Source organism: Vipera berus, assembly GCF_964194415.1.
Source record: "Vipera berus genome assembly, chromosome: 4".
Classification (NCBI taxonomy): domain Eukaryota; kingdom Metazoa; phylum Chordata; class Lepidosauria; order Squamata; family Viperidae; genus Vipera; species Vipera berus.
This window is the reverse complement of record NC_138206.1, coordinates 13,151,342-13,295,520: the sequence shown is the minus strand read 5'-3', so window position 1 is coordinate 13,295,520 and position 144,179 is coordinate 13,151,342. Positions and strand designations below refer to the sequence as shown.

The 144,179-nt window shown below is 41.3% G+C and overlaps 5 protein-coding genes across 10 annotated transcripts in view; 1 reads left to right on the top strand and 4 right to left on the bottom strand.

The window, feature by feature from the left end:
• Positions 1 to 5,479, bottom strand: part of LOC308667955 (uncharacterized protein C11orf97 homolog) — a 13,673-nt gene extending 8,194 nt beyond the window's left edge. Inside the window, exons 1-3 of one of the 2 annotated variants that reach the window (XM_081327593.1) lie at positions 4,781 to 5,479; positions 2,985 to 3,198; positions 1 to 15 (exon numbers count right to left, since the gene is read on the bottom strand). The exon at positions 1 to 15 is cut by the window's left edge and continues 90 nt beyond it. In XM_081327593.1, coding sequence (XP_081183719.1) covers positions 1 to 15; positions 2,985 to 3,162 — 193 coding nt within the window. In that variant the 5' untranslated portion in view covers positions 3,163 to 3,198; positions 4,781 to 5,479. Of the gene's footprint in view, positions 16 to 2,984; positions 3,501 to 4,780 lie in introns of those variants that run through there. The other variant, XM_081327592.1, reaches the window with a different exon arrangement.
• A 1,351-nt stretch (positions 5,480 to 6,830) lies between these two features.
• Positions 6,831 to 14,016, bottom strand: ANKRD49 (ankyrin repeat domain 49). Of its 3 annotated transcripts, XM_081326507.1 has the most exons (4): positions 13,743 to 14,016; positions 11,657 to 11,741; positions 10,636 to 11,018; positions 6,831 to 9,180 (listed from the first exon to the last, which is right to left on the bottom strand). In XM_081326507.1, the coding sequence occupies exons 3-4, from the start codon at positions 10,888 to 10,890 to the stop codon at positions 8,719 to 8,721; spliced, it is 717 nt and encodes a 238-aa protein (XP_081182633.1). In that variant the 5' UTR covers positions 10,891 to 11,018; positions 11,657 to 11,741; positions 13,743 to 14,016; the 3' UTR covers positions 6,831 to 8,718. The 3 variants fall into 3 exon arrangements, with proteins under 3 accessions (XP_081182633.1, XP_081182632.1, XP_081182634.1); XM_081326506.1 differs by lacking the exon at positions 11,657 to 11,741; XM_081326508.1 differs by lacking the exon at positions 13,743 to 14,016 and having other exon boundaries at positions 11,657 to 12,506.
• A 140-nt stretch (positions 14,017 to 14,156) lies between these two features.
• On the top strand, positions 14,157 to 50,357 carry MRE11 (MRE11 homolog, double strand break repair nuclease). Of its 3 annotated transcripts, XM_081326205.1 has the most exons (21): positions 14,224 to 14,239; positions 16,093 to 16,234; positions 17,053 to 17,145; positions 20,832 to 20,970; positions 23,108 to 23,268; positions 23,971 to 24,058; positions 25,511 to 25,652; positions 26,590 to 26,704; positions 27,165 to 27,350; positions 29,586 to 29,757; positions 30,720 to 30,800; positions 31,463 to 31,589; positions 32,732 to 32,835; positions 34,018 to 34,191; positions 35,906 to 35,968; positions 36,259 to 36,469; positions 37,251 to 37,331; positions 37,686 to 37,744; positions 39,948 to 40,009; positions 43,042 to 43,120; positions 48,343 to 50,357. In XM_081326205.1, the coding sequence occupies exons 3-21, from the start codon at positions 17,126 to 17,128 to the stop codon at positions 48,379 to 48,381; spliced, it is 2,103 nt and encodes a 700-aa protein (XP_081182331.1). In that variant the 5' UTR covers positions 14,224 to 14,239; positions 16,093 to 16,234; positions 17,053 to 17,125; the 3' UTR covers positions 48,382 to 50,357. The 3 variants fall into 3 exon arrangements, with proteins under 3 accessions (XP_081182330.1, XP_081182332.1, XP_081182331.1); XM_081326204.1 differs by lacking the exon at positions 16,093 to 16,234 and having other exon boundaries at positions 14,157 to 14,239; XM_081326206.1 differs by lacking the exons at positions 16,093 to 16,234; positions 37,251 to 37,331; positions 37,686 to 37,744; ... (1 more) ...; positions 43,042 to 43,120; positions 48,343 to 50,357 and having other exon boundaries at positions 14,157 to 14,239; positions 35,906 to 36,047; positions 36,259 to 36,471.
• Positions 50,358 to 53,865: 3,508 nt separating this feature from the next.
• PANX1 (pannexin 1) lies at positions 53,866 to 86,074 on the bottom strand. Its single transcript, XM_081326988.1, has 5 exons — positions 85,861 to 86,074; positions 66,273 to 66,412; positions 62,709 to 62,929; positions 59,078 to 59,748; positions 53,866 to 55,246 (listed from the first exon to the last, which is right to left on the bottom strand). Exons 1-5 carry the CDS (start codon positions 86,039 to 86,041, stop codon positions 55,158 to 55,160), a joined length of 1,302 nt encoding a protein of 433 aa, XP_081183114.1. The 5' UTR covers positions 86,042 to 86,074; the 3' UTR covers positions 53,866 to 55,157.
• A 16,068-nt stretch (positions 86,075 to 102,142) lies between these two features.
• HEPHL1 (hephaestin like 1) lies at positions 102,143 to 136,950 on the bottom strand (the record flags this gene model as incomplete). The annotated part of the gene is made up of 18 exons (XM_081326987.1): positions 102,143 to 102,562; positions 104,272 to 104,415; positions 106,035 to 106,257; positions 106,475 to 106,581; positions 108,095 to 108,232; positions 111,519 to 111,658; positions 114,297 to 114,510; positions 114,940 to 115,152; positions 116,717 to 116,867; positions 118,929 to 119,140; positions 121,797 to 121,928; positions 123,577 to 123,716; positions 124,499 to 124,664; positions 126,028 to 126,282; positions 129,073 to 129,252; positions 129,879 to 130,091; positions 132,728 to 132,972; positions 136,781 to 136,950. The coding sequence occupies 18 exons, from the start codon at positions 136,948 to 136,950 to the stop codon at positions 102,330 to 102,332; spliced, it is 3,276 nt and encodes a 1,091-aa protein (XP_081183113.1). The 3' UTR covers positions 102,143 to 102,329.
• Between the last annotated feature and the right edge of the window lie 7,229 nt (positions 136,951 to 144,179).

Genomic DNA, 144,179 nt, shown 5'->3' with positions numbered 1-144,179 from the left:
ACACAAACTTCTTCCCTGTTTAAGAAAAGATCATTTGAATGAATGAACTGAGGAATTCGCAATAGTATGCTTGCTTTATCAAAATAGAGTATTAAATCAAACCATATTCTAATATTTTATAAATATTCTAAACATCTTATTATGGCGATAAGACATAATATTTAAGAAAAGTGACCTGAATAATAATCATGCTTTATTTCTTCTTGGAGGAATTTATAAAAACCAAGTTTAGGCATTCAGAACAGGAAATGGAAAAAAAGTTAAGCAAAGCTTCTATTCATATGGCAGAGCAATTATTATCAGACCTAATAATCCATGGAAGAGAGGTCTCTGAGACTGACTTTGGGGCTGGGAAAGAAGCAGAAATATCCCAATATATTGTTAATAATGAACAGGCAAGTATTTCAAGTCCATTAGAAAAGAATGATTAACTCTTCAGTCTTGCATTCTGGAAAAAACAGCTCTCCGTGACCTTCAGAGAATCCACTAATAATTGCTGCAATCTGGGTTTATTCGGTTTCTATGATTCTATGTATTAATCCCTTAATAATAATCCTAGTTAGTAAGACTCATCATGAAGGGTGCTGAGCAGAGCAGAATGGAATTGGATATCAGACTGAATAAAGGTGAAGGTAAAGGTAAAGGTTCCCCCGCACATGTGTGCTAGTCGTTTCCGACTCTAGGGGCCGGTGCTCATCTCCGTTTCAAAGCCGAAGAGCCAGCGCTTGTCCGAGGACGTCTCCGTGGTCATGTGGCCAGCATGACTAGACGCCAAAGGTGCACGGAACGCTGTTACCTTCCCACCGTAGTGGTCCCTATTTTTCTACTTGCATTTTTACGTGCTTTCGAACTGCTAGGTTGGCAGAAGCTGGGACGAGTAACAGGCGCTCACTCTGTTACGCGGCACTCGGGATTCGACCCGCCAAACTGCCGACCTTCTGATCGACAAGCTCAGCGTCCTAACCCACTGAGCCACCGCGTCCCTTGATCAGACTGAATAACCTTTATTAAACCTTAGTAAGACCACATTTGGAATACTGCATCCAGTTTTGAGCACCTCATTTTAAAAAAGATGTTGAGACTCTGGAAAGAGTACAAAGAAGAACTAAGATGATTAAGGGCCTGGAGACTAAAACATGAAGAACGGTTGCAAGATTTGGGCATGGCTAGTCTAGAGAAAAAAAGGACTAGGGGTGACATGATAGCAGTGTTCCAGTATTTGAGGGGCTGCCACAAAGAAGAGGGGGTCAATCTATTTTCCAAAGCACCAGAAGGCAAGACAAGAAACAATGCATGGAAACTAATCAAGGAGAGAAGCAGCAGAGAAATTTCCTGACTGTAAGAACAATTAACCAGTGGAACACCTTGCCTTCAGAGGTTGTGGGTTTACACTTGTCTGAAATGGTATATAGGGTTTCCTGCTTGAGCAGGGGGTTGGAATAGAAGACCTCCAAGGTCCCTTCCAGCTCTATTATTCTATATTCTGTATACTCCTCAAAGTAGGGCATTGTTCTGAGATCCTGGGCTTCAACTTCCATATTGGAGGAGATCAAGTATGGGATGATCTTTATCTCTGTACAAGAGAGAGAACAAACCAGACTTGACTTCAATGGTAACGAGGATCTCACCAGGCCAAAAGCCAGGAGTCTGTGAGTTCTTAGGCATGAAAGCCTGCTGGTGACTTTGGCCAGTCCAATTTTGTCAGATCAACCCACTTCACGGGGTCGTCATTGGGAAAATAGTTGAAAGGAATTATTTTTATTTTACTATGCTGCCCATCTCACCCACAAGGTGACTCCGGGCAGCATGTGTGTCTTCGCCACCTTGAGTTATTTATAAAAATAAGGCACGGTATCATTCCTCAATAATAATTTGGCTGATCTCAAAAAGCTTGGCACAAGAGAACTCCTTAACATTTGGAAATCTGAAGGCGGTGGATTCGGTTGGGAAATTGAAAACAACAACAACGACAACATCCAAGCATAAGTGAATGGGCAAACTGCTTCTGTACTGTTGCCAAGACAACGACAGGGACATGCCCATGATGTCACCAGCAGTCCCCTTTTAAAGAGGCAAGAGGGAATTCTCCAGCCACTGGCACAGACACGGCTGGGCGCAAGGAGGCCACTGATCCACGGCAGGATGGCACGTAGGTCCTTCCGTCACAGACTGCACCCCTCACTTCATTCTGCAAACTGTTCTCCCAACAGTTCTCCCCAGGGCTTTTTTTTTGTCATAGAATGCCCAGAACGGAGTTCCTGCACCTTTTTTTGGATGGAACCTTGTAGGCTAGGCAAGGCGGGGTTGTATGACATTTATTTATTTTATTTGTTTTAATTCCATTTATATCCCGCCCTTCTCCGAAGACTCAGGGCGGCTTACAAGCTTAGCAGTAGCCTTCATTCTATGTCAGGGGTCGGCAACCTCGGCTCTTTTATGACTCGTGGACTTCAACTCCCAGAATTCCTGAGCCAGCATAGCTGGCTCAGGAATTCTGGGAGTTGAAGTCCACGAGTCATAAAAGAGCCGAGGTTGCCTACCCCTGTTCTATGTATATGCCTGCTTATTAGGGCTTTCACACACACCCCAAGCGGCATTATTACAAAGTCAGCTTAATTGCCCCCAACAATCTGGGTCCTCATGGCTGAGTTCCGGCACCTTTTTCTTTTACAAAAAAAAAGAAAAAAAGAAAAAGCACTGGTTCTCCCCAACAGGGGCTTTCTCAGCCCGCCGAGAGAGAAGCCTTTACCCCCATTTGGTTTCCACCCACCCACCCTGGGTGGCCCATTTGTTTCCAGTTGCTGGGGCTGAAGCCCCCCCAACCCCAACCCCAACCCCAACCCGGAGATCATCTCCACTCCGTGGATAAAAGCAAGCACGGGAGGAAGAGTCTCGCTCCTCCAGGCGTTGGAGAGGCTCTCCGGCTGCAGGGGACCTTCCACCCGGGGCGCGCGCGCGCGAGCCCCCCCCCCACTCCCACTCACAGGGTTGCCCCTCGTCGTTGCTCTCGCCGTAGAGCCGGCTGCCCGAGTCTCCCGCCTTGGGCTCCAGCGGTTCCCCGCTCGACGCTCGCATGTTGTTGTCTCGTCCTCGGCGGCTGCTGCTCCTGCTTGCTCCTGCCAGCCGCGCCCAGGCCAGCGGCACGCGCAGGCTGGTTGCCATAGGAGCCCAAGGTTGCCGCTGCTGCTGCTGCTGCTGCTGCAGGGGGGAGTGGCGGAGGAGGAAGAGGAGGAGGAGGAGGAGGAGAAGAAGAAGAAGGAGCCGGTGCTTTTTTTGCCTGCACCACCCGGCAGAGAGGCGTGGCTCCAAGCTGGGCGGAGCTAAGAGGGAAGCGCCCTCGCCCCGGCTCGGAGGAGTGCCGAGTCCAGCGGCCTCGAGCGGGGGCGATCCCGGGTTGCCTCGGCAACGCAGGCCACGCCCGAAGCCCACCGGGTGGCTGACCCGAAGTCTTCTTCCCCAACCTGTCGCCCTCTAATTATTGGGATTAACACCTCCTCCCCCCCCCCGCTCCCTCCACCCAGCAGCTTCTAGCAAGCCAGGGTGGGCAAAATCCAGGCTGGCTGAAAGATTATCTAGGTCAGGGGTCTTCAAACTCGGCCCTTCTATGACTTGTGGACTTCAACTCCCAGAATTCCTCAGCCACCATGCCTGGCTGAGGAATGCTGGCAGTTGAAGTCCACAAGTCATAAAAGGGCCGAGTTTGAAGACCCCTGATCTAGGTGGTGAAGGCCAATTTAGTGTCCTGAATGGTGGCCACTTTGGAACAGGGTCGTCTTTGGGGCCTGCAGGTGGTTTTCAAGCTACTGGTTGGAGGAGCTAACTGCCAAGTTGCATGATCAATCGCCAAGATCTCTTCATCAAGCAAAGCTGGTTTGGGTACCCAGTGATGAGAGCAGGACACGCACCCAATCACCCCAAAGAGAAAATTACCTTGGCAAATACAGGAAGAACTCAGTACAAATTTACTAGTCTGACAGAGGCAGCCTGAGGCTAAATAAACAAACACTTAACACACACTGGCTACAAAGTATCAAGTCTAAACCACAGGAATGCAGAACCAGCTAACTGCAATTAGGATTGACAGGATTAAAATAGGGTCCATGCACTAAAAGGTACATGACAATAAAATAATCACACCAGATCCATCCTGGAGCAAAGATTAACACTTTCTTTTAGACCGAATTGATAAAGAAATTAACCCAACAATAGACACTGATGGATAAATTAGAAAAGACAAATTTTAAACTCACCGAATCGGAAATGACAATTTTGGAAACCATGAAAGGGTATAAGAACTCATGTTTGAGGACCATTCTATCTAGCTAGCCGGGGATTCATGCTGAATTGTCACTCAACTTTAATCTCCGTGATTAGCTGGCATCATGTTCTATTTGTCCTTCTCTGCGTTGTTTGCCAAAATCCCGGCTGAAATAGCCTGAACGGGAGAATTCCTCCCAACACCAGGAAATTTCTTTGGAGGTCTTAAGTCATGTCTGCCAGAGGTTTATTTTGGGCAATATTAGAATAGTGTGCAGACAAAAACATTTTGTTCTGCCAGGCTGTGACAAAGGAAGTATCACCTGCAGAATATGGATGAAAATATTAGGGAGCTAACTATGCTTGAAGGGAAAGCATTTGGTCACAGGCCAATGAAGGAAAAAGTATTCCAGGAAGAATGAGCCAATGACTTAGAAAGCAAGCTATGTTTCTGGTCCAGACAACGTGCAGTGAAAATCAGCTAGGAAGTGCCATCGAAAGAAGAGGTGTTACACAATCCTACCTTTTTGCTTGAATCTTCTTAGATAGGAAAAGATCTCTACAAAATAATCAAAAATTATTAAAAATGATACTATTCAGACATTTCAGACGTGAGAAACAAAGAAGTTTAAAAATATAAGGTTTCAATTGTTTAACAAATAAGGGATTAGTCAAGCCAAAACTGCACATAGGCACTGAATTCCAGGAAGCTTGGCTATAGGAGACACTTAAGCTTAGCAATTGAAACCTTAAAGGGGGAACAGTAAACAGAAATTTGAATTGATGTAATCAAACAAAGGGAGGGATAATGTATTCTGACTAGGCATCTGGGACAGATTGTGTGTGGTCTCTGGTTTAGGATCCACCGCGCTTTGCAAACTGCTTTTTTATTTTCTGCAGAATAAAACTCTTTTCTTACCAGTCCAATTTTGTTGGTGTTTTAATTCTGTTTCCAACATAGATACTGGGAATGTGACTGTACCTACATCTATTTCAGAAAAATATACATTAATAAAGATGCTTGATAAAGATCCAATAATGTTTTACTACTAGGGACAGCAGATGGTATTTGTTTATTTGTGAAATTTATTTGCTGCCTACCTCACCATGCGGCTACTCTAGGCAGCTTATGATAATAAGGAATTGAAGCGTGAAAATGAGAAGTAAAATAAAATAAAACAAACAACAAAAAAGAAAAAGAAAATACATCAGTATAATAACAAAAAAGATGAACAGGTGGAAATTATCAGATTATAATTATCAGATTAACTGTGAAACGAGTTTATTGGAGCTCATTACTATGGATTTTGCACGCAATAGATCAGATTTCCATGGAAATCAATATTACTTGTGTAAAGTGACATGTGATTGGGTTCAGGCAATTATTAACTCATTCTTGAGTGGGTGGTGGTCCCAGCTTCTCTTTTGAGGTGGTGGTTCATTTTCATCCAAGAAACCCTCACTGGACTTAATTATACCGTACCGGATAATTTTCAAATTTTCCATCTTCCCCCTTTGAGGGAAAGTTGTAGAGAAGGTAACTGTGCTGCACCTATGAAGTCCAGAAAGAAATGGATTATCTGTTAATTTGGGTATAATATTGAGACTGCGTTGATCATAGTTGCAGATGGCCTCTGGAGGCCTCAGGATGGGACCTGCAAAATGTATCCTGAGCTTCCTTCCTTCCGTCGAGATCAGTACATTGATCACGGTATCCCTCTGGACCAGTGTAGGATAGGAATGGAGTCATAGTATTGCAGTGGTTCTCCTCCTTCCAAAGCCGGTTCCAGTCAGTGTTTGTAGGGCGAAAGAGGCTGAGAGTCCTGCTTTGACATATTCCTCAGAGCACCATCCTCTTTGGCTATTCCTTTTTAAATCTGAATGAAACCCTGGAGACACAGAAGATTTGGCTGTTCCCACAGACATTGAGTCAAAGTGTTGAGTGAGCCAGAGAGATATTTTTAAGAAGCATTTTATGGAACTGAGTGATCGTCCAGAGCTGCTAGCAGTTTAGTTTTTCAGATCTGAGGCATTGATTTGATTTTAATTTTGCTGTAAGCCGCTCAGAATAATTATAAATTGGGCATGTATATCAACAGGAGAAATAAATCAGTAAAGAAAATTTAAGAGTTGGAGAATCCTGGGAGTCATTTTATGATATAACTAGCGGTCTTTCTTCAGGTAGAAATATCTTTTCGACAGATCAACAATATTCTTTGGAAAAACTGAGGCACCTTAATGGGTTTTTGGACTGGTTTAAATTTGTGGAATAACTTTAACTAGTGGTCTGATGGCCCTCTTAATTTGATACTTGGATATAAAATGTGGTAAGGATGTCCAAGCTGAAAACACATATTTAAAAGGGTTCATAAAACATTACTTTGAGGTGCCTTAAGATAAATGATTGCTTCAAAATTTAAGCCTCAACTATTAACATTATTTTCTAATTTTTAAAAAAATGATATTTTACTAATTCTGGCATACAGTACTTGGAAATCCAAGGAGTTAGATCAAGGCAATGTATTGGCATTCAGTTCTAATATGCTATGGATTATATTACAATATATTATATATCTAATTGCAGTTAGAGTTTCTCTAATGCCAATAAAACTTTCATGGTTATTAACAGAACTGGGACTTCATACTACAATATCAGTAGGCATTAACAGCTTGGATTTGTTACATCCATCAAATCTCTTGTTCAGAAATAACTTTAATGAGCCAAAACAACTAATTTTACAGTGAAAGTACATCATGCTACAGCAAACCACATAAATCCCATATTTAGAGGGATTTTATTTTAGGTCAGGGCTGGTTCACACAAAGCATTCAAAGTAGCAACCAGAGTGCAGGAGGCATTTGAACTGCAGCAAAAGATACTAGTATTTTTACAAACTCATCATTTTAGCAGAAAGCTCATTTGTAATTCCCACACCCAGCATATCTTCCACTCTTCATTTCACAAACACAAATGCTGCTTCACGTTCTCTACATCACCACGTACATGCACATAAATTCTCATGAAAGAGTTATGTAATTTTTATCTGGTAAAATGCAAATAAATTGCAAAGAATTTTTTTCAACCTCAAGTTTATCAAAGAATTATGTGAAGTAGCCCTAAGTATCTTTAGAGCTAGTTAACCAAACGCATGATGGGTTTTTTTCATGCATCTGTGAATAAATTTCAGAGATTACTTCTGAATGAGAACCTAAAGTTTTTCCAAAAATTCAAAACATAATTTAAGAAGGCAAGCAGTTGCACAATAAGGTACTTCCAAGCAATCTTTGGACCAGTCAGCTGTAGTGTATTCTGCTGCTGAAAATAACTTTGAAATATTACTACTAAGAGTTTGTGAACTGCAGTGGTACTGAAAGAACACAAACCATTTTAAAAACTGAATAACTACATTTGATTTAGCAAAGGCCTATATAGCAACTTTCACCAAACTGTTGACTTCTGAACGTGCTGCAATTGCAACTCCCGGAACTGCCAATCAACATGGCCATTGGACATATTAGTTGGCAATTATGATAATAAAGTTTAAAAATAATAAAAACTCAGGTAACTTGACTTAGAAACCCAATCAATAAAAATGTAAACAAAACACTTCTACACATAGGCAACCATATTATCATTTTCAAAAGCAAAACCTGAGCACATAAAATGTAATGTTTGGCAACTAAGGAATTAAGATACAGGTATATATCTTATACAGACACTGAAGTAGATTTTGGAAATCTGAATCACATCACATTATTAACCAGGTAGCTCCATTTTTTGGCAGCTGCTATCTTTGATATGTGTGTGAATGCCCTAGGTTTTAGCAATAGTTTAAATTCCACGCTCTTCTCTGTTGAAAATTATCAATTACCAGTTAAGTCACATTAAAACTTCACATACCTTAAATAGAAGCAGCAAATGTTTTGAGCAGTGTTGCTTCTCCAAACTGAATATTTACATGTTATTTTGTAGCTCTGTGATGATTTCCATTTACAATGGATGGGGAAAGCAGCAAAATAACCATGTTTTTTTTCAAGTTAAAGTGAAAATGTTCCACAAGGGTAGCATAGCCTACCTTGTCCCAAAGATGCTCTTTTCCAAAAGGCAACTAGTGTTTCTTGATTTTATTTTTCTTTTGAAAAATCTTTCTGTTGTCATCCAAGAAGTTCAGAACTGAAGAAGCTTCCTGGAGGAGAAATGAAACGTTTTCACAAGGGAAAAGAAAAAAGATGAAGAAAGTCCAGCTGTCTTTTTGGAAAAAAAGCACCTTTGGGATAATCATGACCTGGATGATTAAGAATGTCCATAGACACATAACTTATCTTATAAAAATAATGCCAGTGTTACTCAACAGCGCCTCATTTGAGCACCCGCTAAGTTATGACCTAAAGCGCTGAGAATGCAATGACAAAATAGATTCCTTTAAAAAGCTCTGGCCATGTGTGTTAGGCATACAATTCCTAAGAATCTGCGACAGAATTTGTGCAGTGTTCAACAATTTCAAACAAATAATGGTATTTATCAGTCCTTTGAGCAATATCATAGGCCGTCTCTTCCAAGTTGTTTTTGAGATTTGGCTTTAAATAGCGATTCATGAGCAACAGTTCAAGAGTTTCCTTGCTCTCTCTGTTTCCGGCTGCCAAGTGCAGAGGTGTAAGCAACCCATTGGTCTGAGCGTTGACATTTGCCCCATGCTGGAGCAAGAATGAGGCAATTTTGGTGTTGTTCCATTTGCATGCACTGTGCAGAGGTGTCCAGCTATCCACGGTCAATGCGTGGACATCTGCCCCATGAGCAACCAGCTCACGCACCACTTCCATGTGTCCATTATAGGCAGCGCGGTGAAGAGGAGTATATTGATCTTCATCCTGGACATTTATTGACACAAGGTTTTGAGACAAGAGCTTTTGCACTGTGCTAAGCTGTGGGAATGGAGACAGAGCTTAGTGTTAGTCCACTAGCTAGACAACTTTCTATAACACTAAGTGACTTTCACACTCTGAATGAAGGCCACACTTTCACTAAAATGCATTGACTCCAAAGAACAAGCAATGACTGGTGATACAATATCTCCAGAGTTGAAGAGCCCAACATTTCTAGCCCTTATTATCCCTTATTTTAAAGAAATTCATGCCATTAAAACCCATCATTTTTGCAAAGATGATGTGGGGAACCCAGAATCTAGAGGACTTCATAGAGTATTGAGTTTAGTTCTGAAAGAACTGGGGATCTCTCGCTCAGCTAAAACTTCATGATACACCGAGCAAGCTTTTTTTGGTTTTAACAATCAGTTTTATTATGACGTTTCCAGGAAGAAAGCAAACTCTTTCACGTTGACTCCCAAGTAAAATACAACTCTATCCATTTGCTCTCATTTATTTGGAGATATCAATGCCTCAATTTTTTATAATCCCATTCCTAAAGATCAATCTACTTGACAAAACAGCACTGCCGTAGTTTACAGTTCTAAAAACAATCCAGACTGGTTTTGTGCATGCCACCATAATTACCTGATTTTACATTCATAATATTGAAGCCAACTGCAATTACTTTTATTGCCCAAAGGCATCACAATCATTTCTGACTTGTCTTGGATTCTGTAGATGCAGTCAACTATTTTTCCATTCCTTCTAAACCCTAATGATGGACTTACATACAAACAATAAGGGGTGTGTGTGAAAAACTATGATCCTCCATTTGTCACTGAACCACAATTTCCAACATCCTTCACTAGCAGAGCTAAGTTCAGCCACTCATTCAGAAATTTCTGTGGGTTCATAAATTTCATCTCTGGAATTCTGTAAAGCAAGTCGTCATTCCTCCCTCAGTTAGTTCAGGCTAAAACCAACAAACCTTTGCATCATGACTCAACAATTCAGCAGTGTCAAAACTATAGGTGGTCCTCGACTTACAAACACAACTGAGCCCAACTTTTTTGTTGCTAATCAAGACATTTGTTAAGTGAGTTTTGCTCCATTTCACAACCTTTCTTGTCACAGTTGTTAAATAAATCAACTGCCGTTGTTAAGTTAGTCACGTGGTTGCTAAGTGAAGCTGGCTTCCCCATTGACTTTGCTTGACAGAAGGACGCAAAAGGTCGTGTGAAAAACGGGCATAACTCACTTTTTTAGTGCTGTTTTAACTTTAAATGGTCACTGAACAAACTGTTGCAAGTCGAGGACTACCTGTAAAGCATTGATATATGGTTTGCACTTACACCCCTCTCGAAGGACCTTAGCATCTCTATGGCCATAGCATAAACCAACCTTAAGTCATTTGAAAGCCCCCTTATGTCAAACTAGAGTCTCTCTAGGAGATAATAGGAACGATGAATTTATCATGCAGAGTTTTCATATACTGTAGTACATTTGGCTTACCCTATTTTTTTCAGCTGCCCAAAGCAGAAGCTTATCTGGGCTATTTGCCAACTTTTTCTCTTGAGCCTGGTACCATTCCTCTGTTTTTTCTTCCTGATCTTCCTCATCAGAGTCTCCAGACCAAAGGCTCTGTGTTCCTCTAGGGATTAGATGCCGGTGGGTTTCCAGTAGCTCAAGCTGGTTAAAGCTGTCGACAAAGTCTTTTCCCTCCTCATCCGTGTTATTATTGTCAGCTGATGTTATGCTTTCGTTCATTGTGCAGGCTTTGATTTGCCCGTCCCTAAACAGCAGAAGAGTTCCACTTCTATTTTTCTAACTCATATCTCAGTGCCTTGCCAACCGAGTTTGGTAACAAAAGCTACTGGTAGCAACATCACCACCATCTTTAAAAAGAGAAAAGGAAAAAAAAAGGAATATTATGATTGTGGAAAAGAAGATAAGGAACTTGCTGCACCTTGAATAGCAATCTCAGAAGTGTCCATAAAAAAGCCATCTGATTGCTTCTCTGGCATTATCAGATAAGAAATATGGACTTTTTTCTTACAATCTCTTTTGTAACCCTCCAAAATCATTTTGGAATTAAAAACCCCAAATCCTTGTTTCTTTCTATTTCTAGAAAGAATGAGCAGAGCCAGAATTCAAAACATTGCATTTACTTTAATCCTCTCAATTCCATATCCAAAAATGTAGTTGTTCATAATGATCTATATCAGTTATGTCCAACCGGCATCCCACAGGCTGCATACAGCCTGGACAGGTAGTTTGCAGCCCCACAAGATTGTAAACTTATATATTTTATATGCAGCCCAAGACAATTCCACCTCACTCAATGCAGCCCAGGCAAGCCAAAAGGCTGGATACCCAGGAGAAGATGAAATAACCTCCTTGATATAACATTTTATTTATGTAAACTATGCAGTCACCCATTTTATATTTTATGCCTCTGGGCAGTTTACAAGATAAAAATAAAACCTCGCTAAACAAACTCCCAGTGCCCAAGAAAACCATTGACTGCACTCACCACCAACAGCAGCAGCGTTCATCACCTACTGACCCAAATAACCTTGAGTGACAGGAGGAAGAGCCACAAGTGCTACAAAACCTTTCTGCAAAAACAGAGAAAGGAAGAAGCAAACTTTTTTTCCTTCTTCTCTTATTTGACCACAAAGAAATGGAAAGGGTCATTCTCTTTTCCAAGACTGAATGGCTGTACGTTCCGGCAAGCCAGGATATTCAGAACGTCCCATTGCTTAACATCGGGGACAAGTTACTACCCCCTGTTGATAGGGCCCGCAACCTGGGTGTCCTCCTAGACTCGCAGCTCTCCCTAGAAGACCACATAGGAGCTGTGACCAAGGGGGCCTTCTCCCGGGTTCGACTAGTTCGCCAACTACGGCCTTATCTGGACCTGGATTCCTTACGTACAGTCACCCATGCCCTTGTGACCTCTCGCCTAGACTATTGTAACGCTCTCTACATGGGGCTGCCCTTGAGATCCACTCGGAAGCTTCAACTGGTGCAAAGTGCAGCGGCACGGACACTCTTGGGAGCCTCCCGATACTCCCATATCACACCTCTCCTCTGTGCGCTGCACTGGCTTCCGGTTGCCTTCCGTGTGAAGTTCAAGGTGCTAACAATGACATACAAAGCCCTACATGGCATGGGTCCGGACTACCTACGGGAGCACCTTCTGCCAATGTCAGCACCCCACCGTCCTGTGCGCTCCCACAGAGAGGGCCTCCTCAGGGTGCCACCGCTCAAGGAATGTCGGCTGGTGGCCCCCAGGGGGAGGGCATTCTCAGTGGGTGCGCCAGCCCTCTGGAACAGCTTACCAACCGAAATCCGGATGGCCCCCGACCTCCGCACCTTCCGACGCGACTTAAAAACTTTCCTGTTCCAGCAGTCCGGCCTGGCATGATAGCGTTAATTGGGGTCCCAGTTTGTTTTCACTATTGTTTTTATTATTTTTATTGTTCATCTGTATACCTTCCTTCCTCTGTACACCGCCCCGAGTCCCTCGGGAGAAGGGCGGTTTATAAAAACTAATAAATAAAAAACTAATAAATAAATAAATAAAATGGGGTTTAGATGGAGGAGGCCAGTATAAGATGCTGCTTTCATTTTTTTTACAAACCAGCAACCAAATACATTCCATTTCAATTTGCAGGGTAGGACAGATGGGATACCTGTCAAATAAGGGGATTAGGTATTAAACCTAGTTTGATAAGAGATATCAGAGCCCAGAGAAGGAAGGAGGGTGGAGAAAGTGTCTCAGAAGGGATCTTCTCTAGTTCTCTGGGGGGAAAAAACCAAGGAGAGGAGACCCAAAAGTGCTTTTTTCAAAAGGCAACTGGACTTTGTTTTTTTTCTTGGAGACATTTTGCTTCTCATCCAAGGAGCGTCTTCAGTTCTGACTAAATGCTGGGAATGGAAGGATGGATATTCCTTGCAGGCTTTCCATTCCCCAGCATTCAGTCAGAACGGAGGATGTTTCTTGGATGAGAAGTGAAACAGCTTCAAGGAAAAACCAAGTAACTCCAGTTGCCTTTTGAAAAAAAGCATCTTTGGGACAACCATGGCCTGGATGACTGAGAATCTCCATAGACATAAGGAAGAGGAGACGTGCTTTCAGACTTGCAAGATACTGTTCCTATACACCTACAATAACAGTGATGCTGGTGCTCATGGTTTTGGGCTTCTGTCTGGACTACCTCGAAGGGCTGGCAGTCCTACATAACTGAACAAGGCTAATAACACACGCAGATAAAGGCTATAGACCTAATGGGGTGTTCTTCATTCAGGAAGGGGGTCACCAAGGACCCCAAAGCAGGCTCTGCTGAAAGAATCACAACTGGCTGCTTTACACAAAGGAGTCAGAATAACAGAGCTGGAAGGGACCTTAGAGGTCTTCAAGTCTAACCCCCGACTCAAGCAGGAGACTCTGGCTCAGGAATTCTGGGAGTTGAAGTCCACGAGTCATAAAAGAGCCAAGGTTGCCTACCCATGCCCTATGCCATTCCAGTCCAATCTCTTCCTTAAAAGCCCATCCTCACAACCCTCACGGGCAGGATTCAAACCACCTGCTAAAACCAAGTAGCCAGCCCTACCTTTAAGGAGGCTCAGTTAAGCCTTCCGGGCATCCAGGAAGCAGAGACTTAGACACGTACAGACAAATCAATGCATACACGGAGGGATGATGGGAAGAATATAATCCTCGGCATAACACGCTTCAAAACCTCCCTGGCTCCAGGACAGGACGCGCGTTGAAGGAGACCCCCCAGCCGATCTCCGCGTTGCACCGACAGCGGCAAGTAGTAGCCGAAGCCTTGACTCCTCCACCGCCCCGACAGGCCTCACTCCCCTCTCGTCTAGGACATTTAACTCCTTCCTGAGGTGGGGGGGGGGAGGAGGGGGGCCCTCCTCCTCTGACCGGAAGCGGCTACCTCTTGCGGCTGCGCAATAAGAGTCGATTGCAGAGGGTTAGCACTCCCCCCCCCTTCCCGGTGAGCACTTGTGGGAAAGGCGAGAATTGCGTGGTTCTCGCGAGAAGTAGTTGCCGGCGCTCCCGGGAGAGGGCCGGGGAAGTATGGAAAGGGAAAGCGGGGTGAGAGTGTGTGTGTGGGGGGGGAGGGGGAGTTGCCAGTGGGGGGGTGGTTGGGGGGCGGCGTGGGGGGGCGGCCTCCTTGTTCTGCCTTGCTGGCAGTCGAGGTGAAACGGTGAGCAGGAATCGCCGGAGCCCCGAACCGCAGCGAGGAGGCTGACCTGCGGTGCCTCTGCAGGAGTCGCGCACGGCGCTGCTTGGAATGCGCAACGATCCTTTCGGTGCAAGAGGGAGGTTATTCCAGCCCAGGGCGCCAGGAGACGACTCTCCTCTCGAGAGGAATTGATGCATCCTGTCTGGGCTGGGTTGCTTGGCTTTGACCCAATCCTTGCCGAGGGCTTGGGTGGGTGGGTGGGTGGGTAGGTGGGCGCTTTGCCCCGCACGAGAAAGCCAAGTAGGGTTAACTCTCAGCCCAAGTTTAGCGTGTTGTGGGAATGCTGCCTTTACTGTGAGATGGTCTCACGAGGTCGATGGATCGTTAAGGTGCTTCCAAGTGAAAAGGCATCACGCAGAGATGCAATCATAGGAAGCTTTATTTAACAATAGATTAGATAGAAAGCTAGCATAGCATAACTGGAACAGAACAAGAAGCAGAAACTGAACTGAACAAAGAGCAGCCCCTTGAGCAGAGGTATTTATGGGGGGTCTCAGCCCCTCCCTAACCATAAAACTCTCGCCAATGGGGATGCAGGGGTCTAGGACCCCTGACTCATCAGTGGAAGCAAGAAGCCTCTTAGCTTCCATCTGATGACCCTTTTGGGTAACTGCCAATGGCTGGCACAAAACATCTAACATTTACCCCTGACCAGGTTTAAGCGTTTTGGGTTTGAAGTCAGTCAGCCTCTCCTTTCTGTTCGTCTTCCCAAAGAACGGGAGGACGGTCGTGGAAGAAGAGTCCGCTGACTGGTGGCTGCGTGGGAGATGCAGAGCCGCTTAAATCGGGGCTAAGCAATGTCTCCCGTTTCAGTACGGAGTGGAGATTTGGGCTCGTTTTAATATCTTATTCCTTCTTTGGAGTCTTATATATGCATTTCTAAGTGTCGGAAGTTACATTGCATGGATTACATTTTACATGTTATGAGAATTACCCAAGCAAAGTTGACTTGCTGAATTGCCTATTTGGGAAGGTGTTTATTCTCTCAAATAGGCAATTCGGCAAGTCAGCTTTGCTTGGGTAATTCTCGTAACATATAAAATGTAATCCATGCAATGTAACGTCAACACTTATAAATGCATATATAATACTCCAAAGAAGGAATAAGATATTAAATGAGCCCAAATCTCCGCTCCGTACTGAAATGGGAGACATTGCTTAGCCACGATTTGTTTATTCTCTCAAGGGACACGGTGGCTCAGTGGGTTAGGTCGGCAGTTTGGTGGGTCGAATCCCGAGTGCCGTGTAGCAGAGTGAGCACCTGTTACTCGTCCCAGCAACTGCCAACCTAGCAGTTCGAAAGCACGTAAAAATGCAAGTAGAAAAATAGGGACCACTACGGTGGGAAGGTAACAGCGTTCCATGCACCTTTGGCGTCTAGTCATGCTGGCCACATGACCACGGAGATGTCCTTGGACAAGCGCTGGCTCTTGGGCTTTGAAACGGAGATGAGCACCAGCCCCTAGAGTCGGAAACGACTAGCATGCATGTGTTGCTCTGGAAACTGTATAATTATCAGTTTTGCTGAAATAATACAGGCCCTTCTCAGTGTTACATAGAGACCAGTCATGTGTGACAGTCCACTAAAATCATTCATTGCTTGGATCAGTCACTTATGCCAAAAACTAATGTCTGCTTCATGTAATTTGTTGTTTCCATATTCTTTCCAAAGAGGTGTTCACTTTTTATTTTATTTATTTAGTTTGATGATGCCTTTCAGTCAATGAAGACTGCCTGCACTGGTCCATTATTTGACAAGATTTTGAAAGAAGCTGGTCCAAAATCAGCCTGATGGTTTTGTGCCTAAGACAAGACTAGAACTCATTCTTCCAGCTTCTAATCTGGTATTTTAACCATCATATCAGATTGGGCCTCAGATTTTGGCTAAATTTAATACCTAAATCACTTATTAGGATTAGGTCTCCCTTCTGCAAGTTCTACAAATGGGATGGGCTGTGCTAGATTGCTCTTTTATAAAAAAAATGAAAGGACATTATTCTTTCCTTCAACAAAATCCTACTGTAGGTAAAGGAGAATGACCGCCTCCATTCTTTCGTAGTAAAATGAGAAAAGGTGGAGAAAAGAAAAATTAGTTTGTCCTTTCTCACTTTATTTCTGCAGAAAAAATTTGTGGTACCTCATTATTCCACCCACAAACATTAAGATTTTTTCAAACTCTCCTATAAAATCCCCCAATCCTTTTGGATTTTCCTGAAAGGCAGCAGCCATGCAGCTTTAATGCAAAGGCCCCCAACCTTTTGGGCACAAGGGACCGATTCCATGGAGATAGGTTTTCCTGTGGACCCAAGAGGGTGTGGTTTTGCACGCTGCCTGCATCCTATGGATGGCGCTTCGCTTGTTTGTGTGGACCAGTTTCTGGCATGCCGCAGAGTGGTGTTGGTCCATGGACTATGGATTGGGGACCCCTGCTTTAATGCTTTTTGTAAAAAAAAACCAAAAATGTGATAGTGAGAGAAGCTAAAAACCACAGTTGCCTTGGAGTTTTCCTGGTTATATAGGCTCTTGATTTTTTGTTTATTTTTCTATGTATCAAACTGGGTTCTTTTGTTCACTGGAAAAGTACATTTTAAACAATAAATTATGATACTTTGGCTTCAAGTTCATTACCCTAAGATTCTTCTCTTTATTTGGTTGTTCCTAGGTCTTGACTCTGTTTTTTTAGTTATTTGGCTTTGTGAGACCTTTTGTAAATTGGACCCAGGCTGATTGTAGATATGAGTTCTACCACTTCCAGGTAAATTTTCCACAATATTCACATCAGTGGGGAAGAGATTTAGTCATCTATCTTGCCAACTGTGGTGTTCCTATAATTTACTGTCACCTCATTAGTGCTGAAAGTGAAAATTATATAAGGGATGCAAAGGCTACTTTTGTAATTTAAATCAATAATATAAAAACAAAACCTTGTGCTCTTGTGGATTTGCCATATATTTTGTAAGAAATAATTCAAATAATTAAAGGTTTTTCTAAGCGTCATAGAGATTGAGTTAACTGTAGAAATATAGCAGGAAAAGTTTCTAGAGGCCCAGTTGTTCCCTATAATTCTATGAAATGAATACTGAATACTGGAGCATTTGAAGAATGTAATCTATAACTTTACAAAAAATACTTCATTGTATTAGATGCCGAAACAGTAAATGATGCAGTCATTTGTTGTTGTTGTTAGTTGCGAAGTCGTGTCCGACCCATCGCGACCCTATGGACAATGTTCCTCCAGGCCTTCCTGTCCTCTACCATCTTCTGGAGTCCATCTAAGCTCACGCCTACTGCTTCAATGACTCCATCCAGCCACCTCATTCTCTGTCGTCCCCTTCTTCTATTGCCCTCAATCTTTCCCAGCATTAGGCTCTTCTCCAATGAGTCCTTCCTTCTCATTAGGTGGCCAAAGTATTTGAGTTTTAGCTTCAGGATCTGGCCTTCTAAAGAGCAGTCAGGGTTGATCTCTAGGACTGACCGGTTTGATCGCCTTGCAGTCCAAGGAACTCGCAGGAGTCTTCTCCAGCACCATAGTTCAAAGGCTTCAATTCTTTGGCGCTCAGCCTTTCTTATGGTCCAGCTTTCACTGCCATACATTGCAACTGGGAAGACCATAGCCTTGACTATACGCACTTTTGTTGACAGGGTGATGTCTCTGCTTTTTAGTGTGCTGTCTAGATTTGCCATGGCTTTCCTCCCAAGGAGCAAGCGTCTTTTAATTTCTTGGCTACAGTCCCCATCTGCAGTGATCTTGGAGCCCAGGAAAATAAAATCTGTCACTACCTCCATTTCTTCCCCATCTATTTGCCAGGAATTGAGAGGGCCAGATGCCATGATCTTGGTTTTCTTAATGTTTAGTTTCAACCCAAGTTTTGCACTCTCCTTCTTCACCCGCAACACGAGGCTCTTTAGTTCTTCTTCACTTTCTGCCATTAGAGTGGTATCATCTGCATATCTTAGGTTGTTGATGTTTCTTCCGGCAATCTTAATTCCAACTTTTGATTCATCTAGCCTTGCCTTTCTCATGATGTGCTCTGCATATAAGTTAAATAGGCAAGGCGACAGTATACAGCCTTGCCGGACTCCTTTCCCAATTTTGAACCAATCAGTGGTTCCGTGTCCAGTTCTCACTGTTGCTTCTTGGCCCGCATATAGACTTCTCAAGAGACAAATAAGATGGTCTGGTATGCCCATCTCTTTAAGGACTTGCCACAGTTTGTTATGATCCACACAATCAAAGGCTTTAGCATAGTCAATGAAGCAGAAGTAGATGTTTTTCTGGAACTCTCTAGCTTTCTCCATGATCCAGCGTATGTTAGCAATTTGATCTCTAGTTCCTCTGCCTCTTCGAAATCCTGCCTGTACTTCTGGTAGTTCTCGATCCACATACTGCTGGAGTCTAGCTTGTAGAATTTTAAGCATAACTTTACTAGCATGAGAAATGAGTGCAATGGTGCGATAGTTTGAACATTCTTTGGCACTGCCTTTCTTTGGAATTGGAATGTAAACTGATCTTTTCCAATCCTGTGGCCACTGTTGAGTTTTCCAAATTTGCTGGCAAATTGAGTGTAGCACTTTTACTGCATTGTCTTTTAAGATTTTGAATAGCTCAGCTGGAATACTGTCACCTCCACTAGCTTTGTTGTTGCTCAGCTTTTCTAAGGCCCACTTCACTTCACATTCTAGGATGTCTGGCTCGAGGTCAGTGACCACCTCATTGTGATTATCAGGGACGTTAAGCTCATTCTTGTATAGTTCTTCTGTGTAATTTTGCCACCTCTTCTTAATCTCTTCTGCCTCTGTTAGGTCCCTGCCATTTTGGTCCTTTATCATGCCCATTTTTGCATGAAACGTTCCTTTCATCTCTCCAATTTTCTTGAAAAGATCTCTGGTCCTCCCTATTCTATTGTTTTCTTCTATTTCTTTGCATTGTTCATTTAAGAAGGCATTCTTATCTCTTCTAGCTATTCTCTGGAATTCTGCATTCAATTGGGTGTATCTTTCTTTTTCTCCCTTGCCTTTCGCTTCCCTCCTTTCCTCAGCTATTTGCAAAGCTTCCTCAGACGGCCATTTTGCTTTCTTGCATTTCTTTTTCTTTGGGATGGTTTTGGTTGCTACCTGTTGTACAATGTTGCGAACCTCTGTCCATAGTTCTTCAGGCACTCTGTCTATCAGATCTAATTCCTTAAATCTATTTGTCACCTCTACTGTATATTCAACAGGGATATGATTTAATTCATACCTGACTGGCCTAGCGCTTTTTCCTACTTTCTTTAATTTAAGCCTAAACTTTGCAAGGAGAAGCTCATGGTCTGAGCCACAGTCAGCTCCTGGTCTTGTTTTTATTGACTGTATAGAGCTTCTCCATCTTTGGCTGCAGAGCATATAGTCAATCTGATTTCTGTGTTGACCGTCTGGTGATGTCCATGTGTAAAGCCGTCTCTTGGGTTGTTGGAAAAGAGTGTTTGCTATGACCATCGTATTCTCTTGACAAAATTCTATCAGCCTGTGCCCTGCTTCATTTTGTACTCCAAGGCCAAACTTGCCTGTTATTCCAGTTATCTTTTGGCTTCCTACTTTAGCATTCCAATCCCCCATGATGATAAGGACATCATTTCTGGGTGTTAGTTCTATAAGGTGCTGTAGGGCTTCATAGAACCGGTCAATTTCATCCTCTTCAGCACCGGTGGTTGGGGCATAGACTTGGACTACTGTGATATTGAATGGTTTGCCTTGGATTCGAACTGAGATCATTCTGTCATTTTGAGGATTGTATCCCAGTATTGCTTTTCCTATTTTTTTATTGACTATGAAGGCTACTCCATTTCTTCTGAGGGATTCTTGCCCGCAGTAGTATACCTGATGGTCATCTGAATTAAATTCACCCATTCCTGTCCATTTTAGTTCGCTGATACCTAAGATGTCAATGTTTAGTCTTGTCATCTCTTGTTTGACCACGTCCAGCTTTCCTTGATTCATGGATCTTACATTCCAGGTTCCTATGGAGAAAAAAATCTTTACAGCATCGGACTTTCCTTTCACCACCAGACATAACCACAGCTGAGCGTCCTTTCGGCTTTGGCCCAGTCGCTTCATTCTTTCTGGCGCTACTAGTACTAGCCCTCTGCTCTTCCCCAGTAGCATATTGGACGCCTTCCGACCTGAGGGGCTCATCTTCCAGCGTCATATTGTTTTGCCTTTTGGTACTGTCCATAGGGTTTTCATGGCAAAGATACTGGAGTGGGTTGCCATTTCCTTCTCCAGTGGATCACGTTTTGTCAGAACTCTCTGCTATGACCTGTCCGTCTTGGGTGGCCCTTCACAGCATAGCTCATAGCTTCATTGAATTACGCAAGCCCCTTCGCCACGACAAGGCAGTAATCCATGAAGGGGATGCAGTCATACTATTCTGCTTTTTGTTTGTTTGTTTCTCTTTAACTTTAGAGATGAAGAGGAAGAAGACACATTTAAAATTTTAGTTGCTACAGACATTCACCTTGGATATTTGGAGAAGGATGCTTGTCGTGGAAACGATACTTTCGTTACTTTTGATGAAATATTGAAACTTGCTCAAGAGAACGAGGCAAGCCACTTTGAAATCACGTTACAAAACTACCACTGAAAGGTCACATACAGGTAGTCCTTGACTTATGACCACAGCTGAACCCAAAATTTCCATTGCTAAGCAAGACAGTTGTTAAGTGAGTTGCCCCTCATTTTACGATCTTTTTTGCCACAGTTGTTAAGCGAATCGCTGCAGCTGTTAAATGAATTGTGTGGTCATTAACGAATCTGCCTTCCCCCCGTTGACTTTGCTTGTCAGAAGCCAGCTGGGAAGGTTTCACATGGGGATCACGTGACCCACGGTATAGTGCAACTGTCATTAGTATATGCCAGTTGCCAAGTGCCCAAATTTTGATCAATGTGACCAAGGGAACGCTACAACGGTCGTGTGAAAAATGACCATACGTCACTTTTTTCAGTGCTGTTGTAACTCATCACTAAAGGAATGGTTGTAAGTCAAGAACTACCTGTAATTCCTAGAAATTATTCTTATTGTTAGGACAATAATTGCATATTACACCAATGACATTGTGAAAATAAAACCAATCTGAGCCCAACGTGCTGTCAATAAGACCTGGGGCAGTAATGAAAAATTTACCATGGCAGGTTGTAGTTCCGTATTTGCATACTACCTAGAATCTTTTGGGCTCAGTTAACAATCTTACAAGTAGATAAATAAAATTGGTTTTAAGATATACAGGAATGTTGACCGTCCACATGTCAATTGCAGATAATGGGACAATTAAATTCACCTTTAAGTGAAATTTTATAACCTAAGCATATCTGAGTGTACTTATTCATCTTCATTTCTTTCCTTTTTCATTATAAGAGGTACTTTACCATACTTCTTTAATTAACATAGTAACTTATTTTGTACAGTCAGGATTAAAAATAAAAGCTGCCAAATTCTAGAAAGGGCTGTTATCTCTTTTGCTTTCTCTATATTTTTGAGCCTTAAAAGGACGTCAGATGCATTTGGGGTTTAGTAGCACGGACCTTCGCTCCTTCCGACGCGATCTAAAAACATATCTATTTAAGCAATCCGGTCTGGTCTGACGGGTTTAATTTTAATTGTGGTTTTAACTTATCTTCTACATTTGGGCAGTAGGGCCTAATTTATTCTCAATTTTCTGTATTTGTGCATTTTGACATTTATGTCACTGTTCACCGCCCTGAGTCCTTAGGGAGAAGGGCGGTATACAAATCAAATAAATAAATAAATAAATGCAGGATTTAGGATTCATAGACCAAAAGGCACTTTGGAGAGGCTGAAATCTAGTGCCTGCCTGAAACTTCTAAAATAGCCACATCTATTCAAAAAAAAAAAAAAACCCCACGAAAAACAACAACCCCAACCCAAAAACATTGTCTAGTTCAGGGCTTTTCAACCCTGAAATTGGCACCTGGCAGGTGGTACGCGACCATCCTAGAAAAGTGGTAGCGGGCAAGGGGAATGAGCTGAACTGGTGGCAGCACCACACAAGCCTGAGCAAGAAATGGCTGGAGCTGCAGGGCTGTCAGGGCTCAGCGGAAGCGCCAGGTTCAGCCCCAGGCTCCAGCTGGATTTCGGCCCTGATCCAGGCGCTTCTGATCAGCTGGAAAGTTGCAGCATCTCCAAGGTCTTGTGATTTACATTCAGATGCTTGGCAGCTGATTCATATTTATGACGGTCACAGTGTCCCAGGGTCATGTGAAGTGACCAAAACCTGCTGCAACCACCCAGCAGACGGGGGAATAAAAACAAAACACACCCCCACCCCACCCCCACTGTCAATCCTCAACAGAAATGCTCACAACAATGAAAACCTCAGACAGGAGGAAGAGCGCCGCCGGGCGGGCAGGCAGGTATCTTGCTCGGCTGTGGCTTGGGGGGCACTTTTTTCAGTGCCATTGTAACTTCAAACAGTCACTAAGTGAACTGTCGTGGACTACCTGTACTTCATCACTTTTTTCCCTTTTTTGGGGGGGTGTCAAGTTTTTGACACCTTGCTAGGCGACTGGTGGTACTCGGATGTTGCCATATCCTAAAAGTGGTACAATGGGTGAAAAGGTTGAAAAGCCCTGGTCTAGTTGAACCATTTTTAGAAATTTATAATTTTGAGGGGGGGAAAATGCATGTCTAATAATAATATATCTACCCAAAAATCTGTTTATAGGTGGACTTCATTTTATTAGGTGGAGATCTCTTTCATGAAAACAAGCCTTCCCGGAAAACAATATATACATGTTTAGAACTACTAAGAAGATATTGCATGGGTGACCGCCCTGTACAATTTGAAATTCTGAGTGACCAGTCAGTTAATTTTGGCTTTAGCAAGTAAGTATTCCTATAGTAAATTGAATTCAGTTATTTTGTAAATAACTGATTGTAACTGAATCACAGCTGCATCTGAACTCTAAATAACTAAAAAAAAGTTTGATCCAATTCTTTATTTTGGTTAGTGATGCTAATTCTGGACAATGCTGCACATACATTTTTATTGTGGTTTGCATTATTATTACACTGAGTGTTTCCCTGTTCAGTCTGCTTAATGGAGCTCTTGATTTTTATTTTTATTTTTTTGATATATAAAAAGATATCTCCTACTTCCTGAGCAGCTTTTTAGATCAAGGAACAATGTATAAAACTATCTCATCCCTTTTCTCAAAACAGATAATTTATCAAATTAATTCTATTCCACTCTTCTATTGAATTGAATTGAATTGAATTGAATTGCTGATCTTGCAGACCATTAGCTAACATCACCAGTGTGAATGTATATGGGGTTTGCTGTCTTAATACAGTGGCAGGACAAACTACTACATATAAACAGCAAACTCCACACTCCATCACACTGATGATGTTACCTAGTTCGGTAGTGAAACATCTGTAACCAAATGGCCAAACTCAGAGAACATCAAGAACTTCACAGTTCTGAATTCAGCCTATAAGGTTTAATTCTATAAAAAAAAATATACAAGTTTAGCTGCATGTTGGAAATGACGCAATTTTTGCTTGCTTTAAACTTGTCCTGTCTAGGTTTCCATGGGTGAACTACCAAGATGAAAATCTCAACATTTCTATTCCAGTTTTTAGTATTCATGGCAACCATGATGATCCCACAGGGGTAAGAATGTTAGAGGGTAAAAGAAGACCAGTAGCTTTATTAATTATGCTAGTAATACTTTAGAAAGACAGCCAAGATTATAAAAATTACAATCCAGCAATTTTGTACTAAAATCTGTTAGTGAAATTGAGCAAGAATTATCTTGTATCCTATACCAAGTGTACCTATACCAAGGTAATTCTTAAACTTGTCAAGTTTATAATAGATTATGATTAAGAAAGTATACAAAATACTGCAACGCTCTCTACATGGGGCTGCCCTTGAGGACCACCCGGAAGCTCCAACTGGTATAGAATGCAGCCGCGAGAGTTGTGTTGGGAGTCTCCCGATACTCCCACGTTACACCTTTGCTCTGTGAGCTGCATTGGTTACCAGTTGCCTTCCGGGTGAGATTCAAGGTACTAGTAATGGTGTTCAAAGCCCTACATGGCAGGGGGCCGGAGTACCTCAGGGAACACCTGCTGCCGGCATCAATCTCCCTGCACCCTGTGCGTTCCCACAGAGAGGGTCTCCTCAGGGTGCCACCGATCAGAGAATGTCGATTGGTGGCCCCCAGGGGGAGATCCTTCTCTGTGGGCGCTCCGGAACTATGGAATCAGTTACCAGTAGAGCTCCGGATGGCGCCCGATCTTCGCTCCTTTCGTCGCGATCTCAAGACGTTTTTGTTTGTACAAGCCGGCCTAGCCTGATGGGGGATTGGTGGGGTTTTTTATTCTTGTATTCTTAATATTATCTTTGGGGTTTTATAATTGTAATATATCAATTGTTTTAAAATCGGGCAATTATTTAATTTCCTTTTAATATTTGTAACTTTGTATTTTATTCTTGCCCTGTGAACCGCCCTGAGTCCTCAGGGAGAAGGGCGGTATAGAAATATTATTAAATTAAATTAAATTAAAATTAAAATAAAAATAGCATTTAATGTACATGGTTTGTGTTTTAGCATAGGATAGAATGTAACTTCCTTGGGGTAAAAGCGTACAACCTTTCGTTGTACAATTGATTTGGTGCATTGTCTTCAACAAAATCACCAAGTTTTAAAAATTGAACTTTTACCATACTGTTTTTGTATATTTTATTTGTGAAATGTTGTTAATTTGTGGAAAAATACAGTAATTAGTTATATTCAGAGATTATTCTTAGTCTGGTGGAAGTAAAGCAGATTAGAAGCTACAGTATTTGCAATGCCACTTTATGTAGCTTGCAATCACTCTTACGTTTTCCCTACTTTTGAGATGTTGAAGGCTTTAGGGGCTATTTAATACAGGAAAATACATTTGTCATTTGTCTGAGAAATTTAATCAATTGTAATATGCAAAGTATCCTGGTTTTTACTTATGTGCACACCCATGTAAGTAACACATTAAACATTTTATCATTTTATATATTGGAAATTTAGCAAAATTGATGTGTCACAAATTCCATTTTTGTTATTATTTTCCATATTTATAGGCAGATGGTCTTTGTGCTTTGGACATTTTAACTTGTGCAGGACTTATTAATCATTTTGGACGTTCACCATCTGTAGAGAAAATAGAAATTAGTCCTATTTTGCTTCAGAAAGGAAGTTCAAAGATTGCTCTTTATGGATTAGGTAAGATTTTTTGCACCTCTCTAATCGGGGGCACAATATTTTGTGTATACAAGTGGTTCTCCGAAAATGGGGAAAAGAATAAAGATATTGAATTGAATTTTTATTTTGTAATTTGTGGGTTAGAATTAAGAGTAGGACTAGCAAGATTTGATCCACAAAATATTGATTAGGTGTATGAAAATACTTCCAATTATTTCAAGTGCAAAATTTTGTGAGCTAACTCATTTCTGAGTGCAAAGCCTCTGCTTTGTGAAACATGCTGATCTAAGCATTCAGAAGTGTTTCAGGCTCAAAATTACCACTCCAAACGCTGAGATGAAGTTTCATTCTGGAAAGGATTCAAAATGATATGTTTGGCATGCTCCTAAATTTTATTTAGATTTTCATTCAATGAGTAGAGGAGTCGCTGCGGATTTTACTCCGCTAGTCGTTGCTGACTATTGGGGGTGGTGCTTATCTCTATTTCAAGGCCATTGAACCAGTGCTGTCCAAAGACATTTCTGTGGTCATGTGACCAGCATGATGTCGTGGAGCATTGTTACCTTCCCACCAAAATGATACCTATTTACCTTCTTGCATTTGCATGCTTTCAAACTGCTAGCTTGGCAGCAGCTAGGTGAAGATGAGAGCTCACCCCATCATGTGGAACTCAGGTCTCAAACCGAGGCTGTCGGCTTTCCAGCCAACAAGCCCAGGGTCTTAACCGCTGCCCCTCATGCAATGAGTGCCATGTGGAAAAAGTGTTAAGGCTGCAAGGTGTCCCCAAGCCCAGTTTGTCTTGTCTTGTCTTGTGTTGCAAAGGATTGAGGTCAGGGCCAATCTAATCTTTAGTTGGCAAAATATGATACCTAAATAAATGGAATCTCACTACTCAGCTGTGTAATTTTCTGCTTGGTAGATCACTAAAAGCCCATTGCATGTAATTTTTCTCTTCTAGGATCTGTTCCCGATGAAAGACTACATCGGATGTTTGTGAATAAACAAGTAACCATGTTGAGGCCAAAAGAAGATGAAGATAGGTGGTTTAATCTGTTTGTAATTCATCAGAACAGGTACAGATACTGTCCCCAGGTTATATCTTATGCTTTTTGGTCTATGTTGATCTCATCTGGATCCTGAATTGATAGCCTGTTCTTAGTTATATCATCCACTTTGGTTGTTGAGATTGTTGTTTATTTGTAGCCCAGGAATGATCTGTCTCTTGTGTTGATCAAGTCATTGAATTTGACAATGTCACAGTTTTCAATGTGGCAAAATAATGATAGAACTAGAACAGCAAATCACAATTACAAATGATTTGAAACTTACATGGGATTGTACCTGTAGATGTCAGAATATAATATTTTGTTTTACTTTCTCTTACCTTTTGATCCCTGATAATCACATTTGGGACAGTGAGAATGGGGCTAATGTTGTGATAACGTGTTACATTTAAAAATTGGGTACTTTGGTTTATAGTTTGCAAAATGCTGTTTTAATTTGTGGCTGTTGTGTTTGTTTTCTTTGGCACAGGAGTAAACATGGAGCCACAAATTATATTCCAGAACAGTTTCTAGATGACTTCATTGACCTTGTAATTTGGGGTCACGAACATGAATGTAAAATATCTCCAATCAGAAACGAGCAACAACTTTTCTATATTTCTCAGCCAGGAAGTTCAGTGGTTACATCTTTGTCACCAGGAGAAACTGTCAGAAAGTATGTTCTTACGTGTTTCATTAATTTATATTACCGTATATATTCAGTACAAATGTGTAGGAGTCTTTCCGTTTAAACGCAGTACCTCTTTCATTTTTGGGGAATCTATAATGCGTTTTGATTTTTCTTTTGGACGTCTTGGTTCTAGTGTGCTTATCAGAAAGAATAATCCAAAGAAAATCTGAAAGCAATATCTGATTGACAAATAGCATTTTCCATTGTCACAGATATTGAAGCCACCCTGACTGATTAGTAACTTTTAATGATTAGGTTAAATTACGATTTAAGGATTTAACTACTTACTATGCTGTTTCCCCAAGTGTAGTATAGTTGTTGGTATTAAAATTTGCACGTTAACAGATTTACAGGATAAATTTCCCCTGGGCCTCAGAGCTGATTGACCATTCAAGAATAGATTTAGACTCGGGGGGGGTCTTCACACTTGGCCCTTTTATGACTTGTGGACTTCAGCTCCCAGAATTCCTCAGCCAGGCATGCTGGCTGAGGAATTCTGGGAGTTGAAGTCCACAAGTCATAAAAGGGCCAAGTTTGAAGAACCCTGATTTAGAGTGATGTAAAGTAGTATAGCCAGAGAGACTTATTTAAAGATAAATACTTTCCAAGAACCTTTCTCACTAATGGTATTAGCAAATCATAAAAATTCAAACTCATCTGCTAAAAACAATCCCTGTGCTAAGAATTGTGTGGAATCTGAGACAAAGACACTGTAGGTCAGGGGTGTCAAACTGCCGGCCCATGGGCCGGACACATCCGGAAGCCACGCCCACCCCATTGCCGGCAATGGCAAAACAGTCCCAATATGTCTCACGACATCATGTGATGTCGCGAGTTTGACATGTCTGCTGTAGGTAGTCCTCGACGTACGACCATTTTTCACACTTAACAAACGTTGCAGCATCCCCACAGTCACGTGATCGAACTTTGGACCCAACTGGGTCACATTTATGAGGGTTGCAGTGTTCCCAGGTTCATGTGATCCCCTTTTGCGACCTTCTGACAAAGTCAGTGAGGAAATCAGAGTCATTTAACACAGCCCTGTTACTAATTTAACAACTGCAGTGATTCACTTAACAACTGTGGTAAGAAAGATTGTAAAATGAGGCAGAATTCACTTAACAACTGTTTGGTTTAACAATAGAAATCTTGGGCTCAGTTGTGGTTGTAGACATCTGACAGTAGACATCTGACTAGCAACAGGCCACTCACAGATTTGGAGATGTTCAGCAGAAGCCTCTGTCTTGTTGAATTAGAGAAGGACATTTAACAACAGTTTTTTCTCTCATCAAGAAACTGTGGAAGAGAAAATGAATAATAAAAATCTCTTTTGTATTTGTTTCTGTTTCATCCAGGAACATTATATTCTTATGTGCTGTATATGATTGATACAGCTCCCTGGATAGCTTAGGGCAGGGATAAGCAACCTTGGCTCTTTTATGACTCGTGGACTTCAACTCCCAGAATTCCTCAGCCAGTATGCCTGGCTCAGGAATTCTGGGAGTTGAAGTCCGCGAGTCATAAAAGAGCCAAAGTTGCTTACCCCTGGCTTAGGGGAATTCCTTTTTCTCGGTTCAGTGTTATTAAGATAGTCAAAAGGGGGATGAGAAAATGGAAACTGCCTTTGTCTGCTTAGAAGAAAGTGGAATATAAATGTAAGAAACCATCTAACAATCTAATTCTGAACAAAAATCATCAGCTGGAGTGATACAGTGTAACTGGATTTAGATAGGAAAGTTACTTCATTATGCACCTATATAAATCTTAGGGCTGACTTTGATGATACTACAGTCAGGTTGGGAACACTGAAGTGCTTCCGGGTTGAAAGGATTGAATGGGGACATCCCCGTTGCCTAGGAGATATCCAGTCAGGGCTCCTTCATGTCCCCATTAAGGTATCCATCTATCTACTAACCCTTTTTCAAACTGCTGGGTCGGCAGGAGCTGGAACTTGTGACAGGGGCTCTTCCCGTCCCACGGTAGCTACCGGGTCTCTTAACGAGAACCTGCTGATCATCAGCCCAGCATCCTAACCTGGTGAGCTACTACGCTCCTTACTTTTTGATGATGATAGATGGGAGTTCTTAGCCATGGACCTTGATCTCCTCCATCACCTAGGTTTCCATTTTTATTGTCATTGGTCTCTACCAAATTCTGTGACTATTCTGAAGTTCTTATCACATTGCCAAGATTTAAACCGCTTTGTTCAATGCCTCCCAGACACGTTGGCTTGTTGCACATCAAAGACAAAAAAATGAAGATGCAGAAGATTCCTCTCCAGACCGTACGGCCTTTCTACCTTGAAGACCTTGTTCTGGTTGACTATCCGGACTTTTTTCTCCCAGACAACCCAAAAGTCACACAAGTAATACAAGATTTCTGCATGGAGAAGGTAAAGCTTTATAAAAAATGGATACTGGTATTGGTATTGCCCGTATTATAGGATTGGATGTGGTATTAGATAGAAGTCAGTGTCAGGTAAGCGGAATTCTTCATTAAACGAAAGGACTTTTCTTCATTATTTCTCAAATCTCATTGTTCTACACACACCCCCCCCCCAAACAAATGAACACATGCTGTTATAAACATAAGTACCAATGGAGACAGTTTTTTTGGCTTAGAGCTTATGATGCAAGACAATCACCTTTTTAAAACTAGGCTAAGCTTACATTAAGGGTCATGTTACATTTTTTTATATTTTATGCTTCAAAATGGTAGAAATGCTGTTGCCAGTTCTTGGCAATTGCTGCTGTCAAGGTCCCATGAAATTCCAAAAAAAGGTTTTAAGATTGTGTTTAGATTGGGGGCAGTATTTTCTATTATTTTCTTCTAAAATGTTCTGGCAACACTTTGCATTTCTCTGAGCATAGACTAGATAGTTGGGGTACTGTCTATTGCTACTAAGTGAGAAGAAGAGATTCCAGTTAAATACAAGCAGGCTACATTCCCTATATTAATGTTGCTGTGGCTTTCAGAGTATTATAAGAACAATAAATCCAATTCTGCTGTGGGTTGGGACAGATTATCTTTATTGGAAATCAGCCTTGTAGCTTCTCATTTATGTAATTTATGTAATCTAATAGGTATGTACCAGAAGAAGAAAAAAATCTAAAAAACTTTAAAAGATTGCTTGCTTAAATCTATATTAGGGGTCTTCAAATTTTGTCCTTTTATGACTTGTGGACTTCAACTCCCAGAATTCCTCAGCCAACATGCCTGGCTGAGGAATTCTGAGAGTTGAAGTCCACAAGTCATAAAAGGGCCAAGTTTGAAGACCCCTGATCTGTATCGTGCATATATTGATACCTGGTACAGCAGATTTTGCATTTAGCAAATTATGTCCCTTTCTTAAAGGTTGAAATGATGCTGGAAAAAGCAGAAAGACACCGTCTGGGAAATCCCAAACAACCAGAGAAGCCTCTAATAAGATTACGAGTAAGAATGTGATCTTTAAATCAGAAGCTTTCTTCCTAGCCTAGCATTTCATTAGCCAAACTTTAATAGGCAGTAACTTTTCAAGTATGGGTTGATTTTTAAACAATTCTACATGTGTAATGTATCGATTAAGGCAAGGGTCTTCAAACTTGGCAACTTTTAAGACTTGTGGACTTCAACTCCCAGAATTCCTCAGCCAGCCAGAGTTGGCTGAGGAATTCTGGGAGTCGAAGTCCAGAAGTCTTAAAGTTGCTAAGTTTGAAGACCTCTGCATTAAGGCTTTGGTTTTGCTTAATTAAGTAGCCTTAGAGATTAATTAAAATACACCTTAGAGATGGAGGTTGAGGATATTAAGAGGAGCTAATTTCATAAACTCCTTGACTGTTTGAAGATTGCATGGACATTAAAGTTGAATATATTTTCAGTTTTGCCAGCTGTTAGTTAGATGGTGTTCCTGTGAATTACTAACAGTAGCTAGAATATGCTATAATACTAATACTTCAGTAAATATTTGCTATACTAAAATAATAAAGTGTTTGCTAATACCTTAGTAAAATATTGATAAGTACATCAAATTCAGTCGATGAATTTTTAATTATTTTTTATAGATGCCTAATTGCAAATTCCCACATCTTTTATTCTTTATTTCATTTGATTTGAAGGTAGATTACAGCGGAGGCTTCGAACCGTTCAGTATGGTTCGTTTCAGCCAGAAATACATGGATAAAGTGGCTAATCCAAAAGATATCATACATTTTTTCAGGCATCGGGAACAAAAAGAGAAAAATGGTAAATGTTAAAAAAAAAGTATATAATTTTACAAATTTGTTGTAGTAAGTATTGTCACTGGGAAAAATAATGGAAGTTACGTGTGTTGGGATGGGTGAGTGAGATGAAGAATAAGTATAGTTACAGGCAGTGCTCGATTTACATTTTCCTTAGCCCGTGGACTGTATTCGTTTTCATAAGGTACTAGGAAAAATAATTACGTCCAAGGCATTCTTTTTCTGTCCGTGCAAGATGAAACGATGGGGTGTTTTTTTAGTACTAGCACATTGCTAGTCTTTGTTTCACTGATGGTTTCAGCCTTACTATGTCGTCTTGTTCAAAACACTTGTGCTTTTGAAATAAGATGACACTGAGAAATATGTCCCAGCTTTTAAAAAGGAGATTATTAATAGCTGACAAACATTCTGTATTCAAGGTTTAATGAACACTAGTGAGGTTTGCTGAAGAGGAAATGGATTGCAAAAGCATTCCTGAAATGAAATTGGTCCACAGAATGATTATTACGGTGATATGTGCATAAGTAAAAACATGATCTCAAGCTATATTAAATGCTGTTCTAGAATCTTTTGTGTTTTAATAGGGCCTTTTAAAATTCAGTCTTTATTATTTTGAAGAGTGGTCTTTGCATCTTGAGTTAAAGTTCAAACAAATTAATATCTTTGACCAAATAGTTAACTTAATTCTGAGACTTAGGTTTCTTAATAATTAAGCAATCAAGTAAACTCAGGTATTCAATAAGACTAAAAACTGAACAAAATACAAAAGAAAATCTGCAGTAGGAACCTGTGTTGTTTTCATGGTGTTGTTTCACTGTTGAAAATCTTTATTTTTTTATCTTTCCATCTGTATTTTTAAAATATAGGACTTCTGTTTTCCATGAAAAATCTATACTTGTTCAAAAAACCTTTGTTACAATTCACTAAACATTTTAAATAAAACATTACATATTTTCTTTATGCCTAGCGTGTGCGCGTGTGTGTGCGTGTGTAATTTTTTTTAAAAAAAACTTCATGATGGTGATTATTTGGAATAGTAAGCATTTCCTTAAAAGGATTACAATGTATCTTATATATATATATATATATATATATATATATATATATATATATATATATATATATATATATATATATATTTTTTAGAAGATGAAGTTAACTTCAGAAAACTGGTCCACAAGCCTACAGCTGAGGGAACAACCTTACGGGTGGAGGATTTAGTAAAGCAATATTTCCAAACAGCAGAGAAGGTAAAACATATGTTTCTAGTATTTATGACTAGGTTTAAAAATAGCAATCAGACCAGATTAATAATTGAGTGATTGGAGTTCCATTATTGGAATTTTCCATTTAAACTTTGGGCAATTTGTGGTTCTGATATTGCACTGAGATAAACAATCTGGATGTGAAAGTTATGTTAGAACAAAACCTGTAACTTTTGGTAGCCAGTTTACAAGTTAAGCTTTTGTGGCTAAGCTGCAGAAAAAGTTAAAACTAATTAATTAGTTGTTACTATTTATTTAAGGGACGCGGTGGCTCAGTGGGTTAGGATGCTGAGCTTGTCGATCAGAAGGTCGGCAGTTTGGCGGGTCGAATCCCGAGTGCCGCATAGCAGAGTGACCGCCTGTTACTCGTCCCAGCTTCTGCCAACCTAGCAGTTCGAAAGCACGTAAAAATGCAAGTAGAAAAATAGGGACCACTGCGGTGGGAAGGTAACAGCGTTCCGTGCGCCTTTGGCGTCTAGTCATGCCGGCCACATGATCACGGAGACGTCCTCGGACAAGCGCTGGCTCTTCGGCTTTGAAACGGAGATGAGCACCGGCCCCTAGAGTGGGAAACGACTAGCACGCATGTGCGGGGGAACCTTTACCTTTTTACTATTTATTTATATTAATTATTATTACTAATAAATAACTAAATCTTAGCTAAAACTGCAGGTATTCCTCAAGTTACAACAGTTTGTTTAGTGACCGTTCCAAGTTACAATGGTACTGAAAAAAGTGATTTATGATCGTTCTTCACACTTAGGACGATTGCAGCATCCCCAGGGTCATGTGATCAAAATTCAGATGTTTAGCAACTGACTCATATTTAAAGATGGTTGCTGTGTCCCAGAGTCACTTTCAGACAAGCAAAATCAAGGGGGGGGAGCCAGATTCACTTAACAACTTTAGCAAGAAAGGTCGTAAAATGGGTCAATACTCACTTAACAATGTTGGTTACCTGTAGGTCAGGCTGATGATTAAAGGGAGTTCCAAAGGTAGTGCAGGGATAAATTTATTACTGAATTAAATTTCTTCCAACAAAACGTTCCATCATTCCAATCCATTCAGTTCATCCAATGCTTCCTTCCAATGCAACCAATATAATTCAACAAATCTGGTTGGTATATAAATTGAAATCAAACTGACTCTTTGTTTATGTGTCCCAAGAAAGTGCAGCTTTCTCTTCTGACCGAGAGAGGCATGGGGGAAGCCGTGCAAGAATTTGTGGACAAGGAGGAGAAGGACGCTATTGAAGAACTAGTGAAGTTCCAGTTAGAAAAGACCCAGAGATTTCTGAAGGAGCGGCGTATAGATGCAGAAGAAGCCAAAATTGACGAAGAGGTTTGTATGGCATGACTTATTCTTCCTGAACACATTCAATAATTGAATATTACAAACATCTTTATTGCTATTACAAATGTCATATCAGGGCAAGGAGAGCGATCTGAACAGCTGCTTGAGTAATTTTGGGCCACCTTCAGATGGTCAGATCCTTGTTTAATGTACCAGAATATCCCTCCCTCCCATCCAGGACATAGCACAGAAGCGTTGTTTGAACAGGGTCCGTAAGATTATCTGGGACACTACCCATCCTCTTCACGACCTGTTTTCCTTGTTGCCTTCTGGGAGGAGGGGGCTTCGTGGTATCCGTAGCAGAACATCCAGATTCAGCCATAGTTTCGTTCCATACAGCATTAACCTTGTGAACTCTCAGGCTTCCTCCTTCTGTTATATATTCAAGATGGACAGTATTTAATATTTTTGTTGTGACCCCGGCGGGTGCTTTATCGTGGCATATCGACTCGGAGGATGAGTTGGAGGAGGAGGAAGCTGGCACGAGCGGCGTGCCGGAGGGGCCGAGTCCCTTGGTGAGTCAGCAAGAACTGACTGTGGCTGATGTGCCTATGGACCCCAGCCAAACAGAGGGGGAGGCAGAACAGCAGGCAGAGGCCGGCAGCACCGAGGAAGAGCCCCTTTTGGATGCAAGAGAGAGACGTAGAATACGTTGTCAACAACAGCAGCAATTGTTGCAACGTCCCAAGAGGCGTGGCCGGGAGACGTAGGGCCACACCCTACAGAGTATAAAAGGGGTGTGGCTGCGCAGGACAGGCGTGGTGGACAATTTGTTGGCATTTTGAGTTTTGTAGCGTGTCTGCTTGTCCGTATCTAGGCTCTGAAGCTGCTGGCCATCTGCCAAGAACCTGGGAACATTGCCCGGTAATTACAACATTGCTGTCTGATATAAACTTTGGAGAGAGTTAAATGTTAGCAGTCCAGTTTTCATTTGTTCAGCTTATGTTTGGCTTCTGTTGGACTTTTGAGCCTCTTTTGAGTCTACTCAGTGGGAGAGGACAGAACAATTTTATTGTTATGTATATGTACGGGTGTGGGTCTATACATATGTTGTATATAGTATGTTTTAGGTGTGTGTCATGTATGTGTTTCACTTTGAGAGCGGGCAACTGAATTTCATTTTTGATGTGTGCCGTTGTGCCCACAGTAAAAAATGACAATAAAGATTAATCTTGTCTCGTCTTACCTTACCTTACCTTACCTTATCACCACAATTTTGAGCCCAAAATTTCCTTTGCTAAGCAAAAAGGTTGTCAAGTGAGTTTTTCCCCATCTTAACAAGCGTTCTTGCCAAAGTTGTTAAGGGAACCACTGGAGTTGTTAAGTTGGTGACACGATTGTCAAGTGAATCTGGCTTCCCCATTGACTTTGCTGGGGAGAAGTTCGCAAAAGGTGATCCCATGACTCCGGGACACTGCAACGGTCATAAATATATGCCAGTTGACAAGTGTTTGGGTTTTGATCACATGACCATGGGGATGCTGCAATAGTTGTACGTGTGAAAAACAGTCATAAGTCACTTTTTTCAGTGTTGTTGTAACTTTGAACAGTCGCTAAACTAATGGTTGTAAGTTGAGGATTAGTTGTACTTGAATTTCAGCTATCCTTTTCCCTCCTCCCTTCAGGAAGGAAACAAGTTTGCATTAAGCATGAACTCTTATTTCATCTGAATATATTCGGTGATGCTTCCATTTCAATGCAGGTTCAGCGCTTCAGAGAATCGAGAAAAAAGAACACAGTGGAAGAGGACGAAGAAGTCCGTGAGGTAGGCCGAAATCCAAGAATGAGTCAGACGAGACTCATATTTACCTCACGGTGTGCTTCACTTCTCTCTCTAAAGAAATGTAGGCCACCCAGTTCCTTTTGTTTCAAATCAAACTTTTACCTGCTGTTTTGCTCTCCTGTTTTCCCCCTTTCAGTTTTTAAGACCACTCATTGATTCAGCAGTAAACATTTCTTCCACACCCTTTCATAATTTCCACTCCATGCATGGAGAAATGCTTTCATATCTGAGTGGAATTCTTTTCTTTCCCTGCTTCCCTCCCTTTCTCCCAGGCTATCAACAGGGCCAAAGCCAGGTCTCAAGAGACCGATCGTGCTTCGGTGATGAGTGATGACGACCTCATGGATGTGGCCACCTCTGACCAAAGATTCAACGATGAATCGGACGACTCTTTAGCTCCCAGCCGGGGTAGACGGAGAGGTCGGGCAAGAGGCAGAGGACAGAACGTCTCAGCCAGGGGGTCATCTCGGCGAGGAAGAGGAGGCTAGTTTTTTGTGTGTTTTTCCCATCTTGTTGCAGTTTCTATAAAGCTGCTGTGGTTGATTGTTGGCTTACAGGTAGTCCTCAACTTTACAACAGTTCATTTAGTGACCACTTGAAGTTACAAAACCACTGAAGAGTGACATGAGTGTTTTTCACACTTACGGCCGTTGTAGCACCCCCATGGTCGTGTGATCAAAATTTCAGTGCTTTGCAGCTGGTTCATATTTACGACTGTAGTGTCCTGAGGTCATGTGATCACTTTTTGCAACCTTCTGATAGGGACAACCGTGTTACTGATTTAATAACTGCAGTGTTAAGTGGATCATTGCAGTTGTGGAATTAGTAATGCGATTGTTAAGCGAATTGGACTTCCCTTTGACTTTGCTTGTCAGAAGGTTGCAAAAGGTGTTCACAAAACCCCGGGACACTGGAACCGTCATAAATATGAGTCAGTTGCCAAGTGTCTGAATTTTGATCACGTGACCGTGGGAGTGCTGCAACAATTATAAGTGTGAAAAAGTCACTTTTTTCAGTGTCGTCTTAAGTTCGAGCGGTCGCTAAACAAGCTGTTGTGAGTCAAGAACTATCTGTAATATGGTCTAACCAGATACATTGTGCTAAGTGTCTATAGGCACCATGTTGCCAGTCCTGTGTTGGTTCCTTAAAGGGCATTGCAGTCTGCATAAGCCAGTTTGGGGACACCATCCTAAAGGCTTAGTAAGGCTCGGTAAAAAGAAGTGAGAAAATGTAAACATCTGACTCTCTATTGTATTGTTTACAGGAATTGCTGCCCGTGATCAGTCAGGCAGCAGCAGAGCGTATAAGCCTCTAACTCCTACGAAAAATATGTCAATTTTGGATGGTAGGTTATCTTACGAGCTTTTACTGTATCTGGCGAGCGACTTCCTTGGTTCATACAACACAGTAGTCCACGTAGCACAGTAGACAGACATTAAATTTGTTTGGTTTGCTATGTCAACCCCAAAGATTTTGATGTATTCAGTAAATTGTTCTTAAATGAAACACAGCTAAGCACAGTAAGCAAACCAACCGTTGTCATTTATGTACATCTTTAAAATGGCTGCAAACCTCTTGTCATAACGTAGGCCGTGCGGAAATTTTTTAATTCTCTGGTGCTTTGTGCCAACAGTAGTTTATTTCAAAGTGTCATAAATTTGCCATAATTGCTATACATTCGTACTCTGATGTTTTCCAGCATTTAAGTCATCCAGACAGCAGCCCTCTCGAAACGCGCCTGTCAGGAATTACTCAGAGGTTGGTAGTTATTTCATGATAAAAAACCCAGCAATTTCCCCTTTTCCTGTGGGTGCCATGCAGCTTTTTCCAGGCAGGTTGGGGAATGTTACAAATTGCATTCTCAGTGCTTGTGAAGGACATCCGTTGAGGAAAGCTGATTTGCTATGTAGCAGATAGGGACAATCTTCTGCAAAGCCTTGAGGTGTGACGTTTGTTTGGGCCATCTGCTTAGCTTCCTCTTTCCCTGGAAAGGTCTAGGGCAGGGGTCGGCAACCTGAAAAAGGAAAAGAGCCACTGGGAACCGGTTCCATCACGCATAAAAAAAGTGGGAGCCGCGTGCGTGCATCCATGCACGTGCATGCGCAAAAAACGTTTTGCGCGTGCACAAAACGAGTTTTTCTTGCGCATGCGCGGACGCGCACGGTTGCCATTTTTTTTATGTGATGGAACCGGTTTCCGGTTGCGCGACGGCGATGGCCCATTTGCAGAGCTACCGCCTTCGGCAGCCTGCAAACATGCCGCGACAGCTTTCCCAAAGAGCGGCGCCGCTGCCCATTCGCGCGGAGGTGCGCGCACACCTCTTCAAAGGTTTGGAGAGGTGCGCACGCACCACTGCCCCTTCGAAGAGGTGCGCGTGCACCGGGCGGCTGGGAGCCGCAGGAGACGGCTCAAAGAGCCGCATGCGGCTCCGGAGCCGCAGGTTGCCGACCCATGGTCTAGGGCAGGGGTAGGCAACCTTGGCTCTTTTATGAGTCATAGACTTCAACTCCCAGAATTCCTGAGCCAGCTGTGGAGTTGAAGTCCATGAGTCATAAAAGAGCCAAGGTTGCCTACCCCTGGCCTAGGGAATGTTGAGGCTTTTGGGGTGTCTTTAAGTGACTCTACTGAAGGAGCCCCCTTCCTTCGCAAAGCAGGCAAGTGTTTTATTACGGAGAAGGGTAAGGCTCACGTTGATTTTTGGATTGAGTAACCAGGTTTGGGATACAAGGGAGGGCCAATGTCTTCAAAACATAGCATCGTTGTATTTATTTTAAGTAACTTACACGGCTGTCCAAATCACAAATAGGAGTAAAAGCATAAAATAGAACAGACATGTCAAACACAAGGCCCGGGGGCCGGATCCGGCCTGCAAAGTGGTTTCATGTGGCCCGCGAAGCCATCCTGGAAACAGTGAAGGAACGGCCCCCACTGCCTTGGCCCTGGCCCAGAGACCCTCCTTCTGCCAGAGACCCTCAGATCTGTCCCACTCCTGCCCAGGCTCCCATAGGTACCCTTGATGCGAACGATGTAAAGCTGGCCACGCCCACCCAGTAGGCCATACACACTCTAGCCACGCCCACCCAGTAGGCCACGCCCACCCTGGCCATACCCACCCAGCCCCCTGAGGGCAACTGCAATGCTGATGCGGCCCTCAATGAAATTGAGTTTGACACCCCTGAAATAGAATGAAAAGTAGAAGAAAGCTGAGACAAACATTTTCAAAATAACACACACTATTATAGGAGAGGCTCCTCCAGTTTCCTGGCCAAGCGTTGAAATGCAGAGGGGTGAATGGGAGAATCAGATTTTCAAAGGCTTATAGGAAATCAACTGGTCAGAGCCCTGAGTCCAGTACTCCAGCAGAGGGGTTCCCCCCCCCTCCAAAAAAAAAGGTGCCACTTTCGTGACAGAAAGTAAACTCAACTACAAACACAACATGAACTGGTTTTTTTTTTAAATATAGGGACAGTATCAGTCACCAATAAAAAAGAACACAAGGGATGTTTTCTTGTGCCTATATAGGTAGTCCTCAACTTACAACAGTTCATTTGGTGACTGTTTTACAACAACCCTGGAAAAAAGGTGATTATGACTGTTTTTCACATGACTATTGCAGCATCTTCATGGTCCCGTGATCAAAATTGGGACGCTTAGCAACTGATTCATATTTATGACAATTGCAGTGTCCCACGGTCACGTGATCCCCGTTTTGCGACCTTCTGTCAGGCAAAGTCACTGGGGATGCTAGATTCACTTAACAACTCTGATACTAATTTAATAACTGCAGTGCATTTAACCATGGAAGAAAAATTGTAAAAGAGGCAAAACTCACTCTCTCTTAGCAACAGAAATTTTGAACTCCATTGTGGTCGTAAGTTGGGGACTAGCTCAACTTGTATTAAAAGTGTATTAAGCTGTATTAAAAGTGCAGCTTTCTGGGCCTTTGCTCTGTCTCTTGCAGGTGATTGAAGACGATGATTCTGATATGGAGGTGTCTTTTACCACTACCTCTACAAATCAAAGGTTAGTAGAGCCGTTGATCTAGAGTTTGTTATTTATAAGAGGCCTATCTAGGCAAATAGAGAAGGATAGGCTGAAATAGCTAGTGGAAACACTTTTCTTTGAACACAAAAGTGTCATGTCCATGGTTTTTTTATTATTATTAGTTTTTTACTGTTACATTTCATTAGCGCTTAATAAACATTGTGTTATCTAGATTATTTTTTGTTTTGCTTAATAATACCAATTATATTCCTAGTCAGATTTTATTTTCCTGGGCTCCAAGATTACTGCAGATGGGGACTGTAGCCAAGAAATTAAAAGACGCTCGCTCCTTGGGAGGAAAGCCATGGCAAATCTAGACAGCACACTAAAAAGCAGAGACATCACCCTGTCAACAAAAGTGCGTATAGTCAAGGCTATGGTCTTCCCAGTTGCAATGTATGGCAGTGAAAGCTGGACCATAAGAAAGGCTGAGCGCCAAAGAATTGAGGCCTTTGAACTCTGGTGCTGGAGAAGACTCCTGCGAGTCCCTTGGACTGCAAGGCGATCAAACCGGTCAGTCCTAGAGGAGATCAACCCTGACTGCTCTTTAGAAGGCCAGATCCTGAAGCTAAAGCTCAAATACTTTGGCCACCTAATGAGAAGGAAGGACTCACTGGAGAAGAGCCTAATGCTGGGAAAGATTGAGGGCAATAGAAGAAGGGGACGACAGAGAATGAGGTGGCTGGATGGAGTCACTGAAGCAGTAGGCATGAGCTTAAATGGACTCCAGAAGATGGTAGAGGACAGGAAGGCCTGGAGGAACATTGTCCATAGGGTCGCGATGGGTCGGACACGACTTCGCAACTAACAACAACAACAACATTCCTAGTCTCTACACTGTTTTTCCAGCCTTTGATAAAATAAATTCCATATTTGAAAATATTCTGTATCTTCTTTCTCTGTAATCCTCAGCCTGTCCATTTCAGCGCAGTCCAATATCTCCTTAATTATCTCCTCATCTGATGGTATTTCTTCCTTCTAATGCTGAGCAAATACAATCTTCCCTGCTGTCAATACATGGAATGCCAGATACACACTTTGAGCACCATAGTACCAGTATGTCCATGGATGTTTGTGGGCATGCGTACAGATCATATTGTGACCATATCACAAGCTGCTTTTAGAACTTTTCTGAAGTTTCAGAAATAATTTCTCCTGTTCAGTGAAAGTTCTGATTCAAAAACTCAAGCCAAAATTCCCTTACGTAAAAGTTATTTAAAAACCATAATTATTTTATGTTGTTACAGTTTGACTTTTCTTCTGCATTTTATATTTTAACACAATTTACGTTGGGATATGCACCACTCAGAGTCATTTGTGCTTTTTTTTATTGAAAAGTTTTATAAAAGTTACAATATTATCCCATCCCCAACCCACCCCTAAACCCCCCTCCCCCTCCCCCACTTCCCAAAGCTGATTACAGGGTTACAAATATATAATGATCATAATCTAACTAACATTGATCAACTATATAAATAACCAAATACATAATACACTTTAACCCGCCTATAACATAAGGAGTCATTTGTGCTTAGAGCAGCTTGTACATCCAATAAAATAAAATAATAAAATAAAGTAATAAAATATAAAATATATAGAATAGAAATAGGAACAGAACAGAATAGAATAGAATGTACATTGTAGTCATAGTTGAAAGGGTCATCCAAGTAACTGATCTTCCAAGAGAAAGTGTTCCTTAAATAATCTCATTATGGCAAAACTTTACTTTAATGGACCTCAGTTTACTGCACATTGAACACGATAGACTTAATTTCTTTTCCAGCATCCCTTTAAAGCTTTAAAGCCTACAATACTGTACTCAAACTATTCTGGGCAGTTCATGCAAATTAATGCCATTTGTATCAATTTGTGTCATTAGGTAATTGATATACATTGTCGTAAATGATGTGAACTTGTTTTAATAACTGTAAAGAACATCTAAACCTCTGTTGAATCAAACTTTTGCTGCAGTTTCCTGGCACACATCAAAGCTACTAAGCTTACCAATAATTATTGGGAATCTCATTAAATCAAATCTGTTTTTCATACTTTCCCCCCAGTATAATATTGTTGTAACAACAGGGCGGCTAGCCCTTGACTTACAACCATTTGTTTAGTTACTGTTTGAAGTTACAACAGCACTGAAAAAAGTGACTTATGACCCTTCACATTACAACCATTGCAGCATCCCCGTGTTCACATGATCAAAATTCAGGTGCTTGGCAGTTGGTTCATATTTATGACGGTTCCAGTGTCCCGGGGTCATGTGATCAGCTTTTATGATCTTCTGACAAAGTCAGTGGGGAAACCAGATTCACTTTAACAACCCATGCTACTAACTCAACCACTGCAGTGATTCACTTAACAAGAAAGGTTATGAAATGGGGCAGAATTCATTTAACAACTAGCTTGCTTACCCAACAGAAATTTTGGGGCTCAGTTGTGGTCGTAACTCGAGGACCACCTGTAATATGTGAGTTCACTGCTTTGTTTTTTTTAATGCCTTTTCTCTGTTCATTTAAAGTCAGCAGTCCTATGTCCAAAGGCTGTATGCATTATTTCCAAGGCTATATTTATCCTTAAAACCATCCTCATGCAAAAGTGCAAATTGAAATAGAGCAAAACAAAGACATTTTTTAAAAAATACAGTGAAGCATCACTTGATCTGGTTTCAGAATGCATTGAGAATCGGGGACATGCCTAAATCTAGGTCAGGCCTTCTTGGAAGCCATTGCTGAAAAGCTTCTGCCTTTTGTTTAGTATCACCCTAATTTCTCTTTCACTGTAGAATGCAGAACAAGCCCATAACGCATCATAAATTGGAATTCCAACTTCTTTGGGACACAACGGTATTTCTAGTAGTGTGGCCCTGATCTTTTGGGAGTTTAGAGATAAGAGCTAACGTTTGAAAACTGGGCTAGAAGCAAATTAGAAACTTGAATAGTTTATAATTGAATTCTGGGATCATGATTTCATTAAGAGTGATAATGTCTCCTTCTTATAATACTTAGATTACCAACCACATCAACGCAAAGCCAGAGGAATTCTCAGAGCCAAACATCAAAAGGTGTTTCCTTTGAATCAGATGAGGTATAAAATCTTTTTTCCATTGTACTTCCTTCAATCCATAATGCAAAATGTTTGAGCGATATTTAGAGCTTTTTACATCTCTTCACAATTCCTTACTCCTAACAAGGATCCTAACAAGAAACTCTGTAATAAAAGATAGGGCTAACCACATCATCAGCCTCGTTAAACCTTAAGAGTTGTGTAAATTCTTGTTTGTCTCTTGGTATTTCCAACCTTATCATGCTGTTTTACTCTGTTCATTAAGGCACAGATTTTTTGAAGCAGCAAGAGCCACAGATAACTATATCTACAGAGAAGCAGTCAGTTATTTACATATTTATTTGCATATGTTGTATATAGTATTTAAATGTGTGTTATGTGTGTACATTTGAGAGCAAGCAACTAAATTACATTTTTAATGTGTGCCATTGTGCCCACAGTAAAAAAATGACAATAAAGCTCTCTCTCTCTCTCTCTCTCTCTCTCTCTCTCTCTCTCTCTCTCTCTCTCTCTCTCTCTCTCTCTCTCTCTCTCTCTCTCTCTCTCTCTCTCTCTCTCTCTCTCTCTCTCTCTCTCTCTCTCTCTCTCAGGCTGATTCATATGTTGGTAGTAATGTATGAGCTTTGTTGTCAGCACTGAATTCAGTTATTTCATTGAAATCTTAAATCCTCTGTTCTGTAAGAGGCTTTGCCTACTGTAAATTCAAACAACAATGCAGACATAAGTGCCATGAAATAAGTCCTTGCCTTTCTCACTGCTGGGCATCAGGTCACTGCTATCTCTCTCTCTCTTGATAGATAGATAGATAGATAGATAGATAGATAGATAGATAGATAGATAGATAGATAGATAGATAGATAGATAGATAGATGATAGATAGACAGACAGATCCATCCATCCATCTATCCACCTTTTCTCTCAATTGATATAAAATTTCTATCTGTCATTCATACATTCATTACCTACCTAAAGGTAATGCGTGCTAGTCGTTTCCAACTCCAGGGGCCGGTGCTCATCTCTGTTTCAAAGCCGAAGAGCCAGCGCTTGTCCGAGGATGTCTCCGTGTTCATGTGGCCAGCATGACTAGACGCCAAAGGCGCACAGAACGCTGTTACCTTCCCACCGTAGTGGTCCCTATTTTTCTACTTGCATTTTTTACGTTCTTTCGAACTGCTAGATTGGCAGAAGCTGGGACAAGTAACAGGCGCTCACTCTGTTACGCGGCACTCGGGATTTGACCCGCCAAACTGCCGACCTTCTGATCGACAAGCTCAGCGTCCTAACCCACTGAGCCACCGCGTCCCTCTTATTACCTACCTGTTGTTGTTGTTAGTTGCGAAGTCGTGTCCGACCCATCGCGACCCTATGGACAATGTTCCTCCAGGCCTTCCTGTCCTCTACCATCTTCTGGAGTCCAGTTAAGCTCACGCCTACTGCTTCAGTGACTCCATCCAGCCACCTCATTCTCTGTCGTCCCCTTCTTCTATTGCCCTCAATCTTTCCCAGCATTAGGCTCTTCTCCAGTGAGTCCTTCCTCCTCATTAGGTGGCCAAAGTATTTGAGTTTTAGCTTCAGGATCTGGCCTTCTAAAGAGCAGTCAGGGTTGATCTCCTCTAGGACTGACCGGTTTGATCGCCTTGCAGTCCAAGGGACTCGCAGGAGTCTTCTCCAGCACCAGAGTTCAAAGGCCTCAATTCTTTTGCGCTCAGCCTTTCTTATGGTCCAACTTTCACTGCCATACATTGCAACTGGGAAGACCATAGCCTTGACTATACGCACTTTTGTTGACAGGGTGATGTCTCTGCTTTTTAGTGTGCTGTCTAGATTTGCCATGGCTTTCCTCCCGAGGAGCAAGCGTCTTTTAATTTCTTGACTACAGTCCCCATCTGCAGTGATCTTGGAGCCCAGGAAAATAAAATCTGTCACTACCTCCATTTCTTCCCCATCTGTTTGCCAGGAATTAAGAGGGCCGGATGCCATGATCTTAGTTTTCTTAATGTTTAGTTTCAACCCAACTTTTGCACTCTCCTTCTTCACTCGCAACAAGAGACTCTTCAGTTCCTCTTCACTTTCTGCCATTAGAGTGGTATCATCTGCATATCTTAGGTTGTTGATATTTCTTCCAGCAATCTTAATTCCAACTTTTGATTCATCTAGCCCTGCCTTTCTCATGATGTGCTCTGCATATAAGTTAAATAGGCAAGGCGACAGTATACAGCCTTGCCGGACTCCTTTCCCAATTTTGAACCAATCAGTGGTTCCGTGTCCAGTTCTCACTGTTGCTTCTTGGCCCGCATATAGGTTTCTCAAGAGACAAATAAGATGTTCTGGTACTCCCATCTCTTTAAGAACTTGCCACAGTTTGTTATGATCCACACAATCAAAGGCTTTAGCATAGTCAATGAAGCAGAAGTAGATGTTTTTCTGGAACTCTCTAGCTTTTTCCATGATCCAGCGTATGTTGGCAATTTGATCTCTAGTTCCTCTGCCTCTTCGAAATCCTGCCTGTACTTCTGGTAGTTCTCGATCCACATACTGCTGGAGTCTAGCTTGTAGGATTTTAAGCATAACTTTACTAGCATGAGAAATGAGTGCAATGGTGCGATAGTTTGAACATTCTTTGGCACTGCCTTTCTTTGGAATTGGAATGTAAACTGATCTTTTCCAATCCTGTGGCCACTGTTGAGTTTTCCAAATTTGCTGGCAAATTGAGTGTAGCACTTTTACTGCATCGTCTTTTAAGATTTTGAATAGCTCAGCTGGAATACTGTCACCTCCACTAGCTTTGTTGTTGCTCAGCTTTTCTAAGGCCCACTTCACTTCACATTCTAGGATGTCTGGCTCGAGGTCAGTGACCACCTCATTGTGATTATCAGGGACGTTAAGCTCATTCTTGTATAGTTCTTCTGTGTAATTTTGCCATCTCTTCTTAATCTCTTCTGCCTCTGTTAGGTCCCTGCCATTTTGGTCCTTTATCATGCCCATTTTTGCATTGAACGTTCCCTTCATCTCTCCAATTTTCTTGAAAAGATCTCTGGTCCTCCCTATTCTATTGTTTTCTTCTATTTCTTTGCACTGTTCATTTAAGAAGTCATTCTTATCTCTTCTAGCTATTCTTTGGAATTCTGCATTCAATTGGGCGTATCTTTCTTTTTCTCCCTTGCCTTTTGCTTCCCTCCTTTCCTCAGCTATTTGCAAAGCTTCCTCAGACAGCCATTTTGCTTTCTTGCATTTCTTTTTCTTTGTTTGCGAACCTCTGTCCATAGTTCTTCAGGCACTCTGTCTATCAGATCTAATTCCTTAAATCTATTTGTCACCTCTACTGTATATTCAACAGGGATATGATTTAATTCATACCTGACTGGCCTAGTGCTTTTCCCTACTTTCTTCAGTTTAAGCTTAAACTTTGCAACAAGAAGCTCATGGTCTGAGCCACAGTCAGCTCCTGGTCTTGTTTTTATTGACTGTATAGAGCTTCTCCATCTTTGGCTGCACAGTACATAGTCAATCTGATTTCTGTGTTGACCGTCTGGTGATGTCCATGTGTAGAGCCGTCTCTTGGGTTGTTGGAAAAGGGTGTTTGCTATGACCATCGTATTCTCTTGACAAAATTCTATCAGCCTGTGCCCTGCTTCATTTTGTACTCCAAGGCCAAACTTGCCTGTTATTCCGGTTATCTTTTGGCTTCCTACTTTAGCATTCCAATCCCCCATGATGATAAGGACATCATTTTTTGGTGTTAGTTCTATAAGGTGCTGTAGGGCTTCATAGAACTGGTCAATTTCATCCTCTTCAGCACCGGTGGTTGGGGCATAGACTTGGACTACTGTGATATTGAATGGTTTGCCTTGGATTCGAACTGAGATCATTCTGTCATTTTGAGGATTGTATCCCAGTATTGCTTTTCCTACTCTTTTATTGACTATGAAGGCTACTCCATTTCTTCTGAGGGATTCTTGTCCGCAGTAGTATACCTGATGGTCATCTGAATTAAATTCACCCATTCCTGTCCATTTTAGTTCGCTGATACCTAAGATGTCGATGTTCAGTCTTGTCATCTCTTGTTTGACCACGTCCAGCTTGCCTTGATTCATGGATCTTACATTCCAGGTTCCTATGGAGAAAAAATCTTTACAGCATCGGACTTTCCTTTCACCACCAGACATATCCACAGCTGAGCGTCCTTTCGGCTTTGGCCCAGTCGCTTCATTCTTTCTGGCGCTACTAGTACTAGCCCTCTGCTCTTCCCCAGTAGCATATTGGACGCCTTCCGACCTGAGGGGCTCATCTTCCAGCGTCATATCGTTTTGCCTTTTGGTACTGTCCATAGGGTTTTCATGGCAAAGATACTGGAGTGGGTTGCCATTTCCTTCTCCAGTGGATCACGTTTTGTCAGAACTCTCTGCTATGACCTGTCCGTCTTGGGTGGCCCTGCACGGCATAGCTCATAGCTTCATTGAATTATGCAAGCCCCTTCGCCACGACAAGGCAGTAATCCATGAAGGGGATTACCTACCTACCTATACCTAAATTAGTGTTTCTCAACCTTAGCGATTTTAAGATGTTTGGCCTTCAACTCTCAGAATTCCCCAGCCAGCCTGCTAGCTGGATGACCTTATGCTGGTGACTTTCTCTCAGCCCTAGGAAGGAGGCATTGGCAAACTACTTCTGAAGAACCCATCAAGAAAACTTGAAGGGAGAGAGGAGAATCATGATAGGTGATTTAGCAATCTCTAAAAGTTAGCAATCTCTAAAAGCAGGAGGGAACATTGAATGTTGGCTGTTGTTGCCAGGAATTATTTCTTGTAGCTGTGGGATAGTGGTGGCCCAGCAATTAGAATGCGGTATTGCACTCTAACTCTGCCCACAGCCTGGAGTTCGATCCTAATGAGGCTCCAGGTTGACTCAGCCTTCCATGCTTCCAAGGTCAGTAAAATGAGGATTCAGATTGTTGGGGGCAATATGCTCAGTTTGTAAACTGCTTAGAGAGGGCTGTAAAGCATTATGAAGCGGTATATAAGTCTTAAGTGCTATTGCTGGTACTGGTGTTGTATTCCATAGGGAGAGAAGAAGATAAGATTGGGAGCAAAGTCAGTGAAGAATCCAAGTTGAAAACATTTTTTTTTAAAAAAATATCTGGATCCCACTATGAACTGTCATACACTGATACAGCTGACCTATCCAATGGGGATTATTCTCCTTAACCATATAACCTCAATGAAATACCTGTCATTAATTTACAGGATGAATTATTTGTTTCCACTTCGAGAAAAAAAAGATGATAACCTCCGTTATCCAAAGCATGGAAGGAAAGTGCAAAAATTGCTTCTCCAAATTCTGCAAAGGAGACCTGAGATGTTTGCGCCTTGTTCTCCCTAATTTTACTGTATTGTCTAGAAACTGACGGCTTCCTTGAAGAAGACGGCTTCCTTATTCTGAATCTGCAATGCCATCAGACGTGCACAAATATCCTGCTAAATTGTAGGATGCAGAGTTCACTTGAGTGGAAATGTGTAAAAAGGAATATTCTCCCTTAGGGGTGGCAGTTTTCACTGAGGTCTTCTTACCTCATGGCTCTTACAATCTGTCCAGGAGTGTGAAGTTAGGAAAATTCTGGAGCTGTGTGGGAGAACAAAGGATTCAGGAGAAATGGTCCCTCATTTCTCCCAACCAGGAGTCACCAAACTCCGGTCACTTCCCTACTCAGAGCAACATCATGCCTGAATGGAGATAGCAGTTTCTGTGTCCAAACTTAAAAGGCAAAGGAAATGTGTCACAGCATTTCTTTCAGAGGGCTCTTTTATCTCCCGTGATTCGTTCATTTTAACAAGGAATAAATCAGAATTGGTTGGGTAAGAGAACAAACTCCATTCCTGCATCCCATGTTTTACAAGTTTCCAACTTACATAAACGAGGCAATACCCAGGATCAAAACTGATTATGGAAATCAGTGATTCGATGAAATTATATGCAGCTTGATTGGTTGACATGGATGCCTTACAGTTGTTTTTTTAAAAAAAGAAAAAGGTCTTCTGGATGCTTGGATATAAAACATGAATCCTTTTGACAATAATCTGTAATGAAGAGGATATAAGTTTTAAAGTGACTCCTCATAATGGGTGCATATTATCATTTCTGGGATTTTCAGAGGGAGCTAGTTATAGTTTTAATAAGTTGAAACTGAGCTGGTCTGATTCAGGGCCCAGAGTAGTAAACTTGGCAATAATTTCATTGATATGCCCAGAAATAAAAATTGTGAGAATCTTTCAAGCAGAGATAAATTTGTTTTTTCCTCAGTTTAACTTTGCCCAACTTGCATCTGCTTATCTCAGTGGTATCAAAAAAACAAAAATCAGTTAGAAAATATGTCCTTTAAGGTAACCTCGATACTGAATTTTAGTGTGGGGCTTTAGTATGGGATGAAGCTTTAAAACCATGTTGGCCTTGGAAATACTGTGCAATGCAATATATTTTACCATGGAAAGTCCACTGTTGATTACTATATTTTAAATTTATTCTATAAACCCCGAAAAATTGTACAAGGGATGTGAAATGTGTGATATGAAATAAAGGTTTCTGACACGTTTGTTCTTTTTTTAAAAAAAATTTTTTAGAAATGTTGATTTGTACTGTATTTACTGGACGAACCAATAGAGGTCAATTTATGTTGTATTAAGAAAAAAGAATGTAGCAAGAGTGCGGTCATAGATTAATAGAGAATATTTGTAGCTCAGGGTTGAAATGAGGGGTCTCTGGTGCTTTCTGAATTTGCTTTTTTTCTTGCAAACATTTTACTACCAAACTAGGTAATGATGTTACCCAGTTTAGTAATGAAATATCTGTAAAAAAACATTTAGGCTCAGAGAGCAGCAAGGGCCCCTCATAAATGAATTGCTTTGTGGTACCTTTTCTGATTTCCCATCCCACGTTTCCCTGTAGGTTAAATTTAATGTTCTGATCTAAAATTTCCCTGCGTTCCCAAAACTGTTTTTCTCTCTTGTTGCCCTTAACATTTGGTGATAGTTTTATGTGAAGTACATCTGCAGTACTGTATAAATGAATTTTAAAAGACTACATATTTTTTCTAAATGTTTCTACTCTGATGTTGCTCTGGATGCAGAAGCAAGATATGTAAAGTGGTACTTAAAGGTTTGTGTACCTTTTGAGTTTTCAATATTTCTGCATAAATAAAACATATGTTCTCCAGACAAGTCCTAAAACTAGATAAAGAGAACTCAAATAAATGAATGAAAAACTTCCTTCCTGTTCCATTTATATTAAGGAAAATAATCCAAAGCTACATACATATTTGGGCAATATGTGAACCTTTGCTTCAACTGTGTTTCCCTGAAAATAAGACTGGGTCTTTTTTTTTTGCTTCCAAAAGAGGCACAGCTCTTATTTTTGAGGGGTGTCTTTTATACTCACCTCTGGCACCGACAGCCCTGCCCAGCCAGCCCATTTCTTCTGTGGCCAAAGGAGCATCTTCATTCTGCAGCTGCATTACGGCTTGCATTTCCCAGTCAGGCCTTTCCGGAAGGCCTCTGCAGCCGAGTACCGAGCTATGGATTGAATCCATAGCTCGGTCCTCGGCTGCAAAGGTCTTACAGAACTGAGCTATGGATTGAATCCATAGCCTGGTCCTCGGCTGCAGTGGCCTTCCAGAAAGGCCTGTGACTGAGAAATGCAGGACTGGCTGCAGAAGATGCCACAGAGTTGGGCCTGCCACGAGAGGCCTGGTTGCCAGGTAAGGGGGTGCGGAGCCTGTGGGGCAGATCCACACACCCCACCCTGCCCTAGCTTGATTTTTAAGTGTGCCTCGCCCCCAAACTAGGGTTTATTTTTGGGGTAGGGCTTATATCAGGCCCACCCCCCCAAGAATGAAGCTAGGTCTTATTTTCGGGGTAGACCTTAGTTTCAGGGAAATGGTAGTAACTGGTGTGCCCCCCCCTAAACATGGGCATCCGTAACTAACATTTCTGATATCTGTTGATCCGTTCTGCACGTAAGCTTGGAGAATTTTTTTTTATTGAAAAGTTTTAAAATACATTTTATCTTTAACAATCCCCCCCTCCCCCTCCCCTACCTAACCCTCCCTACCCCTCCCCCCCCTTCCCCCCCCCCGACTTCCCAGAGCTAAGTACAGGGTATAAAAACAAAGAACAATCATAAACATCCATATGCTACCAACAATAAATTCTTAAATCTATCACTCTAGCTCATATAAAATAACTACAAGCAATATTAATATTACATATAAAAAAAAGAAAAAAGAAAAAAGAAAGGAAGACTTATTCAAATGCTAAGTGAAACTTTTTAGTCCGTCCTTGCACAAATCTTTACCTTCTTAATCCTGGAAAAAAAATCATTAGTCAGCAAAATAAAATCAATCCTAGAAAAAGATTGATGTCTGTCAGGAAAAAAAGTATAATCCTTTTCACGTAGGTGTATGTCACGCCAGATATCTCTCAATTCCAAGTCGTCCTTCATTTCAAAAAAAGATTTAGGCAATCTGGCATGACTCGGAGCACGCTTAAAAGAACCCGCCTTGTCCATCTGTACATCCAATACACCATTCCAGTCCCCCATAAAAATAAACGATTTATAATCCAATTGAGTAAGCTTTGTATGAAGTGAACTAAAAAAATCAGCTTCTTGTTGATTAGGAGCATACAGTCCAACTAAAAGCGTTTTTTTACTTTCTAACAACAAATCTATCATGACATATCTTCCTTGCTTATCTGCTTCAATTAATTCCGCTGTTAGAGTACTTTTAACGTAGACAACCACTCCATTTTTCTTATTCATCGCAGAAGCAACAAATTGCGTGCCCAACCTTGGGTTCGATAAATACTTTTGGTGCTCTCTTAGTTTGGTCATTTTCCTGCAGACGTTTCATTACCTTATCAAAGAGGCAGAATGGGTACCAAAGAAAATGTCCCTTACAGGAAGCTGCTTCTCCCTCTTAAAAAGTATGACTCTTTTTCTCTAGTTGCCAGTCGCTTTATTTTACCCTTCCCTGTCACGCCAAATGCTAATCATCACAGCTCCTTAAATATTTCTTGACGATAAGAATTTTCTAAATTGTTATGCATAATAATTCTAAAACAATCCCAATACAACTCAATAGGAACAGCTGTGTGTCGAGCCGATCAGAATGAAGCACTGAAACATCTTGGTATTAAATAACAATTTTATTACAGCTATACTACAGTTACACTATTTCATTATTACCACAGTATTACTCCCAAGTAATTTTCTCCCATCTTACACCACGTGGCCTATCATCCTGCAGGTATTCCATGCAAAGCTACTCTGCTAAAATGAACATAAAATAACTCCATCGTGCAGGAACAAATAAAATAGCTTAATTGAACCTTTAGTCTATCTTCGTTAATCCTGCCAATTGCTGACACTGACTGTTCAGTGTAAACCGAGATTCTCTTTAGGCACCTACAGCCTTAAGACTTTTTAAACAATATACAAGAACCGGAATCAAATCTCTTTCCCCATGCAAATCTGTATTACAGTTGTTTCCATTTACGTACAACAGAGGAAATGCATATCTTCCTTTTTTATTTTCTGTTTTTTAATTAATAACACTTCTGATTGCTGTACAACTAGAAGAGCTGATTTTAATCTTATAAGATTTCCATCCAATTCTTATAAAATCACCTGATCTGAAAGGACTATGAAGAGCCACCAGTAACTCTTTTCTCCGGAATATTTTCTTGAAACTTCGCAATTTTTTGAAATCTCGTTACTGGCAGCCTTGATAACAGATTCTTTCCCAATAATTGCTCCTGATAATTGCTACTTGTGAGTATTCCTTCTTGTGTTGTATTACATTCAAGATGCAATCTATGACTCCCAAGCTTAGTTCTGGTGGATATTTCTGCACAGATGTGCAGATGGCTATGATTTTGTACCGTTTGTGTATAGTTCTGCACAAGTTTTTGATACTGTTTGTGAGAAGAAATGCAGAAAAGTACAAGATTACGCCTGGTTTGAGAAGATATGCAGGGACTGAGATAAAGAACATCTGTATTTTTCGGTTTGCAATTCTTCCCCTATGTTTTCTACCATTTGTCCTTGGAACTGCAATAATATGACGAATTATCACTGCTGCCTCCTTAGAACGGCAGCCTCGTAGAAAAAGGGATATAGATATTGGGAAGATTTTGAAGTCTAAATAATCCATATCACTAAGGCATGGTTGCCTTAGAATTATTTCTCTATTGGAATTCAGTCCTTGGGGTAAAAGGGAAAAAAAAAGAGTCCACTCAAAGAGAGCCTAGCAAAGTTGGACAATATCTTCCCAGTGCAGAAAGGTGTATGTAAGGTTGCCTTTAACAGATGCTTTGAGAAGCAGACTTCTCAAAATCTTTTCCAGAAACAGATGGACAATTCTCTGGCCTTTTAAAAACTTTTTTCCAACACTAAAGAACCTAGATAAGTTTGCCTTGGTGGAGCAGTGGGCTAATGCCTCCTTAAGTAACACCAGCTGCCTGCAGTTAATGCAGGTTCGAGTCCCACCAGGCTCAAGGTTGACTCAGCCTTCCATCCTTCCGAGGTAGGTAAAATGAGGACCCAGATTGTTGGGGGCAATAAGCTGACTTTGTAATAATGCCGCTTGGGGGGGAAAGCCCTAATAAGCAGGCATATACATAGAATGAAGGCTATTGCTAAGCACATTGGTTTGTGCTTTAGATTGTAAGCCGCCCTGAGTCTTCGGAGAAGGGCGGGATATAAACGGGATTAAAAAAAAATCACATGGCTGTGAATTTGATCTGGAAGCTGGAAAAAAATCTGAGAAGATGACACTAGTAAACCACTTCCACCTTGTGAAAAAAACTGCATTGGTGAATTTATTAAGAATTAAGGAGACTTCTAGCTTTGATATATTTCATTCAGGTAACGATAATATTTTGCTGGTGCATAAGCTGGTCTCCATAAACATGGATACTTGGTCTCCATAAGCAATTGAAATAGCTTTTTTTTCTAGGTTTACTTATAAAAATCAACCTACCTTGTTAAGGGTTATTCTTAAGAGTGGAGATGTATCCAAAGCCCTTTTTTTCCTATTTGTAATAGGCTACTCTCTACATGTCTTGATCCAAGCTTCAAACATTCTCACGCCAGTTCTAGTTGCTTGATATTTTGGTTTTTGAGTATGTAGCAGTGAAGTACAGCAATGAAGTAGAAAAACCAGGCAGGCAATGTTAAGATTCAAGGAAGCATTTCCATTTTTTTTAAGGGGTGGAGTATTCTGTTCCATTATCCTGAAGCGACTAACTTTAAGATAGTTCTATAAATGGTGGTATTATCAGAATATATTGTATTCCATGTTGCATAGAAACTGTGGAATTTCAAAGGTTGTTGAGGTACCACTTCCAGTTCCTGACAACAGCATGATTAACAAGGATAACAGGTGTTTATCCACTTGTAGATAGTCACCAGTTCTCCGTCTCTGAATTGTACAATCTCATGGCAGAGAGGCACAAGTGAGAGGTGTAACTGACACTTTATCCAAAGAGCTACTTGTAAAAAAAATTGTCTGCTTCCATAGTTTTATTCAAAGTGGCATAGACCAACAAATACAATATTTGACTTACTTACATGATGGGTATTTGTAATGTCACTGTTATATTGTCAACTGTTGCGTTGATTGCTGTTCATTTGTTTTTTGGGAACCCAATCTGGACACACTGTTATGGCTGAAGATGCTGGATAAGGAACTGATGTCTACACATCTATGAAACCAATCTGAAGTATTCTTCTTATTTTACTGCTTTTCTTTCAAATTCACTACTTCAGTCTTTCCCCTCTAATGGAATTGACATAGTTCACCTCGTCAGTATTTCTCTAGGCATAATATTCATGTAAACTGTAGACATGTAAACATAGACAACTCAAATATTTTTAAACGATCATTTGCCTTTGTATCCCGGTCCTTGTAAACTCAATGGGAAGGCAATCGTGTGGTATAATAGATATGGCTTTATGCCTCAGCTGTTAGAAGTGGCTTTCAGCACCTATTAAACACAGGCCGAATCCATCAGCAAGAAGAATCTAGAAGTCTCTGGCGAAGTTTGCCATCTTTACTTGTTCCTTCAGCGTCATCAGGCAATTTTGGCTCAGTCAGATCTGTAGGAAGGTCAGAAAGAGACTTGTTATATCCTTTTAATTAAAGCACTAGCACAGAGTAGTCTGCTTTTATTTTATTTCAGAGCTCTATAAGCATGACTGAAGAGAATTAAATCTAGGCTGAAATGCAGTACCAACCGTGGAATATGTATGACTTGAGAAAGAAAGAGGATAGGTGACTAAGACCAATGTCAAGGCTGATATTTTAAAATACCAAACATTTGAACCAGGTAAGTCTATAGATTATAGCAGGGGTCTTCAAACTTGGCCCTTTTATGACTTGTGACTTCAACTCCCAGAATTCCTCAGCCAGCATGCCTGGCTGAGGAATTCTGGGAGTTGAAGTCCACAAGTCATAAAAGGGCCAGGTTTGAAGACCCCTGGATTATAGTAATATAAATCAGAATGGTACATTTAAGATGCATAGAAATGCTACCTGGAGAATTCTGGGAGTTGAAGTCCACACATCTAAAAGTTGCCAACTTTGAAAGACACAATGTAAGTCAATGGGTCTCAATTCATTCAATTAAATTAAGATCCATTGATTTCAAGGGGTCTATTAGAAGTATTGCTATGCCTGACATAAACCCTTAGAGTTGCCTTTGAACTCAGCAGTTTACTCCCACAAATTGTGCCAAAATTATGTTTTGATTACAAATGTTATATTTTGTATCATTTGTGCTAAGACCACAGTATTCAATATGAATGAATGGTTAAGAGCATCAAAAACTGTTAAAAAATAGTACCCCCCTTTTAAAATACCAGCTAGTTCACTAGCTAGAAATTTTAACAAAACATGCATCATTTGAAACCAGATTGGGAACCTGTCATGAGAACTAATTCAGTCATGAAAAGTTTATAATATACAATCTTCATATATGTATATGTTTTAATAAATAACAAGCTGAAAGGTATAGATATGATACATATCTACTTAAATTAATTTATAAATATGAAAGTAGCAGAATTGTTTTATATTATTAAAAAGTGATCTTATCGGGTATCAAAAATATGTTTTTAGCAAAAAAATTCAATAAGCCATTTTTATTTTCCATTGTCTTGGTATTACATGAAAAAATATGTATCACTATTATTGTTTGTTTTAACATTAGAGATTTTATTAATTAAAATTCGAGAGTCCTCTATGATAAAGGGAATTAAAATAAAACAGAATGATTATAGATTGAGAGCTTTTGCTGATGACTTGGTTGTGACAGTATCTCAACCGTTACAGTCGGTTATAGATTTGAAGGAAATTACAACTCAGTATGGTAAGGTTTCTGGGTTTAAGGTGAATAGTAATAAGACTAAGATATTATCTAAGAATTTATCTATGAGTGAAAGGGATATGTTATCTAAATTAACAGGATTTGAAATAGTGAAAAAGGTTAAATATTTAGGAGTATATATTGCAGCTTCAAATGTAAAATTGTATAAGAATAATTATGAAACACTATGGTTGAAGGTACAAAGGGATTTAAATAATTGGAAAAAATTACAATTATCATTACTGAGAAGAATTGCAGTTGTTAAAATGAATGTTCTGCCAAAGTTTCTCTTTTTGTTTCAAATGATACCTATATTGAAAAAGGATGCCAACCTTGATCAATGGCAGAAGGGTATTAATAAATTTATTTGGGCGGGGAAAAAAACAAGAGTTAAATTTAAGATTTTACAAGATGCTAGGGAAAGAGGGGGGCTCAAGGCGCCGAATTTGAAATTGTATTATGATGCGGTTGCCTTGACGTGGGTTAGTGATTGGCTTAATTTAACTAATAAGAGAATACTTCATCTTGAGGGTTGGGATTTGGTATATGGATGGCATGCATATTTGCTTTACGATAAGAAGGTGGACAGGGCTTTTAAATCCCGTATTCTTAGAAGTGCTTTATTGCGTGTCTGGAAAAAGTATTATTATAAGTTAAATTATAAAATATTGATTTGGGGAATTCCTGGACACGCGATAGAGGGCGTATCTATGGGAGTGAGTTTGGATATGGTTTCTTATAAGGAATTACTTAGATTGCAAGGGAATGATTGGCAACTTAAATCATTAGATGAGTTAAGGCAAGAAAACATAAGTTATTCTTGGTTTCAATATACCCAATTGAAAGCTAGGTGGAAGTCAGATCAAAAGGTTGGCATCACAATTATAGATCAAAATTTAGTAAAACAAATTAGAGATTTAAATTGTGCACATATAAAGAGGATATATAATGCTTTAATTGAATTGGATTCGGAAATGGAATTGGTTAAAGATTGTATGATAAAGTGGGCACAAAATATTCAGGAACCAATTTCGTTGGACACTTGGGAGATAATTTGGGTCAGAAATGTTAAATTTACTCAGGCTCAAAACTTAAGAGAAAATTTTTATAAAATGTTTTATAGATGGCATCTGGATCCCAAGAAGTTGTCTAACATGTATCCTAATTTACAGTCTAAATGTTGGAGATGTGGTAGTTTAGAAGCCACTTATTTTCATATGTGGTGGACTTGTAGAAATATAAAAGCTTTTTGGATTAAAATTTGGTGGAACATTCAAAAGATTTTTAAGAGAAAGATAAAGTTTTCTCCGCAATTGTTTTTATTGGGTATTGTTGTAGATTGTGATGTTAAAGAAACTAATTTGATGTTGAATATGATAACAGCAGCACGGTTACTGGTGGGACAATATTGGAAGAAGGATAGTTTGCCTACTATAGAAGAATGGGTGTTTAAAGTTTCGAATCTTGCAGAAATGTCTAAGATTTCTGCTTACTTGAAAGATCATTCACAGGAAAGATATATTTCAGTTTGGAGGAGATGGATAGATTATATTCAGAATAAATATGGGACTAAAAAGTTCCATTTAGCTTATGAGTAGATTTTAGAGGGATATTGTTATTGGTACTTTGTATGTAGTTATGTTAAAGGGAAGTTAAAGTACATTATGAATTTGATTAATTGTATATTATGCATAATTTTTATTTAGAATATGATTATTATAACTATAATCCTGTATTTAGCTCTGGGAAGTGGGGGGGGGGAAGTGGGCGGGTTTGGGGTGGGGGGGATTTGGGGATATATTGTAAAATCTTGTTTTTGTAAAACTCTTTAAAAAATATGTTTGGTGTTATAGGTAGTAAATGAAATATTATGTATCTGAAATCAGTGGATGCTATTTATAGAGATTTGTCTCTTCCCCCTTTTATCTACCTGCCTGTCTGCCTGCCTGCCTATAATATCCTAATGCATCATTCAAATCAAAACATGTCCTCATTAAACTTTAGACTAAGATTGTTTGATTAATATAATTGAGATCATTAAAACAATGCCTAGGAAATTTTATTATTACTAATGTCTCTATGCCCCTTCAATCATGTGAGTGAACGCAACTCCATGTTTGATCCAAACCTTAAATCCCAAACATTCCCATAAGCAATATTAATAATTCCTCTGCAAATTTGCTATGACACAATGCTGTTTTTGCATTGTTGAAACTGCTTTATTCCCAGTATAATATTTTAACATTTGTAAATGTGCAGGAGAGTCTACTTGTAGCAGCAAATTACAACCTAACTCAGCAATGGCAAACCTTTTTGGTCTTGCCGTGTCAAAAATTTAGAAAATGCCTAACTAGACTCTGCTGGCATCTCATTTCCACACTCCCCCAAAGACCCCAAGCAAAAGAGAAACAATTCTCTAACTTGTCTCCCCAATCTAGGCCGCCCTGAACAGCAGCACTAGGCATCAGCTGTGTCACCAAAACAGCGTGTGTCATAGGCACGCCGTCACTGACCTACCTAAACAAAGAAAAAAATAAATAAAAGCAAAGGCAGATAATGTTACCTTTTAATTCGGCTGCATCATTTGACATTTCCACTTCAGCTTTTTTCCTATTCTCCTTGTGGGTGGTGTTTGGCTTGGCATCCACGGCGTCCATTTTAATCGAGCCAAGGTTCCTCAAGAGCTGCATGGCATCAAACCTCTCCCCGCTGCCTTTGAGGCTCTCCAGAACTTTGAGGCACTTGTAAGATTTCAGTTCGCTCACATTTTCCTCGAGAAAAAGCAGGTAGAGGCTCATGTCGTTGTAGTGCTTTGCTTTGACTTTCAGAATATCAAATGTCGGCAGAAGCTCATAGACCTGCAGGATGTCCGAGCTCTGCCGGAGAGGGACGAAGAAGGCATAGATCACCAGCGGTGTGATCAGCACGTACACAATGAAATTGATATAACTCAGCAGCTGGAAGACACCGACGGCAACCATTTTGCACTGAAATCGCTCTGGAATGTTTGTGTCATTTTTGAGTATCCCAGTTTTGACGTTGCAAATAAACTCATCGGTCAAGGAAGAAAGGCTGATATAATAACCGAAGAAGAGGCAAGCAAAGAGGATAATGATCAAAGTTAGCAAACGGCAAATAATGTACTTGATGATTAAGCTCTTGGAGCACTTCTTTGTCTTCAGGTATTGTTCCACAATAGGGTACTTAAAGTGGCTGTCAGAGATCTCCCATAAACTGGAAAACAAAAGAGCCAATTTCCAGGAATGTTATATCAGGATTTCACTTGCTTTAAAAATTACTTAGTACCCAAATACCTCAACATTCCCAGGTACCAGTTTTCTTCTCCCTCCTGTTTCAATGTATTTTTCAACGTTTCAAAATAAAGTTGGGAATAACTGGCAATTCTCCAAAATTTAAACATGATTAAAACAATACAGGTAAGCCTCAACATATGACTGCAATGGACTTTGTCCATTATGGCTGTACGCTGCAGTGGTTATAAAATGGGTTGGTCATGGGACTAACCTGATTTTATGTCCTTTTTGCAGTAGTCATAAAACGAATACGGCAGTCGTTAAATGAATGGCAGTTAAGTGAACCCACTGTTCACTATGGCATGGTTTTGAACACCACAATGCAAAAAAGATGTCGAGACTTTGGAAAGTGTGCAGAGAAGAGCGACAATAAATTATTAGGGGGCTGGAGGCTAAAATGGATGAAGAACGGTTACAGGAATTGGGTTTGTCTAGTGCAGGGGTAGGCAAGCTTGGCTCTTTTATAGCTGACTCAGGAATTCTGGGAGTTGAAGTCCATGAGTCATAAAAGAGCCGAGGTTGCCTACCCCTGGTCTAGTGTAATGAAAAGAAGAAATGGGACATGATAGCACTGTTCCAACATTTGAGGAGTTCCTACAAAGATGAGGGGGTCACACTATTTTCCAAAGCACCAGAAGACAAGAAAAGAAGCAATGGTTGGAATCTAACCAAGGAGAGAAACAACCTGGAATTAAGGAGAAATTTCCTAACAGTGAGAACAATTAACCAATGGAATGACTTACCTTCAGAAGTTGTGGGTGCTCCACCACTGAAGGCTTTCAAAAAGAGACTGGACAACCATTTGTCTGAAATTATATAGGGTCTCCTGCTCAAGTAGGGGGTTGGACTACAAGACCTCTGAGGTCCCTTCCAACTCTTATTATTCTATAAATAGAGATCCTGTGACTGAAATGCAACAAACAGTTGTAAATGGCTTGGGTCCGGATTATCTAAGGGAACACCTGCTGCCGGCATCAACTTCCCATCATCCTGTGCGCTCCCACAGGGAGGGCCTTCTCAGGATACCGCCGGTTAAGGAATGCCGGCGGGTTATTTCCAGGGGAAGAGCGTTCTCTGTGGGCGTGCCGGCCCTATGGAACCAGCTCCCCACGGAACTTAGGACTGCACCCGACCTTCGCTCATTTCGCCGGGACCTGAAAACTTGGCTCTTTGAGCTGTCTGGCCCAGACTGAGGGGTTTTAATTTTAATTGGGTTTTAGTTTTAAATTTCGGGGACTTGAATTAATTGTTTTAACTGATTTTAATTTTTGTATGTTATGCTTTTAATTTTCCCTGTAAACCGCCCTGAGGCCTACGGGAATAGGGCGGTATATAAATTTAATAAAATAATAAATGAATGAATGAATGAATGAATGAATGAATGAATGAATGAATGTGTTCATGTTGCCAAGTGCCCCAAAAGTGATTGTGAGTGGGCCCAACTCTTGGAACTTTGGAATTGGGCGATAACTCCCCTTTTTCAGGTAGGTCATAACTTTGAGCACTATCTGCAATTTAATGTAAAAGAAAACACTCAGAAGAGCGTTTCTATACTCATAAAGCTTGAGAACTATTGCAAAGGTAATCCCTAACTTACAACTATTCATTTAGTTCAAAATTACATCGGCACTGAAAAAAGTGACTTATGACCATTTTTCACATTTCTGACTATTGCAGCAGTTTCATTTGATTAAGTGACAGAACATTAATCACTCCCTTCTTATCTTCACCTATGGACATCTTCCAAATGAACAGGGAGGGGTGTTTTGAAAAGGAAGATTAAACGTGAATATTCATAAGATACACAATAAACAGCCATTGCCCATTAGGAATTTAACTTAATTAATTACTTAATTAATTAAGTAAATGCAGAGAAGTCACAGTGAGGCGGTGTTTCTCAACCTTGGCAAGCTTGAGATATATTTATATTTATATTTATTAAACTTATATACCGCCCTTCTCCCGTAGGACCCAGGGCGGTTCACAAGGCAATTAAAACAACATTACAATACAAAAATTAATAGCAATTAAAATAGATTAAATTTTCCTTGATTAAAATCTAAAACCCCTATATCTCTGATTAAAAACCCAATTACAATAAGTTAAAAATTAAAAAATCCAGATGGCTGGACTTCAGCTCCCACCCAGCCATGTTGATGTCCACCCAACTTAAACTTGCCAAAGTTGAGAAACCCTGCTCTAAGTTTTCTATTTTGTATTTAAAATAACATGATGACCCCAATGCCAAAATCTATGAACTGATGTCCACTTCCTTTGTAGGGCAAAGGGGCCAGTTTGTTGTGGCCAAAAAGTTGGACTTCCTTAAAAAGGGATTTTTTTGTTTTGTTTTAAGGACTACAAGTAGCAAGGCTGGTGACATCTTCAGAGTGGGCAGGCTTATCATGGGGGGTGGGGTGGGGGGAGAAACAATTATAGGGTTTAAAGTAGCAACCAAAGGGCCTGAAGCCACAAGGAAATTTTGCTTGATTTGGGAGAAGAGTCTAATGGGAACAACAGGTACAAAGGCCCTTCGTAAAACTCAAAAGTACTTGTTTTCTCCTTGAAATCCCTAAAAGTCCACCAACCATCTTAGAAAAGATTGAAAACTACCACATGATCACAAGAGATCAATAAAAGAAGAACTGAGAAAAAAAAGACACTTCAACCGATGTCCCACTGAGGCGGAGGACACCTAGCCTGGTGACGAAACATTTGGAAGTGCAAGACCTATTCAGCAACTTCACCATCCTTGAAGCAAAAATCTAACCAGGCTGTGTGGTGATACATAAGCTTGTCCTCCAGCAGAAGAGAACATGTTGGGTGAAAGAAGGTAAGTCTGGAGAAAGAACAAGAACTGGAAAAGTAGAAAGAGATGTTTACCTCTGTGCAATATTTTCAATGGCAGGTGGTGAGCTGGCTGCATCTCTGGCATCACAATTCCGGCAGCTGTTGGCAGCTTTGATGGCTCTGTTGTAAGCCTTGTCAAGTTCTTCCAAGATAAATTTCAGATCCGAAGAAAGGTGGGGTGCTGCGGTGAAACGCCAAAAGAGCCACGGCAGGTACAGCAAGATGGCAAGCAGCAGAAGGATGTATGGGAAAAACTGAAGGAGAAAATCAGGAGGAAGAATCTTAAATCAGGACTCAAATCCAGACTGATACAAATCAAGTAATGTTATTGCAGTCATTAACCAGCAGATCAGACTGATACCACAAGAAACTCCAAATGTTCTGACATCTTACAGATGTACGCACAGACCATGATTTGGTGTAGATATCCCGGCTAAGAATTTTGCACTCCCATATGTAAACAATTGAAACTAAACATTAAGAAAACCAAGATCATGGCATCCGGCCCTAATGAGAAGGAAGGACTGACTGGAGAAGAGCCTAATGCTGGGAAAGGTTGAGGGCAATAGAAGAAGGGGACGACAGAGAACGAGGTGGCTGGATGGAGTCACTGAAGCAGTAAGCGTGAGCTTAAATGGACTCCAGAAGATGGTAGAGGACAGGAAGGCCTGGAGGAACGTTGTCCATTGGGTCGCGATGGGTCGGACACGACTTCGCAACTAACAACAACAACAAATGTAAACAATGGCAGTTTCTGGGACTATGGAGAGTCATTGATTTATAACTGAAAGGGAGCCTGCCCATTATGGACATAAGTCATGACGATTGTAAAGCAGGTAACCCACATGACCAACCCCATTTTGCAACCTTTTTTGCAGTGGTCATTGAACAAATCATTGTGGTCATTAAGCCAACACAGGGTCATTAAGCAAAATGCCACGGCCATTAAACAAACCATTAGTATAAAAGGTGTTTTTGCAAAAACACATGTAAAATGCTGGTTTGGGGACAAAACATCATAAATTGTGACCGTGTGACTGTGGGATGCTGCAAACAGCCATAAATACGGGTCAACTGCTGAGCACCCAAAATGCAGCCATATGATTGTGAGGCAGGGGTGGTGATGGCTATTGAAACTGGGTGGTAAGTAGATTTTGAGAGATCCATTATAACTTTGAATGGTTGTTAAGCAACCGGTCATAAGTCAAGAACTACGGGTAAATACCAAGTCAATATAATGTGGTTAGTTTTTAGGGTTGAAGCTTATATTTAGTTTGTATTACAAAGTACATATTTGTTAGGAACCTGGAATCCTGTCACTTATGCAACTTGGCATCCTGTATATGTAGTGCATTTCCAAGAAAGACATTAAGTTATGGGAGTTGCAGTCTAATTCATCCAGAGCTGCTACATCAGGAAGCTAAGCACATTGATTTGTGCTTAGATTGTAAGCCGCCCTGAGTCTTCGAAGAAGGGCGGGATATAAATGGGATAAAAAAAAATGTGCTAGGTAAACATCCTTCAAGGTAAGCATTAATACTGATTTACATTTTGTTAGATCTTTATCTCGCCCTGCATCAGGAGCAAAAACTGGTGTTAAATAGCATTCCCTTCTTCTCTCTTTCTAGCTAGCATTGAGTTTTTGTTTCACGGTCCTCAGCAATCTTGACTGGATGTTGTTCAGGAAAGTGGCTTTAAATATTTATATTTAAAGAGCTGCAGTTTCTTCTGGATCAGGAGGCTCTCTTTACAGTCATTTGTGCCTTAGTCTAGGTTGGACTGCTACAATGCATTCTCTATGGGGCTAACTTTGAAGACCATTCAGAAATGATTACCGTGTCGAATGCAGACTAATGCAGGCTAAGTAATCACGGGTACTCCTTGTTACAACCACAACCACATAACACTGCTATTTTGGGAGCTATACTGGTTAATAGGTCAGCTTCTAGGTACAATTCCATATGATAGCTATCATTTTTAAAGGGCACTAGTGAGGCCATACTTGGAATGCTGCATAGAGTTCTGGTCACCTTGATACAAAACAGACACTCATACCCTAGAAAGTGTGCATGGAAAAGCAACTAAGATTACCAAGGGCCTGGTGGCTAAACCATATGATAAATGGTTGAAGGAACTAGGTAGGCCTAGTTTAACAAAGAGAAGGATTAGGGTGAATATGAAAACGGTCTTCCAATACTTGGGGGGTCTGTCATAGAGAAGAAGGGATTGACTCATTCTCCAAAGAACCAGAGGACAGGACTTAGGTAGAAGCTTGTTAAAGAGAGATCCAGCCTAGAACTAAGATTTTCTGACAAGGGGAACAATTAATAGCTTGCCTCCTGGAGAGGTGGGTGCTACATCCCTGGAGGTTTTCAAAAATAGACTGGACAACCATTTGACTGGGATGGCATAAAGTTTCCTGCAGGATCCAATCTGGGTCAGTCAGTCTCCTACTTTGAGCAGGAGGCTGAACTAGAAGACCGCTGAAGATCCTTCCAGCCTTACAATTGTATATTCTAAAGTAGGGGTTGGCAACAATGTCCCTTTTATGACTTGTGGACTTCAACTCCCAGGATTCCATGCTGGCTCAGGACTTCTGGGAGTTGAAGTCCACAAGTCATAAAAGGACGATGGTTCCTCACCTCTGTTCTGAAGTCTAGCAAGGATCCTATGTCTCCTTCCCCATTGGCATTTAGAAAGTCTATATAGTCTTCAAATAACCCTGGGTGGTTGAAAGAGGCGTTTATCCCTCCAGTTATGAAAACAGTTTTAATGGGAGTGAGCTGGTTTTAAAGGGAATAAACTGGAAGTACTGGCAGAAACTTATAGTGCCATTTTTAAAAATGTTTTTTTAAAGATTCTGTATTGTTTTCATTCAAGCTAAGGAGGTAGCATTGTGCACTACTCATTGTAAATTATGACTCAGCAGCCTATATGTGCCACAAAATAAATAAAAATGCTTAAAGTTTAACAACATCATTTGTAAGTTAAAAGGGTTTATTTTATCAAAGCATACGGGCAAAGTGTAACATGCATTCACAGGGAATTAATATATGATAGAGCAGTGTTTCTCAAGCTTGATAGCTTCCACTCTCAGAATTTCTTAGCCAGCACAGAATAGAACAGTGATGGAAAACCTTTTAGAGACCAAGTGCCCAAACTGCAACCCAAAACCCACTTATGTATCATCAGGTGCTCTTGGCCCATTGGGTGGGTGTGGCCCATTGGGTGGGCAAGGCTGCGGTGGTAACGGCAGACTGGGTGGGACTAAAAAGTTCAATCAATCAATTCAAACTTTGCGAGATCTTTTTTTCCCCCGTGAGAAGTTGAAACTGATTGATTGATTGAACCTTTTTTTTTTGCACGCGGCGGCGGAGGCCTAAAGCGAAAAGGTTTTATAAAACTCAGCTGAAGGTCTAGGACTGGGGCGATGGCGCGCATGCCTAAAGAGAAGGCTCTGGGTGCCACCTGTGGCACGAGTGCCATAGGTTTACCACCACGGGAATAGAACATGTTTGTAGCCTTAGACTTCTCAGAATTGGGCTTAAAATAAGGAAGAGAGAAAAATGAAACAAAGAATTGTGTGGTTATGCAAACCTTATGAAGCCACAGGGGAAGATGCCCTGATTCACTTTGAGAAAGTTGCTTCTGTTGAACTGCAGCCCAGCAGTAGGAATCCACGTACGCAGCCTGACGCCAAGAAAATGCACTTGGAGAAAAACAGCTCATCTGGGTACCTGAGAAACAAAATAGAAGGCATTGCCAAAAAAGGGTCACAAAACACATAAAGTAAAGAAGAAATATTTAGAATAATGTATATGTGTAACAGAATCGAACAAAACCATTTTCCCTGAAGAAAAAACATAAAATATGGCACAGGGATAGCATGTGCACATTATAATACAGGGTGCCTTCTCTTGCACCTAGTAGGCTACTTTTATTCCAGGTAGAGAATTCAACACTATTATTCATGGAAGAGGCAGCCTATCCAAAGATATAAAGGTGGTCCTCAACTTACAACCCATTACTTAGTGAAATCATCACAGACACACACACCCCACAAGGCATTTAATGACTAGGTTCTAATGTTCCAGCAGACCCTGCCCCCCCCACACACACACGGTCACTGGACTGCGTTTTGGGTACTTGGCAACCAACCCAGACTTATGACTACTTGCAGTGTTCTGCAGTCACATAATGAGACATAATAGCAGTGTTCCAATATCTCAGGGGCTACCACAAAGAAGAGGGAGTCAAGCTATTCTCCAAAGCACCTGAAAGCAGGACAAGAAGCAACGGATGGAAACTAGTCAAGGAGAGAAGCAACCTAGAACTAAGGAGAAACTTCCTGACAGTTAAAACAATTAATCAGTGGAACAACCTGCCTCCAGAAGTGGTGAATGCTCCAACACTGGAGGTTTTTAAGAAGAGACTGGACAGCCATTTGCCTGAAATGGTATAAGGTTTCCTGCCTGAGCAGGGGGTTGGACTAGATGACCTCCAAGGTCCCTTCCAACTTCAACTTCTTCTTCTTCTTCTTCTTCTTCTTCTTCTTCTTCTTCTTCTTCTTCTTCTTCTTCTTCTTCTTCTTCTTCTTCTTCTTCTTCTTCTTATTATTATTATTATTATTATTATTATTATTATTATTATTATTATTATTATTTACTTCCGGTTTTTTGGTAAACTATAGTTTACCAAACAATGGTTTGCTTAATGATGGTGATGTTTGACTAACGACTGCCACAAAGGTGGTTGTAAAATTGGGTTGGCTGCATGATGACCGTCACAACTGGTGAATAAGCTCCATTAAGGTCATAAACAAAGGGATTACTTGTGTATGTGTAAATAAATAAACTGAAGGAGAACTAAGAAGAAAACAATGCAGATTTTGTGAGCCCAACAAGGTGAATCAGAGAAACTAATGTCACATAGGTCAGGACTATTTTGATTGTAAAAGCTATGAAACTATCTTGCACGCTTGAATGCGCTTCCCCGTCCCTCTTTACCTTCATGTGAACTAGGGAGGGGCTCGTCTGAGACGTTTTCTCACATTGTTTTCTTGGCTGGGCTCAAGCCTCTCTTATCTGACCACTGCTTTGGTAGCTACTCTTCTACTTGTCCATTCAAGGCCATTCCCTATGTCCTCTCCAGATTCTTGAACTTCCATCCTAAGCTGATAAGATACCACAAGAAACCAGCATCACAGCTGCATTACTTAAATCACGTTATATTTTTCCTACTGTTCAAAGATGCAAATCACTGGGAATTATGGAAATTGTAATCTAAGAAAACTGGAGATAGGGAAACTCTCACATATTTTTAAAAGGTGAAATAATTGTCAGAGTGCTATTTTTCTGTACAATTCCTCCTTCCACGGTACATAAACCAGTATTGTACCGAGTACAAGATGGCTGATGAAACAGAAGATAAACCAGTACAGTACTGAGACAAGATGGCTGACGGAATAGATGGAAAAGCTTATTTCCCCCTCTTCTCCAGATTTCTTTTTTTAGAAATTATATCGTTGTCCCGACTCGTTTGCAAAAGGGACTTTCCCCTTTTTATAACATCACTTTCTATTTATATAGCAGAGATTTAAGAAAGCATTTCCCTTCAGTGGGTCTTTCTCCCCTTGCTCTCTAACCTGGGCACAAATATTCCTCAGCAATGTTTTTTTTTTCCTGACGTCTCCATAACTTTGCTTTTCTCGTACTGACTGCCTGAAGTCAACATTAGCCATTGTAATTTTATTATTAAGCTTTTATATTGCCCATCTTTGGTTGAGCTCTATCACTGGAGGTTTTTAAGAAAAGATTAGACACCCATTTGTCTGAAATGGTATAATGTCTCCTGCCTGAGCATGGGGTTGGACTAGTCCAGGGCTTTTCAACCTTTTCACCCATTGTACCCCTTTTAGGATATGGCAACATCCGAGTACCACCAGTCACCTAGCAAGGTGTCAAAGACTTGATGACCAAAAAGAAGGAAAAAAGTGATGAAGTACAGGTAGTCCTCGACTTGCAAGAGTTTGCTTAGTGACTGTTCGAGGTTACAATGGCACTGAAAAAAGTGCCCCCCAAGGCACAGCCGAGCAGGACATCTGCCTGCTCGTTGGCGCTCTTCCTCCTGTCTGAGGTTTTTATTGTTGTGAGCATTTCTGTTGAGGTGGGGGTGGGGGGTGTTTGGGTTTTATTCCCCCCCTTCTGCTGGGAGGTTGCAGCAGGTTTTGGTCACTTCACGTGACCCTGGGACACTGTGACCGTCATAAATATGAATCAGTTGCCAAGCATCTGAATGTAAATCACAAGACCCTGGAGATGCTGCAACATTCCAGCTGATCGGTGCTTCTTCTGGGCTCAGCAGAAGCTCCAGGATCAGCGCTGATCCTGGCGCTTCAGCCAAGCCAACAGCCTCGAAGAAGCTCTGATCCTGGCGCTTTCGCTGAGCCCTGACAGCCCTGCAGCTCCAGCCATTGCTCGCTCAGGCTTGTGCGGTGCTGTCACCGGTTCAGCTCATTCCCCTCCCCGCTACCACTTTTCTAGGATGGCCACGTACCACCTGCCAGGTGCCAATGTACCACAGGTGGTACCCGTACCACTGGTTGAAAAGCCCTGGACTAGAAGACCTCCAAGGTCCCTTCCAACTTTGTTGTTCTATATTCTGTTATTTCACGGAGGCGGCTCTACTCAAGCATACACCATTTCTGCATTTACTAGTGTTGGCTGCATCCATATATGTAGATTTGTTTATGTACGAGAGAACTTCCATTTAATACTGTAAAGATCAAAACCAGAGAATCGCAGCCTGTAATTTAAATTGCTGTAATCAGCCAAGGGAGGATTATTACATATTACTAATGTGAGAAACAAAGAAAGTTTAGAAGATCAGTTGCAAATGTGATTCCAAAGACTGATTCATCAATCACGTGAGTTGCCTTGTTTTGCAGACAACCATCATACTATAATCAAACTGGCCATGAATTGACCATAAACAGTAACTTTTTGTCAGAGACCACAGAGGGTTAATAGGGACCTCATCAACATGGCATGGACCTAGTGGTTCTTTTCTTCCAAAAATTCAGTAAAGTAGAGAAGGGGAAGAGAAAGGGGTGTGTGTGTGTGTGTGTGTGTGATAGAGACGTGCTGCAAAAGCTGTGCTCTCATTCTAGGCACCAGTCCAAGAATTAAATATATGAGATACAAATTCTCTCCTGCTCTATTAGGGAGAAGCATGAAGTAGGAAAAACACTGCTGCAATCTTGTACACGTAGGGGTGCAGCTTTCAAGATTATGTCTGAGTTGCTACTTAATATGCATATATAATTTTAGTAGTAGTGTGAACTACTTAGTAGCTACATTCAGTTCAACTGGTATTTCAAAACAAGGTATCCCTTCTTTTTATCCCTTCTGAAATATGGTTATGTACAACCATTTTTAAATTTTAGAATTGCACTGCAATTCTATCACTGCACCAGTGATATCGTAGATGGAGGGCAGAATAAGTCAACAGAAACAGTTCCTTAATAAAAATGATTTTGTTTAATTGTCTGGTGAATTTACATATAAAAGCACTCTATAGCTAAAACCCCTGTGTTATTAAACTAAACAGCTCTTGTTCAGGAGAAGGGCTGGAACAGAAAACCTTAATGCATGGGTAGACTGACATGAAAATAATAATAATTCACTGTCAGGTATTTGTAACCCTAGCTGTTTATTTATTTGAAAATTAAGAATCAGTTCCTTGCATTGGGCCTACAATGCACCATTTAATTCAGTATTAAAATTGATACAATACTCACAAATGTGGCTAAACCTGTAAAATTTTGCTCACTCTGTTTTGATTCCTTTGAAGTATTTATTTATTTATTAGTTTGATTTATGTAGCTACCCAACTACCGGACTCTGGGTAATTTATAACCATTTAAAAAATATTTTTAAAAACCCTAGTACTATCATAAACACATGAAAATGTATACAAGCACTATAAATGAATTACCAAAATTCACATTCACGTAAAAGACAATTTATATTCAACATAATCATTGTATGGGCTATGCTGCACATCCAGATCCTCACATATGGTGGCAAACTGGTGTCTTTAAGGTCTTATGAAAGGCCAGAAGTGTCTTTGAATGGTCTTCAAGAGCAAATCCAAATAAAAGGACACTGTAGCAATCCAAGCAAAATATAAAGCATCATGGCTGGAGCATCTCCGTAACTTGAAATGTCATAGATATATGAAAGATCTCTGTATAATCAGCATCATGAAGTCTCTTATGACAATGAGGGATGTATTAATACCTTAGAAGATTTACCACGATCCCTCCATCTTTTACAATAGAAAACTATAAATCCTTCATCCGGTCCATTATTTTGCGGCCTTGTCAACTATTAAAAGTGTGGACTTCAACTGCCTGAATTCCCCAGCCAGGCACTGATCCAATCATTGAGCAGACTTTTGATCTAAGCATTTGATTAAAAGAAAATTGGAACCAATCAAGTAAACAAATCGGCCCATTATTTTTAAAGCAATAACTGTATTGTTGTTATTAGCTGCAAAGTCGTGTCCGACCCATCGCGACCCTAGGGACAACGTTCCTCCAGGCCTTCCTGTCCTCTACCATCTTCTGGAGTCCATTTAAGCTCACGCCTACTGCTTCAGTGACTCCATCCAGCCACCACATTCTCTGTCGTCCCCTTCTTCTATTGCCCTCAATCTTTCCCAGCATTAGGCTCTTCTCCAGTGAGTATAACTGTATTAGTCACAGCCAAGATTTTGACTTCCTCTTACCAGCTCTTAGCTTAAACAAGCTGATTTACTGAACAATTAATCCCCCTGAATTTAGTATGGCTTGCTTCCGAGGAAATATGTCCGAGATTGCTTACAGAATCAATTAATTAATACAGTAATAAGATTACCATCCTCAGCTTATTACTGTATTAATTATGAAGATGAAAGAAGGGGAGACCAATATTTTTCCTTCTGCAGAACTATTATTATTTTATTCTTTCCTACATCACGCAACAGTCCCATAGGAGTTTGCAAAAGGGAGGGATGACTTGGTTCCTAAAGCAGGAAGATGCTGTCATGGTTAATTCTAGGCAATTATCTTGGTCATTAAGGTGTTTGTGCAGTTATATAAATAGTAGAAAGAGGCACGACTGTGCTCTTAGGTTTGTCTCATAGTTACACGGGTGGAGTCGTACAGTCTTACTGAACTGGTTACTGAATCTTCCCTCTGAATGTCCAGTGGGATCATATCCTCACCACACATGAAGGCAACAGTTTATCTTAAACAGTGCGCATAAGCATTATGACACACTGTTTTCACCTCAGATCTCCTGATGTTGCTATGGGCATCTGTTCCTTTTGCTAAATGGTAGCGCCAGCCCTGCCAAGAAACCATCACTTGTTATAATCAACACAGAATAAAGAAAGGTAAAAGGAGGCTGCCACGGAAACAGTGGTCTCCTTGCATAGTATAGTTGCTCACCCTGTTCACACATAATACAGGTAGCCCTCAACGTATGACCACAATTGAGTCCAAAACTTTTGTTTTAAGTGAGACGTTTGTTGAGTGAGTTTTGTCCCATTTTACGGTTTTTCTTGTTAAGTGAATCTCTGCAGTTGATAAGTTAATAACCTGGTTGTTAAGAGAATCTGGCTTCCCCATTGACTTGGCTTGTCAAAATGTCGCAAAAGGGGATCACATGACCCCAGGACACTGAAACTGTCATAAATATGAACCCGTTGTCATCAAGCATCTGAATTTTGATCATAGGATCGTAGGGATGCTGCAAAGATCTTAAATATGAAAAAGGGGCATAAGTCACATTTTTCAATGCCATTGTAACTTTGAACAGTCGCTAAACGAACTGTTGTAAGTTGAAGATTACCTGTGTTACACCAATTACAAGCAAACCGCAGTAGATATGGTCTTCAACTCATGACCATAATTGTGCCTGCGATTTTGATTGTAAGTCGTGACAGTCATAAAGCATATCGTGTGATTTTACAGGGTTAAGGGAGCCCATTGTTCATTATGGGGTATTTTGGGGCAGAAACTTGAAGTAAATGTTGATTTCCAGCAAAAATTGTGGTCACATAACCATGGGATGCTGAAAACGGCCTTGGTGGAGCAGTGGGCTAATGCCTCCTTAAGTAACACCAGCTGCCTGCAATTAGTGCAGGTTCGCATCCCACCAGGCTCAAGGTTGACTCAGCCTTCCATCCTTCCCAGGTAGGTAAAATGAGGACCCAGATTGTTGGGGGCAATTAAGCTGACTTTGTAATAATGCCGCTTGGGAGGGGTGTGAAAGCCCTAATAAGCAGGCATATACATAGAATGAAGGCTACTGCTAAGCTTGTAAGCCGCCTTGAGTCTTCGGAGAAGGGCGGGATATAAATGGAATTAAAAAAATATATGAGACAGTTGACCCCAGGACAGGTGGCCAGATATCAGAATTTTGAATTCAGGTCATAGTTGCTTTTTTCAGGGTCCATCAAAACTTCAAGTGGTTGCTAAGTGACCTGTTGTAAGTTGAGGACTACCTTTATAGTTTAATACAATGGGTGGACCCGGTCTCTGCTCATCTACCAAAACAAGCTACTGACTAACAACCCATTAATGCCACTCTTGCCTCTTCTCATATATAGACATTTGGATTTTCAGAGAGTCCACAGATGTTAACTGAGCAGAACCAACTGGAGCAAAAATGATCCAATAACGGTCAACCAAAGGCCAACCAGAAGCCTCTTAGAAATGTGAATATGCTGACTATATTTTGGATAATGGGATATCAAACTTAGTATATCACACTAATATCCTCTATGATACAATATGAGATGTGGAACCTATCACAATTAGTATATCACACTAGTATGAGCCAGCAGTGTGCTGCAGCTGCCAAAAAAGCCAACACAGTGCTAGGCTGCATTAACAGAGGGATAGAATCAAGATCACATGAAAGGTTAATATCACTTTACAATGCCTTGGTAAGGCCACACTTGGAATACTGCATCCAGTTTTGGTCACCATGATGTAAAAAAGATGTTGAGACTCTAGAAAGAGTTCAAAGAAGAGCAACAAAGATGATTGGGGGACTGGAGGCTAAAACATATAGGGAACGGTTGCTGGAATTGGGTATGTCTGGTTTAAAGAAGAAAAGGGCGAGGGGTGACATGATAGCAGTGTTCCAATATCTCAGGGGCTGCCACAAAGAAGAAGGAGTCAAGCTATTCCCCAAAGTACCTGAAGGCAGGACAAGAAGCAACGCATGGAAACTAATCAAGGAGAGAAACTGAGGAGAAATTTCCTGACAGTTAGAACAATTAATCAGTTATACAACCTGCTTCCAGAAGTTATGAATGCTCCATGACTGGAAGTTTTTAAGAAGAGACTGGACAGCCATTTGCCTGAAATGGTATAGGGTTTCCTGCCTAAGCAAGGGTTGGACTAGATGGCCTCCAAGGTCCTTTCCAAATCTATATTATTATTAGTAGTAGTATTAGTAGTATTAGTAGTATCTTTTATTCATTAAACATGAACCTCAGTCAACTGAACATTCAAATTGACTGGTGCTGATGGTTGACACGGGTTGCTGCCAGCTTCCTAGGTATGAACCAGGTACCTCCTTAAAATGTAAGTTGTTGTTGTTGTTATTTCTATGATATAATATGATGTGCGGAACCTATCACAATTAGTATATCACACTAATATCCTCTATGATACAAATGACATGTGGAACCTACAGATATGACACGCTTCTAGTCACCCAACATGCAAAGGAAGAAAGAATGATAAAGATCTTGCTCAGAGATTGAATCAGAAATGAGGAAATTTGATGACAGACTAATTTCAAAGATGTCATGAAAATAAGCACTAAAATGAAAATATAAATGGGCGGAACACATTGCCCATTTCTTCCAGGCCCCAATAACTAAGACAGACATGTGGAGTGACCTCTGAGCAATTTCCTTTATTGTTTCTCACCTATGGACAAAAATCTTGCCAAACTAAAGCAACTATTTGCATCACTATAGATGTACTCTCGGAACTGCTAGGAAGGAGCTGTTTTCACTCTCTTCCTCCCTACCAGATTTCCCAACCTTTGCTGTCTCTTTGCCTCTGGAATGCAGCCCCTTCCTCCTGGGAATCCAGACTATATTCCACCACTAATTACTCAACAATACCGTAGCTGGACATAAAGAGTGACCGTAGTGGCCCTTCAATTACACATGTTCACTTGGATGACCTCCTACAAGATGACGAGACAGACTATGAAGAGATCTCAACCCCACCTGGAACACCAAACTCAAAGACCAAACAAAATATAAACATCAATTGAAGTCAACACTTCAGGTATCACAATTTGAGTATGAGAGGGTCCTTGGTGGTCTCTGAACTAGGTAACATCATCATCATCATCAGTGCTAGCATTTCATCACCCTAGTTTGGGCAATGAAATGTCTGCAAGAAAACAACCAAGCTCAGAGAGTACCAAAGTTTCCTCATTTCAACCCTGAGCTACAAATATTCCTCTTTATTGATTTGAGTATGTTGTCAGAATGCAGCCATTGTCTTAATATTTATTTATTAATCAAATTTATATACTCGCCTATCTCACCAAAAGGAATCTGGTTGGTGCACGACAGTACACAAACTACAAATATAAAAAGACATATTAATAAATGCCACAAAAACTAAAGATATAAAACTTAGGTGAAGAGAGGGATACAAATGCCCACCTCATCAATGAAACCATCTTAGCAGGTCTCTGGTACCCTGAGAGACCCAGGCCTGATAACATAACCAGGTCTAGAGAGCCCTTTGGAATATGAAAAGGGATGGAGCTAAAAGTGGGAGAGGAAGGATGTTCCATAAGGTGGGCACCATGGCAGAGAAGGCACATCTCCTCAGATCCAGCAAATGTAGGCCCCTAGTCAATGGAAACACACTCTCAATATGCCTTCTTTGTCAGATCTAATGGGGCAGGCCAATATAACCTGGGAAAGACAGTCCCTTAGATAGACCAGTTCTATGTCATGAAGAGTTTCATAGGTCAAAATCAGCACCCTGACTGGACCCAGAAGCAAACTTGCAATCAATACAGCTCGCAGAGCAGAAGTTACAACACACAACATCCTCTATGACAGAATATGACATGTGGAACCTACAGATATGACAAGCTTCTAGTCACCCAGCATGCAAAGGAAGAATGAATGCTGAAGATCTTGCTCAGAAATTAGGAAAATTGATAATAGACTAGTTTCAAAGATGTCATGAAAATAAGCACTAGAATGAAAATATAAACAGGCGGGACACATTGCACATTTATGCTAGGCCCCAAGAGCCAAAAAAGACATATGGAATCTTTGACGACTCCTAGGGCACACAACTGCTCGTGCTGTTGCATTCTGTACCATCAGATGCGTCTGGATACTCTTCAAGGGCAGCCCAATATAGAGTGCATTGCAATAGTCCAACCTGATGGTGATTAGTGCATGAATGACTGTGAGCAAAGCCTAATGATCCAGATATGGGCACAACTGGTGCACATGACAAAACTGTGCAAAGGCACTCTTAGCCACGAGAGCCATTTGTTCACTGAGCAGGAGTCATGAATCTAGCAGAACTGCCCAGTATGTTGTGTGAACCACTGCACTAGAGTCATAACACTGTTGATTTGTTTGAGCAGAATGTGTTAGGTGACACACAGCAATTGTGCTTTGTTAATCCTGTTTAAGATGTTGTTTGACCTCAGTCAAACTCTGTACAACATGCAAGCTTCTGGTTGTCACTGAACTGCAATTCCTAACAGCTCCTAGCATTTAATAGGAGAAATGTTGAGAAACATCTGGAAGACCATATCGTATTGTCATGCTGTACTCCTTTCATGACATTAAATACCTGTATCAGCTCTGATCAGCTCTACTGACATCCATGCCAATGCCAATTTGCAAGATATATATACATATAGCAATATATAGGTAGTCCTCAACTTACGGCCAAAATGGAGCCCAAAATTTCTGTTGCGAAATGAGAGAGTTGAGTTTTAGCCCATTTTACGAACTTTCTTGCCACAGTTGCTAAGCAAATCACTGTGGTTGTTAAAGTTAATATCATGGCTGTTAAGTGAATCTGGCTTCCCCACTGACTTTATCTGTCAAAATGTTCGCAAAACATTTTCTCACGTGACACCGGGACACTTCATAAATATGAACCGAATGCCAAGCATCCTAATTTTGATCACGTGACCCTAGGAATGCTGCCATTGTTGTGTCATAAGTCACTTTTTTCAGTTCAAATGGTCACTAAAGGAATGGTTGTAATTCAAGGGCTACAAAGAAAGAAAGAAAGAAAGAAAGAAAGAAAGAAAGAAAGAAAGAAAGAAAGAAAGAAAGAAAGAAAGAAAGAAAGAAAGAGAAAGCTAGCTCTATGGGCTATAAAAGTAATAAGTAATTCCCCAAGGAGGCTAAAATAATACAGTCACTTGCATCCTCTGAGGAATAAAGGTAAAGATAAAGGTTCCCCCACACATGCGTGCTAGTCGTTTCTGACTCTAGGGGCCGGTGCTCATCTCCGTTTCAAAGCTGAAGAGCCAGCGTTTGTCCGAGGACATCTCCGTGGTCATGTGGCCGGCAAGACTAGATGCCAAAGGCGCACGGAACGCTGTTACCTTCCCACCGTAGTGGTCCCTATTTTTCTGCTTGCATTTTTACGTGCTTTCAAACTGCTAGGTTGGCAGGAGCTGGGACGAGTAACAGGCGCTCACTCTGTTACGCGGCACTCGGGATTTGACCCGCCAAACTGCCGACCTTCTGATCGACAAGCTCAGCGTCCTAACCCACTGAGCCACTGCGTCCCATCTCTGAGGAATAGGAAGCTAAATAAAAATCAGAATGTCAAACTCCAAAACAAACAAACAAATTCCAAAACCATGAGAAGGTAAAATAAGAAAAAAAATAGAGTCATTTAATTGTAGCCCATTATAAACTTCAAGGCAGCGTTAGGGAAGTCGACTGCTATAAAAAAAAGAAAGAAAGAAAAAGATTGCAGCTATTGGAAATTGCATAGCTGGAGAGCAACTTGAACTAACGTTTGATTTCCCAACATCTGGAATTTGAATCCTGCCTAGTGACATCTGAACTTTATCAGCTGTGCAGATTCATCATTCCCGATACACGAAAAGTCCCAATGCCTATTCTTAGTGGAGTTAAAAAAAGATCTGTTGATGTTCCAACAGAAATGCTGGAAGGCTGTAGGGACTTTCCACATTTCTATGCTTTGGGATATATGTGTATATGTGTTTGTGTGCATGTGTATCCTTCAGTCAAAAAGTTCTCTGAGAGTTTTCAGCTGTGGAGATATAACCACTGGGACACCCATTGCCTAACCCATAAAATGGCTTGATTTCAGCTTGGTACCCAAAGAGTAGATAAGTAAGTTAGTCAAATGTATATTATATTCATGGAAAATACATGCAAAGGTGTAGACATTCAGGTCAATTGTTTGCAAATGATATACAAGCAGTCCTCAACTTACAATCACCATTAAGACCAAAATTTTCAAGGTTAAGCAAGGTGTTTGTTAAATGAGTCATGCCCAATTTTACAGCCTTTATTGCAATTGTTGTTCAATCAGTCACTGCAGTTCTTAAGTGAATGATGTGGTGGTTATGCGAACCTGATTCCCCCATTGACTCTGCTGGTAGATGGAAGCTGGCTGACTGGGTCGCAGATGGCAGCCAGGTGACCTTCAGTAGGCTGCAACTGTCATTGGTACCCCTGTTGGTTGCCAAGTGCCTAAATTTTGATCACATGACCCATGGGGATGCTGCAATCATCATAACTGCAAGGACCATTTGTAAATTGCTTTTTGCAGCGCATGCCGTGGCTTCAAATAGTTGCTAAACTAATAGCTGTAAATCCGGGATAACCTTAAACAATATTACAAGCTGAAATGTATGTATTAAGAACTGAACTTCAGATGGATTCTAGCTTTGTGCAAAATTAAAGTAAAACAACAGTCATAAAACCTTTACACACACACATATGTATATATAATCTCTCTCTCTCTCTCTCTCTCTCTCTCTCTCTCTCTCTCTCTCTCTCTCTCTCTCTCTCTCTGTGTGTGTGTGTGTGTGTGTGTATCTCTTTCCCTTTTATCTATGGAGATTCTCAGTTATCCAGGCTATGGTTGTCCCACAGGTGCTTTTTCAAAAGGCAACTGGACTTTCTTTGTTTTTCCTTGAAGACGTTTCACTTCTCATCCAAGAAGCTTCTTCAGTTCTTCAGTCAGAACTGAAGAAGATTCTTGGATGAGAAGTGAAACGTCTTCAAGGAAAACAAAGAAAATCCAGTTGCCTTTTGAAAAAGCACCTTTGGGTCTTTCTCTTTTGACTTTCTAATTATTTCAACAAATTGCAGTCTTCTGTAGTTCCTAGTTGTTCTTAGGCATCAATGAAATATCAGGCTACTTTTCTTTCATTATAAGTCTCTCTTATTGCTGTTTTACAAACATAGAACTGCTGAAACTTTGTTCTATAAGATGAATAGGAAATCTTTTAAAGAGTGAAATGATTGTTTTCTATCAGAAATCTAACGGGCAACTAAGTTACGCCAGAAGGCAAACCTTGGTTGATATTGAAAAAAATAAAATGGAATCCGATCAATTTGGTAGAAAGATTGGAAAATTTGAAGGAATCCCAGAAGTATAGGTAAGAGATAGGTAATCCCAGAGAGAAGACAACCTCATAGAACTCAAACCAATTCTATATTATTGCCCAGAAAACTGCAAGGATGTTGCCATGAAGCCACTAGGAGTGACTTACTTTAAACCAAAATATTTAGAACGTCCCTAAAAATCATATTACAGTAAATTAACTTCTGAGTTTAAATTGTTAGGGATTTGCAAAGAACTAAATAAAAGAAGTACACAAACAAGCTACTTTTCAAACAGAAGACTAGCTTAAAATAGAAGAGAGTCACGTTCCCATTTTTTTCCCCTGAAGCTTTTAAAATGACAGGTGGTCTCCAAAATGAGACAGAAAATTGCTCTTTTTGAACCTTCATGGTCTGGCTTAAAAATTACAGTCCTGAAGGCACTGCAAGAAATACTTAAAATACAGTGAATTTTCCCTGGAGTGCATTTATACTTGCTTAATCATAAGCAAGCTGCTGGAATTCCTGGATGCTGAAATTTCTATGACTTTTAGAGCAAGAGGGAGGAGACTGCTCTGGGTCTCAGCCAAATAGTTTTGAATTTGGATAACCAAGTTATTATTTCTTCCTGGCTCCCCAGATCGACTGAAGTAGAATCTGGGCAAAAGCGAAGCATTTGGAATGAAAAATGTTCTAAATTCTAAAATTTGTCTTGTGGATCAGATATGATAACAGCAGTGAAATTATTGTATGCACAAAGATGGAAAGATTTGTTAGTGCCTACAATGGAGGAGTGGCTGGTGAAGATATCAGAGCTTGCTGCAATGGCCAAGTTGAGCTTCTTGATTAGAAAAAAGATGGAAACCCCTTACAGATGTTTTTTGTATTACAAAAAGATCCTTGTGATTTATGTTTTTAATAATCACAGAACAGAAAGAAGAGAGTCCTGATGTAATTTTAGAGGAGTTAAAATATAAATGTAATTATAACTGCCGTGAAGTAGGGAAGCCATTCCTTTGTTTGTTTTTTACATCTTTTTTCTACTTTTTCTTTTTTGCACTTTTAGCTTTTTCTTTTATTTCTCTTTTTCTTCTTTCTTGTTCAACTGTAGTTTGTATTCTTACTATTGTAATTAAATGCACAGCGTGTTCAGATCACCTGACTCTCCCCATAGTTTATGACAGCACAGGGGTCAAAAACCTGCAACCTTAGGGCCACATGCAGCTTCCCCCCCCCCAAGTGCTTAAATGTCTTCTAAAAACAGTAACTGGTGAAGCTGAAAGCTGGTTTCCTTCATTTTGAAATACAAAACACTCATAAAAAGTTTACTGTGTGCCTCAATGTAGAACGATCTATTAATAAAAATAGCCAGCCCAGTATTGTTTGATGATATGATCCCAACTGTTATGATTCCTCCCCAGCCAGTGGATCTGGCAGCTGAGTCTGAGGAATCAGATGAGGAGGAGGGGCCTGAAGTGACATTAGAGTCAGAGGAAGGCTCTGAGGAGCTCCAAGACTTACAGTCAGAGGATGAGCCTGGCCCCTCTACTCGCGCTCAGGCTGAGACACAGCTGTGCTGGGAGCCTGAGTTGGACAGTGATGAAGAACAGTTGGGACAAATCCAGGATGCACGAAAGCGCAGGCAAGAGAAGCGAGTAGGACAGAGGAATGCAATGGGGCGGCTCCAAAGGCAAAGGAGAAGGCATTAAGAAGCCACGCCTTGGCTGAATTATAAAAGGGAAGGTGTGGGAGGTGCTGGTTGCCAAAGACAACTGTTTGTGTTGAGGATCGAGTTTCTATGGATTGTGTTTGTTTGCCTTGGACATTAACTCAGGTCTGTGAGAATAAAAGGGGTTGGTTTTTTTGTGGTTCCTGCCTGTTTCTTGGAAGAGGGGTTTCTCCTTGTGAGTATAACAAGGACTCACATAGGCTGGGACAGAACAATTATTTTGTGGCTCTTAATACTCACAAGTGTTAAATGCAACTCTTATTTACCGAAGGATTTTCCACTCCTGTATCGGTTTAAACCAGCCAAACGTGGTTCAGGGTATCTAACTGAATTTAATTATTCAATTTATTCAGTTGAATAAAAACTGATTTCAGCATTATGCAGCATTAGAGCCATTCCCCCATTCAACCAAAAATATCTTATCCCCTCACGGTCTCAGCCATTTTGCATAGCATTTTATTTATTACTTTTTAAAACAAATTTACGTGGACACCCATCTACCTAAAGACACTAAAAACCTGGCTTTGCCCTTGAGCCTGGGACTCTGATAGCATAGATAAGCTTGTGTCATGGCTAGCTTGAGCAGTTGTAAGCCTTGGGTGCTACTTTTATATTAATTTTTGTGCTTTTTAACTCTGGTTGTCTTTTACTGCTTTTATTCTGTTTTAATTGTGAGCCTCCCAGAGACATGTATATGAGGTGGGCTGCCTATACATACATGGATGGATGGATGGATGGTGGGTGGGAGGAGGGAAGGAAGGAAGGAATTCAAAATTTGCCTAAACTCTATGAATCCCTTGCAAAAGAAAACAGGGTCAAGGCTAAAAATTTACATTTGCAACATATAAACCACACCTACAAAGAGATCCATCAGCACCCCCCCCCCCAATGCTTGGAACATGTAACCTGCCTCTTTAATTCTGTTCCTTAGCCTCTTCAAAAAGTGTGGCCTCCAGGCATCCTAATACTCATCTGATTTAAAGTATGATCAAGTTAATCCAACCTGGTGTAGGCTACACCTGGATATAATCATACGATGGATTGTGAGTGATGTTCACTTGCTGAAGACAGGGCTACTCAAAAGCAGGTAACGGGCCCTTGATAGATTATTTCTTTAAGAAGATGGGGAGTGTTTTTGAAGAAAAAAACAACACCTCCTAACAAATAATAAACTGGAATCAGCAGTAATAGTAAGAATAAAAACAACCTGCTTATCAAAGTCCATCAGGTACAGGCAACTTATCAGCAGTCTAATAAAACGTCTCTTATGGAAAAATTGCAACTTCAAAGGAAACCTTAAGGAGTCTCTGCAAACTTGTCAATGTGACATGTGGAGTACTTCAGGATCAAAACAAAAGTGAAGTCACTACCAAAAAGGCCTCTCAAATCTATCCAGAGCTGCCTGTTCTCACAAGCAAAGTAGCTTCCCACAGAGTTGTTGAGGTTCACAACCAACATTGCATACATTAGTGTTCCTCAACCTTGGCAGGTGGAAGATGGGTGGACTTCAACTCCCAGAATTCTCCAGCCAACATGACTGGATGGGGAATTCTGGGAGATGAAGTCCACACATCGTAAAGTTGCTGAGGTTGAGAAATACTGGCATAGATAATGAAGGTGATATTATGAATATATGCATTTATGCCATTGAATGCAAATCAAATAGCCTGCATTTATTCAGATGTATGGGCTGCCAAATAGACAGACTGTAGGCGGCTTGTAGAGTCTAAATAGAATAGTAAATACAATATAATTCTATTTTTTCCAAGTATTAGTTCACCAAGGAGGGAGGGGGAGTTATTCTCAAACCACATCTACTACAACTTATATTTGTTCACACACAGAGAGAAGTTTCTCTTTGATTAGCTTACATTAATTAACCCAATGTAATCTGGTTGATCTCATTGTCTGCAAGCAAGTCTCCCCGTTTATAATGGGACTTCTGCCTTAATAAACCTGTTTAAGACTACAAGGTTTGGCTAGCATCCTCTGCTCTAGAGATTTATCTATTTACTAAATTCCAACAAATCCTAGCAGAGTTTCAGCAAGTATTAGACTTAATATAAGGCAGCATAATTTTATATTATATAGGTAAAGGTTCCCCCGCACATGTGTGCTAGTCGTTTCCAAATCCAGGGGCCAGTGCTCATCTCCGTTTCAAAGCCGAAGAGCCAGTGCTTGTCCGAGGACGTCTCCATGGTCATGTGGCCAGCATGACTAGACGCCAAAGGCGCACGGAACGCTGTTACCTTCCCACCGTAGTGGTCCCTATTTTTCTACTTGCATTTTTACGTGCTTTCGAATTGCTAGGTTGGCAGAAGTTGGGACGAGTAATAGGCGCTCACTCTATTACGCGGCACTCGGGATTCGACCCGCCAAACTGCCAACCTTCTGATCGACAAGCTCAGCGTCCTAACCCACTGAGCCACCTCGTCCCTATTTTATATTATATAGTATTGTATCAATTTTATACTTATCCTTTTATACTTATCTATCCTACGTTTTATAGCATTTAGATTATATGCTAATTGTAATTTTATAGGATTCTCCCACATTTTAATTCCTGAATGCTGTAATTTTATGTTTATAATTTTAACTTTATCTTCTTTTATTCTATGTAAAACCATTCTGGAGGACAACTTGCTCAGATTGAAGAGTTAGATGGATAAGCAGCGAAACAGTTCAAACCAGCAAAAAAATAAATAAGTCCAGTTGCCGTGACTCAACTTCCTGACAACCCTACCTGGAAGACTTACAATCTTCAACGACATGGTTTTTATATATATATATTTCATTTCTACTTCCTTTTAAATAAATAAATAATTGTTATTACAGTAATTCTTTGCTGGTCTATGACCAAAATGCAATTAAGTGATTGCTGTTTACTTAATTTATATAGCTGCCCATCTCACACCCATAACATCCAGGCAGCTTACCATTAAAAAAAAGAATATATACAACAGAACAGAACACAGGTAGTCCTTGATTTACGACCACAATTGAGCCCAAAATTTACATTGCTAAGCAAGACATTTAAGTGAGTTTTGCCCCATTTTACAGCCTTTCTTGCCATAGTTGTTAAGGTAGTAACACGGCTGTAGAGTGAATCTGATTTAACCATTGATTTTGTCAGAAGTTTGCAAAACGTGATCACATGACCCTGGGACAACCATCATAAAATAAGAGACAGATGCCAACTGTCTGAATTTTGATCACTTGACCATGGGGATGCTGCAACAGTTGTGTGAAAAGATGAGTGCAAGTCACTTTTTTCACGGATGTTGTAACTTTGAAGGATCACTAAATGAACTGTTGTAAGCCGAGGACTACAGTACAAGAGTGATTAGACACAAGAAATTCGTCTCTGGTGCAGAAGCTCTCAGTGCACATGCAAAGCAACAGTAGTAATGATAATAGCAATAAGAGGGTGTAGTAAAGAAGATAAGGACAATACAGGTAGTCCTCGACTTACGCAGCTAGATGACTCCACTGATGCTAAGGCATTTTCTTTTGCAGAGCTGCAGCTCTCTAACATTACATAAAAATAAAACATAAAAGTAACATTTAAAGCATGGCAGACCTCCTGGGAGGTTGCCAAATCTTAGCAGCTTTTTGTAAGCATATATATCAGGGGTCCCCAACCCTCAGTCCGTGGACCAGCACCGGGCCACGGCATGCCAGAAACCGGTCCGCACAAACGAGCAAAGCCCCATCCACGGGATGCAGTCAGCACACGAAACCATGCCCTCTCCGGTCCGCGGAAAAACCTCTCTCTACGGAACCGGTCCCTGGTGCTGAAAAGGTTGGGGACCTCTGACTTACGACCAGAACTGAGCCCAAAATTTATGACGCTAAGTGAAACATTTGTTAAGTGAGTTTTGCCCCATTTTACGATCACTTGCCCCAATTGTTCAATGAATCATCGCAGCTGTTTAGCGACATGGTTGTTAAGTGAATCTGGCTTCCCCACTGACTTTGCTTGTCAGAAGGTTGCAAAAGCTTGTCACATGACCCAGGTGCGGTGCAACCCTCATAAATACGAGTCAGTTGCCAAGTGTCCGAATTCTGATCACGTGACCATGGGGATGCTGCAAAGGTCCTAAGTGAAAAATGGTTCCTAAGGGCTCTCTTTTTCTTGCAGAAGTTCTAACGATCCTAAATCTGGGAACCAGTCTCAAGTCACTTTTTTTTTCCCCAGTGCCGTCGTAACTCTGAACGGCCACTAAACGAACTGCTGTCAGACGAGGACTCCCTGCAATACAATAATATAATCATACAATACCCAAAGCAAATAAACACAGCAGCAGAGTATCAGCAAACCAATCACGGGAAATGGAAAGGGACAAAAATCAATCCTACAGGTCAAGTTGGGTGTCCCACTCCCCAGAAGGGTGTGTGTGTGCGGGGGGGGGGGGAGGATGACCAAGGCTCAGAAGGGGGTTAAGCAGTGCCTCACAGCGGGGAGAGTTGACTTGGGGGTCCTGCCCCCCCCAAATTCACTCATTTTGCTCTCAACCCCACCCCCCACCCCCACCCCCAGGCAGGCCGGTGGAACCACATCAGTCTCCTTTCCAAGGCAAGGACCAAGACCCTCGCCCCTTGGAATGGGTGGCAGCCTCTTCCCACCACTCGCCCCGTCCTCAAAGGCGCCAAAATCGGGGTGGGGGTGAGAGCCCAGCCGAGCCCGGCCTTTCCAGGCAAGTGGGGCTTCTCTTTTCTCCCTCTTGCCCCCCCCCCAACCGGGCCGAGCCCCCGGAGGAGGGCAGGCGCTCCCCAGGGCTGCCGGCTGCTTACCTACGGAGATCTCCTGGGCGAAGGCGAGCGAGATGAGGAGCAGCGGCAGCCCGACGGCGATGCAGGTGACCAGCTTGTCGAGGGCCAGCTCCAGCCGCAGCCCCTTGTATCTGCTCTCCGACGGCTCCTTCAGCAAGAAGTCCGAGAAGACGTACTCGGTGGCGATGTGCGCGATGGCCATGGTCGCGGCGGCGGCCACCAGCAACCAAAAGCCCCTCTCTCTCTCTCTCTCTCTCTCCTGCGCGCAGCCTGGCCCGCCAGTCCCTGCCGCTCAGCCGGGCAGCATCTCTTAATTCCAGCCGCCGCCGCCGCGTCCCCGGCACCTGGCCAGGGCTGACTGCCCGCTGCAACAGGCTCCCCCGCCCGCGAAAGCCAGTCTGCCCGGCCCGGGGAGGGAGGCGGGGAGGGAGCCACCGGCCTTTGTTTGGCGCCCTCTCCGAAGGCAGCCCAGCATTGGCGGGGAGGGAGAGACACCCCGCGCCTCCCTCCTCCTCCTCTCCGCCGAGCTTTCGTCAAGGGGAGGCGGGGCCGGGAGAGCGAGGGGCGGGGCGGCGGGAGGGGCGGGGGTGTTCCGAGAAGCCGAGGGCGGGGAAGGGGAACCCGGGGCCTGAGCTGGGGGGGGGGGGTGGCGGGGAGGGAAGCCGCGAAGAGGTGGCTCTTCGGCCTTTTCTCAAGGGAGCTCCTTAAGTCCGGGCAGGTGCGGACTGACGTTGGTGGAGCGGGCTGCAATCCAGCTTCCTGCACGGGAGGGTTACATGCGTTCGTGTGAACGCTTGGGTGGACTCCGCGGGCTGCAATCCAGCTTCCTGCACGGGAGGGTTACATGCGTTCGTGTGAATGCTTGGGTGGACTCCGCGGGCTGCAATCCAGCTTCCTGCACGGGAGGGTTACATGCGCTCGTGTGAACGCTTGGGTGGACTCCGCAGGATGCAATCCATGCGTTCGTGTGAACGCTTGGGTGGACTCCGCGGGCCGCAATCCAGCTTTCTGCACGGGAGGGTTACGTGCGTTCGTGTGAACGCTTGGGTGGACTCCGCAGGCTGCAATCCATGCGTTCGTGTGAACGCTTGGGTGGACTCCGCAGGCTGCAATCCATGCGTTCGTGTGAACGCTTGGGTGGACTCCGCAGGCTGCAATCCATGCGTTCGTGTGAACGCTTGGGTGGACTCCGCGGGCTGCAATCCAGCTTCCTGCACGGGAGGGTTACGTGCGTTCGTGTGAACGCTTGGGTGGACTCCGCGGGCTGCAATCCGGCTTCCCGCACGGGAGGGTTACGTGCGTTCGTGTGAACGCTTGGGTGGCCTCCGCGGGCTGCAATCCGGCTTCCTGCACGGGAGGGTTACGTGCGTTCGTGTGAATGCTTGGGTGGCCTCCGCGGGCTGCAATCCGGCTTCCCGCACGGGAGGGTTACGTGCGTTCGTGTGAACGCTTGGGTGGACTCCGCGGGCTGCAATCCGGCTTCCCGCACGGGAGGGTTACGTGCGTTCGTGTGAACGCTTGGGTGGCCTCCGCGGGCTGCAATCCGGCTTCCCGCACGGGAGGGTTACGTGCGCTCGTGTGAACGCTTGGGTGGCCTCCGCGGGCTGCAATCCGGCTTCCCGCACGGGAGGGTTACGTGCGTTCGTGTGAACGCTTGGGTGGCCTCCGCGGGCTGCAATCCGGCTTCCCGCACGGGAGGGTTACGTGCGCTCGTGTGAACGCTTGGGTGGCCTCCGCGGGCTGCAATCCGGCTTCCTGCACGGGAGGGTTACGTGCGTTCGTGTGAACGCTTGGGTGGACTCCGCGGGCTGCAATCCGGCTTCCCGCACGGGAGGGTTACGTGCGCTCGTGTGAACGCTTGGGTGGCCTCCGCGGGCTGCAATCCGGCTTCCTGCACGGGAGGGTTACGTGCGTTCGTGTGAACGCTTGGGTGGCCTCCGCGGGCTGCAATCCGGCTTCCCGCACGGGAGGGTTACGTGCGTTCGTGTGAACGCTTGGGTGGACTCCGCGGGCTGCAATCCGGCTTCCCGCACGGGAGGGTTACGTGCGTTCGTGTGAACGCTTGGGTGGACTCCGCAGGCTGAGTGGGCTGTTCCGACTGTGTGTTCCTCAAGCACACGTAGTCCTCTCGCTTAGGACCACAATCGAGCCTCAAATTACTGTTGTAAGCAACACAGTTCCGAAGCACCATAAGGCCACACAAGAAAGGGTGGATGGAAACTCATCAGAGAGAGAAGCAACCTGGAATTAAGGAGAAACTTCCTAACAGTGAGAACAATGAAACAGTGGAACGACTCCCCTCCAGAAGTTGTGGATGCTCCATCGCTGGAGGTTTTTAAGAAGAGACTGGACCTGTCTGAAATGGTGTAGGGTCTCCTGCTCAAGCAGGGGGTTGGGCTAGAAGACCTTCAAGGTCCCTTCTGGCTCTATTCTGATTGATTGAATTGTTAAGTGAGCCGTGTCCCACTTTATGACTTTTTTGTCACATTGTGTTAAGCGAATCAATGTAGTTGTTAAATGAATCGTGTGCTTGTTAAGGGAATCTGACTTGCCCATGGGCTTTGCTTGTTGGAAGCCAGCTGAAGAAGTTACATGTGGTGATCTCATGACCCCCCCCTCCCCCACATTGCAAATGCCATAAATACATGCCAGTTGTCAAGTGCCTGAATTTTGATCATGTGACCATGGGGATGCTGGTGATGACATACAAAGCCCTACATGGCATGGGTCCGGATTACCTACGGGAGCACCTACTGCCGGCGTCAACTTCCCTCCGTCCTGTACGCTCCCACAGAGAGGGCCTCCTCAGGGTACCACCTGAGGTCAGAGAATGTCGGCTGGTGACCCCCAGGGGGAGAGCATTCTCGGTGGGCGCACCAATCCTTTGGAACCGCTTACCGGCTGAACTACGGATGGCCCCCGACCTTTGCTCCTTCCGGCGTGATCTAAAAACTTATCTATTCGAACAAGCCGGCCTGGTCTGATGGGTTTGGGGTTTTAACATTATCATTTAACTTTAAATCTTGTATCCTGTATTCTTATTGCCCTGTACACCACCCTGAGTCCTTCGGGAGAAGGGCGGTATATAAATCAAATAAATAAATAAATAAATAAATGCAATAGTTGTAAGTGAGAAAAACGATTTTTCAGTGCTGTTGTAACTTTGAACAACCCACAGACATGTCAAACTCGCGATATCACATGACGTCGCGCAATGTATCAGGACAGTTTTGCCATTGCCAGCATTGGGTGGGCGTGGCTTCCGGATGATGCATCCTGCCCGTGGGCCGGCAGTTTGACGCCCCTGCACTAAACAAATGGTTGTAAGTTGAGAACTATTTGTAAGTAAGAGATAGTGGGAAGGTGTTTGCCTGATAATGTTCTATATAGGGTAGTGCAACATCTGGGTTATCTAGCAGAGTGGGATTGGTCCTGATTGGATGGGAGACCACCAGGAAATCTCAGGGCAATAAGATAGATGGGGAAATTAAAAAAATCCTAGAGGAATAAGCAAGCTAGTTCGATACAAGTTTGGCTAAGAAAATTACCAAAACCTGTCCATTTGATCATGAGTAGCTTAGTTTAGGAGCCATTATCTTTTTTTTTGTGGTTTTTGTGCACACCCCATTGATTGGCTTCGTTTGTGGTTCAGCTCAGCTTGGACAAAGCCAGGAAATGGGTTAATTCAATATCTCAATGTCAGAAGACGTTTGTGTTTCTAAAGCATGGCTACAAAACACGTTTGCCCCAAGATCATTAAATGCAGAGCGTATTGGTGATGCTATATTAGTAAATATGGTAGTTTTATTAATGGTGATATGTTTTACCTTAATTTCATTTTTAAAAAGACTCCCTAGTCATCTTTTCCTAGATCTTCAAATTAAGCAAGACATTCATTTCCCAGGCAATGTAAAATTTACCTAAAATATTTTTTTCCTCTTTGGTCACATTGTTATCCCATTTTTAGTTTTCTTTTAGATTTTGTATGCTGGGTTTACATGGACTTGTGTGCCATCTGTAATGGAAACACACTCCAAGGGTGAGGCATAAATGTTTATATTAACAAACCAATAATATTATATTATGCAGCCAGGTAATACAGCAAAAAGTATTAAGCAATATGTAGTCGGTTAATAACTGTAGTAATTACAGGAAATGCAGTCTGAAACATAATTCAAAGTTTAATGCTTATACTTTAAAATACATTAAATTGCTTGAAGAGATTACTCGAAGATGCAGTGTAAAGAATTATGTGATGTTTTATGAACATTAGTCTCTTTTCTTTCTCTTCCTGAAGGTAAAATGAAGACTATATGCCTGAGTCCAGTTTTTCAAACCCTGGCTGTAATGGTTTGATTTTAGTATAACCCCCTTATTTCAAGTTTAGATGAAATTAGTTTAACTAGCCCTGTTTGAACCTATTTGCTCTTATCCATGACCTCAAGGCTTAAGTGTTGCCGTACTAAGCCATAATTTGTTTTGAACCATGATCTGTTGAACCAGAAAAAATGGTTCACAGATAAAACTGATTGCTGAATCATATAAACTATGAATTACCAAGTAACCATAGTGTGAGGCATAAATTTAACCAAAGTCTGAACTGGAACAACTGGATATAATTAAGAAATCACAATGACCTCAGCAGTTTGAAAACCTTGTTCATATTTCTAATCACAGCAGCTAAAGTTGCATAGACAATTGCTCTTGTGTTTGCACAACATATAAAGGCAACATCAAACAAACTAAATTGTGGCTTAAGATGAAGCATGAACCAAAATTGATATTGCCAAAAGCTTTTAGTAGATGCAAATATTGGATTAAATCCAATGTTGGCTGGAATAGACCTTTGGATTTGGCCTACAATCCATCCATATTTCCTAACAAATACAAGGGAATTAATTAGAATTCTACAAAGCTTTAATTTGGAAATTAAATTTGAAACTGATTCAGCCAAATCTTTCAATCTACATCTACTTCTGAAGTGGACCAGGAAATAACACTGAAGTGGTAAATGAAAGCAGATACACTGTTTCTGAAATACTAGAAAAATCAAGTTGGCCTTCCAAATTATTGAGTTAACAATCAGTTCAAATCAGTTTCTTAGCCTGCAGTTGGTTCACACGCCTTTTAATTAATCCCTTTTAAATTTTAACATTAAACAGCAGCTTTTATTACATTTGGTAATTTTTGGTACTATATTTGATAATTAAAGCCTTCTAGGACTGTGACAGACTTTAACAGCTGAAAATAATGCAAAGTTTAGAAACAACGTATATTATTATGGTAGTAGTTTCCAATGCTACCATAACATGTTGCCACTTCCAACAGTTACAGATTGATCCAAAATCTTGTAACAATAAACACATATGTTTGACTTTTTATATTTTAACAGCTTTTTAGATTTATGATGAGAGGGCAGGGCAACCTATAGTATTTAATTCCATTTCTATAGCTGCCCATCTCAATCCAATTGATTGGTTATTAACCTTGAGCTGGGGGTTGGACTAGAACAGGGGTGTCAAACTTGCCACGTCACGTGACGTGTCGCGACATATCACGATTTTTTCCCCATTGCTGGAGCTGGGATGGGCGCGTTTTGGCATGACACATCCAGCCCGTGGGCCAGCAGTTTAATACCCCTGGACTAGAAGACCAAGAGTTGGCCCCTAGAAAAATTGGTCCCTTCCAACTTTCCTATTACAGAATAATAAATCTTGTGGGCAGCTAGTCTTCTTGGTAGGTGTTTTATCAAGAACTTTCTATGGTAGCCAAGAAATATTTCTGACTTTTAAAGCTTGTCATCCTTAGGGCACATACAGCAACTCGCTGAGATGTCAAAAAACTAGTTACTCATAAGGTTCTGTACATATTGACTGTGTTCATAGCTCATGCCATGCCATCATTCAATGAATTGTTTGTGAAACAATCTGTGTTTAGTTTCATATACCAAAGTTAGTGAGAGGCCATAGTTTACAGATCACAATTCATATAATGTAGGAAGCCAAGAACTAAATCAACTATTATCAAGTTTTCAAGATTATGTCTATGTATTATGTCTATGAGGGACATGGTGGCTCAGTGGGTTAGGACGCTGAGCTTGTCAATCAGATGGTCGGCAGTTTGGCGGGTCGAATCCCAAGTACCGCGTAACAGAGTGAGCGCCTGTTACTCGTCCCAGCTTCTGCCAACCTAGCAGTTCGAAAACACGTAAAAATGCAAGTAGAAAAATAGGGACCACTACGGTGGGAAGGTAACAGCGTTCTGTGTGCCTTTGCGTCTAGTCATGCCGGCCACATGGCCACGGAGACATCCTTGGACAAGCGCTGGCTCTTCGGCTTTGAAACGGAGATGAGCACCGGCCCCTAGAGTCGGAAACGACTAGCACGCATGTGCGGGGGAACCTTTACCTTTACCTTTATTATGTCTATACATAGATCATGTAATTATTCCCCAAAGCTACTGAAGGTTAGATAAGAAGCAATGGATAGAACCTCGTCAGAAGAAGATTCAGCCTGGAATTAAGGGGGAAAAAATCCTGACAAGAAGAATAATTAGTCAATGGAACAGCTTGCCTCCTGAAATTGTGGGTGCTCCATTAAGAAGGTTTTTTTTTAAAAAAGATTGGACAACCATTTTTCTAGGATGGAATAAAGACTCCTGTCTTGGCCAAGTGGTTCAACTTGAAGAATTCCAAAGTCCCTTCCAGCCTATGATTCTGTGATTCTACTTTATAATAATACAGCTCCAGAAGGTCATATAATTTTGTTTCCTGAATTTGGGTTACCTTCAAGGGTGAAAATCAGTCATGGAAGACTTAGCAAAACAGATGTCCATGTCCCACAACTTCATGCACAACGTTCATCTGAAAGTCCCATACCAATCCCCTGCCCAAGTCACATCCCCATGCTCTGCCACCACTGTGAGTAGACAGAAGGAAAACTACAAGTAGGACCCAACTTACAACAGTTCATTTAGTGACCATTCAAAGCTACAATGGCACTGAAAGAAGTCACTTATGACCATTTTTCACACTTAACGATCATTGCAGCATCCCTGTGTTCAGGTGATCAAAATTCAGATGCTTGGCAACTGGTTCATATTTATGATGCTTGCAGTGTCCCCGGGTCATGTGATCCCCTTTTGTGACCTTCTGACAAGCAAAGTCAATGGGGAAGCCAGATTCACTTAACAACTGCGTTGCTAACTTAACAGCTACAATGATTCACTTAAAAACTATGGCAAGAAAGGCCATAAAATGGGACAAAACTCAGTATTATAAAATTTTGGCTCAATTGTAATCATACGTTGGGGGGCTACCTGTATAGTGGTGGGAAGCATAGGCCTGATCTTCTTCCTCTGAGGTTCAATGACTTCCCAGTACTGCCTAAATGCAACTGGAAGGGACAGGGGAATCTGTGTGGTAAGAACTGGGGAGCTGCAAACAAAAATCCATACCTAAATCTGGAGTGAATTCTCATAAAACCTCTTCAGTATTTCTTGGCATGTGAAAGAGGAAAGTGAGTTGATGGGAGATGGTTTAAGAGGACTATTTTAATGGCCTTGAAGAAAATCGGCAATCATTATGTAAACATCAGCTTATCCCAGAAAGAGGGAAAGGTTGGGGGGGGGAACAAGATTTCCCCATTTTAATATAAAAAGGAATGGCAAGAATCTCTGTTAGGCACTCAAGGTTCTCCTGTTAAACTCCATAACAATAAAAGTTCCAGTATTTCAGGCAGTTTCTTGACATGGATTACCTCAAAAGGTTAATTACTTTGTAGCTTGGCATGCTCTATGAACTTTGGTCCTTTGGTCCTTCCGCTGTGACCTGAAGACCTGGTTGTTCCAACAAGCGGGCCTGGACTGACTACGGCTTTTAATTAGGGTTTTTACTAGGTTAAATTGTCTTGTATTTATTGCATCTATTGTTTAATTCTTTTTTAAATTTTTTACTTTATGTTTTTTAATTTTTATGGTTGTGAGCTGCCCTGAGTCCTCAGGGAGAAGGGCGGCATATAAATTTAATCAAATCAAATCAAATCAAACTTAGCTACTGATTTTGTTTTTCTTGGTATTATCCTTAGGCAAATAAGATTTTGGAACATTGTCAAAACATTCAAAAATTGCTTGCTACTAGAAAAGTGTATACAGCCAAGACGAGTTGTTCTTCTGTCAGTTGCTGGATCTCTTCCAGCCATAATACCATGTTCACAATCATTGTTACTTACACCTTCGTTTAAAGAAATCAAGATGACATGAAATAGCAGATCTTGGTTTATGAGAATGAGCCTGTACAAATCTCAGCTTCATACCACACCCTACATTCCTGTTTATAATCACAGGTTCCTTTTCCATCAACTATTTGGGAAATTGTGCTGTTTTAGATGCTAATTAATTAATGAGCAAACCATGATTCATCTGTAACTTCTGATCCCATTAACTAAAAGTATTGTTTATTATGATTAATAAATCATAGTTTTCTGAAATGAAATATAGCAGAAACTGGTCGGTTGGAAAAAAAAAGTGGAAGCTTTTAGTCAGTTCCTCTATTGAACACAGGAAGAACATGTGAACCCAAATTTTTGACACACATTCCTATTCTGGCAAAATATAATTTATTATGACATCTGAATTGATTCATGAATGAACTACAGGTAGTCCTTGACTTACATCCCGGTTGCTTAGTGACTGTTTGAAGTTATGACAAACCGACAGAAGTTCCAATTATGAGGCCCCTCCCCCCCTGCAGTCACATGACTGCATTTCAGACACTCAGCATCCGTGTCCCTCAGTTACATTACTGCAATTTACAATCTTTTTGCTGGAAACCACTGTTTATTTCCAGCTTTCAACAAAAAATACCCTATGGTGAAAAATGGGTTCGTTTAATGACTGTGGTATTTGCTTAATGGCTGCAGTGATTCACTTAATCACTGCTTCAAAAAAGTATAATCGGATTGATAATATGGCTGACCCATTTTAAGACCATAATGACTTACACCCATAATGGGCAGGCTCCATTACAGTCATAAGTGGAAGACCACCTGTAACCAAGATTTGAAAAAAAAATAGAAAGTTAATTTCCATTGAGAAAATGACTGCTTTTCTTTGGTAATCAATAAAATGCAATTGGTATCTTTTTTTTTACTTGTCCCTTGTATTTCTTTTATTTTCTTCCAAGGAAATCAGGAGGCATCACATCTTTGCAGATTCCCAAGAGGCAAAAGAAAAGCACTTCCTACTGAGGTTTATAACAAAACTGAAAACTCAAACAAGCTTTGACATGCTTTATGGCTGCAATAACATCTAGCCATCATTTCACTTCAAAGAATAAACAAGGGCAGATTGTACTCTACAGCGTGGTTTCTTTAACTATGTTCTATTGTTAAATGTTAAATATTGTTAAAATATTGAAAAAGCACCTTTGAGGCATGTTTTAGTGTATAAATCAGAATTGACTGGATTCGCACAGCATGTTATATAAAGAAATCACAGTGGCTGGGTTTGCATAGTGCATTGGTCAAAAACCAAAGAAGACAGACGTCAGTAGTGAAATAAGCTAAAATTCAATTCTTGATGTTAATTCTACTTTTCTTCCAACCTTCTTTCCACTGGTTCAGAGTTCTAGCTGTAACTTCACCCTGCCTTCTTTCCTTAATTTATCAGGATAAAAAAACCTAAGACACAAAGTTATGGCCAAAATAAACAAACACACCACTTTATGGCAAAGTATGTTAAACTATTATATAATATTGGTTTGTTTCTGGCTTGTTTATATGCAATGCATTATGAGATCAAGGATCATAATGGGTTGCTATTTTGGAACAGAACAATTATCTTCTTGCAGAAAATGGTGGAAGTTTGTAAATATCCTTCCAGGATGACTAATTCAAGGCCAGCAGGCTTGGATTTGTACTTTTAAATTACATCAAGGAGCCCCCGAGGTCATCTTCAGTTAATATTTTCCAGATGTTTTCTACATGTTTGAGCAATTATTTTGCATTCTGGGTTGAGTCTGAATCTTCCCCAAGTCTGTTTACATCCAGTTTGGATTAGAATTAGTCTCTAGTTGGGTTTGCAAACTCCGCTAAGTTAGCAACTTAATTTCATCCCAATTAAAATTCTGCTCAGAATTCCGTAGCAACAATCTGAGGGCTGTTTCTCACTTGCCCCTCATCACAACATGAACATGTTTCAACCACCTCTTTTTTCTACCATGTCATCATGAAGTTGCCTTCATGATGACATGCCTGTTCACTCTTGAGATAGCTTAAAGTCACCTTTAGCTGTTTCATTTTTAGTTTGTGCTTTTCCATTTATTTCTACATAGTTTGGCCACACAAACAAATCTAGCCTGCTTTGTGAATAATAGGCTTAAGGGTGCGATCAGAGGTTGGGATCTGCCCAGCTCCTGTTAGCCACTATTGTGGACTTCTGATCACCAACACTGCTCTGCAGATGTTTTGGCTGCTTAAGACTAAACCCCTAACTTCTACACAGGAATTGCCCATGTAATCGTGGGTTCTTCTTTTTTTAAATTATACTCAGATTGATCCAGGCAGGCGTGATGGCTAGCCATTAAAGATGCTGAGCTTGTCAGCTGGAAAGCTAACAGCCTGGGGTTTGAGAGCCGCACAACAGGATGATTGTTGTGTAGTGGGTTCTGGAGCGCAGAAAGGACACCGAGACGATGAGTACAGCATGGCAGATCTTTATTAGGTGGAAGTGACAGTACAGGGGAATAGGGGGTTACCTGCCCTCCTTTTATACCTGGCCAGGTGAGCAGCCAGCCAATCCGTTTGAACCTCTGTTTCCCGCTGAAACTGGGTTCCCGCCAAAACAGTTACAGTTCAATGCCCCCTGGTGGTGACTGCTATGTGTGTATGTGTTCTCTTCACCTGGGTACATAACAGTGAGCACCAGCTCCTTCAATTTGAAAGCATGCAAATGCAAGTAGATTAATAGGTACCACTTCAGTAGGAAGTTAGCAGCGTTCCCCGCACCACAGACGACATTGGCTCCCTCAGCCTAGAAATGGAGATGAGCACCACACCCCGGAGTCAGACATGACTGAACTGGGAAACCTTTATCTTAGATTGATCCAAATTCAAAAGACCCACAAAAGCACTGGACCATGCACAGGTAGTTTTTTCTCTCTCCCTATAATGGTTGAGGAGTGTAAACAAGATATAAAACAAATGTGAAGCCCACGCATCTAAATGTACTTTCTATTCTCTCTGTCCTATATTCTATTCTATTGCTATTATTTCTGTGCTAATTATTGTTACTATAACCATTACTCTATTGTACCACTGTTCAATTACTATGGCAATATTTCCTCTTTATTACTATATTATATTCTATAGCATTACTAGAATATTTTCTACTTACAAATCCTGATTTGTCTTCTGCCTTAAAGGTAGTCCTTGACTTACAACTGCAATTGGAACCATGGAATCATTACAGTTATAAATCAAAACACCCATTTGACAGGAAGTGAGTTTATTATCATTTCTAAGGTGATCATTAAGCGAACGTTGTGGATACAGGTAGTTCTTGACTTACAGCCATTTGTTTAGTGTTTGTTTGAAGTTACAACCATGCTGGGGGAAAAAAGTGATTTATGACCGTTTTTCCATGCTTAGACTGTTGCAGCATATATTCACACAAACTAAATAGGTGATGCTTGGCAAGTGGCATGTATTTATCACAATTACAGTGTCCTGGGGTCATGTGATCACCCTTTGTGACTTTTTGATCAGCCACGTCCATGGGGAAGGCAGCTTCACTTAACAACCATGTTGCTAACTTAACACCTGCAATGATTCATTTAACAACTGTGGCAAGAAAGGTCATAAAGTGACCTTAACAACTGTCTTGCTTAGCAACATAAATTTTGGGCTCAGTTGTGATCATAAGTCAAGGACTACCTGTGAAGCCATTCATTCAAATGGGTGGGGTTTTTTTTTCTTGCCAGAAACCATCGAAAAACATCACGAATCGCTGTCATGTGACTGCAATCATAAAGCTAACTGGTTGTCAAACACCTGGCATGCAGTCATGTGACCATGGGGGGGGGGGGCGGAATCAAGTGACCATTTACAGTGATGAGTAATTTTTTTTAAAATCCCATTTATATCCCGCCCTTCTCTGAAGACTCAAGGCGGCTTACAATTCAAAGCACAAATCAATGTGCTTAGCAATAGCCTTCATTCTATGTATATGCCTGCTTATTAGGGCTTTTGCCCCCCCCCCCAAGCGGCATTATTACAAAGTCAGCTTATTGCCCTCAACAATCTGGGTCCTCATTTTACCTACCTCGGAAGGATGGAAGGCTGAGTCAACCTTGAGCCTGGTGGGACTCGAACCTGCACTAATTGCAGGCAGCTGGTGTTACTTAAGGAGGCATTAGCCCACTGCTCCACCAAGGCACCGACGATGTTACCTAGTTTGGATAATGAAACGTCTGCAAGAAAACAAGCAAGCTCAGAGAGCACCAAGGATCCCTCATGTCAACTCCGAGCTGCAAATATTCTCCTTTCTTAAAAATGAATTAGAAATACAGTCCTACAGAGAATCAAATTAGAGGGACTCCATTGATCTGCGCCCAATGAAGTGATAGTAGGTCTTTTTCCCCTGGAAAGCTACAACAGACATGAATGTCAAAACAGTGAACAGAAGCACGACTCCAGTGAGGAAAAGCACTTGGAGGAAAGAACCAGCTTCTTCCAAGTCCAGCCATTTGCCAAAGAACTCTGTCTCTGTTCTTCCGCTACCTGTTAAAAGAGGAAAATATGGTCATCTTGGACAGTTCATAAACAATACCTTGTATTAAGAAATGGCAACAAGGCGCACAGCTCCAAGTGAGGATACAATTGATTAGGAAGAAAGGCTTCTGACTGCAAGCAGGTATGAGCACAGCCACTCTCTGCTATTCATTAAAATAGCATGAGATGAAGATGCTGATGCATTAGCAGGGGACGGGAGGCTAAAACATATAAGGAATGGTTGCTGGAATTGGGTATGTCTGGTTTAAAGAAGGGAAGGGCGAGGGGTGACATGATAGCAGTGTTCCAATATCTCAGGGGCTGCCACAAAGAAGAGGGAGTCAAGCTATTCTCCAAAATGCCGGAAGGCAGGATAAGAAGCAACGGATGGAACTAAGGAGAAACTTCCTGACAGTGAGAACAATTAATCAGTGGAGCAACCTGCCTCCAGAAGCTGTGAATGCTCCAACACTGGAAGTTTTTAAGAAGAGTTTGGACAATAATTTGTCTGAAATGGTATAGAGTTTCCTGCTTGAGCAGGGGGTTGGACTAGAAGACCTCCAAGGTCCCTTCCAACTCTGTTATTCTATTCTATTCTATTCTATTCTATTCTATTCTATTCTATTCTATTCTATTCTATTCTATTCTATTCTATTCTATTCTATTCTATTCTATTCTATTCAATTCTATTCTATTCTATTCTATTCTATTCTATTCTATTCTATTCTATTCTATTCTATTCTATTCTATTCTATTTTCCATCCCTTCCCATCCCATCCCATCCCATCCCATCCCATTGTATTCTATTTTCCATTCCATTCCATTCTTTTTTCCATCCCATCCCATCCCATCCCATCCCATCCCATCCCATCCCATCCCATCTTATTCTATTCCATTCCACTCCACTCCACTCCACTCCATTCTATATTCTATTCTACGTATTCTATTTTCCATTCCATTTTCCATTCCATTCCGTTCCGTTCCACTCCACTCCATTCAATTTCATTCCATTCCATTCCACTCTACTCCACTCCACTCTACTCTAGTCCATTCCACTCTACTCTACTCTACTCTACTCTACTCTACTCTATTCTATTCTATTCTATTCTATTCTATTCTATTCTATTCTACTCTACTCTACTCTACTCTACTCTACTCTACTCTACTCTACTCTACTCTACTCTACTCCATTCTATTCTATTCTATTCTATTCTATTCTATTCTATTCTATTCTATTCTATTCTATTCTATTCTATTCTATTCTATTCTATTCTATTCTACTCTACTCTACTCTACTCTACTCTACTCTACTCTACTCTACTCTATTCTAAAATATATCTGCAGCAGAAACACAAATGTGTGCATGACAAGATCCATAAGACAGTGGATGAAATATTTCAATACAAATGTGTTTTCTTTGGACATGTCTGCAGTGTAGATGCATGGACAGAAGAGGCTGGTCCACCATGCAACATCCTGTCCTCAATCTTGCCAACTATTACACACACACACATATACCCATGGATACCACTGAGTGCCTGTTGTATGAATTTGCGATGGCAGTTAGTGGTGTTCTGCGTAATCTGTCAATAAGTTGGAGTTTTACCTTTTGTAGTAGTCTTGTTTTCGTCAATATTTTTTTCATTTTCTGCAAGAAAAAGTTCGTTTCATTAGTAAGCAGAAGTCTACCACTGCCAATACATTGTCTGGTACTCTTTTTTTTATAAATGAATCTTTATTTACATTTCATGCATTGTATTAAGCCAGGGGTCTTCAAACCTGGCCCTTTTATGACTTGTGGACTTCAACTCCCAGAATTCCTCAGCCAGGCACACTGGCTGAGGAATTCTGGGAGTTGAAGTTCACAAGTCATAAAAGGGCCAAGTTTGAAGACCCCTGCATTAAGCTGAGATGTGCTTTATCCAAGATTTAGTGAACTGGCCATAGAGATCTAGTTCACATAATACAAATCACACATGGATGGGTTCAACTATAACACATTATTACATCACAAATGGCAATGGATGGATTCAAAAGCCATCTAAGCTAAAACTACAGATTATGTTAATTAGAAACACTCATTAAGTCTAACTAGATCTCTTTAAATCAACCCTTTTTCTACCTTGACTCGTAATGTAGTTGTGGATTGATGATATTTTGCAGAATTCCAGTTTTGAACTGAAATAGACCCAAATAAATAAATCCAACTTATGTGAATAGGCATTCAGTACTTAAGATATGACACTTCTGGACTGGATTTCACCATACACTTTCTGTTCATCAAGCAACTAATGATTACATTAAGAATAACTAAGCAGTGGCATTCAACAAACAGCAGCAGAAAAACATCCTAATTTGTTTTTTGTTTTTTGTTTTTAAAAAATGTCCATCATTGTTCAAGATAAGCCTCATCACACTTTTAAATGAAGCCCCTATCCCTTCTTAAGGATTTGTTGGTAAACAAAAGTGTGAGCGTGTGCGTATTCCTATGCTTTGTGGAGAACTGCTATCTTTCATGCACCAGACTGGAGAAAGTGTGTATCCTCAGATCAAGGAATAATTGAATGAATCTCTGTGTAGCTGTCATTTCATAACAACAATAGCAAATAGCAATTGGCATGTTGTTTGGTGCAATGTCACGTGGTCGCACAGAGAGACGGACACTTGAGCTGGGTAGTATTTCTTTATTGAGTCAGAAATGAAGCTGGAGCAAAGGGATTACCTGGCGTCTCTTTATACCTGCCCAGGTGAATCGCGACCAATAGATTCAAACCTGGGCTTCCCGCCAGTGCAGGTGGCCAATAGATTTAAACCCTGGCTTCCCGCCAGAGCTGACCATGCCCTGGGGCTGTCAACGACTTGCTCTATTCAGGCTTTCCCGCCAAAAGCGGTTATAGCCTGGAGCTCTCCAGCCCCCTGCTGTGCTGACATTCCGTGTATGCTTTAAGAGCATACACTACATTTGGGTTAGGGCCTCATTTGAGAATAGCTCCTTAGAAGAGTGGGTGAAGTGATTCTAAGCCTTCTGCTCCAGTTGAATCAGGGCCTAGAGCCCAGGATGTGCTGTTCCTCCTGAGCTAATATAGCCATTTAGCTCACAGGAATTGCACTACTGAACTGAATGCATGTCAGAAGGCAGAGAGATGCCAAGTGCTTGCTTGTGTAGGATAATGTCTTGGGTATGAAGGTCTACTCAAAACTAGGTCGGCATGCTTGGATGGCTGCAGTCAGCTCACCTGAGTAAAGGCATTGAGGTTATGACCTCCAGAATATTGCTAGAGAGTCACTCAGGCCTTTGAAGTAATGTTTAAGGACGAGAGATTTTGGGACTGCTTGGTAGAAGAACTGGAGCATCTTCTTCAGAACTTGGGTTTTACTCTCCTTGTCTTCTGGAACTTTGTATAAGACTGAAACAGGGTTGACCTCTGACCTTTGACCTAATGCACCAATAATTCTTGTGTGTGTTTCTCTCGCCATAAATATCCTTTCAAAATTTGAACTAAACTAAAGCTGTGCTTTAGCCACCTTGTTGTCCCTATGCCTAACCTAGGACAAGATTGCCTTGGGTCATTCTGGGGAAGAATCTAGAGGGAGGGGCCATCCTGGTGGCTTTCAGAGATAAAACCAGAGAAGAAGGAGGATTTCCCACAAATCCAGCCCAACATTTGCTGCAAAAGAGCTGTAGCCTATTTTTATTACCTTTAATAATTTTTGCTAAAATCGTTAATAAAAATGGTAGCCTGTTTTATATATTATTTTCATATACATTATTTTGTTTATACTTATACCTATTTTATTACCTGCTTTTAGAATGGTGTATGTGGTTTCCATCCCTGCTTGAATGTGATTGTGCACATGGCAATGTAAAAGCCAGGTCCCAGGATTAAATGCTACAAATTCAGTTGTCTGAAAAGTGGTAGGGTTAAGGTCATATACATCTCCTCTGTGATGGTGATCTATCTGTGGAAAGACAGGAAGCATTATAAAGATTTCATACACTTAGGGTCAGGGTTAACTCTCAGTGAATTCGTAGAGCGAAATGGAAACCAACAACAGATTTGGAGCCCGTGGGTATGGTTAGGTGGGCGTATACTTTCCAAGCCTGCCTTATCTACATTTCCTGATGAAATACATGGGAAAATTCCATTGGTGAGAAAAACCCACTTAGGGTTAGCATTATGTCTCCATGAATTCGTAGAGCGAAATGGACACTGCCAATGGATTGGGAGCCCATGGGAATGTTTAGGAGAATGCATTTTTTTGAAGCCGGCCTTTACTACATTTCCTGGTGAAATACTTGGGAAAATCCCATTGGGGGTAAAACCCCACTTAAGGTTACAGTTAGGTCTCCGTGAATTCACAGAGCGAAATGGACACCAACAACAGATTCAGAGCCCGTGGTTATGGTTTGGAGGGGCCATACTTTCCGAGCCTACCTTATCTACGTTTCCTGCCACAATTGGAACTGAAAATTCCATCAATAAGTCAGGTGGTCGTTAATGGAAACACACCTTGATTTTATGACCTTTTTTTGCCATAGCTGTTAAGGTAATCATGCATTCATTAAGTGAAATTGGCTTCCCCCATTGACTTTGCTTGTCGGAAGTTGGCTGGGAAGGTTGTAAATGACATTCACCTAATCCCGGGATGCTGCATTCTGTCGCAAATATATTCTGATTGTCAAGTGCCCGAAATTTGATTATGTGACTATAGGGAGGCTGCAACAGTCATAGCTGCAAGGACTGCTTGTAAGTCACTATTTTTAATGCTGTCGTAACTTCAAATGGTCATTAAATGAATGGTTGTAAGTTGAGGACTACCTGTACTGCTAGAGTTACAGTTCAGGAAACAAATTCTGTTCCTCTTTTACCATTCATTTTTTAAAATAACTCATATATTCTGGCAAACAGGCTGATTAAATGGCTGTGTTCACACAATACACCTAAGCAGTTTTGTTAAAGAGTTAATATCTGCATTTGCACAATGTGCTAAGTTTGATATAGTGTAGACTTAATTTTATTTTGTTTCTTTAGTGGCTTAGCATGTTGTTCATTTATAGTTTACTATATTGCACAAGCTCAAAACATAAGGTAATTCAATAACTGAGTTACTGTAAGTGTGCTGTTTGAATGCAATTGTAGAAAATTATTGTACGTATGTAACTCTCCATGTAGAGTGGCTTATGTCAAATCCATAATTTTTGGTCCACAAAATATTTGTTGTTGTTGTGAATTCATGTCCGACCCATTGCGATCCCATGGACAACGTTCCTCCAGGCTTTCTGTGCTTCCTGTTTGCAGTATTTTGAAAATCTAACATTTCCTATATAGATTTACTAAAATACAAATCATACTTATTTTTTTACTCAGAAGTACATATAGGCTCTGAAAGTATGGAGTAGGCCCCCATGAAGCATTTTAAATCTATTACCAAATTGCAATTGTTTAATGTGACAGAAAGTGATTAAGACTGGAAAGTGCTCATATTAACTATATGATCACATAACTATATGATTAAAATCAAATGGAAATGAAATTGCTTTTTTCCCATTTTATTTTCTTTTGTCCTGGATCCACCAATTACTTTTGGGAGTCTCACTCTGAATATGCCGCTTAAGCCAAAGGTGACCCTTAGCACAAAAAGAATTCCCCAGCCTGGTCAATACCAACCTTGAAAATAAAGGTTTCACCATGAAAGTGGACAGTATGAATATCAAGTTCATTTCCCATTCCTATCAGGTACCAACTTGTGTCTTCTCCTTCATTCATTATCAGCCCAGGGAGATTATTAAAGATTTTCCCATTGATTGCTGAAAAAACACACAAGGATTCAGATGTGAATGAATCACAGATCTGAGTGTTCCTCTGTGACGTGAAAGCCATAACGGAGAATATTTGTAGCTCAGGGTTGAAATGAGGGGTCCTTTGTGCTCTCTGAGCTTGGTTCTTTTCTTGCAGAACTTTCGTTACCCAAACTAAAGGAGCACGGTGGATTGCATGGTTAGGACGCTGAGTTGGAGATTAGCAAGCCTGTGTTTGAGACCTGAATGTTGCCTTGGGTTGGGGTGAGTTCCTATCCTTTGCTCCAACTCCTGCTGATGACATGAAAGAAGCATCCTCTGGTGAATCGTGATTTAATTGGCTTATCCTTTCAACCCAGAAGCACCTCAGTGCTTCTGTCATGAGTGCGATGTAATTACCCATACTAGGTAACATCATCAGTGCTCGAGCATGGATCAAGCACTGATGCTGTTACCTAGTTTGGGTAATGAAATGCCTGCAAGAATACAACGAAGTTCAGAGAGCACGAAGGAGCTCTCGCTTGAAACACAGGATATGTTATTCCAAAGACTTTTGGAATTATTAGTTTGGATTCAGAGAGTCCTTTGTGTAAGCAAGTTCTCAGTCTTCCTTTCTCTGACTTCTACATCCTTCCATTGGGTGACCCCCTAATATATATTTGACTATTGCAGAAATTCTTTGAGCACCAGGGGCAACTGTGAGGGACACCCAGATAACCTCAGATCCAGTGGGAATTGAAGTTACCCACTGAGAAATTTATTTGTATGTCTCTGATCACCATGTCTTCATTTGCACACCTTTCTGCTAAAACAGCTCACGTAGCCATGCTTTTTGAGAGTAAAATGGGACTCATGGAAATTTGACTTATTTGAATGTTTTTCCAACTGAAACTTTTCCTGCTTATAGTGGCTGAGGTGTTGCACCATGGTTGCTTAATAATGGCTAATAAACCAGAGTTAGTTAGGTGCATAGTATACCCTGAGCCATAACTCACGAGAATGGATTAACTCAGGCCAAATCTTCATTTGTGGGCCCAGGAGCATTGTTTCACATGCTCACATGCTCTATCATGTTAAAAACACAAGGAAACTGTAATATAAACTCTAAAACAGAATGTACTTTTAAAGGTAAAGATAAAAACCTCATAAAATATTGATCTGAAAACCTACTGATACTCGCCTGCACTGGCTGATAATTCTGGTTTTGCCAACAGTGTGTGATGGTCTTTCTACTCTTAAATATTGTGTGGCTCCCAACCACAAAAATGTGGCTACTGCCTTATATCCTAGTTTGCAGCCAGCTACATTCACACAACCTATTCAACCCAACAGAAGCAAATCACATTATAGTTCAGTATAATCATTGAAGCTGATCAGTATATTAAGTTAGACCAGGAACATTTTTCTCAAGTTTATTCTAAAGGACAGAGAATTATTTTTAAATTCTTCTAAAGTTTATAGCAGTATAGTGGCTCAATAAGACTGCAACACATTATTATTATTCTTTTGAAAGCCGAGGTTGGCTTTGAGTTTGGGGAAATTGCACTATGATGCAAAACTTAAACAATTGAAAAAGCATTATATTTTTCAAAAAGTAATTCTCTTATTCCATGTAGTAAACCACATACCATACTTTCTGTTCCCTTTCGTAAAATTACCAGTAGAGTTGAATTCTTCAGGGTTTTTATGCAGATATTTGACAATGTTGTCATTTAAATACCACGATTCATTTTCGTCAAAAATCATAAAAAGAAGAGCAAATTCACGATCAATATCACTCCTTGAGCCCTTCTCATTTAATATCCCCTTCCTGCAAACTATAAGGGCTCCAATCAAACCACTGCACAAATCCTGAAATTAAAGAACAGGAAAAAAGAAAACAGGACAGAGAATGGGTTCCCTTATTTGATAGCAATGTATGGATGTGTGTGTTTGTTTGTTTGTGTGTGTCATACAACCCGCCTTGCTTACCCTATGAGGTTCTATCCAAAAAAGGTACCGGAACTCCGTTCTGAGTGTTCTATGAGAAAAAAAGCCCTGTGTATACCCCATATGGTATTTCATTTACCTTTACAAAATGCACTGTTGAATAATAAGCCCAAGAAATACAGTTTGGATCAGAAACGCCAGGACCTGACCGTTCTGGAATTCTCCAGGAATAAATGCTTGTTTCTCCTGCATGCAAACATTTGTGTTTAACAAAAGTAAGTTTGGGGAGAAGAGAAAGTTAAAATAAAGATGATCAACATCCAAAATTCGATGAAAATTGAACCAACTTGATAATTTTGGTAAAATACCAACTACTTTTTTTTTAAAAAAAGAGTGATTTGCTTTTAATTCCTAAGATTAGAAGTCTATGGTGAAGTCCTCAAAATGCCAAAATTCTGCTTAAAAGCATCAATACTCAAACTATAAATAGTTCTTCATTTACAACCCTTGGTTTTGTGACCAAAATTACAATGGCATTGAAAAAAGTGGCTTATGACCACTTTTCACACTTACGATTGTTGCAGCATCTCCATAGTCAGGTGATCAAAATTTGGACACTTGGCAACTGGTTCATATTTATGATGGTTCCAGTGTCCTGGGGTCATGTGATCCCCTTTTGCGACCTTCTGACAAGCAAAGTCAACGGGGAAGCCAGATTCACTTAACAACCGTGGCAAGATAGGTCATAAAATGAGGCTAAACTCACTTAACAACAGAAATTTTGGGTTCAGTTGCGGTTACAGGGTGAGGGCTACCTGTATAAGCAATTTAAGTCATGGCTAGCAATCCACTAAAGACATTGTAATGGATTTTTAAGTGACAAAAAGTTGTTTTCAGACCATACTAAATTGGTTCAACTACATACAGACTATGGCTGCATGAGTTCATGCCACACTAAACCAAGATTAATCAAACCACATAATGGTTTTGTATGATGTGTAAATCCATCTAATAATGCAATCCTTTGTGTATGGGAGGCAGCTCAACTGTTTCTCATAGTCTTACATGGAATTGGATACAAATTGCTAATTCGGTTGAATCAATTTTGCATTACAATTATACTGGGGAATATTGATTTGAAGACTGTTAAACGTTTTACAGTTTAACTCTGCTAGTTTTAGATGATTCTGTGCTGCTGATAATAATACGCCTGTACATACTATAGTTTCACTATGATTTTTGCACTTAGCTGAATTGCCCAAACACCAGAATGTTTACTAAACTGCAGAAACAATGAAGGTTTATTATTTTGCTTGTAGCTCAGGAGCTGCACAGTAGTACCAATCACATTCTAAAATTCCTTATATTAAAAAGGTTTCAAATACAGGTAGTCCTCAGCTTTTGACCACTTGTTTAGCGATTGCAGCATCTGAATTTTGATCACACCACCATGGGAATGCTGCAATGGTCATAAGTGTGTGAAAAATGATCCTAAGTCATTTTTTCCCCAGTGCCGTTGTAACTTCACACAGTCATGAAATGAACTGTTGTATGACGGGGACTACCTGTGGGATGAAAGACGGAAAGGAAATCCCCAGTTTTGTATGTTCCCTAGAAAAGCTGAAAAAAACTTCTTGGAAGAAGGCAATGAGAAACCTGTTCCATTTTGTGGCTCAAGTCGTCTGGTGTCAAATCCAACTCAAAGGACTTGTTTGAAAATAAGGAGGATTGTATCTCCTGTTCTGATCCACTACTGTACCTGGCATGGTAACGTGAGTTTTAGTTTTAGTTCCAGCATCTTCTTGTACTCCATGAGCTGATATGGAGTAAGGCCTACTGGCTCTGTTCTTAAACACGATTACTACCAAGTCACCAACCTCTGCATGAATGAAAGGCCCTAAGGCAAAACAAGAAAACAAAACAATCACTGTAATTTTTTAAGAAATATATATTATTAAATGTATATTATGTAACAGAGTGAGCGCCTGTTACTCGTCCCAGCTTCTGCCAACCTAGCAGTTCAAAAGCATGTAAAAATGCAAGTAGAAGAATAGGGACCACTACGGTGGGAAGGTAACAGCGTTCCGTGTGCCTTTGGCGTCCAGTCATGCCGGCCACATGACCACGGAGACGTCCTCGGACAAGCGCTGGCTTTTCGGCCTTGAAACGGAGATGAGCACCGGCCCCTAGAGTTGGAAACGACTAGCACGCATCTGCGGGGGAAGCTTTACCTTTACCTTTACCTTTATGTAATATTATATATTAATTGTATTATACATTAATATATTCTATAATATATTAATATTGTATTAAATTTATATTATTATTAAAATGCAGAGAATGGCAAGAACTCTAAAATTGAGCATGAAATTAATTACACAATAGTAAAAAATTAAAATTTGTAGATCACTACCCTGCTCTACTGTTTTTTTAGTGGATAAAGTGTTGAAGTAGAAGCTGTTTTCATTTAGTTGTTCTATTAGGCAACACAATAGATCAGGGTCCCCAACCCCTAGTCCATGGACCAGCACCACGCCATGGCATGCCAGAAACCGGGCCAGCCAAATAAGCGAAGCCCCATCCTTGGCATGCAGGCAGCACGCAAAACCATGCCCCCTTCGGTCCAGGGAAAAATCTCTCTTCATGGAAACGAGTCCCTGATCTCCAAAGGCTGGGGGCCGCTGCAATAAATAAGTCACTATGGCCCTGCATGACGATACTTAAATTAATGTCAATAACCTATTTTAAACCATGACACACTGCTTTAAAAATCAACAAGACTCATTTCCAGCCTGATTTGCCAGAATTTCTCCATGTCAACGAGTGCTGATCTGCTGCCCCATCTTCTGGTGAGAAGCATAATTTGCCAATTTCTTCAAATGTGAGAAAATACATCCGGATGGCACAATGGTGAAAAAAAAGTAAGGTTCTACATTTAGGCAAGAAAAACTAAATGGACAGGTATGGTATAGGTGGTACCTGGCTTAGTAGCAGTAACTGTGAGAGGGATCTTGGAGTCCTAGTGGACAATCACTTAAAAACATGAGCCAGCAGTGTGCTGCAGCTGGCAAAAAAGCCAACACAGCCTCAAGCTGCATTAACAGAGGCACTGAATCAAGCTTACATGAAGTGTTAGTACTAGTTTATAATGCTTTGGTAAGATACTGCATCCAGTTTTGGTCGCCATTATATAAAAAGATGTTGAGCCTCTAGAAGGAGTGTAGAGAAGAGTAACAAAGCTGATTAGGGGACTGGAGGCTAAAACATATGAAGAACGGTTGCAGGAATGTCTAGTTTAATGAAGAGAAGGACTAGGGGTGACAGTTGGGTTGAAACTAAACATTAAGAAAACCAAGATCATGGCATCCGGCCCTCTCAATTCCTGGCAAATAGATAGGGAAGAAATTGAGGTAGTGACAGATTTTATTTTTCTGGGCTCCAAGATCACCACAGACGGGGACTACAGCCAAGAAATTAAAAGAGGCTTGCTCCTGGGGAGGAAAGCCATGGCAAATCTAGACAGCACACTAAAACGCAGAGACATCACCCTGTCAACAAAAGTGCGTATAGTCAAGGCTATGGTCTTCCCAGTTGCAATGTATGGCAGTGAAAGCTGGACCATAAGAAAGGCTGAGCGCCAAAGAATTGAGGCCTTTGAACTGTGGTGCTGGAGAAGACTCCTGCGAGTCCCTTGGACTGCAGTGCGATCAAACTTGTCAGTCCTAGAGGAGATCAACCCTGACTACTCTTTAGAAGGCCAGATCCTGAAGTTGAAACTCAAATACTTTGGCCACCTAATGAGAAGGAAGGACTCACTGGAGAAGAGCCTAATGCTGGGAAAGATTGAGGGCAATAGAAGAAGGGGATGACAGAGAATGAGGTGGCTGGATGGAGTCACTGAAGCAGTAGGCATGAGCCTAAATGGACTCCAGAAGATGGTAGAGGACAGGAAGGCCTGGAGGAATGTTGTCCATGGGGTTGCGATGGGTCGGAGATGCAACTAACAACAACAACAACAATATCTCAAGGGTTGCCACAAAGATGAGAGAGTCAAGCTATTCTCCAAAGTACCTGAAGGTAGGACAAGAAGCAACGGATGGAAACTAATCAAGGAGAGAAGCAACCAAGAACTAAGGAGAAATTTCCTGATAATCAGTGAATGAAGTTGTACAGAGGAAAGAAAAGTTTCCTGAACATGAGAGCTAGTAAGCAGAAGAACATCTCCTGAAATCATGGAACCTCCATTACTAGAGCTTTTGAAGCACAGGTTGAATAACCATTTTTCTGGAATGGTCTGAGGATTCTTCCTCAAGCAGGGAGTTGGACCAGTAAAGTCCAAAGTCCTTTCCAACCTTATAATTCTATGATAATGGCATTGCAGCAATGACATTTTCTTCCAAGGAAGCAAATGCCATGTCCGAAATGCACACCTGCACAATGAAGACAATTGCTGCTCTGTAGAAATAGAAGCCAAAAGACAAAACAGAAAGAAAATGGAAGCTATTTGGAATAGAGGTTTTTTGTTGTTGTTAGTTGCAAAGTCGTGTCCGACCCATCGCGACCCTATGGACAACATTCCTCAAGGCCTTCCTGTCCTCTACCATCTTCTGGAGTCCATTTAAGCTCACGCCTACTGCTTCAGTGACTCCATCCAGCCACCTCATTCTCTGTCGTCCCCTTCTTCTATTGCCCTCAATCTTTCCCAGCATTAGGCTCTTCTCCAGTGAGTTCTTCCTTCTCATTAGGTGGCCAAAGTATTTGAGTTTCAACTTCAGGATCTGGCCTTCTAAAGAGCAGTCAGGGTTGATCTCCTCTAGGACCGACCGGTTTGATCGCCTTGCAGTCCAAGGGACTTGCAGGAGTCTTCTCCAGCACCATAGTTCAAAGGCCTCAATTCTTTGGTGCTCAGCCTTTTTTATGGTCCAACTTTCACAGTCATATATTGCAACTGGGAAGACCATAGCCTTGACAATACGCACTTTTGTTGACAGAATAGAAGTTTAAGGGAATTTATCTCAACCATTTCTTACCCTTTTACACTGATGTTACACTCCTACGCACACATCCTGAGGAATACATTTAACTGAAATCAGCAGGGTTCCCCTTTGCAAGGAAAACATTTTGCAATTGTTTTAAAACTCGTGTGTCAAAAATCTGCCTCACAGTTTATCCAAGTTTCTTACCAAGAATTTGCAGGTGTTCCTCTTTTAAGGTCCTTTTTTTGTGCTCCATAAATGTCCCGTCTTTGTATTCTCTATAAACCACCTTCTTGTACTTCGAACCTATCGTATGTTCACCTTGGCTCACAAATATATGTCCATAACTTGAAAATAAGTAAAAGTACGATAATATTCATAACTCTATATAATAATTAGTCATTTGTACACATCCATAGTCAAGAATTCTTGAAATCATGAAATCGCAGATCAAGTCAATGAAAAATGACCAAGTGAAAAAAAAAATGGGATTTTAAAGTTCAGACTGATTGACGCCTGAAGTATAACATACTAGTCACTGCTGCCATTGAAAAGGATAGTGTTTGGTTCACAGGGGGTCTCCAATTTAAGGATCAGTTGCCTATGGAACTACCTGGGTCTACTTACAGCCAGTATTCATGGTCAGGCCGTAAACAGATAGTCCTCAGCTTACAACCAGAATTGATCCCTTCTGTTGCTAAGCAAGACATTTGTTAAGTGAATTTTGCCCCATTTTACGAGCTTTCTTGCCTCTCTTGTTAGTTGAATCACAGTAGTTGTTAAGTTAGTAACACAGTTGTTAAGTGAATCTGGCTTCCCCATAGACGTTGCTTATCAGAAAGTCCCAAAAGGGGATACTGCAACCATCATAAATGTGAATCAGTTGCCAAGCTTCTGAATTTTCATCACGGGACCATGGGGATGCTGCAACTAAGTATGAAAAACGGTCAGAACTCACTTTTTCAGTGCCGCTGTAACTTCAAACGGTCCCTAAATGAACTGTTGTAAGTCAAGGACTAGATGCAGTCATGTAACCAAACTTCAGGTGCTTAACAACCACACGGCATTTAGGTCTGTTTGTAGCATCCGGCAGTCATCTAACCACAGTTTACAAACATCAAAGTAAAGGCTGGTTTTCAGCAAAGCCACACCCTTAACAACCACATCGTTCACTTAAGGAGCATGGCGTTCTCTTAATGACCGCCAAAGTTCATAAAATTGTGACGGGCAGGCTCCATTATAGCTGTAGGTTAAGGACCACCTGTACTAAAGTAGTCATTCCATGCAATACACATACAATAATACACTGGAGGTTTTTAAGAAGAGACTGGACAGCCACTTGTCTGAAATAGTATAGGGCAGGGGTCTTCAAACTGGGCAACTTTAAGCTGAGGAATTCTGGGAGTTGAAGTCCACAAGTCTTAAAGTTGCCAAGGTTGAGGACCTCTGCTATAGGGTCCCCTGCTTGAGCAAGAAGATGGACTACAAGACCTCGAATGTCCCTTCAAGCTGTATTCTGTTTCTGATTCTGAATAGTCCAATTAATTTATATGGGCATGTCATAGAAAATTAGAGGCTATCTTTACTCTGCCCAAGCCCTTGGACAGATCATGAAGAAAACTGGCCAACTTCAGCTGGAAAATCACAAGACAAAGAGAAGGAGGGGGTGGCAGTAGATATTCAAACAGGTAACCCGAATAGTTTGATCACCAGATTTGTATTCTAAAAGAAGAGAGCGGTAAACCAAATGATAGTGATCCAATTTAATTGAAACAACCAGCAAGGCAATTTCATGCCTTTTTACTTAAATGCAAGTTTCCCTGGGTTTATGTTCATTTGCAAATTTATTTTTTCATCGTAGGTAGAGACCACCCATATCCCTCATTGAGCGATTCTATGCAATACAGGTAGTCCTCAACTTACAACAGTTCATTTAGTGACTATTCAAAGTTATAACATCACTTAAAAAGGTGACTTGTGACATTTTTCACACCTGTGACCATTGCAGCATTTCCCCATGGTCACATGATCAAAATTTGGCCGCTCGGCAACTGAATCATATTTATGAAGATTGAAGTATCCCGGGATCACATGATCACGTGACCAGCTTTTGCAACTTTCTGACGAGCAACGTCATTGGAGAAGCCAGATTCACTTAACAACTGTGTTACTAACATAACAACTGCAACGATGCACTTACCAACTATTGCACAAAAGGATGTAAAATGGGGCAAAACTCACTTAACAAATGTTTCACTTAGCAACATAAATTTTGGGCTCAATTGTGGTCGTAAGACAAGGACCACCTGTACTATTTCAGAGAAGCCCTTCTGAATACAGACGACTATATGTGCAAGTGAATATCCAGAGCTTTGACAGCAGGCTCTCCTAAAAGAAATGGACATGTCAATCAAACAACTATATTTTCTTCCTTGTTTTTAATAGGGATTAGTTATGATTAGATGGATTGGGGTCAAGACTTTAGTAAGCTCAGCTATAAGTTTATAAATCCTGTTTTCAATGCAAAGCTTCCTCCCCAGATGGCTCACAGCATGTTTATGCTGACCTATTTTGAAAGTGCTCTCAATGTGCTGGGTTTAATTTCTAAAGAGACAAGTGGTAGGGATCCGATGAAGAAGCCATGCCTTCTCACCCGGATGCGGAACATAACCTGAGAGGTCCTTGGTGCTCTCTGAACCTGGCTGTTTTCTTATGGTTGTTTCATTACCCAACTAGATAACATCATCAGTGAGCTACAAATATTCTCTTCTATTGAACATAGAATATAGATTCATAGGACTGGAAGGGATCTTGGAGGTCTTCCAGTCCAACCTCCTGCTCAAGGCACGAGATCCCGGTCAAATGGTTGTTTTTGAAAACCTCCAGTGGTGGAGCACCCACAACTCCAAGAAGCAAATTGTTCCATTGGTTAATTTTTCGCACTGTTGGTAGATAAACAATTGGTAGAACGTAATCCATCCTAACCTTTCTTTTTTGCTCATTCCTTCCATCTTCTTCTCAGCCCAGGTCTTATTAGGGGCGTAATCCCATTCTACCTCTTCTGCAGCAACATAGTAGGTCCTCACTGTTCCATAGTGTCTACCATCAGATGACCCCTTGCCACAGGATTTAACATTATACCATTGCTTCATCCCACCAGTAAAGTGATCAAATGTCCTACAAGCCACTTGGAAAGTCCCTGAAAGGAAATTGAGACATTGACCATAATACTAGCTGATCACAGTGAGGACTGGATGTTTAGTCGTGATTATATATATATATAAAAAAAGGTTTAAGCAATAAAAATGGCCAAGTTTTGTACTAAAAAAGAATAGGTCCTTTAATACCCAAAAATAAAGAAATAAAAATAGACAGATTATATTTTGGAGAAGAGGGGAAAAGATTTATTTGAGAAAAAAAAGATAAATAAAACCAGGATTAGAACCTGTTGTCTATTTGAATTTACAATCATAGGTGTAAAAAGATAACTGGAATCCCTAGGAGGAATTATTCAAAAAGTTAATTACTCAGAAGCATGCATAATTTGTGTCCTGCTGTCATGTTAAGTTAGTACAGGGAGAGGTGGCAAGTCAAGGGACGATGCTTAGAGCTCATTTGTAAGATTTACCTGTTTGATCTGGCTGCATCAGTGCTGTGTTTGTAACATGGGGGTACAAAGGGAGACTGTCCCGTATTGTGCCTCCCAAATGGATAGTGTTTCCTTGGAAATGGACGCCGTGAACATCTGTACTGCTACCTAGTCCAAGCATATGCCAAGAAACAACATCACCTTTGCACATGGTGAGGCCAGGTAAGGTACCAAACAGATAGCCATTGACCGCTGAAAGGAGGAAAAGAAAATTGCAGTAAGGCAGATTCTGGCTGAACGATAGAAAAACACTTCTTTCCTTATCCCCAAAAATCAATTCAGTGGAAAAGACATAGTAGATATAAAAAATCATTTGGCTGACTCTGCAAGATTTCTCTGTCTTGGGGAGTGAAGGACATTATCTCTGAGTCCCAACAAATCCAAGAAATAATTCTGTTCATTTTCAAATCTATCCCAATTTTCATTTTAAAAAAGGTAAAGGATTCCCCTGCACAGTTGTGTCAACTCTAGAGGGTGGTGCTCATCTTTATTTCTTAGCTGAGAGAGCCAGCATTGTCTGAAGATGTTTCTGTGGTCATGCAGCCAGCATGACAATATGTTACCTTCCCACCAAAATGATGCCTATTTATCTACTCAGGTTTGCATGCTTTAAAAAATGCTAGGTTGGCAGGAGCTGGAGCAAGGAACAGGAGCTTACCCCATCACACAGTGTTGGGTCTCGAACTGTCAACCTTCTGGTTGACAAGCCAGCATCTTAACCACTAGTCCATCCATTTCTTAATCATTTAACTGCTGTTCCACAAGTCCCTCCCAATTTTTGAGAAAGAGAGAAGAAAAGCAACAGCATTTGCCCTACGTACAGTCACCCACGCACTCGTTACCTCCCGTATAGATTACTGCAATGCTCTCTACATGGGGCTGCCCTTGAAGACCACCCGGAGGCTTCAGCTGGTGCAGAGTGCGGCCGCGCGGGTAGTGATGGGAGCACCCCGATACTCCCATATTACACCCCTCCTGCGTGAGCTGCATTGGTTACCGGTTGTCCTCCGGGTGAGATTTAAGGTGCTGGTACTTACCTTTAAAGCCCTACATGGCTTAGGCCCGGGATACTTGCAGGACCATCTGCTGCTGGGAACGACTTCCCATCGCCCAGTACGCTCACACAGAGAAGGCCTCCTCAGGGTACCGTCGGCTAGACAATGTCGGCTGGCGACCCCCAGGGGGAGAGCCTTCTCTGTGGGAGCGCCAGCCCTATGGAACCAGCTCCCCCCTGAGCTTCGGATGGCCCCAGATCTCCAGTCCTTTCGCCGCAGCCTCAAAACACTCCTTTTCCACCTGGCTGACCTGGACTGACAGGGATTTTAATTATGTTTTTAATTTTTAACTCTAATTTTTAATTTATTTTAATTTTAATTTTAATTTATTCTACAGGGGCCTTTAATTTTAATTTTTATTTTAATCTTCTGTATTTATTGTACGTTATTGTTGTTAGCCGCCCTGAGTCCTTCGGGAGATAGGGCGGCATATAAGTCCCAATAATAAATAAATAAATAAATAAATTTTGGCCACCTTCCATGATCAGGTGAAGGAAAGAAAGAGTAATTCTACCCTGTTATCAATTCATGGTATTCTTATGATGGAGACAATTACTTTACTCCTCAGAACGGATGGCAGATAATAGCATAAATTCCTATATAGCCCTATGCTTATCTCACAATATATAATTCTACCCTATATGTTTGCATCATGTTGAAAATCTCCCTTGCCTAACTTCCCAAATGTATATTTTTCATACCATGCATTCTGTTGGATTCCTGAAAATCCTTGTCCTTCTTATTAACCGTTGAGGGATCACCAGTAAAAACGTCAATGTTTAGGTCAAAGTAAAAACTCTCATTCTCGTCAAAGACAGTGAAGAGCAGATAGAATTCTTTGTCTACTCCTTTCTGTAGTCAAAACATAAATATTGTTCATTAAAACTGCAAATGTTTAATCTGCAGAATAAATAGAAAACCAGAAAGAAATTTCAAACAGCTTCCCTTTACATGCAGATGGGGCATTGTGGCTACTACCTAAGATAAGCATTTTTAAAAAAGAATTAAAGTAACATCATTGAAACACCCTGTCATCAGTTTTTTAAAACTGCCAACATGCCAGACTTACCGCCAGTAGCCTTTAGCCAACATATCACAGCTTTTTCTTAATCTAAGTACCCACTTTTCCCCTATTGTCCATAAAGTAGGGGTAGCCCTCGACTTATAATTTCCATTTCCAAACAAGACAGATGTTAAGTGAATCATGCTCAATTTTTTTGAGCTTTGACCTTTTTTTGCCATGTCAGTTTCCCCACTGACTTTACTTGTCGGAAGCTGACTGGGAAAGCCACAAGGGGGAGGGGGGGGGTAATCATGGAACACATGAATACATACCAGTTGCCAAATGCCTGAATTTTGATCAGCAACAGCACGTAGCCTTATGTACCGCTTCACAGTGCTTTACAGCCCTCTCTGAGCAGTTTACAGAGCCAGCATATTGCCCCCAACAATCTTGGTCCTCTTTTTACCGACCTCAGAAGGATGGAAGGCTGAGTCAACCTTGAGCCGGTGAGTATCGAACTGCTGAACTGCTGGCAGCCAGCAGTCTGCAGAAGTAGCCTGCAGTACTGCATTTAAACCACTGCGCCACAACGGTTCTTGTATGATCATGGGATGTTACGATGGTCGTAAGTACAAAGACTGGTCATAAGCACATTTTTCAATGTTGTTGTATCTTTGGACAGTCGCTAAATGAAAGGTTGTAGGTCAAGGACTGATTGTATGTTAAAGTACCTGTTGATCATTACAAGATTCAGTTCTGCGGCTGGACAAAGAATTTCAGGATTGTTACTATTAAATAAAGTGACATTCCACTCTTTTAAGGCAGCGGTCCCCAATCTTTCTGGCATGGCAGACCAGCAAGGGAAGAGAGGGGGATGGTTCCACAAGCACACGCGCCGCTCACACAAATGGAGGTTCACACACAAGTACTCTTGCCCACCACTTGTGTTATCTGGTTCCGAATGGACCAAGGTCCTGTATTGGGCCATGGCCCGGGGATTGTGGACCCCTGCGGGCCACGGCCCAATACAGGACCTTAGTCCATTCGGAACCAGATGACACAAGTGGGCAAGAGTATTTGTGTGTGAACCTCCATTATAGTCTAAAGCCAGAAACTAAACAAGGAGAGAAACAACCTAGAACTAAGGAGAAACTTCTGGAAAGTTAGAACAATTAATCAGTGGAACAACCTGCTTCCAAAAGCGGTGAATGTTTCAACACCGGAAGTTTTTAACAAGAGACTGGACAGCCATTTGTCCGAAATGGGGGTTGGACTAGATGACCTCCAAGGTCCCTTCCAACTTCATTATTATTATTATTATTACTAAGCTTTATCACCAACCAACTTCTCAAGAGAGTCCTGAGATTTATTCATTTTCATGGTCTTCTTTTGAGTGGATTATTTATACAATTCAGGATGGGTCAGATTGCATTTTTTGATGTATTTTTAGTAGCTTAATTACTTTCACTGAAGTTTATTCACTGATCTGGAAGATACTAGTCTTGAAGTATTTGTTTTCCTTCCTACAAGCTGCTCTTTGGATGTGTGGACTTCAACTCCCACAACTTTGCTGACTAGCAGAGCTATTGCTGAGAATTCTGGGAACTGAAGTCCACTTATCTGGAGGATGCTTGACTTGAGGAAAGCACTAAACATAATGAATTTGGTAATTGTGACCAAGATTGCTAGAACTAAACATCAAGACTTTGGCTATATAAGTTTGTCTTCCTTCCTGGGGTCTTAACTGAACATTATGGTGGACGCAAAAATCTTTCTAATTTTGATGTCTTCTGACCAGCAAGGTAAGTCTTATGTTGTCAAGTTGTTACTTTGCATTTGGAGGTGTGCAACAATTATCCTTTCGTTCCATCTATGCAGTCAACCATTCAGAATATTATCCAGTTTTGTACCTGGCTTCCATTGGATTTCAAAGTATCTTTCTTACAAATGATAAGAGGTCCCACCAGACCAGACTGAGTATCCATCATCGGATCAGTTGCTGAATAATAGAGGTAAGTGAGGCATGCTGGATCATTCTGTGTAGGCCCAACACTTTCAGGAACTCTCCACTCATACTTAAAGGTCTCATTAGGTTTAACAAAAGCTCCTGGCTTTGGATAGCCTTAAAAGAAAAAAGTCAAAATATCCCTATGAAATTAAACTCTAATTGAAATCCAAAGGTCATTTGAGTACAAGTAATCCTCAACTTACGATCACAATTGAGTCCAACATTTCTGTTCCTAAGTGAGACAATTATTAAGTGAGTTTTGCTCCATTTTACGACCTTTCTTGCCACAGTTATTAAGTGAATCACTGCAGTTGTAAAGTTAGTAACTGTAGCGATTCACTTAATAACTGGCAAGAAAGGTCGTAAAATGGAGCAAAAAACTGAATCTGGCTTCCTCATTGGCTTTGCTTGTCAGAAGGTCGCAAAAGGTGAACACAGGATCCCAGGACACTGCAACCGTCATAAATATGTGTCAGTTGCCAAGCGTCCAAATTTGAATCATGTGACCACGGGGATGCGGCAACGGTCGTAAGAGTGAAAAACTGTCATACATTATCTTTTCTGGGCCATTGTAACTTCGAATGGTTACTAAACAAACTTGTAATTCAAGGACTACCTGTACTGTATGCCTACTCATAGAAATAAATATTGTCCTATAGGAGCCTACATGGAAAAGCTGGATAAAAATGTTTGTATAAATAAAGAGGTTGAGTTCTTAGAATTGCAGTTTTAAGGAGAATGAGTGGTGGAAATTTCCCTGTCAACAGGAAATCCACTAATTACTTCCTGTAATTTATCTCACTTTAGATCTGAGGGGATATCACTACTTACCAGTCTCATTATTGAGGATGGTTAGAACTTGGCTGTCAGGAACAGAGCAATTAACATTGAAAGGACACACTCAAAGCAGCGGTTTAGGAGAGACCTTTGGTTCATTTATATACCTACCCCATCTGGGAAATGTAACATTCAAAGTATTTTGCTAAGGGATGAATTCAATAGTTAAGTTAAAGAAGAATAGGATAGGATAGGATAGGATAGGATAGGATAGGATAGGATAGGATAGGATAGGATAGGATAGGATAGGATAGGATAGGATAGGATGGATAGGATTGACTAGACTAGACTAGACTAGACTAGACTAGACTAGACTAGACTAGACTAGACTAGACTAGAATAGAATAGAATAGAATAGAATAGAATAGAATAGAATAGAATAGAATAGAATAGAATAGAATAGAATAGAATAGAGCTGGAAGGAACCTTGGAGACCATTTAGTCCAACCGCCCGGCCCAATGTGTGAGGTGATGCAACCAAAGTGTTTGTGCTGCTTTGCTCCAGATAAATTAAAAACAGAGTGAGGTGAGGGTGTGAACTGATGACTGTGCAAGTAATTTGACTTCCCTTAAGTGTCATTTAATTTGGTCCCAGTCCGGGACACCTTGAGAGTATTACTCTTTGTCCTCAGCATTTATTTTTGAGGTAGCAGAGCAGAAGGTGACAGGGCAACTAAAAACTGCTTTGCAGGTTTGTTGGTAGGTGGCAAGCATCTTAAGTTCTCCAAGAAAGTTCTTATGAGTTCAGTGACAAATGAGGGCCTGGAAGGCCTCATTCTGCATCATGCCATCCCCACCACATAGCAAATAAATATTTTAGAAACTATTTGTGATGCAGTGCAGAGGTTTGCCATTCAAAACAGTGAACAAAATCATTTCAACTCCAGATAGTCCTTGACTTACGATTGCGATTGAGCCTAAAATTTCTGTTGCTAAGTGAGACAGTTGTTAAGTGACTTTTGCCCCATTTGATGACCTTTCTTGACACAGTTGTTAAGTGAATCACTGCATTTGTTAAGTTAGTAACACAGTTGTTAAGTGAATCTGGCTTCCCCATTGACTTTGCTTGGGACACTGCAACTGTCATAAATATGAACCAGTGGCCAAGCATCCGAATTCTGAGTGTAGGGCCAGGGGGTTGCTGCAATGGTTGTAAGGGTGAAAAATGGTCATAAGTTACTTTTTTCAGTACCGTTATAACTTTGAGTGGTCACTAAATGAACTATTGTAAGTGGAGGACTACCAGTAATTCATTTGTGCCTGTTTTATGTATTCTGTTAATCTCCTGGATAGAAAACAAAATACAGGTAGTCCTCAACCTGTGACCACAACTGAGCCCACAATTTCTTTTGTTAAGTGAGATATTTGTTAAGTTTTGCCTCATTTTATGACTTTTCTTGCCACCGTCGTTAAGTGAATCACTGCAGCTGGTAAGTTAATACCCTGGTTGTTAAGTGAATCTGGCTTCCCCATTGACTTTGTTTGTCAGAAGGTTGCAAAAGGGGATCACAGGACTTTGGGACACAGCAACGGTCATAATGGGTTAGGGTTGGGGTTTTAAATACGTTTTAATTATTGTTTTAACCTTGGGCATTTATTTAATCGCTTTTAACTTTTGTATCCTGTTTTGTATTTATTGCCCTGTACACCGCCCTGAGTCCTTCGGGAGAAGGGCGGTATAAAAATATAATAAATAAAATAAATAAATAAATAAATAAATAAATAAATAAATAAATAAATAAATAAATAAATAAATATGAACCAGTTGCCAGGCATCTGAATTTTGGTCACATGTTCATGGGTTGTAAAATGTTCATATGAAAAATGTTCATAAGTCACTTTTTTCCAGTGCTGTTGTAACTATGAACACTCACTAAAGAACTGTTCTAAGTTGAGGACTACCTATACACAGAAATAACATAGATTGACTTACCGTCAGCATAAGGGAATCCTTCTGATGACTTATCGAAAGCCACACCGTCGGGCATCATGCTATGGTTCTTGTCTCCTCTATTGAGAAAAGTAACCAAGATGATATCACCAACTTCAGCTTTGATAACTGGACCTTGAAATTAGAGATAAATGAATTAATTGTTAAAAAAAGGATTATTAGTTGAAAGCATCATCTTATCCAGTGGTGGGATTCAGCCGGTTCGCACCACTTTGGCACTTTTGTTGCCCAGGCCCAGAATGGACTTCCGGAAGTGGCATTCAGACAGAGAACTGGTTGTTTACATATTTTAATCCCACCACTGATCTTATCTCTGCATCAGAAATTATCCCTACTTCCTTCATCCTCCACACATTCATCCTTGTGACTCTCACTCCAATCTTTTCTAAGAAATCACTTTACAAGCTTCCTTTCTCCATGTAATCAAATTGCACTCTCAGCACTGTGGCTCTCCCTCTCTCCGCTGATGCATGAAACACTTTTGGCTAGGCTACAGCTAAAGTACTGTGCCTTGCCCTTTCTGTTATGTATGGGGATAATAAAATATAGCAGCAGTTCATTATGACCATCAGGTGGCGCTATACCGTAACTGGATTGGCTGGGAAGCGCTCGGCGGGAAAACCTAAATAAGGGATTGGTAGTCAGTGCACCTGGCCAAGTATATATGTGGGTACAGGTAACTCCTTTGTTCACTTCGGTGCTACCAACAATAAAGAGCTGTCATGCTGAGTCCGTTGTCCGTTGTCTGACCATGCGGCCAAGAACCCGCTACACAATACTTTCCACCACCCGTGCCATTGCAAACAGAAAACAACATATACGGTAGGAAAGGGAGAAACTATATATGGTGTTATAGATGTAGTTCCTTTGGAACATTTTCTTCCCAAGCACAGCCATGAACAGCAACAATTCTAATTCCACGCCCACCCAAAAAATCTGATGTTGTGCAGGCGGTCCTCGACTTATAACCCCAACTGAGACCAACATTTCTGTTGCTAAGCAAAACAATTGTACAGCCAGTTGCACCCCTTTTTATGAACTTTTTGCCATAGTTTTTTAAGTGAGTTGCAAATCTCTTTTTTCAGTACCATAAGTGGAGCTGAATGGTCACTAAAGAAATGGTTGTAAGTTGAGGACTCCCTGTATCCAGTTTAGTTACATGACCCAATTTATGGCTAAATGTCTGTGGAGAGAAGGAGACGAATAAAAGAAGGAGGAGGAGGAGGAGGAGGAGGAGGAGGAGGAGGAGAAAGAAGAGGAGGAGGAAGAGGAGGCGAAGGAGGAGGAGGAGGAGAAGAAGAAGGAAGAGAAGGAGGAGAAAGAAGAGGAGGAGGAAGAGGAAGACGAGGTGAAGGAGAAGGAGGAGGAAGAGGAGGAGGAGGAGGAGGAGGAGGAACAGTTTCTTGGATGAGAAGCAAAATGTCTACTTCCCCAAGGAAATCATTCCAGTTACCTTTTGAAAAAGCACCTTTGAGACATAACCTAGTTTAGTTTTCATTCATAAAACTGAGATGGAGTCTTCTAGGGTTTAAAGTTCCTCATACAGAGGAAACTATATCTTATGAACACAATGCTATTAGGAAGCCCATATCTGCAGTAAGATATGGCTAAGTTCTGATGTAGACATTATTTCAGTATCATTGACTAGGGTTTCATCATGGCTTGGCTGGGTTCAGAACTGTTCTTAATACGTGCCGTTATCAGAGTCGTGTGTCTGAATCCAGTGCCATGAAAAAACCCCAAAGTTTCCCCCACCTCATACCAAGTATGCCAAGATGGGCCTCAGATGCAGGTCGAGTCTTTTTTCTGCGAAAGCTACCGTCGGTGTAGGCCACATAGTGGACTTTCCAGTAGCGTCCTCCAATTCGATCATCTCCTTGTCTAAAGTAAGGTGCTGAGTCACTGCGAAAACATGAAGTGTGAATGTCGGTTACAAAGCTCCCTGTGGATTTGTAATGCTGGGATATGTAGAAGGGCAACCTGACTCATGTACCTGCATAGGTGACTCATTTAAAGTAGACCAGGTGATAAACTTCAAAGCAGGGACAGAGGTTAGGAAAAAGCAGTTTGCTCATTGTCACTTAATGAATTTCCATTCAAATCAATTTGTGATCTGAATCTGGCACTTCAGCCATTTTATAAGAACCGTGATGATGCAGTGGTTAGAATGCAGTACTGTAGGCTGACTCTGCTCACTGCCAGGAGTTCGATCCTGGCCAGCTCAAGATTGACATCCATCCTTCCAAGGTCAGTAAAATAAGGACCCAGACTGATGGGGGCAATATGCTAACTGTGTAAACCGCTTAGAGAGAGCTTTAAAGCACTATGAAGCGGTATATAAGTCTAAGTGCCCTTGCTAAGATGTATGTATTATGTTCCCAGAAATATTCATAACCTGGTACACTTGTTCACTGACTCACAAACTAACCAAATAAGCTTTATTCTGGGCTTGCAGGAGATATTAAACCAAAATCATTTGATGCTAAACCTAATCAAATGGTTCACATTATGAAAGTACAGCTTGTGTGTTGCCAACACAATTTATGTGGGACAAACAAGTTAATTTAAAAGTTTTAGACACTTGCAAAGCAACGTGCAACTTGTCTTAATGAGAAGGGGAAAACACAATAATAAAAGAGGAAGGAAAAGGGTTAGGATTGAATAGATTAACGAATGATGCTGACCTGTCAGTGGCATTTAAAGGTTGTCCAGTGAATGTATTAATACCACCAGGTCCGTAATCCCACAGAATTCTTTCAGCGGCAATAAAATATTTTCTTTTATGACCACTACAGGAAGGAGTGATGTTTTGACCACAAGACTTGATGCTATATAATCCTGACATTCCATCTGCAGTGCAAAAAAGAAACATGAGAAGCATTTAATTGCTTTTGGTCTAATCTAATCCCACAAAAATGTATTTATCCAAGATGCTTATCACAGTCCATTCACATGCTCAGCTGATATCAGTTACACTCCTGGGTCTCTCAAAACCAATTTGTAAATGAACTGTGAACTTTTTTCAAACAGTGGACATTTGGGTAAACATTTTCAGTCATCGAAAATATATAAAAAATGCAAAATTAGACACATTAAGATGAGTAGAATTTGTCTAATAAAATATTAACAAGAAGAAATGGATGGAAACTAAACAAGGAGAGAAGCAACCTAGAACTAAGGAGAAATTTCCTGACAGTGAGAACAATTAATCAGTGGAACAACCTGCCTCCAGAAGCTGTGAATGCTCCAACACTGGAAGTTTTTAAGAAGAGACTGGACAGCCATTTGTCTGAAATGGTATAGGGCTTACTGCCTGAGCAGGGGGTTGGACTAGAAGACCTCCAAGGTCCCTTCCAACTATTCTATTCTATTCTATTCTATTCTATTCTATTCTATTCTATTCTATTCTATTCTATTCTATTCTATTCTATTCTATTCTATTCTATTCTATTCTATTCTATTCTATTCTATTCTATTCTATTCAGCACAAATCTCCAAGTGGCCCCAAAAATTCTTTATGGAATGGCCCAAATTCATTTATATGTGACTCAGGATTACACGTAGTCCTAGATTTACAACCATTCATTTAGTGACCATTTGAAGTTACTACAGCACTGAAAAAAGTGATTTACAACTGTTTCTCATACTTAGGACCATTGCAGTCATGGGATAAAAATTTGGAAGTTTGGCAACTGGCCTGTCATTATGACGATTGCAGTGTCCCAAGGTCATGAAGTCACCTTTTGCTACCTTTTGATAAGCAAAGTCAATAGGGAAGCCAAATTTACTTAACCACTGTCTTACTAATTTAACAACTGCAGTGATTTAACCTAACAACTGTGGCAAGAAGGATAGTAAAATGGAATGAAAGTCACTTAAAAAATTCTTGCTTAGCAATTGTAATTTGGGGCTCAATTATGGTCGCAAGTTGAGGACAACCTTTATTTAGCAATAGAGGGTTAGGGTAGGGTCTAGAACAGTGTTTGTCAACCTTGGAAACTTTAGACATGTGGACTTCAACTTCGGAATTCCCCAGTTGAAATAAAATCCACACATCTTAAAGTAGCTGAGAAACCCTGGGTTAGAACTAGGTTAGATTCAGGTCTGCCATGGATTTAGGATCTGCTTACATCCAAATTCTGGCCCAAATCTAACTGAGAAGTCTCCACCCTGCCTTAGAACACAGCACACAACTGCTTGTTGAATTGCTTACCTGACATGTGACGATTGACTTCACAGTTTACAAGCCATTTCCCAATGTTCTGCGCAACCATCCTTGCTGTGACGAAGGTGGCAGGAAAAAGGCTAATGACATCTGTCCTATATCCTCTGTTAATCAGGACGTGATCAAAGAAGTGCACAGAGTGAACATCCAACTCACTCCCCATTCCAATCAAGTACCAGGACACCAAATCACCAGCACACATTTCCAATCCCGGGAGGTTTCCGTACATATATCCATTAATTGCTATAAATGTACCACACAAATAAAACCAGCAAAAGTTAGGAGACATGGGAATGCAGCAAAGCATTTTCTTCCCAAAACAAGTCTTCAGAATATGCTTATCTAACATTTTGCAACGTTAGATAAATATCTAATGGGAGTACCAATATCCAGCGTGAAACTGATTGCCACTAATGTGGTTTCTCCTGAATTAACTAATCAGAGGCTGAAGGGCCATCTATCCTGAGTTCTATAGCTTTATTGTATTATTTGCTCAGTAACTGGTACCTGGTTCAACAGCAAAAAACTGCTAGAGGGATCTAGGAGTCCTAGTGGACAATCACTATGAGCAACCATTGTGTTGCAGCTACCAAAAAAGCTAATGCAGTTCCAGGTTGCATTAACAGAGAGAAAGAATCACGCTCATGTGACGTGTTAGTACCACTTTATCAAGCTTTGTTAAGACCACACTTGGAATATTGCATCCAGTTTTGATCACCATGATGTGAAAAAGATGTTGAGAACTCTAGAAGGAGTGCAGAGAAGATCAACAAAGATGTTTAAGGGACTGGAAGCTAAAATATGAAGAACAATTGTAGGAATTCGATAAGTCTAGTGAAAAGTCTAATGAAAAGGACTATGGGTGATATGATAGCATATCTGAGGAGCAGCCACAAAGAAGAGGGAGTCAACCTATTCTCAAAGCACCAGAAGGCAGGACAAGAAGCAACGGATGGAAACCAGTCAAGGAGAGAAACAACCTAGAACTGAGGAGAAATTTCCTGACAGTTAGAACAATTAACCAGTGGAACAACCTGCCTCCAGAAGTGGTGAATGCTGCAACACTGGAAGTTTTTAAGAAGAGACTGGACAGCCATTTGTCCGGAATGGTACAGAGTCCCCTGCTTGAGCAGGGGGCTGGACTAGAAGAGGGAGTCAACCTATTCTCAAAGCACCAGAAGGCAGGACAAGAAACAATGGATGGAAGCTAATCAAGGAGACAACCAACCTAGTGTCAACGCTGCTAACATCGGATGCTCTTGCTTTGACAACAGATGGAAATGTAGCCATCTTTTCTCTTTCGCTTTTAGAGTTAGTTGATGCTGGGAGGGGGGATGTGGATGAGAGTCCAGTTAGTCATAACAATAATAACTCAGCTGTGGGAACCCAAGGTTATTAGGTCCAGAGTTGACAGAAATTTGGCAGGCAGGAGAGATGGGGAGAAAGCCCTCGCTTCAAGTTAATTGGGGAATGTGATTTATGACTGTTAATTAAAGGAGGGAATTGTGCTTTGCTACTTTGTGCCCAGGGGAGGGGAAATCAGTTTTTGGCTTCAATTATATAGTGCCAATACTTTGTTTCTCGAATAAAAGATCCTTTAAGTTAAACAATGCCTCGAAGTTCTTTTGAAGAGTTTCATCTGTCAGAACCATGAAACCTAGAAATAAAGAGAAATTTCCTGACAGTTAGACTAGACTGGACAACTTCTAGGGTCCATTTCAACTCCTTTATTCCGACTTTCTGCACCATCTCATTCTTAGGAGAGTAACAGGGAATTTCAAAGTATTACACTTTCTAGACTAAAATGCTATTCCCACTATTTATTTGTGTTAATCAAAACAAAATTCTAAGGCCCTAAACTTACCCTGCCCATGTATACTGGTTATTGAATTAATGGAACTTTATCTGATAATGTCCCCTTAGTTCTGATAATGTCCGGTCATCTTTCAAGTTGTTTGCTGTGGTCTTCTGGTTTATGACTTGGTCCTTTATGCATTTATGCATTACATTAAACTCCAGCTGGAGGTCTTAATGAAATGAATCTCACCAGCTTAAAATGCACCCTCACCTGGTTTACATAATATCTCTTTTCCAGGGAGGATGCTGAAATGTCACCACTTGAACATAGAACGTAGAATTATAGGACCAGAAGGGACTTGATTTAAGTGAGAAGCACTGATTGAAATGAAAGGTACTCAGCCTTGCAAACTCTGTTTCAGCCTGCAAGCAATCTAAACACAAGGCCCTAATAATATTACTAAAATGTAACTTACCATTGGGGAAGAATGGGGAAGAAATGGAGGTAGTGACAGATTTTATTTTCCTGGGCTCTAAGATCACTGCAGATGGGGACTGTAGCCAAGAAATTAAAAGATGCTTGCTCCTTGGGAGGAAAGCCATGGCAAATCTAGACAGCACACTAAAAAGCAGAGATATCACCCTGTCAACAAAAGTGTGTATAGTCAAGGCTATGGTCTTCCCAGTTACAATGTATGGCAGTGAAAGTTGAACCATAAGAAAGGCTGAGCGCCAAAGAATTGAGGCCTTTGAACTATGGTGCTAGAGAAGACTCCTGCGAGTTCCTTGGACTGCAAGGCGTTCAAACTGGTCAGTCCTAGAGGAGATCAACCCTGACTGCTCTTTAGAAGGCCAGATCCTGAAGCTAAAACTCAAATACTTTGGCCACCTAATGAGAAGGAAGGACTCCCTGGAGAAGAGCCTAATGCTGGGAAAGGTTGAAGGCAAGAGAAGAAGGGGATGACAGAGAATGAGGTGGCTGGATGGAGTCAGTGAAGCAGTAGGCGTGAGCTTAGATGGACTCCAGAAGATGGTAGAGGACAGGAAGGCCTGGAGGAACGTTGTCCATAGGGTCGCGATGGGTCAGACACGACTTCGCAGCTAACAACAACAACTTACCATTTCAAATTTCTTATTTAAGAAAAGCTGCAGCAGCTACGATAGATCTCACACTCCAAACCAACTATGGCTTTAAAAACAGCCTCTTACAATGGCATCGTTATGGCAACAACTTACATAGCATAAAATTGCTGAACTGAAAATCTTCATCCTCTTTATCGACCGTACTAGGATCTAAGCAAAAAGTGTTTATATTCTCATCCAGGTACCAGCTGAAATTTTCATCTATATTGCTGAACATCAGGGCAAAGCCTTTGAAGTTGTCTGCCAGTGAAGCTGACGTGTTGTCTAAAACTCCTTTAAAAAGAAATTAAAAACAAAACAAAACCCCTCTTAAGGACATTTATTTGGAACGTGCTCAAATCTGCAAAAATTCTTACTCTGAAACGAACCCCAAGTTAGAAATAATGTACTGAAGAAACAGCAATCCAGCCCACACAGATACCAGGCATCCGGGGCACGCCAAAATCATTTTTTTAAAAAACTGAATATTGCCCAAATCTTGCATGTTTGCCAGATTTTGTGCACTATTGAAATACTGCAAGATTTCAGGTGACAATACTTTAATTCCAACAATGTGCACTTTGTAATGTGCAAATTCTCCTACACATTTAAGGTTGAGATTGTTGAATGCTTACCAGGGAATTCTTGGAGAGGGGATACATTTATTTTAATGTCTTGCTCCCTGTATCATTTAATTCCATTTTTATATGTGACATTTTTATATGTATATTTACATAATTATCAACGAAGGAGAATATTTGTAGCTCAGGGTTGAAATGAGGAGTCCTTGATGCTCTTGCAGATGTTTCATTACCCTTATTGGGTAATATCATCACTGCTAGTAAGGCGTTGCTGTTTGCTGTCAATGTATATTCTGGTGTCTTGTCTTAATTAATATTCATATTAATTAAAATCTTTACCTTTCTTACAAACCAGCAAAGGTCCAATTAACCCACTGCTGATATCTTTTGGGGCGTTAATGTGTGAATGGTAAATCCAGGTTAGACATGGTGGATCAGCAGGAGTAGGTGCAAAATCCTCAGTAACTGGCCATGTGTATGTGTAATTGGTCCCAGGGAGAACAAAGTCATCTTCTTTACTCTTTCCACCTGTTCCATCAGGATACAGAGCCCCTGAAACAGATAAGGAAAGAAGACTGTCTGAATCCGTAATATTTTCATTTAACGGTGTAGCAGCACATTTTCTGCTTCCAAAGTTCAAAGGTGCTTATTCTTATTCTTGTGCCATTTTAAGAATAGAATAGAATAGAATAGAATAGAATAGAATAGAATAGAATAGAATAGAAGAGAAGAGAAGAGAAGAGAAGAGAAGAGAAGAGAAGAGAAGAGAAGAGAATAGTTATGTATGGGGATAATAAAATATAAGCAGCAGTTCGTTGTTACCATCAGGTGGCGCTGTGCTGTAACAGGATTGGCTAGTAAGTGCTCGGTGGGAAAACCCAAACTAGGGATTGGCTGCCAGTGCACCTGGCCAGGTATATAAGGGGGTACAGGTAACCCCTTTGTTCTCTTCCTGCACTACCACCAATAAAGAGCTGCCATGCTGAATCCTTTGTCTGTTGTCTGACCATGCGGCCAAGAACCCACGACACAATAAGAATAGAATTCTTTATTGGCCAAGTGATTGGACACAGAAGGAATTTGCCTCCCATGCATAAGCTCTCAGTGTACATACAAGCAGTAAGTGATAAATCATGATCATAGTCATCATAAAAATACACCATAAATCATAAGATACAACACTTAGCCACAGGACACTAAAATAAGCAATCGACATAAATCATATTAGGATACTAAATAAAACAATATAAATCGTAAGATACAAGCAACAAAGTTATAGTCATAAGTAGAGTAGGAGATTGGTAAAAGGAAAGATGAGAGGAATAATGGTAATGCATAATACAGCCTTACTAGATAGTTTGACCATGTTGTAGAAATTAGTTGTTTAGTAGAGTGATGGCATGGGGAGAAAAAACTGTCATTGGGTCTAGTTGTTTTGGTGTGCAATGCCCTATAGCGACATTTTGAGGGTACAAGTTGAAACAGTTTATATCCAGGATGTGAGGGATCTGTAGATATTTTCACTGCCCTCTTTCTGGCTTGTGCAGTATTGTTGTTGTTGTTAGTTGCAAAGTTGTGTCCGACCCATCGTGACCCCATACACAACATTCCTCCAGGCCTTCCTGTCCTCTACCATCTTCTGGAGTCCATTTAAGCTCACGCCTACTGCTTCAGTGACTCCATCCAGCCACCTCATTCTATGTCGTCCCCTTCTTCTCTTGCCCTAAATCTTTCCCAGCATTAGGCTCTTCTCCAGTGAGTTCTTCCTTCTCATTAGGTGGCCAAAGTATTTGAGTTTCAACTTCAGGATCTGGCCTTCTAAAGAGCAGTCAGGGTTGATCTCCTCTAGGACTGACCAATTTGATCGCCTTGCAGTCCAAGGGACTCGCAGGAGTCTTCTCCAGCACCATAGTTCAAAGGCCTCAATTCTTTGGCATTCAGCCTTTCTTATGGTCCAACTTTTACAGCCATACATTGCAACTAGGAAGACCATAGCCTTGACTATACATACTTTTGTGACAGGTCCTCAATGGGAAAAGCTGAAAAAAAACCTTCTTGTAATACAGGTAGTCCTTGTTTATCGATGGTAATGGGACCAGAATGCGGTTGCTAAGTAATGTGGTTATAAAATACAATGTCATGTGATTGCATCAACTTACAATAGTAGTTCCAACAGTAAGAGTTGCTATTGTTAGGCGAATCCTGCGCAGTCTGTGTCCTGCAGCTATGGGATTGCCATTTGTGACCTCCTGCTGGCTTTCCCACTGACTTTGCTTGCCAGAAGCTGGCAGTGCAAGTCACAAATGGTTATCACATGATCATGGGACATTGTAACATCCTTAATTTTGAGCTGGTTGCTGAATGATAGCCTTTTTTTTAATGAACTCCTTGGAATTACCTGGGTAATTGTGAGAATCAGTGCACTGGACTGATCCAGAATATGGCTCAATACATCAAGGGATATTTTTATATATCTCAGCAGACTAACTGAGGTTTGAAGGACCAGGCCATTTCAATCTAGTTCCAGCACATTATTCCAGAGTAAACACTAGCAGAATTATTGGAGAGTAAGATCACCACAGACGGGGACTACAGCCAAGAAATTAAAAGACGCTTGCTCCTGGGGAGGAAAGCCATGGCAAATCTAGACAGCACACTAAAAAGCAGAGACATCAAACTGCCAACAAAAGTGCTTATAATCAAGGCTATGGTCTTCCCAGTTGCAATATATCACTGTGAAAGTTGGACCATAAGAAAGGCTGAGCACCAAAGAATTGAGGCCTTTGAACTATGGTGCTGGAGAAGACTCCTGTGAGTCCCTTGGACTGCAAGGCAATCAAAACAGTCAGTCCTAGAGGAGATCAACCCTGACTGCTCTTTAGAAGGCGAGATCCTGAAGTTGAAACTCAAATACTTTGGCCACCTAATGAGAAGGAAGGACTCACTGGAGAAGAGCCTAATGCTGGGAAAGGTGGAGGGCAAGAGAAGAAGGGGATGACAGAGAATGAGGTGGCTGGATGGAGTCACTGAACCAGTAGGCGTAGCTTAAATGGACTCCAGAAGATGGTAGAGGACAGGAAGGCCTGGAGGAACGTTGTCCATGGGGTCGCAATGGGTCAGACACGACTTTGCAACTAACAACAACAACTTCTGCAACAGAAAGGAAGAAAAGAAGTTAGTTGTTTTACCTTCTGAGTCCTTCTTGTAGAAGATGCCATGCGGATGTACAGAATATGGCCGGGAAGCAAAGTTTTTAAAATGAATCACAAAGGTGTCCCTTACTTCAGCCTTCAGCACCGGACCAAGAACACCCAGCCAAGATGGTTTGGCAATCTTGTGAGAGTAGGAATCATCGGTGAACTGTCTGAAAATTGCCTTCTTGTAAACTTGTCCAATCCTGTTAGGTCCTCTTCTCATAGTCTTATTTGCCTCCCTACAATGAAAAGTGGCAAAACCCATTTCCAGCCGAGGTTCCCATCATGGTAGAAGATTAAAGTTCAAAATACAGGTAGCTCTTAACTTACAAGAGTTCATTTAGTGATTGTTCAAAGTTAGAATGGCGCAGAAAAAAGTGACTTATGATCTTTTTTTTCCCATACTTACAATTGTTGCAGCATCCCCATGGGCAGGTGACCAAAATTCAGATGCTGGGCAACTGACTCATATTTATGACGGTTTCAGAGTCCTGGGATCAAGTGATCATCTTTTGCGACCTTCTGAGAAGCAAAGTCAGTGGGGAAGCCAGATTCACCTAACATCCACGTTACTAATTTAACAAGTGCGGTGATTTATTTTAACAACCGTGGAAAGAAAGTTTGTAAAATGGGGGAAAAGTCACTTAATAACTTCATGCTTAGCAACAGAAATTTGGGGCTCAATTGTGGCCGTAAGTTGAGGACTACCGGTACCATATCACTTCCATTTGCCAGAATATGGGGATTTTTTTAAAAAAAAAAGATTAAATGTGTATATTAATTTAAGCTTGATACAAAACAAAATCTAGGAATCTGAAATTCAGGTGTTACAGATACCCTAATAAACAAACCAGCAAAGAGAGAGAAGCAATATGTCATTCAATATAAATATAACAGAAATGTAGGATGGGACGAGTGTTTCCAGATATATATTTGTTCACAAATGGCGAGAAGAATAGAGAGCATGATGGAAAGTACCCAACAGTGCTTTCATTTGAATGACCCGGGGTTCAGTTAACAGATGTGGAGCTGTGATGAATGATAATCAGTGCGAAATAGAAGATAAGTAGAACCTTGTAGTCATAAATTTAAGACACAAATGAGTTATATCTTGAATATGGATTTCCAGCTCCATTTTTCTTCTGCCATGAGGTAATTTCTCATCTACTTGCATAAAGGTAAAGGTTTCCCTTGCCCAGTTGTGTCCGACTCTAGGGGGCGTTGCTCATCTCTCTTTCTTAGCCGAGGGAGCCTGTGTTGTTCATGGTCATGTGACAGGGTGACTATATGCTGAGGAGCACGGAACGTTGTTACCTTCCCACCAAAGTGGTACCTATTTATCTACTTACATTTGCATGCTTTCGAACTGCTAGGTTGGCAGGAACAGGAGCTCACCCTGTCATATAGTACTAGGGACTCAAACTGCCAACCTTTTGGCCAACAAGCCCAGAACTTAATTGCTTGACCACCACACCCCCTTACATATACCTACATACATATAAGTTCATAAATTTGACATTGGCAAACACTCAACTTGAAATTTGGGAGGATCTAACCCTATTGACCTTCTATAACAGGGGTCCCCAACCTCCGGTCCATAGACCGGCACTGGGCTGTGGCATGCCAGCAACCGGGCTGCGCAAACAAGCAAAGCCCCCTCCACGGGATGCAGGCAGCGTGTGAAACCACACCCCCTAGGTCTGCGGGAAAAACTTCTCTCCATGGAACCGGTCCCTGGTGCCCAAAAGGTTGGGGGCCGCTGTTCTAGAAGTCTATAACATTTTCCTCAGGCATTAGTGCTTGGATATAAGGAATGACTGATATACATGTGTTTGTTTTGAAACTCTGGATACTTTTTTCTCTGTTTGAATTGTTTTAATTCTGTTTGGGTATGGGATTCGTGTATAACTTTATTTTTTGCAAAATCTCTGCCACCAAGAGTTATGTATTTAAGATATATATTTTCTAAATAAAGAAACAAACTTTAAATGTCCATTAAATGTAAACTTGTCAATGCTAAACTAAAGGTATTGAAAAAAAGTTAATAAAAAGACAAAACAGAATTATTATTTTAAAAAAGACACAAATAAATCAAAGTACATGATTAAACAAACAATATCAATCAAGCAGAATAGAGGGACCTTGGAGGGACCTTGGAGGTCTTCTAGTCCAGCCCCCTGCTCAAGCAGGAGAACCTACACCATTTCAGACAAGTGAATGTCTAGTCTCTTCTTAAAAACCTCCAGTGGTGAAGCACCCACAACTTCTGAAGGCAAGGTGTTCCACTGGTTAATTGTTCTCACTGTTGGGAAGTTACTTCTTAATGCCAGGTTGCTTCTCTCCTTCATTAATATATATACTACTTGATAAGATAGAAAAATGTGGGTTAGGTAGCATCACCACCAGATGGATTTGTAGCTGGCTGACTGGTCGTACTCAGCATGAGGTCCTCAATGGAACCACATCTACATGGAGGGAAGTGTGTAGTGGGGTGCCCCAGGGCTCTGTTCTGGGCCCAGTGCTCTTCAACATCTTCATCAACGATTTGGATGAGGGGATAGATGGGGAACTCATCAAATTTGCAGATGACACCAAGCTGGCAGGAATAGCCAACACTCAGGAATATAGGTTTAAGATACAGAAGGATCTTGACAGACCTGAACATTGGGCGCTATCTAACAAACTGTGGCAAGTTCTTAAAGAGATGGGAGTACCAGACCATCTTATTTGTCTCTTGAGAAACCTATATGTGGGCCAAGAAGCAACAGTGAGAACTGGACATGGAACCACTGATTGGTTCAAAATTGGGAAAGGAGTCCGTCAAGGCTGTATACTCTCGCCCTGCCTATTTAACTTACATGCAGAGCACATCATGAGAAAGGCAGGCTAGATGAATCAAAAGTTGGAATTAAGATTGCCGGAAGAAATATCAACAATCTAAGATATGCAGATGATACCACTCTAATGGCAGAAAGTGAAGAAGAACTAAAGAGCCTCTTGATGAGGGAGAAGAAGGAGAGTGCAAAACTTGGGTTGAAACTTAACATTAAGAAAACAAAGATCATGGCATCCGGCCCTCTCAATTCCTGGCAAATAGATGGGGAGGAAATGGAGGTAGTGATAGATTTTATTTTCCTGGGCTCCAAGATCACTGCAGATGGGGACTGTAGCCAAGAAATTAAAAGACGCTTGCTCCTCAGGAGGAAAGCCATGACAAATCTAGACAGTACACTAAAAAGCAGAGACATCACCCTGTCAACAAAAGTGCGTATAGTCAAGGCTATGGTCTTCCCAGTTGCAATGTATGGCAGTGAAAGTTGGACCATAAAAAAGGCTGAGCGCCAAAGAATTGAGGCTTTTTGAACTATGGTGCTGGAGAAGACTCCTGCGAGTCCCTTGGACTGCAAAGCGATCAAACCAGTCAGTCCTAGAGGAGATCCACCCTGACTGCTCTTTAGAAGGCCAGATCCTGAAGCTAAAACTCAAACACTTTGGCCCCCTAATGAGAAGAAAAGACTCACTGGAGAAGAGCCTAATGCTGGGAAAGATTGAGGGCAAGAGAAGAAGAGGACGACAGAGAATGAGGTGGCTGGATGGAGTCACTGAAGCAGTAGCCGTGAGCTTAAATGGACTCCAGAAGATGGTAGAGGACAGGAAGGCCTGGAGGAACGTTGTCCATAGGGTCGCGATGGATCGGACACGACTTCGCAGCTAACAACAACAAATACATAAATAAATAAATATTTGCAACTTGTGTGACATGGATCTGCCCTGAAATACAGTATCATGTTTCACAATTTTTTTCACCCCCTTCCCCCCAAAAACCAACAACAACAAAAAAGAAACACAATCTCAAGATGAATATTAAGGCTGCTGTTAAAAATTGCCTGGATTTGCTTTTGAAATGATAGAAAGCCAGCAACATGTAAGCCACTAAGCCAGCAAGCTGCATCGGGGTGGGGGTGGGGTGGCATACACAATTTATCCAATGGGATGAAATAACTTTAAAAAAACCTTTGCCATTGCAACAAGGAATTCTGATCTTACTTGTCTTCTGTGAGCTTTTGTCCCGTGATCTGATTCTTCCCTGTGGGTGCATAATCCCAATATTCTTCCACAGCTCCAATGTAATAGATTCTGGTGGTTGCTTGGATTAAGATTAAAAACGGCAGGATTATACAGATTAAAAGGCAAGCGAGCAGTTTTACAGAAGGCATGGGTGTGCAAGGGTGTGCTGTTTGAGCCAGGAGTTAGCAAAAGCGCCTCAACCTCTCCTGCTTATAAAAATCCCAGCTAATTAAGCAGGGAGAAAAGTGACGCCCCTCCCATGGTTAATTTGAGGAAGGGCAGAGCAGAAAACATGAGCGAACAGAAGGAAGCCTGATACCACATGGGCTGGCTCTGATGGTGGGCTTCTTGCCAAGCAAAGTTATAAACATAAACATTCTTTGTATTATCCTTATGAATCTCTTTCCATTTTTTCCCCTTTTTTCAGTTTTCTCTTTACTTTTCCCAAGCAAATGTGGTCCCTGTACCTGTAAGTTTGATTATGAACTGTCTTTTTCTGTTTCATAAGCAGCAGCAACTTAATCATTGTAAACAGATGCAAATAATCATTTCTGGGTGAACATTTTCTGGCATCCCAAATAAAAAACCCCTGCAAAATTAGACACTCATTAAATGAGCGGAATTTGACTAAGAAAATATTAACAAGAAGCAATGGATGGAAACTGAACAAGGAGAGAAGCAACCTAGAACTAAGGAGAAATTTCCTGACAACTAGAACAATTAACCAGTGGCACAATCTGCCTCCAGAAGCTGTGAATGCTCCAACCCTGGAAGTTTTTAAGAAGAGACTGGACAGCCATTTGTCTGAAATGGTATAGTAGTAGATACAGTAGATACAACAATAGTGGGCCTTCTTCGTGATGACAATGTGGAAACTTACCGCAAGGAGGTTGAGGGGTTTGGTGAACTGGTGTAAGGAAAACAGCCCAGTTTTAAATACCGGAAAAACCAAAGAGTTCATTGTCAATTTCAGAAAAGGCAGGCACAGCCACACTTCTCTGTGCATTAATGATTCACCTGTGGAGATTGTTACCAGCATCAAATTCCTGGCTGTGCAGCTAACAAGTAGGCTGGCTTGTCGCTCAACAGTGAGACACTGGTGAAGCGGGCAGAGCAGCGCCTGCACTTTCTGCGTCGCATGAGAAAAGCTCATCTTCCTTCCCCTGTCCTGACCACTTTCTACAGGGGGACAATCGAGAGCCTCCTGTCATACAGCAGCACAGTCTGGTTTGGAAGCATCACTGCTTCAGACAGGAAGGCGGTGCAGAGAGTGGTGAGGATGGCTGAAAAGATCATTGGCAGTTCCCTCCGTCCTATCCAGGACATAGCACAGAAATGTTGTTTGAGCAGGGTCCATAAGATTATCTGGGACACCACACATCCTCTTCACAATCTGTTTTCCTTGTTACCTTCTGGGAGGAGGCTTCGTGGTATCCGTAGCAGAACATCCAGATTCAGCCATAGTTTCATTCCATACAGGATTAACCTTGTGAACTCTCAAGCTTCCTCCTTCCGTTATATATTCAAGGTGGACAGTATTTTATATTTTATTGTTATGTATATGTAGGGGTGTGGGTCTATACATATGTTGTATGTAGTATGTTTTAGGTGTGTGTCATGTATGTGTTTCACTTTGAGAGCGGGCAACTAAATTTCATTTTTGATGTGTGCCGTTGTGCCCACAGTAAAAAATGACAATAAAGATTGTCTTGTCTTGTCTTGTCTTGTCTTGTCTTGTCTTGTCTTGTCTTGTCTTATCTTATCTTATCTTATCTTATCTTATCTTATCTTATCTTATCTTATCTTATCTTATCTTATCTTATCTTATCTTATCTTATCTTATCTTATCTTATCTTATCTTATCTTATCTTATCATCTTCCTGCTTGAAACTTGCAGGCCTCCTGTCCTGTCATGCTGCTGGCTAAAATGAAGAAGTGTCTTGCTTCTACTTTCAGACGTTTTGCCAGTGTTCGGTCCCTGATGAGAAGGCTATTGCAATACTATTAGTATAAGATTATTATAGGTAGCCCTGGACTTACAACCATTCTCTTTTTTGGATGAGAAGCGAACATTTTCAAGGGGAAAAAACCAAGGAAGTCCAATTGCCTTTCTTTGGGATAGTTTGTTGCATGTTTCCAAGATATGTTTGATGTATGGTAGCGTTATCCTTTTCATAGGATAATATGATTAGATTATGCTTCAGAACTGAAGAAGCTTCATGGGTAAGAAGTGAAACATATTCAAAGAAAATGAAAGTCCGGTTGCCTTTTGAAAAAGGATCTTTGGGACCGCACAATTATTTGCATTCTCTCCTTCATCCAGCAATAATGCAAGCTCAAAAACAGCATCAAAAGAAGTTCAAAAAAGCATCTTGTTAGCCACCAAGATTGAGGCAACATAAAAATTTGTTAAGTAGATAAAGCATTCTCCCAAGACTTGGAGAATAAGTAAGAAAAACAAAAGGTTCTGTTGGAAGATCGGAAAATGCAAAGATAGATTTCGCCACAGATGCATTTCAAAATCAGTTACATATACAATGAGACGTCCAGTTAATGGACTTCAAATACAATGGACCAAATTCAGACTTCGATCTCTAAATAATGGACAAGTCAATTGTTTCAATGTCAAGCTGGACCCCCAGGTGTAATTTATATCATAAGTCTCAAGATTAATCAATATTTTTAGTTTAATTGCCTCAGGTTTTCACATATTGACCTGAACTATATTTTTAAAAACGTCACTGACACCATGAGGCAAGTGGCATAAGCTGTGGTAGCTATGTCAAATCGGATTTCTTAGGCACAAATTTAATGGAACTCAAGTACATCAAATCATGTTTTGCCCTTAATTGCTAGTTCGACAGATGGAAATGTGCTGATACGCACATAATGAAAGCGCATTTCCGATTTGCTTCCTTGCATGAAATTAGAAACAATTTACACAGAGATTTCATGTGAATCACGAGACAATTTTATAACTCATTCCATTCTTTTCCCTTCACTGTAATAATTTCACTTTTCTCACTCCACCCTGAGTAAGCATCCCTACTTCTTACTGCTTACTGCTCTCCTCTTATTTTAAGTGTGGTGGCTCAGTGGCTTAAAAGATGCATGGAGGAGTGAGCTCCTGTTACTCGCCCCAGCTCCTGCCTACGTAGCAGTTCAAAAGCATGCAAATGTAAGTAGATAAATAGGTACCACTCCAGTGGGAAGGTAGCAGTGTTCTGTGTTTCGCCATATGCTCTGCGCTACGGAACAATCTCATGCTGGCCACATGACCATGGAAACATCTTTGCACAGCACTGGTTCAAAAAAAGGAGGGGGTCTCCAAGCTTTCTGGTCTGGTGGCCTGGTGGGAGAGGGAGGGGTAGGGGCCTTATGTGTGCATGTGAAAATGTGAATGTGGTCACATGTGCATTCGTGTGCACAAACAGGCAGCGAGCATGCGACCATGCAAGCAGGGCTGCGAGCATGCACACGAGGATCTCAGCAACTCCAGCGCCTTTGTGAGGCTTGTGGCTCCATCACCACGAGGCTCACAGTGATGCTACCACTGGCACAAGGATCACGCCACCGCCCCCACGTGAGGTTCGTACCATAGCCCACAGCGATGCTGTCACCGGCGCAAGGCTCGTACCACAGCCAGCCTACTACTTGCAATGCTGCTGCCGCCCACACAAGGTTTGTGGCAATGCCGCCACCTGTGTGTGGTGTGCTGCTGCCCACCTGCCACTCATGGCACTGCCACCGCCTGTACAAAGTTCGTGGCAAAGCCACTGCCCACAGAATACTAGCAGAGCCGCTGCTGCCCTCACAACACTCGTGGCAACGGTGGCACAAGGGCAGGTGAGCACGTGCAAATGCGCACATGCATTGCCCAGCTACTCACGCACCTCAGTGGCCAAGAGGCTATGGCCCGGTAGTGGGCCGCAGCCCATAGGTTGGGGACCTCTGCCCTAAAGAATAAAACCCACAAGGACACCTTAGTTTTACCTTCACCTCTTATTTTAAGACTGTCCAGAATTTTGCAACTTGAGTTCTTCCTGTTCTTGGAAAAAAAATGATAATCCTCTCTTTGCATAAGCGATAACACTTTGCTACACAGGTAGTCCTCGACTTACAACCACAATTGAACCAAAAATTTTTTTCATAAGTGAAACAGTTGCCTCATTTTACAACCTTTCTTGCCACAATTGTTAAATAAATCGCTGCAGTTGTTAAGTTAGTAACATGATTGTTAAGTGAATCTGGCTTCCCCATTGACTTTACTTGTCAGAAGGTCGCCAAAGGTGATCACACTGCAGCCGTCATAAATATGAGTCAGTGCCAAGTGTCTGAATTTTGTTCACGTGACTCTGGAGATGCTGCAATGACCATAAGTATGAAAAACAGTCATAAGTCACTTTTTTCAGTGCCATTGTAACTTTGAATGGTCATGTAGTTGAGGACTACATACTGTATATAAGCAGCTGTGCTCATGTCTTGACCACTGCTCAGGTCAGCCTATATTAAAATAAAAGAGAGAAGCACCATGTGGTAAATTATGCAATATGGTGAACTGTTCCATCATATATTGCAGGGAGTAAAACTTAATGTCAATATCATGTTGTATTTATACTATAATCTTTGTGGGCAGGATGAATGCCATATCAGCAGTAACTATCTGCTAAATAAGCCTCAAAACTCCATCCTTAATTTTACCTAGCCCAGGTTAATTGGTACTTGTATTTCGATATGTTTTAGTGTTAATTGCCCTGTAGGATGATTCAATTTTGCATCATGCATACAGCAGAAGATCCAAAATATTTTTAATGTAGCTAAAGATCAGTATTTCCTGCCCCCCCAGATGCTACTATATTAATGGTAAGTCACCCCAAATCATTACCTACAGTATTTTCCGGCGTATAAGACAACTGGGCGTATAAGACGAGCCCCCAACTTTTGAGATGATTTTCAAGATTTTTCGTCTTATACGCCGGAAAATCAGCAAGCCCGGGAAGGCACGCCCTCCCCTCTCACTGTGGAGGAAGCAGGGCAGGCTGGCGTCTGGCGGGAGCCGGCAGGGCAGTCCTGCGCACGCGCGAGCTCCCCGGCTCCTAAGGAGTCCTCAGGGAGCCATGGCAGGCGCCTCACGCTCTTCCCTCTTGAGGCAGCATCGGCGGAGCCGTCCGGCGTCGGGCGGGAGCCAGCAGGGCAGTCCTGCGCACACGCGCGCTCCCCGGCTGTTAAGAAGCACTCCTTAGCAGCCGGGGAGTGCGCGCGTGTGCAGGACTGCCCTGCCGGCTCCCGCCAGACGCCCGCCTGCCCTGCTTCCTCCACAGTGAGAGGGGAGGGCGTGCCTTCCCGGGCTTGCTGACTTGCAGCCAAGCCGGAGCCGAAAGGGGCTTTTCCTTCCACCCACCCTTTGGAATAGACGCAAGAGCTCCCAGGGTCTGGCGTTTGCAAGGGGGAGGGGAAGGGGCTGAGAGGCTCTTGGGGGTGGGAAGGGAGAGTCACGTTGGAGGGGGGACTGGATTAAGGAGGCTTGAAGTTGCTTTGCAAGAACGGGGGCGCTCGATTGATTTATGTACTATTTCCCGGCATATAAGACGACTGGGCGTATAAGACGACCCCCCAACTTTTGAGATGATTTTCATGGGTGAAAAAGACGTCTTATACGCCGGAAAATACGGTAGGTAGGCATACACACACACACACACACACACACACACACACACACACACACACACGAATGAATGAATGAATGGCAAACAAAGAATGGGATTTTATTCTATGAACAAAACTGGAGCTTTCCACTTAAGTGACTGTCTTAGTTGTCTAAAATCATGCTGTCTACATTTATGTACTTGCTACAACAGGTAGTCCTTGACTTATAACCATTTGTTGAGTGATTGTTTGAAGTTACAATGGCACTGAATAAAGTGTCTTAGGATGGGTTTTCACATTTACAACCATTGATCAAAATTTGGATGCTTGGCAACTGGCATGTATTTCTGACTGTTGCACTGTCCCAGGGTCATGTGATCCCCCCTTTTGTAATCTTCCCAGCCGCTTTTGACAAGCAAAGTCAATGGAGGAAGCCAGATTCGCTTAACAATCGTATGATTCACTTAACAACTGCAGTGATTTGCTTAGCAACTGTGGCAAAAAAGGTCATAAAGTGGGGCAAAATTCACTTCGCAAGTGCTTTGCTTGGTAATGGGAATTTTGGACTCGTGATCATAAGTCAAGAACTACCTGTGCACTTATATTCTACTTTCCAATAAGGAAACAATTAGAACATATTATACAATATTCATATAGAAGAATAAATTAAAATAGAGTCAATAATGCCACCTAAAACACCGCAAAAAAGGAGATTAAATATTTATTTTACAAAACTGGTGAATAAAAAAATCCAGCCATGGATAGCTAAGCACCTCAAGAGGTTTTCTTCCTTGTGGAGATTTGTTTAATCTATACTGGAAAGATTATCATGCTTATTTTTTTAGCTCCCTGACTCCATCATAATTCTGGGCAGTGTGCAATAAATGCATAATAAAGTAAGATTAGTACTCTAAGAGGGAAACAGCTAGAAAAAATTCTCACAAACTAACCATAAGACAAATGGTTTGTTTCTACCTGTCTATTGAAGGCTAATTTGTCTGAATGGCAGCCTTCCAGGAATTCTCTAATGTTTTGAATTTAGCTTGGTCTAACGAGTGCCGCATAACAGAGTAAGCGCCTGTTACTCGTCCCAGCTTCTGCCAACCTAGCAGTTCGAAAGCACGTAAAAATGCAAGTAGAAAAATAGGGACCACTACAGTGGGAAGGTAACAGCGTTCTGTGCGCCTTTGGCGTCTAGTCATGCCGGCCACATGACCACGGAGACGTCCTCGGACAAGCGCTGGCTCTTCGGCTTTGAAACAGAGATGAGCACCGGCCCCTAGAGTCGGAAACGACTAGCACGCATATGCGGGGGAACCTTTACCTTTACCTTTAACAATAGAAAAGAAAAAGAACGAAAAAAAGAAGAGAAGAAAAATGCTCATAACTGCTTTTCTTTGTAATTCTGAGGCTGATTTCCCAGTTTTTGCAGTGGTCCCCAACCCCCGGTCTGTGGACCAGTACCGAGCCGCGGCATGCCAGCAACCAGTCCACACAAACAAGCAAAGCCCCATCTGTGGGATGCAGGCAGCACACAAAATCACGCACTCTCCAGTCCACGGGAAAACCTCTCTCCACAGAACCGGTCCCTGATGCCCAAAAGGTTGGGGACCTCTGGATTTGTGGATTGGAGAAGTAAAGGTGGGAATGGGGTCAACTTGACTCCCAGTGGCCTTGCACGTCTCAACGTGTGGCTACCATATTTCAACAGTACAACCTTGAACTATTTTGG

Excerpts from the sequence above, each read along its gene's own strand:
- MRE11 (XM_081326204.1), top strand. The coding sequence starts at position 17,126 with ATGAGTTCTACCACTTCCAG. Across the intron at positions 27,351-29,585 it reads CCAGGAGAAACTGTCAGAAA|ACACGTTGGCTTGTTGCACA; the intron begins GTATGTTCTTAC and ends AATGCCTCCCAG. Across the intron at positions 40,010-43,041 it reads ACTACCTCTACAAATCAAAG|ATTACCAACCACATCAACGC; the intron begins GTTAGTAGAGCC and ends TATAATACTTAG.
- PANX1 (XM_081326988.1), bottom strand. The coding sequence starts at position 86,041 with ATGGCCATCGCGCACATCGCCACCGAGTACGTCTTCTCGGACTTCTTG. Across the intron at positions 66,413-85,860 it reads CGCCCAGGAGATCTCCGTAG|GTACCCAGATGAGCTGTTTT; the intron begins GTAAGCAGCCGG and ends TTTGTTTCTCAG. Across the intron at positions 59,749-62,708 it reads ATTGAAAATATTGCACAGAG|TTTATGGGAGATCTCTGACA; the intron begins GTAAACATCTCT and ends TTTGTTTTCCAG.
- ANKRD49 (XM_081326507.1), bottom strand. The coding sequence starts at position 10,890 with ATGAACGAAAGCATAACATCAGCTGACAATAATAACACGGATGAGGAG. Across the intron at positions 9,181-10,635 it reads GGGCAGCTGAAAAAAATAGG|CTTAGCACAGTGCAAAAGCT; the intron begins GTAAGCCAAATG and ends CCATTCCCACAG.